We start from the raw sequence: 130,828 nt of genomic DNA, 5'->3' as shown, positions 1-130,828 counted from the left end.
TTATGATGTATATCCAAATGTATTAAGGATGTAGCTGGTGCCTATTCTTATAATGTAATATGCAATGTCAATGTGCATACTGCGCAATCGGAACTTCTGAACTATCCTGACATTTAGACATCAAAATCTGTATTTTAATCAGAGTTTAACTAGGATACGAACTTTGGAATCATGGGCTAATCGGGATTAACAGAATTCTTGAGAGATTCCCTTAAATCAGCCGGCAGTATAAATTGAGATGAGCATACTTGCTACTACATTTGTAGCCCTAATCTTTACATTTGTAATAATATTAGTATCTATTTTTTTGGTTCGCCTCTTAATCCTATACATTTCTACCAAAATAGATTTCAATCGCGTACAATCGAAGTAGAACGTTCGCCTTAGTCAGTAACCACCGACTGCAGACTTTAGTATGAACCTTAAAATAATATATACGCGTAGGTATTTCAGGTTACAAAATTGTAAAAAAAAAAAAAATCATAAGCAGATTAAGGTGAAAGAGACATTTTTATCTATAGCTAATGTAATGAATACATAAGTTCAATATCCCTGAGTAACCTACTCGTATAATACATTAAATAATTTTGTATTGAATATAAAAGCATGAATGAAAAAAATTTCTTTTGAGAATGAGGTATTAAAAAAAAAAGGTTAAGCAACATAATTCCCATATTCCTGTATCTTGTTCATATTTTCATAAATCAGGTGATAAATCTGATGTTTCTAATTACTGACTAATATAAATTATGAGCCACATTGGAAAGGCCTTTGGATCGATCTTTATACGTAGAAAACAGTGTTTGAGGATTAATGGTGTGGAATAACAATAGAATATTACTTCCATGTTTCTTCATGGGTTACTCAAGGTGGTCACTAGTCACTACTTATATTTGTTATCTATTCATAAATGGACTTTTGGAAGTTTCTAGAATTCCTTATTTTAGTTGATGATTTTCAGATTTTTCTTAAAGTGAGTTCTATTAATGATTGTCTGCATCTCCAGATATCAATTCAATATCTTTTCGGGCAAGTAAATTAGGTCTTTCTTTAAATATCTCAAAATTGCATACACTATGACAATTCGTAATCATTTAGTTAATTACCTAATTTACGTATATGCGGTTAACCTAACTTACTCTATGAATAATGAGGTGGTTTATCTAGGTTTCATTTTTCATAAAGAATATTGTGTTTCCGTTGAAACATATTAAAAATATGTCCTATTAAGAGCACTTACATTGTTGGGCTTTGTCAAACGCATTTGCATTGATTTTAAGTTATCTGCTTATATATAAACTCTCTTTTGTTCAGGTTAGTTCAAGTCTTGGAGTACAGTACAGTGGTCGTCTGGGATCCTATATGTCTATCATTAATACTGAAAAGTGTCAGTCCAAGCGTGTTCATCAGAAATTTTTCAAGTTCTGTGCTTTTATTTTGATAATTTAATGCCTACCACATGATTATTTTCCTGTTTTTCGTGTCCTCGACTTAAAATCGTTAAGTTATCTTGTGTTTTTTTTAAGATGAATGATGAATGATCCGATATGGATGCTCCAGAATTTTTAGGTAAAATAACAATTAAAAACTGCTTATAGCTTTAACATATATTGAATTGAGTTTAACTAAATTAATATTCAAAAAATTACTATCTTTTTAAGCAAAAGATAAAACTATTTAAGGGTTCTCAAAAGTATAATATTATATCACTTTAATTTAGTCCATTTAAATTGTATTTTTTCACGAATTTTAAGTGCACAAAGAACTACTTTCTTTATGTATTCGGAAGAATCGAAATTAATAGTTTACTTTTGACAAAACAAAACATTGACATATCGAGTAAGTCATTTTTAAATAAACTATTTTTCTACAGATCTAGTAAATAGTAGGGAATAGAAAATAAGAATTACAAGTCACTCTGTTTTTTAGTGGGATGTCAAGTGTACATGTCATTGAGTAGGTCACAGTAATGGATGATGTGTTAAATTTAAATTCAATGATAAATCATTATATATTTATATACGATGAAAAACGATTCCGAGCGAGAATGTCTGTCAGCCTATATTTCTTAGAACATTTCACTATATTTTATATTTTGCTATTAGTAGTTAAATTATCCTATTCGACATTAGTAACCATTGGTTTTAGAAAAACATTAAAATCATAAAATAATATCAATTGAAATACGGGGGAATTAATTAATTTTTACAAAAACAAATTGCATTTGTTAATTAGTAATTATTATCTTAATTTATAATTTCGTTTTCGTGGAACATTCTGATCAGAATTCATTCGTAATATAGTGATTGACAGAAGTGTATTTACTTGTGGGGATTATTTAGAGAATGAAGAAATAATACTTCTCTGTCCCCTGTCACTGGATTTTATATGTTTAGGCAATTTGATAATTCTCTTTCGTCAATTATGATTTTGATTTGCAAAAAATTGGCATATTTTTTGAATTGATCGAACAAAGTCGGGGGAGGGGGTAACTTCACGCACATGCATTTTTATTTATTGATTACATTTATTTACTTGAATTGGTATTAATAATTAATACGAAAAATTATATTTAAACTTTTTACTGTTTTAGGATGATTTAAAACTGCTAACGTTCATTTTTAAGGCCACGACTTAGGTGTACAAAAATGTTTTGTTATTTTTCTGATTTTTATGTTGTGTATAATTTATGGGTTTAAACCACTCTAAATCGAATAGGTTTTTATTTTTATAGACTTGGATTATGGATTATATCTCGGGATCATTATAATTTAATATTTATATCGTGGCACTATTTGTGTTCCAATAATATATCGCTTATAACATTGAATATTATTATGCCTTCAAGCGTTTTTATTTAGGTAAGTACATCAAATAAATAATGATAATAATGTTATTAATATACAATAATGTTACAAAGGACAATGAAACATAATTTATACTTTTATGTATAAAAAAAGAGTAAATTAAATATTTTAAAATGATTATTCACAATATTAAAACTTGCTATCGTCATTAGATATTCTTTAAACGAATCATTATTGTCAGTGTATATTATCGCCTGACGTCTCATTATTTTATTATTGTTAGGTTTTACTCAGGCATAAAACAACTGTTTTTTTTTTTTGGTTTACTTTCTCGTTGTTTTCATTACAGCATTTTATTCAAAAATATTGATTTTCAAAGTACTTATTAACTTTAATACTGTAAAAATGATTTTATGCAAAATAAATATAAATGTTTTCTTTTTATTTGTCAAACAAATAATATCGATGTATTCCTAATTTATAAAATTGTATGAAAATAGAAAATAATAGGAACTATATATTATTATAAATTATTATTATAATCCATAATCTGTTTAAAGTGCTGGCCATGTTCTTATGATAGTAACTGTGTTTTTACAGCTTTCGATTTCATGAATTTAATATTGATAAAACCGTGAACCCGTTACAAACAGCATACCTATTATCCAATTATTAAAGTAATAAGAACTACGACGTTTTTCTCGGCTTATAAACATTGGCCACACCTAACATAAAAAGTAACGAAATTCCCGATGAATAACAATTTAATAATACAGGCGAATTCGACCAAAATTAATTTCTTTGGTGAGTCTCACATAATATCATTGATCACTGGTCAGTGGCGGTTTGTTCAAAAACTTAGGGCATGATTATAAATTTAATTGCTGTTATAATTTATACCTAATGCATAAATTATTTTATCCGTTGTCAGATAATAAATAAGTCTATAACTATTGTTTATTGTATATACACTTAATATATATATATTATATATTTATACATTGTTTTTTTTTGTAAGAGTAATAAAGAAGAAAAAAAAACAATGGGTACATACCTAGTATGTAACATTAATATATGATTAATGATTCGTCTCAATTTTCAATAGTACCTTACTCCTAGGCCTATCTATAATCACTTATACGAAAGCGAGAATACTCATAAAACTTCAGGCAACACTCAATCGATATGAAACTAATTGTACGTACCTAGTAGAAACTAGAAGAGACATAGGTGTTACATGTGAATGTAATTTTGGTTTTTCATAAATTACAAAATAGGTAAGTAGTGTCGAGTTTGTAAAAGTTTCAGTTTTATGCTCAACATGATTTATTTTAGCTATTTTGTATTTTATTACTGTTCTAATTATAATTACACCTATCTCAATAGCTACGCTAATTCATATAAATGCAGCTAAAAATATCAAATAGATTTTCGCTTTTATGATTTTATGTTTTATTATTATCCAATATAGATTACAGACACTGGAGACTTTTTTCACTGGGTGCCGAACATTTATCAAAATGTACGTGAATTATTTTCCCTTAATTTTTACAAGGTACTAAGTATTATACTATCTTCTTCTTCTTCAGCTTATCGGCCCATTAAGTGCCATCGCTGCCATCACAAAACCTCTCCAGTATTATACTATATGTTACATATTATTATTAAGTCCGGAATCGTACATTGCAAATTGCTGCCAATTTCATAACGTTTGTACCAAAGGCCTTTGTGGTCAACTGTCATAGGTATAATTATGTATCTTAATATTATATCATTAGATCCACGCATTGTTGCTCCATCTACATAATTATTTAAAACAATACTAGTTTAATTATTAATACAATTTAAATAAACATACAAGCACGGAAAAACCAGGGGGCATATCCCCCTCTGACTAATGGACACCCATGGCTCGTAAAGTTTTGTCCATTAAAAAAAAATTACTTTATTGACCATCAACTATTGGATATCGGCTAATACCCAACTATTTTGTTAATTTCAAAAATATTAAAAAAATTAAACTATAAATATTCAAAAATATCTACAAGCAATTTAACTTTTTTTGTTTTGTTTTAAACCGATTTAGAAGTTCTGTCTTCTGTGACCGAACACACTTAATAATAAAGTGTAGTAAAAATCCAAAAACTAATTATTTTTTTCTTGTGATTTGCATACTCTACTGTTTTGGATTTTACATTGTAACGTTTTAATATATCGTTCTTAATTCTCTCCGGTTAGGTTATAATTAATTTGAACTGCGTTTCGAGACTTTTGAATAATATCGTTATTGTGTCTGGTATAATAAAATAGTTATTACAGCTTACAGTAGCGTCGTTATAAAGTTTTCATTTATTTTTATTTTTTTAAATACCCGTATAATTGGACATAAATTCTAATCTAAGGGTCTCAAAACGTATCGTGCAATTGAGGTCGTTTGTTTCACATAATATATAAGGGTGGATCTACCAAAATTGTGTTCGGGAGAATCGCATTTCAAATTTATTATTCTCAAAAATGTATCACGTTTTATATCAGAATGTACGAGTTTTTTGGTATTTTACTTTAAGTGTATATAATAAAGCAATTATTTTAATAATTGTAATTGATCATAAGACCGGTGGTCTTATGGTCAATTTGATTCTTTTTTTTTTTAAGGATAAAACATTAAAATTTAAAGATAAATTATTATATAATATTTTATTAATATGATAAAAATGTACAGTTTTTAAAAGCAAGATTTTTTATGGGATGAAATGACTTTGATACGGCTTTCCTCAAAAAAACCTTTGCGAATAAAATAAAATAATAGAAATCACGAAAATAATAAACACGTGTGTAATTTATGACTTCTACAAATTATAATAATTCAAGCCACTACCTATTTATAATTTATGGTGAAAAATATATCATTTGTAGCAGGACGTAATAATACAGACGTTATCATTTTATTTTGTATGTATATTCAGTTTATTGATATATTATGTAGCCCAATACATGTATAGGTATTATGAAGCCACGTAGGTTTGTTTGTAGGTTATATTATTCATTATAATATATTATGGAAACATGAATTTTATGTCATAATCTCAATTTTAATTTCTAAGCATCTGCGTGCATCTACTGCATGCGGTACATTTAAAACGAAACAATAGAGTACTAGTGAGTACTAGTGGTCATAATAACGAGTGCACCTAAATACACACAAACATACGCTCAGTACGGGACGCTAACAGCATTCGTGATAACAAAAAGGGTTAATATAAAATAACACTAATGATGAATAAATAATTACGATGTAAATTAATTAAATTCGGCATTGTTATTAATGTTATTTATGTTTCAATAATTGGTATACAATTAACTACCCATTCATTTTTGCTTCTCACGGAGTTGTAAGTTCGGACCATATTTTTAAAAACAAAAAATAAGGGAAGTCGCTCTGGTGTGTATAGTATAGGTTTCAAACTTTCAAGTGTACCTTGACATATTGAGAAGCCGAGAAGGTCACTGTATTGAATATGTTAAATTTGTATTCTATATTTTAATGACAAGTCATACGAAAAACGATTCAGAGCGGAGACCGACCGGCATTTATATTACAACCTATTAGCAGTTAGTTCTTCTATAAGTAGTACAATAGTCGTAAATTGAACTAACATTTTTCAAAAAATAAAGCATATACCTATCTTATATTTAATAATTGTTCATCATCATATCATTTTTATTTTATTTATTTAGTTTTATTAAAGATGATGACACTATTACGGACTATAGTACAAAAATAATAGAAAACAAAAGTATAAATACTAATAACAATGTATAAAAGTCACTTAATATTTTTGTTCCCAGACATTTGTGATTGGAGGGGGGGGGGAGCAGCCGGTATATTACATTTTTAAATATTTAATCAATTCTACCTGTTTGCAAATAGTAATTACTATAATTATTGTTTTATGGTTATTTAATTAATTGATTTTTTTAAATTTAATTTTAACTAAAGCACAAACAATTTTTACTTAAGATTTATGAAAATGTAAATAAAACAGTGTTATATTATCACACATATATAGTTATATGGTGCATAAATAGTGCACCTAGGTATAACATTATAGCGACGCGCACATAAAAGCTTAATGTACATTATTCGCAACATTAAGTTTGCATAATAAGAACATTATGATATGATATGTATAATAATGTAGGAATATTTATTCTGTGCTTTCTTAAGTATATATATATGCACAACAATAGTTTAGCTGAAATGGACTGCAATTATTTGAAACGTATGCAAAAATAATTATTTTTTAAACTTAAATAATGTTGCATAAATGCTTATTATTGTACAGGTATCATATATAATTTATACATATATAATTCAAATTATATAGTCATACATCTGTAACGTAATTCCGTGTTCCAGAGTCGATTTAAAATTTGTCAGAAGTCTAATACACCAAGCAATGTTTAAAATTTAATCAAGGTATTTAATCTATAGTTGTGGTTTAGCTAAATTAGTTAAAATTAGAATTAGGTGAAACAATTTAGTGTACCTACAGTTTTATGTTAGTGTCTGAGTTGTACTAGTTAAAGTTAAAATGTATTATATTATGTATAGGATACCTACTACTCCTATTGTTTTTTTTTTTTTTTATTAATATAAAGTTTTCCTGACAGTTTACATCATCTAACTTAGGTGTAAATAATTAATTATTTTTTAACATTTATAAATTAGATCACAATTATGGTATAAATAGTTAAAAATATGATTTAAAATAAACTGAATAGGATAAGATTGTGAAACATTAACAGATGATAAAAATAATAAAATATAAGACAATAATTACATAATACAATAGTAGATTAAAGATTTAGGATGTCGTGTGGACGGCCGCGTTGGAGTCTGCGACTGTTTGGAAGGGTGAATCGCTGAAGCCTGAAGTGCTGTGGACCACTTGCTTTAGATAATTTGTTAAAGAAGCTTACTGATAATTCTTTTATGTAGTTTTTGATAGTTGGAATTTTGAAATCTGTGTGCAGTGCGTCATTTCGGACAAACCATGGGGCATTTGAAATTACACGTAGGACTTTTGATTGTAATACTTGCATTTTGTGTATATGAGTTGTAGCACATTGACCCCAGACCGGGGCTGCATATAAAATTAAAGGGTGAATTATTTGTTTATATAATAATAGTGAGCACTTCCAGTTCAATGAAGTTTGCCGATTTATAAGTGGATATAATATTTTTAAGCGTTGGTATTCTTGCTGTAATTTCGATGATTTATGAGGATTCCAAGTGAGTTTTTTATCTAATAAAACTCCAAGATATTTAATATTGTGATACCAAGTTATGTTTTGACCGTTGAACTTTAATGTATTATAGTATATTTGGGTACTCTAAGTACTCTAGTACTTAAATATATAAATCTCAAAATCATTGTGCACAATGATTATATTTTATACGTAAGTAATAAGTATAATGTTATGCTCTCACTGGTTTGGAAAGAATAGTAAAATGTTTAGTACCTAATTATAAATTAAACATTCCATATGATGCTCCATACCCTCCGTGCAAATACAATCTGTATATTGCTGTCCATGGTAACGAAATAATCTCGTTTTAAACTAACGATTGAAAGGGTTAAATAAGTTTTCGTTTTAGAACCAATTTATCTAATTACCCACCGTTATCAGTTGCACACACATGATAGGAGGAGGGGTATAATCCCCCTATAGCTTCTTTTACTTTGTAATAGCGGAAAAATATTTATTACTTTTGGCCAAAAATAAAATAATTTTTTTTAAAAATTTGTTTAACATCATATTTTTATGTTTTATTGTCTTATTAACAATAGTTATCATTTAACAACTAGAATTAATTTACTATTTTATTATTTAATACTGTATTTACTATTTACACATTACTCTCATATTATACAGCCTGACAATAGTAACCACTTACCACTGGTAACATAACAACCAAAAGCTTTAGTATTTTATATAATTATATATTGTATAGTGTAATGCATATACTTACAAATTACTTCATATCATATTATGATGTTGAATAACGCATCTTTATATACGATCAACTTTTTTTCAGAAAAATTTTCAAAAAAAAAATTATTTATTTTACATACACTATAAAATTATAAGCTGAGAGGTAGGATTTGAGGAAATTCTGAAATAATCTTTTTAAAATACAAAATAAGGAAGTGGTGCCGTGACCTCTTATAAAACTTTAATGTCTAACTCTCTAAATAATAATAACTAAACATTTAAAAAAAAATTTTCATTAGCCAAGAACCACTAATGGGTGGTTGCTTATTCAAAACAATCATGTTCTATTACTCTTATCATATAAACTTATTGTGCTTTAAATAGTATAGATTGTTTATGCCAAATAAAAAAAAAAATAAAATAAAAAAAAAAAAATACAAAATGCAAAACGTATAGATTACAAGTAAAAACTATTGCTATAGCAACAATTACCAATTTAGGCATGGTTTTTATAATTTAAATAATTTTCAATGTGTTAATTTCAACATTTTTCTTTCGCCAATATTTAGCATTGATTTACACTACTACTTTCAGAAGGTAGGTACATTATCTCTCTGTACATGTAGGCACTTATTATTACACAATCAATAATCATTAAGACTCATATGCATTTAATGTTAAAACAGGCATTTTTATCTAATGAAAATGAGTAGCTGGTTTAGCTAACAAAATTAATTTGATTTTAGTTATAAATATACTATATTGAATATAACGATTCAAGCGGGATTTTATTATTTTAATAATATAATAATAATGTTATACAATACTAATATATTATGGTATATTATGTACATATAATGTTCAAAGTATAATATAGGTGGAATTGTTTGAAGGAGACCCATTTTGTTTTTTTGTAAAAATGTACCCAAATAATACCCATAACTTTTTTTTATACAATTTAAAAAATACCAACTAGTATGTTTATTGTTTAACCTAACTAATATGAACAATATTGAATAATTTATAACTTATAAGTTAAAACTGTGACTTGCTGTCCCCATACCTATTATTTTGCTACCTAAAAATGTCATGAATCCAAGCAGGGATCCTACTGATCCTAGTTATGCCTATATATTTCTATATCAGCAAAGTATCTATGATAAGTAGATAACTGATACTGGAGCACTTTAGTTTGATGTTTACTGATTGCATAGTAAAAAAAATACGATTAATGTAATATTATTTCATATAATTTGTTTCGTGCTTTGTATAGTATATGATTTAAAGTGTACCTATGTTTTCGAATAAATTATATAATGCCTATTATTTTTTCACTTTAAAAGTCAAAACAATTATAACATAGAATTAGAAACATTTTATAATAATTTAATAATTTAAAAATATAATAGAACATAATACTATGTTACTACGTTGTGCCTAATGATGCCTACTTATATTTTACCAACTTAAACTAGTTTTAAGAAATAAAGTAACTAACCCAGCCTTGAATATATATTATGCAAGTACATACATATATAATATACATTAATATTATTATATTTATTAACTAAATATTTCAGTAAATAGAATATTATTTATGCTATAGGATCGGAACAAATAAGTATCTATGCATGTAGGTATACGTTTAGATTTTACTTCAAACGGAAGACAATATAGTTTTGTATATTTTACAGAGAATCGGTCTCGTGTACATTGTACATACTATATTATAATATTAATATTATGCATAAAAAGCACTGTTTACTGATATAATAACCGGATATACCTCCGTAATCCTTGTTAGTTTTTTTCCCGTAAAAATTTAACAATAAAATTGCCTTCGCATTCCTATAAGCTAATATTTTTCACTTGGCTTGATTTGTAAGGAATTCGTAGTTGATTACCGTAATTTACGGGGTTTTATGGCGTGAAAAAGAGATAAGCTTTTAAAAAATACAAATAAAAAAAGGTTATATAATAGCAAATTCGACAGAGTAAAAGGAATGATGCAACCGCTATTTTATTCTTGCTTCCCTATCTAAGTTATTTAAAGGCAGAAAAACATACTATGTTACTGACGAAATAATAACTGCCATAGGTATTATATTACTGCAGGTACATAATATTATACTTATACCTATATACGTCCACTCGTCGGAATAAAAAATAAAAATAAAATATACACGTCAAAAGAATCCACTGCAGTATGTATTTCTGTATAACATAATATACTTCGTCAAATGTAAGCTATAAAATGTAGGTACCTACCTACCAACAAAAATGTATATGAAAAGACTAAAACTAGTCTAAAACCAAAAATTAGCATTTGTATAACACAATACAAAAGAGGAGTACATCATCACCGTACATAAACGTACCTACACATATTTTTTTTCAACTAAAAGAAAAGTACAGATTACATTATAAATAGATTTACAGTTATTAAAAATGTTTTGATTGAAATATCTATCTTTTTAAAGGCGTGAACCATGATTTAATAAACCTGCAGCGGTGTCATTTAATTTTTCAATTAAACGACAATTTTTATCAGGCCAATACTCATAGGTATAGGTGACCAGAACCGACAAAATTGGTTACACTGATGTATAGCAAATTTGCCTTGTACCTACGTTTATAATACGGAGACAACGAATCTAAATTACTAGGAGGTAAATAAATCTACTATATGTATAATATACATATTACTTACAGAACTTACAATAGATCAATAATATTAATTTACAATAAGAATATAATCAAATATTCTACTATAATTATTAATGTAATAATCTTTCCAACTTCCAAGTAAATATTATCTTATTGAATAGGCATATAACTGGTATAATGTATGTAATACTTGTAGACCAGCGTTTCCTAAACTTTTTTTATCCGTGGAACCCTTTTTTCTTTTCACTATTATCGTGGAAACCCCTAATTTTTTTTTAGCTTTTTAGTACCAAGCTTTCAACGATAAGTTATGCTTATGACAGATCGACAATTAGAACCACTACCTAGTTTGTTTCAATATTTTTAATGCGTTATTTTATGTGAGGATTATTTGCAATAAAAGTTATAATAATGTGTTAATATTTGAAATTTTGAAAAAAGCACTAGTATTGAGAAACCCTGAAGTGACCTCCACGGAACCCTGAATTTCCACGGAAGATAGTTTAAGAAACCCTCTTATAGACTATAGTTATAGTATATACCTAAATAATTATATTGCTACTGAATATTAAGTATCAACAAAATCTTAATAAATTAAATCTTAAAAATTATTGATACAACACTAGAGTACTTTTTGTGGATCAAGTCCCCATAGCCCCCCCCCCCCCATGACTATGGCATGAACAGTCAAATAGAAGATATAGTTTTAAAAAAAAATTAGTGCCACGAATGACCAGGACATAAAACAGCAGGGAATGAATAAGACTGCTGAAGACTGAAGTCAGCATGGCATGATGTCTGAAAATGTCAGCACGTGACAAACCTCCTTCCTCATAAGCGCTTTCATAATATTTGAAAGCTACAACTTTTTTGAGTTTCCTTTCTACACTCTAGTGTTTCGAAAAAAAAACAGAAACAACATTGTATACAAAGCGAATTATAGATATTGTTCATGGCACGTTTTACCATGAATTTTAAAAAATAAAATCATTATACGGGACATATGCCCACTCGACACATTTCATTTGTGCAGATGACGATGAAAAACCATTTCATATTATTACTGTAGAAAATAATACCATATCATATTATTATTTTATTAAATACTACGGACCCTCGACCCTTACATGATATACGCCCGCAGCTTCACTTATAATTAATGTAAGAATGCAAGTTCGAAAAGCTGAACACTCTAATGTATAGATCCATTTATCCATATATTATAGTAGGTTAGGTAGGCATACTACGTAAGAAAGTACCCATATGACCATATGTACAATTATTAAAATCGTACCTATACAACCTATAGGTAAATTTATAGGAAGTTTTTTTTCAGCGGTTATTTTCGCAACAAGGTCAATTATTATTGGCTAAAAACATTACGGAAAATCGAAAATCGAAAACCGTGTAATTAGTGTTATTTGTCTAGGTAAACCTGTAGAAAATAAATGTCCGGACATCGTCGACCCCTCCCCCCTCCGAGTACTTCCTAACCTATATTATAAATATAATATATTTATGTAAAAGAGTTTTTTCAATTTTCTAAAAAAAAAAACACATACATATTATATCACTTAAAATATACGTTTATATTATCCGTGTACAAACCAAACATGTATATTTTTTACATAAATATGTGCCCGTCCAACTAACTCCTCTTGTAATATTGATTTTCACGTACATGCGTGGCATACATGTTAATGATAGCAGTTTGTTTCCGAAAAATATTATCCAATTAGTCCGTCATATGTTCATAGCTGTTAACTTTTAAGTCGAAAAACTCGAAAACTATATTGTTTAAGAACGTCTTCTGTCGATATAATATTATAAAATATACCTATACGACTACGACTTGCGAGTAGAACGGTGGTGTATAATTAATGTACCTGTTGGTTTATAACTTATTGGTTTTTTTGTTTTGTTTTTAATAATTATAAATGAGTAATGGTCGTAATAGAATATTGATGGTAAATACTTGATTTATGTCACATCAGTGATTCATAATTTAGCATTCGTTGACGACATTCAGATTTTTTTTTTAAATTTTAGAAGCGATAAAAACATTTCTTCAGGAAAAATAGTTTAAGTGGTACAAATAGAAGAAAAAACCAATAAGTTTTGTTTAGATGGGTTCGTGGATGTTTGAATATTTTTTTCATTTTTTTGTGCGTATGATTTCATGAACAATATAGTTAACAGAAGTGATATATCGCGTTCTCTTATTAATGAAAAAACCAAATTATATTTCCTGTAAAATTCAAACATAATGAAATTATTGAGAGGTTTCTCGGTTACCCGATAGGTATCCGTAAGTACTTCATGTTCACGGGAAAAATGGCATCGGTGCAGTGCTTCTTGCTTTGTGAACTAATTAAACTGAGATTGGCAATCGATTTGATATAGCACTTAGTATATTTTCGAATGTGGTTCAAACTAATCTCTGAATTTGATATTTCTAAGAACAATAGGTATATCTGAAGCTTTCATCAAAACCGGTTGAGTATTTTTTGAGTCTATAAGCTAGAAGTATAGTGCATTGCCTTTTATTGTACATTTTAATAACAAACAATAAATTAGACATTATTTTCTTTCATTAAAAAAATCCCATAGCATCGAATGACGGGTACCTAGGCTAGTTTAAACATATTGTTTTAAATATTGTATTTCTGTAACCAATAGCAACCATACACATAAAAAAAATATTATTGAATTTTCATGAACCAAAATGAAAATCCATGTGTGGGAATCACCCTACAGCAACATATAAGGGTTAAAAAATGAAGCTTAAAACACTCTCCGAGTCTCAAGGTGTCTATATATTGATATACTTTTAATTGAAGCCTGTCCAGTGTTTTTTTTACTGAATTAAATGAGCAAAACAAACCATTTTACATTTATATACGGATACATAATAATTAATAATATTTTATATAGTAACAGCCTATGAATATATTATACAACATAAGAAAAAATTATAACTAATATATGTTTTAGTTATTTTATTAAACAAGCAGTTCACCAATTTTTTTTTAGGCTGTCCGCAAACAATATTTTTTTGTTAGTAGAATCTTTATTGTGCGTTTTTAGGTGAATCAATGTTAGTTACTACATATCATACGTCTCTTTGGGCAAATAGGTGTATAAAATTATTATATTATCGTTACCTTGGGTGGATTTCATAGTAATAGTATTTGAATATTAATTACTAATTAACATTGCGCGGCTCTCGATCACACATGAAACGATGAAAATTGTTTAAAAAGTTTGAGTGTTGGTACGTGTTACCCGCNTTCACAGGTAAGTACACATACACAGGCATACACACACACATACACACACATACAACATCGGGCCTCTGTATTAAATGTTTTTTTGGATCCAATAAAATATTATTTAATATAAAATAAGTATTACCACAAAAATTGTAAAATTTCAAAGGTTATGCTCATCTGTTCTTGAGTGGACTTCACATCTTCGTAGTAAATTTCATATATCTTTATTCAGAACCTTTAAAGATATAGATCCATTGCAATGGTGGTCAAAAGATTTTACCACGAAGGGGGGGGAGGGCATGATTTTTTAACATACACGCAATCCGATCATTAAAAATATAATTTATCGTTAATATAATACATACCTATATCCAAGTTATTATAAATATTGAAAAAAAGGTCATGGGGCGGATTTATTCCTCTTCATAACCGCCCCCCTTCTCCCCAGCGTTTGACCACCGCTCATCGATTTGCAAGTTGGAAATAAATTGTAATAACTAATAATACAAGATTGTGTGTGTGATAGACAGTAACGGAAAATCGTTGTTTGCGATCACATTATACACCGACTCTTACAATATATACTTATACGAACATATATATACTGTATATATTATTTATTATGTACTGCAATAGCCTAACATCGAGAAAATATCTATTGAATATTGTGCAATATAACAACAACCGCTCGTTATTTGTCATTATTTTTTTGTGTTTTCGCCTTTCGGATTAATATTTTTTTTTTTTAAATAAAATACCAAATGCATTAAAAACTTTGTTGTGTATCATTATTTTTACCAATTCTTCAATGGCGTGACCGCTGGCAAAACGTTATGGTCGTGCGTCCAATGTTCCGCGAGTTCCACTCGTCCACGATATTATTGTCTTCGGGTCCCGAATTTCCGTTACAATGTCATAGCATTATATCAAAATGGGCTACAAACATTTTTATGTGCTTTTACACGAACGTAATTACATTGTACGAATAGGACATTTTTGGCAATTTACAATAAGTATATAAAAATGAAATTATAGGTTTAATGCTATTATTTCGACAACGACATTGAAAAATTTATTTACATATATATATAATATAGGTACAGAAAACCATAAAGAATAATTATTAGTTTTCAATAAAATTAAATTAACGTGAGAAATGAAATACAACGACTTCAAACTATTTCATTCGAGCACTTAGGTACTTTTTACCACAAAAAGTCCTCACGGAACAAAATACTAAAAATAATAAAACATTGCTTTAATACCGTAGCTAAAATAATCTGAAGTTTGGAAGAAGTATGGCAAAACATTTATTCGTATCTTTACGATAGATAGTACATAATATGATGGCCGCGTTATTATTGTACATTTGCGCAATGATAATGCTCACATCGTCACATACAGAAAAAACATTTCAGAGTGATATTTTTTTATAACTCCTTACAGTTCTTGAAATATGCGAAGTTACAATAATATATTTATTCTTGCTTTAGCACCTGTGTCAAAAAAAGGTATATGCAATATGTGTACATCCATTTAGCCGTGTTTTCTACAAGATTTATAGATAACCTATTACTTCGACACATTTATAGTTAGTGATCACATTATGAAGACCTAACCCAGTGAATCTTTTTACCGTGGAATGCGGACGAATGTATACAAATACGCATCGTCTTAACTGACGAAAAATTAAGTAATAAATGACAATTTATCATAACAAACAACTGTGTGGTTTTCAAGACTTAAACAAACTGGAATTTGGAATTGGTGGTTATGTGAATACAATTTTTAAATAAAAACCGTAATATTCTAGAATTTACGCTTAAAAATTAAGTTTTCCTGTTCACCATGTACAAAATGTATGAAAAATTAAAATATGAATTCCTTTTCGTGTTGATGAGTAATGATGCGTTTCGACTTTTTGAATTTGTTTTTCTTATACACCAAATTGTACAACATTGGTCGAATTTTTGGGAGTATCAGTCATAGAGGAGAATTAGAAGACTTTTCTAGTACAATTTATAGACAAAGCTTATTTTTTTTAAGCAAGCAATAAACATGATATGTAAATATGTTGTATACATAGGTGACACAAAATGGATAAGTTTACAATATCAATTATTAATTAACCACACAAACTAATAACCATAGTATTTAGTGATAGGTACCGTTCTGTGTGACTGTGTGTGTAACTAATAAGAAGGCATTTTGAATTTAAATGCTATAATATACAATACATATACTGCCGTAGTCTTTAATTGCCTTCGTATTATTGCAGCATTCAGTGTTTAGCATTTTAATATTTACGTTCGAATATGACGTATTCTAAACACAATACACAAATCGTTACACTGTTTAATAATCTCAGCGCGCTAGTAATTAAATATTTGGATTTTTATATTTGTATATAAGAAGTAGATTGTAGATACCCACTGAATGTTCATTTAAAAAAAAATAAATCATTTATCCGTTTATAATTAAAATATATAATAACGATTAACGATTATAAAACGTTAAAATAAATTACAATAGGTTAGGTACCTCTACCTTTTACAATAAACAATAATTTAGATAAACGTTAAATAACCAATACTGATAATAATAATTACCTATTATAGTCTAATATAATATACTGCATTATACAGATAACGGCAGATAACGCGTGTATGGGTACCTACTATAAATTACATCAGTATACTTTTAAAAAATATTTTTTTTCTTTTCGAAATTATAGTTAAATTTAATGTACCTTATTATGTCCTTACATAATATTTGAAATACTTTTTTCGAAGAGCGTATTTTAAGTGTTTATAATAAGCCCTTTTAAAAAATTGTATTCTTCTACACAATACCGCTTGCAACATGTCTAATTAGTAATTATACTGTACAAACAAGATTAGTATAGTAATATTGACAATACGCCACCCCATATATTAATATAAATAGTCTCTTTTGTATAACTGACACTCCTCATCAACACTGCCTCGCCAGAGCATACGAATTGCCCTCTCAGATCTAGGTAGCTAAATAAAAAAGGTGACCTTTTTCACCCGAATTGTCGTCGAGCGCCGGCTTTTTTTGGAGGCAATTTAAGTAGTAAGCTTTTTGGATAATATACCAAAATTGCTTCTATTATCATTCCCTTGTTAATAAACAATAAAATAATTCATCATTTTATTCAATCGCATTACTGCAGAATTATACCTATTTTTATCAGAAAAATATTACCACTAAAAATCATCGAAGACTAGATTGGTACAGCATAATCAGCTAGAGCTGTGCACCGTTACGTTATCAACACGTAAATTCGGTGTAAAATTATAAAATTAACATTTTTAGTAAAAGAGAGAAAACATTTTAAAGACGGGCGGATTAAAGTTTGGTATCTATTAAAAAAAAAATCTATCAAATGACAAAAAGCGTTGGGCATGACGTATTTATAAATCTTGTTCAGCCTATTTGGTGATCCAGTTTTTGCCCGAGTTAAATTTTAATATTATAATTTATAACAATATATGATTTATTGGTTTCTATTCACAATAATTAGTTGAATTAAATTTAGTGTATAACTTTATCTAAAATCCCCGATACGGAATACGTCTTGTTTTATTTTCAATAACAATCAAACTATCGATGTACCTATTAAATATTATTTATCGAAGCCAATTCGAGTACTAAAAGGGTCAACTTACTGCCTAATGTAGGAGGCAATTGCTTTGAAATTATTGGAAGACTATTCTTGACATTCGTGGGTATATATTATGTGCATACCGCGTGATTTGTGATGTACATAACATATTATTATTGTATCGTCGACTATAATATATTAGGCTATATCAGAACTACAGCGTGTCAGCTTATGTTTAAAAGTAGAAACGCATCAACAGATCGACTGTATTTATTATCGGTTTCGAAAAACGCAAGACTTGCAAGGTTTGGTTAATTTGTTCTAAAATGTCCGCACAGTTACTATTTTGCAATAATATCACCATAATATTTGTGTACTGTAATTTTCAGAGTGACACTCGTTTCCCCTTCCTCATTACCATGGCTATAATTGTACCTGTGTGCAGAATACTATGTATTAAATCTGCCGATTGCTTTGCCTATTATATATTATAATACTATTATGCAATTAGAACGGAGGCAGTTCCTAGTATAATACTCGTTATTATTATTTTATACGCGGTTATACCAAACGATTAACGAACGTTCGTAGTAGGAATATAATATAATTTAATCATCAAAATCTAATAATAAGAATAATAACTGACGTAAATATTTTACGACTTTCGTAAAGACGCTGCACACTGAGCGAGTGTACACACGCACTTTTAACTATAATAAATTCGAAGGTTTACATAAAATGAAGGTAATATGTATGTAAACTAATGATAATAATATTGGTAACACGTTTGCGGGCCTTAAAATATCGACGTGCAAAACAAATAGGGATATCATATTATAAATTCCAAAGGTCAAAGCGTTATAAATAGATTTTAATATTATAATAGAAGGAATAATATGGTATGCAATATTAAACTATATTATAATATCAAATAATAATGTCCGAGTATGACCCGGACGGTAGACGGAAGACACTTTGTCACATCCGGGGAGACGAATTTATTCCATTTCGGTGCAATGGTGTACTGGTATTACAATAATAATAGACCATAATGATGTGAATAATTAATGTTATTATGACTACGAAAGCTGCGGGTAGAGAAGACGAAAGGAAAATCACAAAAGTCACAACAACCCGATGCGAATATACGAGTACGATTTGTGCGTGTGATCGACCACGTACGCGGTTCGTGTGCCAATATTGCATTACTATTATAAATAATATTTTAAGTCACGAGATGATGACGCGTGTTTTATAAGCCATAGGATTCTGCCGCCTTGGAATCCAACGAAAACGTTTCATTGACGTCCAGATAATTAAAATAAATACCTTTTCAAATGTGTTCATTTTATTGGTTTAATTGATCGCGTTTATTCCCATGATCGATCCGCTTAGAATTAAATATTAGATTTGCGTACCTACTAAACGCAGTGATGCGGCCGTCGTGTACAGGCTGAAGCCTATACAATATTTTAATACAAATTTAAATTTTTAAATCACCCCCTCTATAGATTGAGCTACTGATACGCTACCAACGTCACAGTTTTACTTTTATCCAAAATAAAATAATCTGTTTTGCGTAAACCTAAACAATTTTTTGAATATATTCAAAAACCATTCAATATGCTAAATAATAACCCACGCAATATAAACATTTTGAAATTCAAAATTAAGTTGTATGACACTCATGGTTATGGGTCACATCCTCTAAAAATTGCCATAATGTATGCAAAGCCAAATTATTCTGTTCCACAATATTAAAAAGTGTTTTTTTATCGTTTTATTGGCAGTTGTCTTGTTCAGTATTACCGTATAATATTTAAAACTTTAAAAAACATACACAAAGATTTGTGAATATGAAATCCGTCAAAATTTGTCCGCAGGCGGATTGCTCATCTGGTTCGGATTTGGCAAAAATGCAAAGTACACCTGCTAAGTGCATAAACCGAAATACATTTCTTAAATTGAAAAACAAATTCATACTATAAAAATATTTCATCGACGATGTACAAATAAAGAAAGTTGACGGCCGGTGCAGAATATACATCAATGTCCATTGCAATTTTCCGATTTTTAATGTATATGCAAATTATAGCATTGTGATACTGTTACCTACCTATTTAAAATAATATAACAAGACGTGTAATACAATATATTATACGTGACTAATCATTACCAATGAATTTATTTTTATACGGCATGTACAGAGTGATTCATACCAAGTATGCTCACCCCTTTTTTTTCAAAAGTGCAGGCTGTAATTATTTAAAATCTGATTTTTGGTATTTTTAAATATATTAAAGACCAAACTTTCCAATTCTTGAGATTATTTTGTACTACTTAAGTAGTGCCTTGAGGGGATGTAAACTTTTATTTTTGCAAATGAGATTTTCGCTGTTCAACTGTAAATTATTCAGTGGATAATTTTTCTAAAAAATTGTATGTATCACAATCAAAATTCGTACTAGTGGTTTTTGAATTATTTAACTTTGTGTTCTAAGGATAAAAGGTCTATATGGTAAAGCGTTTATAATACATGGGGGTTATTGTGACTTAACAATTTTAGTCTCTAATTATTAGGTACATCAACATTTTCAAAAAAATTATCCACTAAATAATTTACAGTAAAATAAATTCATTATTTAATGAAAGAATGGGGATGAGCATGCTTGGTGAATCACCCTGTATAATATGATATGTATAAAGGTATACGTGATTTTTGATAATGTCAATTCAATATAAATTATAGATTTATGCATATATACTAGAGGAAAAATCGTGTTCAATCGTCTTTTAGTCAAATTCGCGGTCTGCAGATAATTCTTTTGCGTATACCTACATGTATATGTATTATGTATACATATATGTGTATTTTTTTTACCACACATTTTAATAAAACAGAATAGTTTGCATAAAAGCACAGTTATGAACTTGGGTTTCATTTCGACGCGTCTAACATATTATTAGAATGACATAATATCAATAATTTTCAAATTCAGATGTTAATTTTACATGGGTAGGTACATGATGTACCTAACGTCTGCTTAGTTTTATGCAACCATCTATTATAAGCACAATATTCTACTTATGGTGCGTCTTAGCCCTTAGCGTATAATATTATGTGGCGTCATTAATATTTTTAATATGCAGTAAGTACGTTTTTAAGAAATCATTTTTTTAGGCGTGAGTTTTTTTGGCGCATCACCCCTCCCCCCTCCGTGCGTCACTCTGTCTTTTTTTTCAATAATGTCGTCTATGTTCAAGATTATAAATATAATATTAAATATATGGAATAACTTAATTAATAATAATATCGGTGTACCGCATTAGTGCAATACAGTATCCATATAATATAATATAATAATATTAATTAAAAAATTAGCCTAGCATAAAACAGGAATCAAAAGTTCACTAGTATGGATCCCGGGGCACAGCGACATAGAGGGCTATGAAAAGGCAGATCAAGAAGCTAAGAAAGCAGCAGAATACACAGATATCCCCATATTAAATATCACTTCATTCGCAGACATAAAAAACCAAATTAAAGAACTGACTAAAATCAAATGGCAAACACACTGGCTCGAACAAAACAACAAGTTGAGAAAATTAAAAACTCCATATTCAGTTGGCCCAACTTTCTCGCGAAAAGAAGAGAAAGAGTAATTATGAACAGACTTCGCATCGGGCATACTCGATTAACCCACGGTTACCTCATGTCAAAGGACGAAAAACCTATCTACACAACCAGTGGTACTGAACTAACAATCCACCATATCTTCACAGAATGTCGTCAATACACAGAGAAACTCCATCAGCTGAACATCCCAACCACCTTAGACGCAACCCTCGGACCAAATGTAGACACTACATTTCAAATCTTGACTTTTTTAAGAAAATATGAATTGTAAAATCTAATTTAAAAATACTATATTTAAGATTCAAAAAATGTGATCAATGTAACGTAGGTATATGACTAGGTAATAGCCTTTGTTGCCGATATCTTTTTTGATCAATAAAAAAAAAAAAAAATATATTAATTATTATAATATACCTATGACAATAATAGTAATAATAATAACCAGTATATAATATCATATACATTGGCAAAATTATTATTTTTGGTTCATTAGATTTGGTTCATCGAGGTAATAGTGATTGTGGATACTGGACACACATTGTCAAGATTTAAAAATAAACACCTTAAATCAGTGGTTAAATTTCAAACAAAATATCTAATGACCAATTTATTCATACTTTTTACTTGGTCACTTTTTAAAGGTGATCAAGTGAAGCATTGTCACATGAGCACTTTTCACAATTAATTTAAGTTGGTAAATTACGATTTACTAATTTAAGAAATAATTATAAAGTAAAACTTTTATTATACAATACTGGTATAAGTATATTATTCCAGTTTTATTGATATCAGGTTTGTGAATACTCGTTAAGTTCTTGAATTTTAAATCGATGTTAAACATTCAAACTAGCTTTACTCAAAACTACAAAAAAATCACCTATTCAATTTTGACATGATGGCAACGTAATTTATTATTCAAGGTACCATGGTATACCGAATGGTTATCAACAAACATCAATTACGTTATCACTTATTTATTTATAAAAATTGCAATTGTTGTTATGAGAAGTACTGAAACTGTTTTCATTGATGATAGATATTTATCAACAAACAGTTTAGATATTTCATACCAAAACCATAAGACTGAAATTTCTACATTGAAAATGGGGTAAGTATAGGTAATCTGGTAATGCCCATCAAAATTTACTGTTGTAACTTCTAATATATCAAATATAATATAACATTGGGATAGTAGGTGCCTAAGTTACAAAAAATATTTTCAAAAATGAGTTGGTAGAGTCGATATTTTACTGCAAAACTCATTCTCAAATTTGGGTGTTCACAATATTGAAAGAGCTGCAAATGTTGTCAATTTATTAAAGAATGACAACATATTAAAAAATACTTATATAATTATTTAAGAGACAGAACATTCGTATTAAAATTAAATTAAAATAGTTTGATTAATATAACTATCTGTTGATATAAGTAGATACTTATATACTATAATATTATAAATACCTATTAATATCATATTATACACTGATGTGCATGAGTTATAAAACCCAGCGTATTTTTGATAAAAATTCTTTGCAGACATTAATGTGAGTTATGCGACTAATAGAGTAATTAGTATCTATGGCCCTTTTCACAGCTGCGCGTACGTATGAGTGTTTTTTTTTATTATTTACATTGGTCTTACCGTCTGTGAGTGTGAACTAAAACAACGTAAATCGAAAAAAGGCGAGTACATTCGAGCGGCAGCGAAACTGGCCTATAATTGACCAGTGGTGACAGGAAATACCATCCCTAAACATAAGCGTAGCGTGATGAATTTATTTGGAAGGGGGGGGGAGAGCTATAGGTTAGAAATAGGGTTTGGGTATAATTGAAAAAAATACAAATTACTATATCGAATAGAGATGATTAAAATAAAAGTATTGTGCATATAAACATATTGGCCAAAATAATGAAACGAGTTAAAAATTAAAATAATATACCATACACCAGAAGTTTTTGGTAGGTACAGGTACATATTATAAGTAAGTACGTACCTATATTATTTTTTTTTTCTAGTTAATTGAATATGTTTATTTTTAATTCCAGGATACTCGAAAGTGTAACGCAATATATTTTCAAAACACGTAGGTACTTATCAAAATTAAAGTGCATTACATTTTTGATACTTGGAAAAAATTCCAACTAAATTGCTTGACGGTTGCTTTTACACACTTTTGGACAAAATGAGTCGACTTTTTGAGGGGGGGGGGGTTACTCTGTACTTGAAAGTTGGTGGCTGTTGCATTATAAACTGAACTACGATAATAACAGAACAATAAATTAACTATACGTATAATATGCAAATTAAACTGACTGTATAATGTGATACCTACGATAAAATATATGCTTAAGAAGACGCTACACCCGCATGTGTTGTCTCCGTCTTACAAGAGCGTAACATATCAAATTTTTACGTTCAGTAGATCACGTTTAGCTCAGCTAGCTTAAAAATTAGAGTGAATTGACCTCTCATTAAAACTAAAGGTAAGATCATTACGGAGGGCTTCTCATAATCTTTTTATTATATTTTAATTTTAAAGAGAGTTACGAGCATTTAAAAATTGTAAATTGTTTGTATAACTTAAAATACTCATAACTATCTTTAAAATAAAAATACAATAAAAAGCCTATGACAAGCCCTCCACAATAATCTTACCTTTAATTTTAATAAGAGGTCAATCCACTCTAATTTTTAAGCTAGCTCAGCTAAACGTGATCTGCTGAACGTAAAATTTGATGTGTTACGCTCTTGTAAGACGGAGACAACACATACGAGGTATAGCGTCCTCTTGACACAGGCCACATAGCCTCAATACTACAATATTGGCAATCTTCATATTTTTATAACTTAAAAACTGAGTCCCGTCTAAAAATCATGATTTCATAATATTGTTTTTAACGTTAAATATAAATTATTAAATAAGTTCCAAATTAATATAGGGGTCTTCATTTAAATGACAATGTTCTACACTGCTTTTAAACACACAATAAAAAACATTATTGTTATAGGTAGGTTCAATTATTATGGTTGAAATAGAATAAATAAATAGGTATTTTAAACGTAGTACCTATTCATAATGCCCGTGAAGTTCCTTTTATGTTGTCATGAACATTCATGGAAATTCCATAGAAGTTATAAAACATCCAGAAATTAAATAAATCAAATGCAAATGATTAGACTTATATTGTGCATCTGTATAATAATTAATAATATTTATATTTATTTATGTTATGTTGTCATCGTCTAACGAACGTATATACTAAAGAAGTACAAGAGAACGTTTATATTCAGCATGACTAATTTTGCAGTGTTGAGCTTTAATATTTAGGCGCAGAATGGAGTTATTATCAAATTTAAAGGAATAAAAGGCCTGTGTTAGTACGTTGATTTTATTAGTCAATTTATTTTCCATGTTTGATAATGATATGAGATTTAATCGGGTCGATGCATTCTAGGTACCTCAAACAACTTTTCCTGCGTTTCATCTTCAATTTTCAATTTCATCTCCAGCTAAAAGCATTTTAAGTTTAAAATTGTTGAATTCAGTATTTACTATTTTGACACTTTCATCATCAGAATAGAAAAGTATTGATGCGTCTTGCAATAGGTGCACGGTTTGGAATTAAGACGTCTCCTCAGCCCTGCAGATTGGCCTATAAGGCTATATACAATATACATTCATCCGTTACAAACCATAATGCACGTATCTTCAAGCTATAAATATTATTTACAGATTCAGGCTTCTTGTACAAATAAAACATAGACTATTCGCATCATCTGCATCAATGCTAAAAAATAAAGCCACCAAACCGATATTGATAATATAGTTTATTGTATAAATTAAAAAATATTTATAACTATTGGATCGTTATAAATTATGGTGTCTAGTGCCGCACAATTATACATCAAAAAATAATATTTTTGGAGCAGGAAGAGGTGGTATACAACAATATATAGACATATATTACACACAAACAATATAATATAATATCGTATATATTATATATACAATAGGTACACACATAGGTAGGTACTTCGTATAATGGCTATGCCATAAGTAAAAAAATTACAAACAAAGAAACGTACAAGTGCCTACTGCGATAGAGGTTTTCGAGCTGAAAATGAAAAAAAAATCTGTTTGCAGGGAGTGGTTCTTAACACTCTTAAGTCTCAATCCCTTAACCCACGACCCACCGTCCGCTGGTATTATGCGACGAGCCGCTGATTCCATACAAATACAAATTACAATGGCTGTTATTCACGAATCACGAATAATGCACTTAAAGATGAGCGATATATATGTATGTATGTATGTATGTATGTGGGTATGTGGGTATAAATTATATAGCTGCAGCGCCAAGGCACTCGATTTCACGCGAGTTTTTAAAATCATTCGACCTAATGATTTTCCGTAAACTTATAATTATTGCGCTTACGAGTTACTACAATACACCGCCGTTCGCCACTATGTAGCGTCTTGCTCGTTTATTATAGTAACTATAAAAAATATAAATAATAACACATATTATACGAATCGCCGTGTTACGCTGGAGCCATAATATAGTATTATCGTCGTAACAAATCTAAACAATGTGATTACAATATATAAGTATAAAGTAATAAAAGTATACTGAAGAGCTCTTTTTAGACTGTAGGTACTAGTACTCATATATGTATTTAGATAAAGTACATTTCAACACTTTTGTGCATACCTATAATATATTATTATATATATGCATATTATGCCGATCTCGACTCTCAAGGTTAGTCAAATATATTGAACGTTCGACGTTGTATATAAAGCGTTTTGATAAATGATAGTGTATAAAAAATTGCATAACAACATAAATTATACATTATTTTAATAACAAAACAACAGCTATAGTAAACAATAAAGCTAGGTATTGAAAATTATACTCTTTTAAATTACGCCTCGCCGTACACTTACTTAATAATTGTGGTGATCATATAATTTCAATACCGTAATGATAGTGGTGACAGGTGGTGCGTTTTAATTTTTAGTATAACAGTATGTCCATCGTAAGTTGCAGTACACTGTACACTGTATAATGTACGAATTATATAATTATAAAAACAACTTAAACATCGATAAAAAAAAGAAACAAAACAATTTTAGTGTAAAAATATAACACTCACAGGAAACGAATATATATAATAATTGGTTTGTTCTGGTTTTTTATCGTATGTATATAGTACTGCAGTTGATCCTTATAGTATGTACCTATATTATGTTATCGCATATAAATTATAATGCACTTTACAAGTGCTGTTTTTTACAGCATAATATGATGGGAATTTTTAAAAGTGGATTTTTGTCTTCACTCAATCAAATCGTTTTTTTTTATCATAATATAAGCCTTGAGAAAAATTATCAATAGCATAATTATCAGTACCTGCATGGATATTCCATTTATTATAAATACTATAATCATACTAAAAAAAAAATATATATATATTATAATCAATGGTGTTACACACATTTAAGACCGGTTGATATTTATATAGGTACCTACGAGGCACCCATTAATACCATCCTATACTATAAGAAGAGTTCAAATATGGGTAAGCGACAATTTTTTTTTTTGATCTGTATGCATACATTTTATAGGTGTCCTATATTGTTTCTATAACATTTTAGTATACTTACACTGATTAGACTAATCGGGTTCAGAATGTTCAGATACCTTTTGATTATATAATCGGATTTATTTACATAGGTATATGTGTGTGCAGGTGACATATATAATTTAGAAATTGATTTATTTCATTTTATTTCCTGCTTGTCTTTAATTCGATAAATTGAAAAGCATTTAAAGAACATTAAATACATGAACAAAATTTCAAAGGCACGTTATCCGTTATCATAGAAGACGACCAATCGGAATGTTTCCATCAGTTTCTCACAGAATACTATTCGTTCACTGGTCCACGTAACCGTCAACGATATCTCCAAATGAGTAATAATTTTGTAAAATCTTAGGGGCAACTAAACTAATATATATAGTTGGCTGAACATTAAGCTTTTAAAAGGCCAATACTAATGCAAGTGTTGTCTCCACTCACCGCCTTGCAAACGTAAAACCATTTAATACTACCTAAGTATTTATATTATTTTTATAATCAATGGTAAAAGATATCAAATTTGAATTCAACAAATTCAATTTTATGTTTTCGGGCTTAAATATTAGAGTAAATTGACTTATTATCAAACTTAAAGGTAAGGTGCTTATAGCTAGGCGTTAAATTTTTTTTATATTTTAATTTTTAAGCGAGATATAAGCAACGAACAACAAGCATTTCAAATGTATGGTATAAAAGAAAAATATCAGAAAAATGCACTCATAAAGTACATTAAGCACAGATTATGTTCTTATTTTTAAGTTTGATCATGAGTCAATTCAGCTATAATATAAGCTAACAACACACAATTGGTTCTGCTCAAAATTTAAAACGTTTTACGTTTGTAAAACGGAGACAATACATACATAGATAGCGTCTTCTTAAATATATCCTAGATGTAATCTATTATTATCTATAAAACTACTGTTCGCCGGATACGTGATAGGAGGTGACACGCGTAAGTCCGAACGACTATTAAATGTTCTAATAAATAATAATGTACATTGACTTTTTTTTACGCTGAATGAACGTATAGTTTTTCTAATTTTTCGTGCGACTCTTAAATTGTATTAAACCGTTTATGGATTGCAAATTATATAATTATTAATTATATATATTATATATTATAATTATTATTTTCTATATACCAAATAACTTGTCGCAACACTTCTCTCAGCCGGCTCCTCCGCCGTGGAATGCAGGCACCTCAACCTGAGTGTACGTTATGATCAAAATGATGTTATTATGAGGTATGTTAAAATTGTTTTTGTAATTCATCAATTGTCTGCAATAAATCCATACAGCCATACTGCCATACAGGTGAGTATAATATGGTATGCAGCCTCTTTGTAATACTTTAAGGTTCATCCGATTAGTTGGTGGTTACTATGGTTATAATGGTCACTGCCGATAGAACACAAATTACGTGACATTTTATGTTCATGAAATTAAGTATAGATTTAGAAACTAGCACAACCATGCTTTTTTTCCACGCAGTTCACCCTTTATAAATGCTTTACAATTACACCCTATCAGTTTTTATTATAAAATCCAAAATCCACCAGTTTTGTGAATCACAAGAAACCATAAACATTGTGAAAGCCCCGAGTACCTTCACAATTCCGGGTAACTATAAAAAGAGATAAATATCCTAAAGTCAATTACTTTAGAGAGGCCATTCATCCCAGATTTTCTGGGGTGTTAGTGGTATTACTGTTTTGACCATTAACCAAATGTCCCGGAATTTAACTTGAGTAAAATAGATTTTTATTTTTTTTTATGATACCTAAATGTTTATCGAACATTTTTTTTACAGTAAAGCACAATAATCACACATATAAACGCATATGATAAAATTATCACATAAAAAACGGTAAAATTAAGTAAAATAATTTTTAAGTCAAGTTAGATTTGTTGTCCTGAATTACATAAAACATTATAAATGGCCACCCTATATATTGTACTTATCCTCACACGATCGCAGTCATTCAGTCAGCTCATTGTGAAACCCCAAAAAATATTTGAGGGTCTCATACTTTTCTCTCTCTGCTAACTTATTTCTACTGCGCACATATTTACTTCCCCAGGCATGCCACCATGTTTTTCGTGACATTGCCATGGTTACAATCAGGTCTTAATTTACTCCTTTAAATTTTCCCTATACAAACCCATTTAAGTTTCACTTGTAAGATATTTCAATTATTTCATTGTCCTTTCTTTTCTTAAGTTGTTCAGTGTTCACTATAGGTATCGTTTTTTTTTAGTATACCTGCCTCTTCTTGCAGAGTTATACTTCTTCCTACTATTTTAATGATTTCTTTTATTAATGAATCTGAGATTATTTTTTTGTAATTTGTATGTTATTACTAATTGTACGTACATTGAATCTATTCTAAAAAAAGTAAATCGTAGAGTTAAAATAATATTTAAATTAGCAATTTTTAAAATTAAAATTAAAATTAAATACGATTGTTGTTAGTACAATTAACATTTTGTTTTATTAGTAGTTTGTACCTATTTTTATTTATAAAAGGTAAGAAAAAAAGACGATACCTATGTATAATAACGTAACAACACATTGTCAATGTTTTTGTATTAAATATCATAATATTATATTCGCCGTACAGTCTACTGTGCAATACATTCATCATTACGCCACAGATGTATTTAAAATCGAAAGAATTACCGCTGCCTCGCAAAAAAAAATAAAAAATATGGAGGTAAAAGCCATGATATTTCGAAGCGGTTTACCTACATTGCCTAACCGATGGTTTTAGCGGCGTGGCGCATTCGGCTCCTCACTCCAATTTGTCCAATCCAATCACTGCAGCAGCACAATATACAACAACGGGTATATTTGCGGGATAACGCGGATGTCAGCCGATGCGTATTACGAGGATGAAGAGGCGGCGGGCGGCGGTTGCGAATTATATTATGTAATGTAATAATATAAACTAAAACCAATTTGTGTTGTTTGGCCGAGTTGAATTCGCGCAAGCGTTGTACTCGCAGTCCGCAGGCCGCAGGGACGGCACCGGCGCAGAGGTCGCGTAATTAAGTTCAATTGACGGTCCGCGAGCGCGGGTGTATAATATTATAATAATTGACGACCGCGGACGGAAATGTCCAATAATAACAATATATACAGAAAAAAACCTAGGAATTGTAACGGACATTTTTTTTTTTTAACGGTGACCTCCTATAATTCTTCATAATAGTATGTAGTAACAAACAATAAATAACGTTATTTATAAGTATTTAATATATAATATTGATACAGATGTAAAAATTAATACAATGTTTTTTGTTATATTAAAAAACCACGCAAAACGATCACGATGTTTATGTTATAATGTATTATTATAGTGGTGTCTGATATATTAATCATATAAATTTTAGATTTTTGGTAAGATATACGTGGTCACGTGTACAAGATCATGGTAGTCGACATCGTGACAAGTACAATATACATACATGGTTTATAGGTAATACTCGTTTACGGGTGGGGAACATTCGTGTAAAGTACAGTGGCGCCCGTCGACTTTTTAGACGTTTAAATCGTTCCTAAATGACTCCTCGAGCGTCTGTTGGTGTGCCGTTGTACCTTCTTCGTACGGTAGCTGTTGTTGCAATGGCGGCAGTCCTCCCGCGATCGCCATCGAATTGACCATTGGTATTGGTTCCTGCTGCTGATTGACGGCCGGATTTTCGGTCTGCTAATGATCGTATAAACAAACAAATCAAAAATTTAGAACGTTTTGAAGTCAAGTGGGACAAAACAGTCGAAAGATAAGTCTTGTTATTATAATATTATCATTTTTATATTCCAATTGATTGATTCCAACCGGCAACGCATAGGACATCAAATATTATATTAATTCGTCCGATGTGATCGATCAATAACAGTTAGAGATTATACATAAATCTACATACGGTCATTTATAAAAGCATACAAATATATTCAAGTTTTCAACGAATTTTGATAGAACGTCTGTTATCGATTTATTTGAAAACGACAAAATTAAGCGAGTATTAAAACTGTAATTACATCATAATGTTAAGCATGGCATATTGCATATGTTGAAATGAATATAATTTAAATTGATCATTGTAATGATTTTATTTAAAACAAACATTGTCTTATCTTAAAAAAATGTGAATCTATTGGTGTGTTTATGTAATATATTTTCGTATAAAAGAAGCAAAAGTAATATGTACATATAATTATGTATAGGTACTGCGTGTGATGTACCTACATAGTCATACACTATATGATATATTATATTTCTATAATTCATAATTGGTGTAGGTACAATGTACATAAATATTATAAGTTTCTTAAGTTGATTGTTTTTCATAAATATAATATTAATTTATAAAGCAATATATCAGTGACACGGAGTATATTATTAACTGTATTTAGGTAAACAATTTAACATGCATGATACGTACGAGAGGAGTATTCTAACTTGACAATAATACTTCGTATCATAGTTTCATGAAAAGTGGGGAGAGGGACAGGAAAGGATGCGATTGGAACCTCAACCACTAATAGAAAAAACTTTAAATTTAAATAAGCTCCTATTATTCATTGAAAAACTTAGATACAAAATTCAAATTTTGACTAATAATGGGTATAGGTATATGCGATGTCACATGCGCAAGGTGATGTACTGATGTATAAGTTTACTTTTTTATCTTTGAAAAAAAAGCAATAATAAAAATAAAAACCCTACATCTGTGCTTCTGCACGTTACCCCAAAGGCGCAACTGGGCTGACATTTTAGGGAGGGGGAGCTAAATGTACCAAACACGAAATTCTGAGATTCATTATTTTTCTTTTTCATCTGGGAAGGCTATGGAAATAACATATATAATAGGTAAATATAGTTATTAATTATAGTTGATTTTATATATTGAACATGTATTATGTACACATTCCAAAGCGATACGACCTTTGTAAAAAGAGAACACAGTACGGTGATAACCACATAAAAAGTAAAAAATATAGAACGAGAATAATATTCGTCATTCGTATTTAATAACTTAGATACATAACCTATAATATTAATATGGTTGTATATACAACTAATAAATATGATGGGTATTTATTTTAAGAAAAAACTATTATAGTACTGCGACCCAGCAGGAGTTTATAAGTAAGCATCAAATCATATTATGTTTGATTCGCATAACACACGTACAATTTTCAATACTATATTATTCGTGTGGCTATATTGTTAGATATATCTATATACTATATAGAATTTAATTTGTTCGGATATGTTTGAATTTTTAGAAAAAAAAATAATTCAAGACATGAAATTATTAAAATATAAATTGTTGTTATAAATAAAACCTATCTAGTACTTTATTTTATTTTTGAAAATGTAAAGCCGGTATAAAAACAACAAAATTAAAGTTTTTAAAAACAATTTAAATAGTCCTGTCCTAAGATGGGAACGTTGAGTTTTTGTTTAATATTTTACTATGTATAGTAGGTACTAGCTGGTATAAAAAATGTATTTTAAAAGGTAGCACACCTACATTTAAAAAAACATAAAAATAGACTAAAAGTAAATGTTAAACGTTAAAAAAAATCATCCTGTATTTTGTATATTTTATGGCTCAGCTTTATAACACATGCCTGTGCATTTCAAGAGACTAATAATAATAAACGAAGTAAAATTACATTGAATCGATAAAAAACAATACCCGTGACTGACATATTAGGGTGGGACATTGGGTTATCACGTTTTTGAGTTCTTCCATAAGGTGCTAAAGGAAAACACAACCTCAAATACGCAATGTATAAGTTAAGTGTGTGTATGCGTGTGAATAAAAATAAATTATGATTGAATATCAAACAAAAAATGGTATAAACCGGATAGAAACCGATTTGGTTTTCGCCCAAATCTGATAAATATGTCTTTTACTTCATACAATACCTTCAAATAATCTGGTAATCATACGATTTGTGAGAAACATTTTTAGATTCTAGGCGGAGTCAAAAATGTATTGATTTTACAATGAAGTATAATTATTTTTTTTTATTTTTTAGAAAAGTAAATCTAGTTACTACTTATAATAACGGGGTAATTAAAAGAAAAGTCTTAATTGGAATAACGAAAAAACAACAATTTTTGACAAAATGTATTTTCTTATTTTATTGTAATTCAATCACGAATTACTAATTCTGTTGGTACCTACTTTAAATTTTTAAAAAATGCAAGCCTTCAACTACAATTCCACATTGATACTCTTTCCCAATGGTTCACTAAATGGAAAATTAAAGTCAACGAATCGAAGTCTTCCTTCGTCACATTTGCTCTCAGGCCCCATAACTGCCCTCCTATATCAATGAATAACACCATTATTCCTCACTCAAACGAAGTGAAATACCTCGGCTTAATATTCGACAGACGTCTCACATGGTCTTCTCATCTAAAAGACAAACGTAAAAAGCTAAACTCAAGACTTCATCTGCTAAGGCCACTCCTACGCTCAAATCTAGCACTACCACTTAAACTCATACTATATAAAACTCTTCTGCAACCTCTCTGGGTGTATGGGGTAGTAATCTGGGGTTCTGCTAAACAATCTAATAAGAGAACTATCCAAGCCTTCCAGAATATCTGCTGTCGTTTAATAACTGGAGCACCCTGGTATATCTCCAACAATGCAATTAACTCCGACCTAAGAATCTGCTCTGTTAACGAAACTGCTACCATATACTACAAACGCTTCCACGCAAAACTCCAATCCAACTCCAACCAGCTCATCAGAGACCTTGCTACACCAGCACTACCCGGAAATCCAACCAGACGACTCAAGCGGAACTGGTGCCGCGACTTAAAAATTTTATAAATTGTTTAAATTAAATGTTATTGTATAAATTGTAAATGTTATTGTAAAGCCACTAGGTGTCCCTAATGAGGGATTTCCTACCTTGTCATTAGTTCATAGTTTTTCTTTCACTCACCATAATTATTACTTATTGTACACCCCTGTATAGATTGTAATATTCAAAATAAAGTCATTTTTATAAAAAAAAAAAATGTTTTTATTAGCATTCTGCACGTATGGTAAAATTTTTAAAATACTTTGACTTAAGACTCTTTTTTTCTATGCAAGCAAAAAATATTCGTTCAGTTAAAAAAACTAGAAAATGTAGAACAAGATTCCTCATATAAGTTGTTATCATAGCTATTTAAAAAAGATACATGGACGCGATTTTTTATACATTATCAAAACCCCGAAAATTTGAAAATTATTTATAGTTACAAATGTATACAATTTTCAGTCTTCATAGCTAAGTGTTGAACATTTAATACACGGTTTTTCATAAGCAGTAAGTTCATACCAGTACCAAAAAATCTAAAAAAATATATATACACGATTTTTTTATGGATATTTAAAGGTTAAATTTGGATGAAATAAGGCAATTAAGCGAAGAATATGAATTTAAGATATTTTGTTGTAAATCAAAATCATTATTGTGTGGGTAGATTTAATACGTTTATCGTGTATTGTTATATTTTATATGTATAATATAGTTACATTTTCAGAAAAAAATCAAATCAACCTACTATATTTTCATTATAGTAAGATAAATTTATTTAATATTAATGTATCATAAAATATAGGTACTTAGTTATATAGGATGCAGACATACCGCCTTTGCTAATAATCATTTTTCGCAATGATTTATCATAGAATTCAGTTTTAACACATACATAATCACAATGATTTACTGGACATCTATTGTACCTACAGTAGAACAGTAACCTACTTTTCCCCTTTTTTAGTTTATATTTCAACATCAAATTTCAATGTTAATTGATGTTGATGTCAATGTGTTCTCTGATTCTGAATATAAATTATTACTAATGAGTCGTACGATGCGTACATAATTCAATTAGAAAGTTTACTAATACTGCTAAAATTATATGTAATCGAAATGGTTAGGTAGGTAAATGAAAATTTTTTTTATGTATAATTTAACCGTAATAGCAGCTCTGAAACAGATTTTATGTATACCCACCTAAAATACTTAATTTTTGTCAATCGTTATGATTAGTATGCTTTTACCGATAAATATCTCTATAACAGATGTTATGTTTTCAACAGCTAAGCCTTTGATCGTAATTGATAAGAAGTGAAACTACACACGGGTTTTTTTTTGGTGTAATTAATTTAATTTGTATATATACGCAAATTTGGATTTTTGAAAACTGAAGCGAGTGTCCTATAGATACATTTTTAAGGTACAGACTTTGAAGTCTTTATACATTATATTCGGTACAGATAATATCTTTAGCAGAAAAAAAAGTAATTTTGTTCCTAAGTATAATTACAGGGCTATACATATTACTCAACTGAAAACTACTGATGAAAACCTTTTTAAGTAAATTATAGATTATGAGAGGAATAAGGAAAATATACAAAACAAAAACAGTCATTAAATGTTTTGTTGATTATTTATTGGCCATTGCTCATTGCTATCGTAACATTAGGAACATGAACAAAATATTCATAATATGACACAAAAACCTATAGGTAGTGCCTCATTTATTTTATCTATTCGCTAGTTATCATGGATACTTATCGCGAACAGTAATACATTTTACCCTGAGTTGTCTATATTTTAAGAGTGGCTATAGTTTGGAGTTTGGACTAGGGTCTAGACTCAAGGGTTTTTAGACGTCCCAGTGTCCCGAAAATCTTTATCAGGATTTTGTTCAAGAAATATATTAAATTAATTCATTATTATATAAATTCGTAATATATAATTTGATAATTTATATTATCTTTCTGCGGTATCTCCCGTTTTTGTCATGTTTATATGTTAATATTTAACTGTAAAATATTGAGTATATAAAAAATTAAAGAAATAATAACAGGATGATTTATTTTATAAATTGTATTAAATTTAAATTGAATAGTTTCTTATAGTTTTATGAGTCTAGAACGACTGAACGAATAACTTTACTGTTTTTACTATTATGTCCTACACATGGCACACATTTTGACTCTTTTAGTGCTATTTAAATACAGTTTTACAATTTTTTTTAAATATTTTTTTCTATAAATGTCAATGTAATTTTTTTCACTGGGTCAAAAAACTTGAAAAATTTTACATAAGGCTACTCGTACGTTTTTACTATAGCTATTTAAAAATTATAAAGATAAATAGGTACAAGTTTTTATAAGTATTTCAAGTTGAAATGTTGACAACATTCGTCCAATATGCAAAAATATTAAAATCATTTTTTAGCTGTTCAACCTGTATACGTAGCTAAGAATTGAAAATTTAATACAAGGTTTTTCATAAGAGTAGTTCAGTACCTAAAAAATCTAAAAGTATATAAATAGTTTTTTTTATAGATATTTTGTTCAAATTTGGACAAATAAGATATTTAAACGAAGATAACGATTTTAGTTATATGTATCATGTATGTCGTTATAATTCAACAGTATAAGAATATTCGTGTCGAAAATATGAAAAATTTGAATCAGGTACATAGTTAGTTTATCAGTGACCGAGCACCGATCTGTTCGTGTTTCAAATGCAATACTTGTCAATTTGTCATTATTTTCAAACTTTCAAATTACAAAACATCACAACATATCTCAATATCTGAAATACCTAAGTATATACTGCGTCCCCGTGTCTGTATTTTTTTCAGATTTTTCAATGTATAAATCGTAAATCAACAGTATAAATTGTGTACCTACTATATAATATATAACCTATTTGCAACAACTGTTTATAAGGTATAGCTCCCACAAGTAGAGCTAAAGTCTTTTTGAGGGTTTTCAGCTAGATTCTCATTACTATTTAGTATTTACCATGCACACGGCATATTTAGGATGATATATTATTGATGGATAACAACATTGATTTTCGAACTTTAAGGAGTGGAGCATTTTAGGGCTCACATACTATATACCCGAAAAAATAACAATAACAACATTTCACACATAATACATAATATGGAACCTAAAGCAGCAAACACAAGAGAAGTATGTCGGCGTACCTATAGTTTACTCAGACTCAGATAATGTTCTGATTTTTCGTTTGCATATAACCTTAACAAATATATTTTACTTACACCCTTCCACACACACACACACACACACACACACACACACACACACACACACACACACACACACACACACACACACACGTTTCAGTAACACAATACCTTATATATTTGCACAACAGACTGCAGTGTTTAGCTTATTGACAAACGTCCATACATGCCGGTATAATTTACAGTCGAGCAAATAATTATAATAGGTGTACATTCAGTGTACTGCAGGGTATTGTCGTATTAAGATATTGCGAGGGTGTTTTTTTGGCAACAACTTTTTCTATACATTAAATATGTAGTAAATGTATACAACAATTGGACTGCAGTAATTTAAGTAGGTATTTAAGTTGTACACCTTAAATGGGTATAGGTTAGGAGCTCTAAATATACTACGTTTGTAAGTGACGTTATAACTTACTTACATCATATATTAGACATACATGTTTAGTATAATATATACTCGTAGATGTATAGAATATAATATTATTATAAACATTAAACACACCCATGAGAACTTATATACGGACAATGATGTGTAGTGTGGTACATTATTCCCAAGTAGGACTCCATGGTTTACTGTCGAAATTCTCCACTCGTAAAACCATTAGGTTTAATAATAATAATAATATGATAACTGATTGTTTTCGAGTATAACCTAATAACAAAAACTTTCGATAAACCTAATAAGAAAATATTGTATTCTTTCAAGTTTATAAACTATGCATGGGTATTATATATTTATTTATTTTTCACAAAAATCGTTTCTATACTTCTATAGTCTATAGACCACATTAAAAATGAATCATTATCTCAAAATAGGTAGAAGTTAGCAAAATTAGCTAATCCTAAAGTAAAAGTTTTTAGTTTTAATTAAAAATATTAAATAATTTATTGATACCTAACTATATAGTCATTTTAACTTATATCTGTATACACAATTTCAACCTTACCAAATTTTATTATAAGTACTCTAGAAAGTAGACGGAAATATGTAACAATCGTGAATAATAAATGTATGTAAGTAAATTACACAAAGTATGATAAACTCATAATACCGTACAACTCTATAGTCACCGTCGAATAAAAAATAATATTATCATCGTCGATGGCACGACGAGAGTAGATAAGTGACTTTTAACATATAATAATGATATAGGCATGTATAAGTCACATCTATAATACCATTATTGTTTCTTTCAAGAAATATAAACACGTTTTTTTCAATGCATGTAATTAAATAATCCTGATGTTTTTTAACAATGAAATTGATTCTTAAACTACACTTTGTAACATATTTGAGTTGAACTGTGTTATAAACTTTATCTATAAAGTCTTTAAACTTCATGACAACATATAGGTACAACCCAGAATCCTTTCATAAAATTTAAAACTTTTTGTCTCCCTTTTTTCAAATAGCACCCATAAGCGTTATCACCAGCCGAAGTCCAACATTCTCCCTCTGCATTCCCAAAGAATCTCCTGGAGTCATATCATAGGTTTATTTCATTGTTATAAATACAACTACTTTAAACCATAAATCATCATATGTTAATGGCCTTCTATAAAGGTACCATTATTAAACTTGTTTTATTTATCGAGAAATCAAAATCAGAATACTAAAAAATTGCTGTTTATAAAAAAAAAGGCAATTAGAATATAGATTTTAACGGTAAATATCAATCTTGTTAAAATAAATAATAATAAAGATTTTAATACATTAGTAGCGGATGTAAATTACAATATGATAATCGTATCTTAATAATAATAATTCGTTGTACATTGATTAAACAAATTCAGTATACGGACATTTTAAATAGTACGTTCAAATTCCGCAACTTGCAACTAATGTGTTGTAATGCATCAATTTTGTGAAAAAAACCATCAAGATTATTTTAAGTAATTATATTACTATTTATTGTCATTACGCGATAAAATGAAAACATTGTTTCTTTTGTGAGACAGACAGTAGTCAATACGCTATTTTTTTTTCGAGAATGGGATATATTATGTATATATTTATGAATATATTATACGCTCTAAATTAGCACACCTCTCAATCATTTTTTAATTTAGCTACCAATTTTTTTAAAAAAACAAGTGTACATTCGTATTTATTATTTCTATATACATAACTATTAATAAGGTATTACTGTGTATGTGTTTATTACCCATTACACATTGTGGACTAACAAATTTTGTTATGACTAATTTTTGCATATTCAGGATGACTGCACACGAGACGCGCGTATGACACACTCACACATATACATTACATCGATTTTAAATCGTTAAATAAATTGTATTTTGTATAATTAATATACGGTGAACATTTTAGCCTAAAAACGCATAAGTAAATTCGGTAATAAATAAGAACTACGTCGCGTAATCTTAGCAAACTAGAAGTGAAAACAAAAAGCCAGCGGAAAAGAAGTAATGGCCTTGTAAAAACTGTAACGTTGATTTCGTTTTGTGTGAGTTTATAAATATAACTAAAAAAATTTGAAACTTTAATTTTTAATTCACATATTTTGGAGTCCAATATTTGTTCGTTTTTTTTTTACTGGTTTAATTAACGTCCCGAGAGACTATATTATGATAATTATGAAATAAATTATTCGGGAATCCAAACGTCAACTACTGACTTATCTTAGTTTTTATTTTATTTATAAATCAAAAACATAATTCAATTATAGCTGCCATTAATTATATTATACATCGTTTTAATTGTCATTATTTTTTCAAAGTTTACAACATTTTTTTAACTCGTAATTAGTCACCGGCCATCATTAACAATATCGTCAACATCGATATAAATATATAAAATTAAATATGAACAAATAATTTAATAAGAAATGAATATTAAAAAGAAGTTTTATTATACGACATTTTAAATAATAATTGAATTTGTTACAAATAATTTAGTACAATATAAATTGTAAGAATTGTGAATTTAACACTGTGCTATTTATATTTTTCAGAATACATTGGAAATTGGAATATCGTTTGACTTATACAACTTTGAGTAACTTTTTGTTCTATTTAAAAACTAGTGAGTCGTAAAATCAAATATAAAACGATGCGAAAGTTTCAACATTTACCGTAGTTATAATAAAATGAAAATACCAAAATACCGAAGGAAAATAAGACAATATTTTACGTACCTACTAAAAACCGTGGATAGCCAATCGAAAAACAAGAATTGGCTTTTGTTTACAACATCATGAGTCATGACGTAAACTGTTGGGTTATAGAGAAAACGCGAATGCCGACATTTTTATATTGGAAATCAAATTTTCCAGAGGTAAAATGTAAATCTAACAATAGATATAATATTATCAAACGGTTTTTTTTCACCACCCAGTATACTTCAATAATATGTCTGCGTCAGACGTTTTTCTGCATTCATATCGCAAAATTACAAACTATTTTATAAAATGTATAAAATAATGCCAGTTTAAAACTGCAATATAAAAGTAGGTACAACTATACAAACTAATCAGTAATCGTCCCTAATGCCAAACAAGCAGACTATATAATTATACGAGTACTAGCGATATTTGTTACACGTATAATTATAGTGTAATAAGAGATCGACTAAAACAAATCGTCAAACACTATACACAGAGCTATTTTTGTTTAAACAGTGAATTGTCGTTCTTTCAAAAATATTAATTTTTCAGAATTTTAATTTTGAAAAATTTAACTTCAACATTTTATATAATTATTATTTTTCGTACTTGCAGTACCTATTAGTGAAACCAACATCAACTTAGTATTTTTAAATAGTTACCTACATGATGGCTACATTTTTAATTTCAAAATTTGAAGCATTTACTTTGCTAACTATGTTAATGTATAAGTAATAAAGCATAAAATAATAATAATATTATAATACATAAAACATAAAACATATTGAACATGAACGAATAATTTTTATTTTTATTTTTATTAACGAGTAACGACTAATAAGCTTATACGAGTCTACTATACAAATGTCACAATGCTTATCATATCGATATCACCCCCTAATTTAAAATATAAATGCTAATAAAAAAAAAAAAATTGGTACAGAATAAAAGCTAGTACCAACAACTATATCCGTGTGAACTTCGATCAAATATACAGAATTATTCGGAAAAATATAAGTCTATACCTGAAATCAGTATATATTTTTTAAATCCTACAAAAATATAGAAGTATAAATTATAATATATTATGTGTGTAGTCTGCATATTTTTTGTATAATGTCAAAATTTACGATTTATGGCCGCCATATTTGGCTATAACCACATATGTTATCGAAAGTGCAGATAAATCCGATAACCATTATACACAGTACAGCGTGATCTGGGAACGGGACTAGTTTGCAACTTTAATACTGTTATTATTTTTAATTTTATAGTAAACGTCATTGGATCATTTTGTAAGAATAAATTAAAAAAATTAACAAGTTATTATTTATATTTTATCTATTTTAATGTTTGACGAAAAATATTTATTTATTTTTTCAATTTTTCATTTAAACTTTGATTATAAAAGTGTTTAAACGTTTATGTTAAAAAATGCATTTGTGACACAAAAAACTATCAATTAATTCAAGATAATTTTATTTTGCCTTTAAAAATACCTTTAACGATAATGTTTTATAGTATATACTATACAATGATAGCATACGGGTGACGTTAGATTTCGTAGTAGAAAATACACTTTTTCAGGTTATCTTACACGTACTTATCTTAATTACACTTTTTTACTTATTATTATTTAAGAATATACAAAGATACCAATCCACAAAATAAAATAAAACAATTTAAGACCTGCAGGTAATAAGACTCTAAAGCCTCAGAAGAAGAAATTATATTTGGTGCAGCAAAAATAACAATTATTTACTTTCAACTTAAAAGAACATTGTATAATATTTTACTGTTTAAAGAAATCTACCAACAGTACTACTATATTGTGTTAACATTACTATAGACAAAATCACAACAATTGTTTGAAATCCACTTTTGTGCTTTTGAAATTCAATACTTATGTACGCGATGGCTTTAACTGCAGAGACCAAATTTTTATTCGATAAGGGGCGTTTTGTGAGTTTTTATCAAATAATAATTAATAACTTTACCAATTGAATAGAAATTCAATGGGAATACCAACAATTTTGAGTGTATAAAAAAGATTTGCACAACGTTAACATTTTTTTCTTCAAACTAAAGCGTCAACGTTACGTGATTTATAATTACATGTATTGTAACTTACCCAAATCCCGTGCATTTCTAGTAAACGTCTGTACGATTCCAGTTCATTTTCTTTCAGCTGGTAAGCTTGTATGAGCGACATGTGATTTTCCTGGAGTCTAAACAACTGAAACACACAGGCATCGATAGATTAACAACGTTATACGTTTAGAAATTAGTTCATGCCATGAAACATAATACATTATTATTTGCGGATATATAGAGTCAGGAAAATCAAAATCAATTTCAAGTCATACACACTTCGGTTTTTATACGATCCGTGTCGTCCCGGAAATCGTTAGCCAGCCTGCACAGTTCCTCGATCCGGTTGGTCTTCTCAGTCAATTCGTTTTTCAGGCCGTCCACGGTGGCGTTGAGCTCTTCGATTTGTTTTTGATTGGTCACCAATTTTTCGCTATCGTCCTGGCCGGGAAGCGTGTTCAGCGCTCTCATGATCATTCCTGCATAGGATATGGACATGATTTTGTAGAATAATATAACTCAGATTAGGCGGCCGATACACTATATTATGACATTGACACAGCCTGCACTCTCCGCGCATAAGATAGATATATCAATAGATATTCACCAAGCATACTAGGCCCCTTTTTTGAGTTTTTTCTTCAATAGTACAGTTATTCAAAATCTGATTTTAGGAATTAAACTTAAGATCATATTTTCAAATCCTCGAGATTTTTTGAACCACTTAAAGATTGTCTTGAGGAGATACAATCAACTTCTGGTTTTTCAAATGAGAACCCTCCTTCTAGACTTTCCCCTATTACAGTGGAAGACTGAAAAATAGTTTAGCTTTTAACTTTTCTGAAAATGTTGTATCTAAATCAAAATTTGAAGAAGTAGTATTGAGTTATTTAACTTTGTGTAGTATTACTACTTAGGTCCATGATAAATGATTTTGGAAGATAAGCAGGCCATAGTGATTTGAAAATTTTAGTAATTATACCATCAATATACTTTTATGTGCCTTAAGTTTATGCAGTCAATGATATGAGCGGGATAGTAATCAATGAGTAATTAAAATGTTCCGATTTAGCGCTTTGTCCCAATTGATTAGCCAATCTTTGCCCTTAGCCCTTAGCCTATTTGTTTCAAATAACCGATGTGATGTTTCAATAATCCGATTTATTTTCAATGTTCTAATATACGGCTGGTCGGTCCCGGGACATTTTGTTTCAATAACGTGATTATATCAATAATCAGTGTTCCTAATAAGCGGCCTCTACTGTTTATAATTAAAAATAAAAATTTATATATATCCAAGTAAATTATAAATTATAATATACTTCACGGTCTAGATTCAAGATCCAATATTATATCTATATTTTATATTTTTGTAAAATCATTATTGAGAACTATCCTTTGTATAAACATTATAAACTACTCATTCGAATTTTGAATAATGTAATATACATCAAAATTTCAAAAAAATTATCTACTACCTAATTCATTTACAGAAAATAGGGGTTTCTAAAAAAAAAAAAATTATCGTTATAGCACACTCCTTAAGTGGTAAAATCTCAAGAATTTGAAAATATACAAATCTTTAAGTATAGTTTTTAACAGAATTGTAATGAATTCATTACTTTAGGAAATAATAGGGGTTAGCACACTTGGTGAATTACTCTGTATATTCAAGTATTTTGAATTGATAAATTAAATGGAATATGAATTAGATGGGCTCATTACATTATTGTAACATTAATGTTATTAACATCATTCACATTTCCACAAACATCGTTTACAATTGATTTTAAGTATTAAGTCGTCACTCATATAGAACATAAAATATTGTATAGCATCGTATTATAGCCGTGTATAGGTGTGTTATTCTTACTACACTATTATAATTTATAGTACCTATATAGGTACGCACCTTCGAGCATTTTAAACAACTTGCAAAACTCGTAATCCAATAATAGAGTATTTGAGTCTTGGGCCGTCGGTTGCGGGTGTTTGCTGGCTCTGGTGTACGATTCGTTTCGAGACACATCGTTTAATTTATCCACAAACGTTTCTATGCCTATCCGTTTGGTAATCAAATGTCTTAGGCTGTCCTGAGAATTAAACAAAACATCGTAAGTCCTGAAAAATTTGAGTGTTAAAGTATACTTTAATCTTTAATTTACTTTTTTGAAATTTTCCACCGTATCAGGATTGAACGCTAAGCATATACCCATCACAAACGTGCTCAAACCGCTGACGATTTCTTCGATCTCTTCGTTCTCTAGACGATTCGTCTATACATAAGCAAGACATAGATAATGATATGCAGTGCATGAAATTAATAGAATACTACAACATATATATAATATTATGATTGACAACAAAAAAATGTGATCAAATAAAACGATATCAGGTGGAAAATAATAGGGAAAGTTCTCAGGGGAGGGGCTTAAGCTACCCAAATATATATTTCTGATGTACTTATATTGTACATACAATATACATTATAAATTATAATAGGTCCACAGATAATAATATTATACGTATACGTTTCAATGATCATTGATAATATATGTCAGGAGTAGCCAAACCGCGGCTCGTGTCTAAACATTTTTACAAGTATGATAATAGGTATTATTCCTTTTCATTATATTCTGCGGCTTATGACTCATATCGCTGGCCACCCCTGGTATATAGACCATGTCAGCCTACCCAGCAAGAAAGCAAGAGAGCAAGCCGCAGCCCGACCAAAGTCAGTATAGAGCCAACGCATTCCCAACCACAACTCTCCCGCCAGGATCAGTTGGTACCACAACGGCGGGATGCGTAAACACAACGTGCTCCCTTGCTATACAGGGTTAAAATAATTAAAAATATGTCACATGTATAAGTGTATAAAGTCTATAATATTTTGTAAAATACAATTACACCCTACAAACAATTATTAAGGTCATCTGGATTTTACTTGTAAAAATAACTGGTAATCGCATATATGTATATAAATTATAAATCAAATATTACACATAACTTTAAAATATACTCATTACCTATACACGAAAAAAAGTAAGTCAATCTTCAATATCGTTGGCAGTTTATAGTATCAAAATGGATCTAATTTTTGTATTTTTATAAAAATCTAAAATGTTCTAGTTTTTCTAGTATTTTGTTTTTTTTGAAATGTTGAAAAAAATTGTAACTTAATTTATTTTATTACTAGGTCAAAAACCTTGAAATTGTAATAATTATAAGATTTTTGACAAAAATTATCAAAATTATACACTAACAATTTTTTTATAATTGTTTCAAATTCAAATTGGAACGAAATTCGTCAAATAACGAAAAAAATTCCATATTATTTTGTAGTTAAAAATCCATACAATTTTCAAATATTTTATAGGTATTTAAATTTTAAATTTAAAAAAAAAGGTTTGAGCATTTAACAACAAAAGGTCCTCAAATGTTTTAACATAAATTTAAAAATACACATTACCTATTTACAATCCTTTAACGGACTTACCCTTACCACTTACACTTTTAGCCATTATGTGTATTATTATTTTCTATATACTCGTGGTGTAATTTTCATAAAATTTAAACTAACATAATACAAATAACTAAACTTTTAGTATAGTAAACTTGTTGTTTTTGGAAAATATAAGTTCAACCATCCGTATCACTAATAAAAAGATTAATTATATTATAGTACTTATTATAAATAAATTAAAAAATAGCTTTAGAAAAGTGGCTGCGATATACTGTCCCCACTCAGGATTTTCGTACATGCATTGATTTATCATTGAACTCAAATAAACTCATCTATTACAGTGATCTAATACAAACACGCTACACACATATTTTACATCCATGACTTTTCCGCTTAAAATTAATTAAATAAATAATTCGTTGTAGACTGTTTTCTTGAAAATATCGACGTACACAACTAAAGTTGAAGCGATCGGTTTTCATTTTTTTCATAATTTGAGATGTATATTTTAAATGTTTTAAATGTAAATTAAAGAAATGGATCAACAAGGTAATTTAAACGTATTTAATTAATGCTGATTAAAAAAAAAAAATATCCGTTTGAATTCCTTATGTATACATTTAAGTTTTTTGAAGTTAGCCTTTAGAATATAAAATAAATTATTAAGATTGTGAGGTAAGATTATAATCATTGTTTTATGAAAATATTAAGTACTTATCATTATACAATATAATTTGTTTTTTATGTAGTGTTGGAAGTATTTCGATCCATGTAAATTTATCTTTTTGGAGAACACACAAATGTAACGATATGCTGATTGTTAAAAGAATCGTTCTATATTTAACACGAACTATTTCACCTCGTACGTGTCACAATACAAGAAAAAAATTACAGTACAAGAATATGTACTGTATACTATTATATAATGCATTTATGGACCTATATAAAGTTATTTGTTGAATATTCAGTCTAGTGGTAAAAATAGAGAGATAATAGTGCTCCACACCCACAAGCATATATGTATAAATGCCGGTGTAAACTATATTATGTAATAGATGCATAAAAACCTTAAATCACCTACAAGAACGTTTCTTTATATAGTATTGAATTCGTAAAAAAAAGTCAGATATTAGATATATCTGCTTAGAAGTTTGAGTTAGACTAAATTTAATTGCTCTTCCAGTAATTTAAGGAGCGGCTTAAGGAGATGTTCAAGAGATGGCCAGATTGGCGGCATTTACTTTCTTTGTGTATACTTTGTGTATACGACAAGAAAGAATATGGTCATATGGATGTATTACAAAAATAATTGTACAAATAAAAGTAATAGGACATTCTATTATAATTGATAATATTTACGTCACGATATATTGTACACTGTTCTACTGACGAAAATTACATTCTTTTACACGACGAAAATCGAGCGTGGGTAGTGGTACTTCTAAATTAAAAACAATTCGAAGCACCCAACCGTATCGATTCTCTTGTTCATTTATTTATTTGTTTTTTGATTATGTTATTTTGTCTGAGTCCAATCAAAATTGCGTACTCGCTTATTCGCTTTATGTCATAAGAGAACGATTAGATCTGAACAAAATATGTGTTGTAGCAGTATTTTTATTTATTATAACGAAACACATGCACAAGCACAATTACGTGTTTTTTGCTTGTTTTGGTAGTTTCTTTATGCAAGTACATTAGGTAATAAGTATACCGTCCGTACACACTTAGTTAGGCCTTAGGTATTAGTTAATAACTAATTTAATCACCGTTGTTTTTTAATTTATATACTTGTACAGTTGTAGGTACATGTTGGCAGTTTAGCGAGTACTATGCAATTGAATATCAATATTCTGTTTTAATCAATAGATTATCACCACCATTTTAACTGGACTGCAGGTTAATGGAGAAAAATATACATAGGTAAATTTATATAACAATAATTTGATGAATTGTCAGTGTGGGGCGACTGATAAGGAAATTAATATTATAATGTGTCTAATCTGAACATTGTATATTTGTATAGCCCTTATGTATGAATGGTACATTTTAAATCGATACACATCCATACATACATGTCAATTTATTATAGTTAATTTTATTCAATACTGATAACTATTTAAATTTTTAAGACACTCAAACTATTTAGAGATTGTTTAAATATTAAATGTATTTTATTTTAGTAGAAATTCATAATGCATTTTTATTTTTTATCACACTCGATAATGTTATCAGTAACGGCAGTAACTATGATGAATTCATAAATAATATATATAATATTAATCATGATTATTTTTAGAATTTCTTGCAATTAAAAATACATGTTCATGACCCAATGTTTTCCAGGGGATAGAAAGATTTCAGTTCTTGGATAAATCTTGGCCAGCTTGGCGTAAAGCAAGATCCACAAGAATTGCTTTAAAAATGTGCAATGAAGAATTAAAAATAGAAAATTCGGCATAAATTCTACATCAATTTTACTGTTAGACGTTAGTAGTACAATATGGTGAACTAAATCTTGACAATAATTTTGCATATATTATATTAAATAATAATTTATATTATACTTTACCATGAATTATTATTATTATTTTATTAAAATTATAGGTAGGTTTTAAAATATTTTGAAAATGTCATTGTGTTCAGAAAATGATTACTTAAGCAATAGTAGAATGTTTAATGTTTCTATTATAATTTTTAAATTATAAAAAAATATCAAAAATTGTAAGAGAAAAATCGTTTTTCTGCATTTGAATATCAAATTTGGTCAAAATTTAAACTTAGAAAGCTCATACGAAATTGATATTGCTTAAAGCTGATTTTTTTTGTATACTCCAATAAAAAATTGCATGAGAAATCTGAAATACCATCTAGATCCAATTTTATACTACCAACTACCATTAATAGTCAATGTAGAAGATTGAAAAATTGTTACTATTCCAAAATGCTATGTGATAAAAAAAAATGAAAAAACACCATAATTATTAGAATATAAAATATAATTAAATTTTACCTATACAAGGGAGTTAAAGAAATAATATGATTGTAGCATACATAACAAATAATTATGAATGAATAGTAAATACGAACCTGAGTTATAAAGTATGGTATGCCTGAATTAATTTTCAAGAAACTTTCGACAGCCAGTGAACAATGAGCAAACCAAGTAGACAAAAACATCAAATATCCAATTTTACACTGTGCTTTATCATTCTAAAATTAAATATCAATTGAGTATTCTTTTTAATGTTGTAACTGTTACGATCCTAGAAAGTACATACTGTTTGGATGGAAATAACTATCTGTTGCAGTAATGTTGGTGGCTCATTATTATCATTGGACGACAACTTGACATTCAGCAGCTTTTCCTTACCCTCTGGATTGTCAATAAGAGCATATGAAAGTGCCACTGCTGAGAACCAGCTGTTCAAAGGTTCCTTGTTGAACAAACCTCGACAAAGAAGATGGCTGATGCAAGTTTCAGTTACTATATAATACATATACAAATAGAGAATTGAATTACTAAATAACCATAATAGTAGCAAGGCATTGTAAGTTATAACAATACCTTCTTTTTCCAATGGCAATAGTTTGTGTACAATTTTCATTTTTCCAAAATCATTTCTGTACAAGTAACACTGAAAAACGTACAACACCGCACAGCGCATATCAAATGGCTGCTTATCGCTTAACATTGTACATAACAATAATAGCAAAATATCCCTAAAAATAAATACATACTATGAAAGTAATTCTACATTCATCAGAAATATATTAATTAACACATATATATGAATATACTTTGGTGGATTTTCATTGGACTTTACTGATTCAAGAAATGATTGATTATCGTTGTGCCCACGTATAAGTTCCGCAACAGTATATATGGCTTCAGTTAATGGATTACGGGGCACACCAGTGGCAATCAACAAATCACATATTGCTTTTAGAATTCCAGATGTATACATGGCTTGTTGGCATGAAGAAGTAGCTTGAGCTGGGTTAGTTGGCGACACTAGTGTACGTATGATTTGAAGAACTGAATGCACATTGTTTATTCTCTGAACGGGCCACTCATCAATAAGAGGCAATTGTAAAAGGGGCAATATTCGTGATATAAAATTACCTAAACAAACAATTTTATTAATTACTATTATGTAGTATTTAAATTATTGTAAGTGAACAGACCTTCTTTGAAGAAATTTTGAGTCGAAATATTATTTCTTAATAAAGTCAACATTAAGTTTAGACAGTCTTGAACGACAATTCCTCCATCTGCATTACCTTCTTCTTGTATAACATCAAATAGTCTATCAAAAGCATTTTCAAAAGCTAATATCTTTTGAATATTAGCATTGCTTTTTGTCAATAGTGTTAACAAAAGAACCGACTAAAACAAATTACTTATTATTTATTACAAACATATACAAATTAATAATAAACTATTCATAAAAATCTTAGAATTCTATAAGAAGTATTTTAATATCATAAGTACTTTTTATAAACTAACAAATCATACTTTAAGAAACATTAGAATGTATAATAGGACACATAAGAACCTATGCAAGAAGTGAATCCAGAATAGCCTATTTATATAGATTTTAATAATATAATAAAGGCTACATAATACAACATCCATTATTTCAGAAGTCTATTTAAATTAGATCAAATTGATGGAGAAGATTCTTTAAAAAAAAATCTAAATAAAATGAATTAATATTTAATATTATCTAAAAAAATGCATACTTCAATATAAATGGTAAAATAAACAAACATTCAATATTAAAAAAATTAAAACAATATTGGTCAAATATATTAATACATTTATTGTTTATAATTATTGAATTCAATATTATTATTTTTGCATTTGTTATTGTAAAACTGCAGAAACTGATATAAATAAATTGATATAAAATGAATTTAGTACTTAATATTTTAGTTTAGAGGCCTCAATAAAAATGTTAACTTAAGGGGCTTGCTAACTAACTTATTAAGGGGAAATATTTAGGCATTATGCAATTTCGTTGCTGCTGCCTATCGCTTATGACATTTGTGTTACTTGCAAATGATACAGGTATGCACTAACACATGGTTATTTCCTGACTATAATATAAGTATAGTTTAATATAACACATCAAGAATGATAAAAACGAGTAAGCATAAGTAAACAGAAATTGTTATACTAGTATATTATATTGTGTACATACCAACTAAATTCAATAATTAAGTATCAATAATTTTTTTAATTTTGAATGAAAAAATTGTAATTTAATTACGGTTCATAAGTAATAAATTATTTAGAAAATAGTTTTATTAAACTTTATGCAATACTGAACATTTAATTGTATTTAATATTATCATTAAATTGTGTATTTAACCATAGTATATTTAGTACTATTATAATCACACTTATTTTGGCTGCACTCTTAATACCTATATGATATGAGTTACTAACTTTTATTTTTTAATGAACAAAAATTATTTTTTATTTATTTAATACAAATATACAGTATTATACCAGTTTTAAATAAGCTTGTCAAAAGATAATTTTGCAAAATAAAATGTGGTCATATACTTGTTTATTTATCTGTTAAAAATAAGGGGTCTGTAATGAAAAATAAATAAATAGTAGTATTAAAAAGAACTTACGTTATTTCGAATTACTTCCCGGCTGTCACTCAACATGTCAATTAGTTTGGAAACTCCCATTGGACTGACCAAAATCATTTCTTGCACGTCTTTAGCCCTATTATTATTAACAAGATTTACTTTTCAAATTTAATAGAATGACATAATGAAATAGAATAATCCAAAAACTCAAGACAGTTTTTTAAGATAAAACAGTTGCTATTAAAATGTATGTATACTAAATAAAATATCAGGATAGTACTTTTTTTAATAAAGGACACTTTTCTTTGTTTATTTTCAATGAATTTTCGTTTCTTATAACTTTTTATAAGCAGCATAAATGTTTAAAAAGTATATGTACATCAATAATTAAACCAAAGTTTATTATTTTTTTTGTATTAACAAGCATTAATAGTTTTAATTAATAGAAGCATGGATAATTCTTATAGGATAGGTATTCTTTACAATTTCACCCCATTTGTCAAGTTAGTCAATTAAACTATTGATGCTTATCACAGAAATAATTTTTTTTTTCAATATTTTGTATTTATACACTAACACTATTATAAAAAATATCCTGTTTACAATCATAAAAATCAAAAAATATGAGATGTTAAATGTTATAAAGAAAATAAAAAACAAATAAAGGATTTTTTTTATAAAAAAGTAGGTATCTAGTTATAAACTTATAAATATTGCAATCCATAAAAGAAATATGCTTTGAATCACAACAATTTTAATGGCAAATTAAATATGTATACATTAGTATATCATATAGGTCAGTGTTTCCCAACCAGTGTGCAGCGGCACATTGGTTTGCCGTGAGGCCTCTGTAGGTGTGCCCCAAAATTTTACGATTATTAACGTTAGGTTAGACGTTTACGTAAAATGATGGTAATAGGTTGAAATATTTTTAATTATAATTGTAATAAAAATTTTTTATCCTAAATAAACACACCATTTTAAATTATTTGTTATTAATATACTGATATACACCTAATGTGGTATTAATAATTAATATGATGAAAGCCTACTATAAAAAAAATATGCATACATATATTAGTCAGTGACAAGTGTGCTTCGGCTAAACATGGGATTAGTGTGCCGCGAGGGAAAAATGTTGGGAAACGCTGATATAGGTAGTTCTATAAAGTTCTTAGAATTAAAATACTATAATAATATGATTATATATTATATAGTACCTAGTCAAAATAATGTTTATTACATTTTTTTTGGACATGAATTATTTGTATTCATCTATGGAGTTTAAGTCATACAACTGTATAATTTCTATACCAAAAAATTGTATTAAAAGGACGCCACAACCGCATATGTTGTCTCCGTCTTATAAACGCGTAATATACCAAATTTACACTCAGCAGTTCACGTTGTATGTCATTAGCTTAAAAATTAGAGTGAATTGACCTAGTATGAAACTTGATGGTAAGAACTTATCTGTGTTTTGTAGGAAGTTTTTTTAATGATAGTTTAGTTTTTAAATAAGGTATAAGTGTATAATAAATGTTAATTAAAAATGCTCATAACTCACTTAAAAACTGAATTATTGTAAAAAAAACTTTCAACAAAACAAAAATTTAGTTCTTATCATCAAGTTTCAAAATAAGTCGATTCACTCTAATTTTTAAGCAAACGGCATAAAACGTGAACTGCTGGGCGTAAATTTGGTATGTTACGTGTTTGTAAGAGGGAGACAACAAATGGGAGTGTGGCGTCCTCTTAATAGTTTGCATTCATTTCCAATGTTTTTAAAATTTCAACATTAGAATATTTGTTAAATACCAACTTTCTTTTTTTTTTACAAATAAGGATTTATATTACCATAAATTTATACATATAAATTATTTTAAATATAAATTGGAGTTCACTAATATTTAATTTATTTATTCCAAATTAATAAATATTAATGGTTTCTAATTAAATCAATAATAATCAATATCTTATAGTTATTAGATTATTATAATTTATTACTATGATTAGGTTAGATGTGTCTAGAGACCGGCTAGTGTGAACAACTTACATATACAAATTAACAGAATACAATTATACTGAAACAAATAAATACCAGACACTCTTGGTTGCTGACATTTTGTCTGCTATTCAGAGGACTCAGATTGAAGAAAGATTGTAATTGGTTCCCAAGAAAACATCCATTATTGGAAGGTGTTAGGGGAGGATTCACTGTATATATTATTTTGGCATATACTATAATATAGTCTTAAATAATTTTCTACTAGTATAGTATGCTATTAAATATTTGATTTCGTAATATCAACTTGTAACTATAAAATCAAAAAAAATTTTAATTAAAATTGTGCTTATTTATCACAAATAGTCAACAAATTTTGATGTTTATTAATCAAGTACCTTTTAATATTTTTTACGATAATTTATTATGATTTATGATTTATTATAATATAGTATAATAAAGTAACATATGATAAATGGACATATAAATGTTGGTCCCAATTGTATTTATTGGCAAAAAGCTTAATAATAGAATGCAAGCACTCCCTATGCAATTTTCAAAAAAAAATTTGCATTAATAATTTTTTAGTGTTTATTAAATATATATTATAGTATATAGTATATTATATTACAACAAATTAAAGTATTTAACTAGATAGTATAATATTAATATATAATAGTATTCTGTTAATTTGTGTATGTAATACGTAAGTTGTTAACACTGGTGGAGCATACCTTATTTTACTGACCGTGGTCGGGCATCTAGATGGAATGATTATTCTATTCGACAAATTACGTATAGTAAATATTATTAAATTAATAGTTGATTATTTACTATGAAATCTAATAATTATATGAACCCCACTTATATACATCAAAGTACTATTAATAAAAGTAAGACTTAATAATGATATATTTCAAATTTTTAACTCAATAAAATACTAAAAAATTACAATACATAGATAAATAATTCACAGTATTGAATATAAAAAATTAAAAATATTATTATTAATATTTAATTATTAAATAATTTATAAATATACAATATTGTAACTTAAAACAATTAAAATGTATTTATTTAAAATTAAATGTAGTTATAGGCACTACTTTAGCCTTGTTTTTATATTAACTCACTTATTTGTTAACAATAGTAACAGTAACTGAAGAGCTGGCCACCGTACATGAAAATCAAATTCCTCTAGATAATCCAAAACCAATCCAACATTTTCTTTTTTTTTAATGAATATTTCTGTAAAACGTTCACCCAATTTATGCGAATCTTTTGCAGTTACATCAGGAATTTCTGAAAAAAAAAATTTTAATGTTTGTATTTATCATATAATAAGAAGTCGTAAAAATAGTATACTCTTAGAGTTTCACTCAACAAAATTTTAACAAGTAGGTACATATAATTTTAGTTTCTTAGTAATGAAATGATATAGTATTCAAGTATTGAGTTGTTAAGTTAATTAGTTTTATATATGTTTTTGTCTCATAGGTCATCACTTTTTTAAGCAGTAAAAATAATTCAACCTTCAACTTTGAGGATGGTTATGGTTAAGTCGTAGTAGTTAAATTTAAAAATTAAAAAGTAAACAAATTCTCAGTATTTTTGGTATTTTCAAAAAAAATTATATATCTACTCAAAATGTTTTCTAAATAATAAAATTTTCATTTTTAAACATCAATTTTGGTTTTTTTGGAGATATTTATACATTTTAAACTTTTAAATTATTTACATAGATATTTTAACATTTATTACACTATATTATATATATTATACTCTAAACACACACTATAGAATTGAGCAATACAACATAAACACATTCAACACTTTTTGACCCATCCAAATGAATACTTATTATTAAGACAATAAGATGACAATTAGTTTGACAGTAACCATCAACACAAGCGTACTCACCTATACACTTATTAACAGTCATATTCCATGACAGAAAGTACTAATAATAAATATAATATAATAATAAAACATATATGAACTAATAATAATTATAGAATTATAAACCAAACATGTCTTATTATTAATAAAAACCTTATAGGTACACAATGCTATAATCTACAGGTTACTTATCCAAAAGGAATAGAAAACCTTCTCTGGATAATTAATATCGTGATAAAGTTCTCAGGACCACGTTGCAATATGTTTTTGGGCTGGATACAGCATTTTTTTTTTACCGTAACCAATTTTTATTGCCATAGGAACACAAATCAACAACATTAATATACCTATGATTATTCAATTTTCTTGCAGAAGAAAAATATAGAGCAGCATGATATGTTTTATGTTTTATTTCAATAAATGTTAATCAGATACATTTTTTACGATTATTATAAAGTTTTTTCTCAGTAAAAAAATGTTTTAAATGTATTGCAAGGTTCCACATAAATTGATTTTGCAGGAATAAAAATTATTGAAATAAAATCACAATTATGATATCATTTGTAAGAATTTGAAGTTCAAATTTTAATGAAATATTGTACTTTGTAAGTATTTTATATGCAATAGAAAATTCAAATCAAATTCAAATTGAACACCTTCATTAGAGTGACCTACTCAATGATGAGGTACACTCAAAACCTATTTGGTATATTGTAGTGCAAGTTCACTGTTTTATATTTCATTTTTGTTTTAACACAAATAAACAACAGAAGTCATAACTTAAATTACATACCGAGAACTTGATAACAATGATTAAACTATTACCTATTGTTTTAAATTAATTAAGGTAATAATTCACAGTTAACCATGTTTGGTAACGGTTTTTAAAAAACAAACTGATTTATTTACTGTAATAGGATAACAGTTAACCCATAATTAGGAAAACTGAAAATGTTTAAAATTAGGTAAAAAATATAATCATAATGAATAAAATATCATAAAAAAAATTGAATATTATGATGTATCTAAGATACAAATTTAAAACCGGGTATAAAATATTTTTTGCAAAATGCTTAAAATATAGATAGTATATTTTGAATAATAAATCTATTAAATAGGTAACCCACCAGTAATAAACCATCCACTGGTAATTACTACTAATAAATAGATATGATCTACCTAAGTTATAAATATTTACATAGGTATTAGTAATAATTAAATATAAAATTAATATGATTTCAAACACACTTTAGAATTAAATAACTGTTCATAGATATCAAAATGTATGGTTCAAGCAAGAAAGGTACTAGCAACCAAAACCAAAACATGTAAAAAATAATCAGAATGAAGAAATAACACCTTAATGTTAAATACTTAATAGAGAAGTACCTAATTACTAAAAACCTTTTTCATAAATTGGTTGCATAAATATTACCTTCTTCTTCATAGATCTCATTATGCATAATGAGTCTTAAAGTGTCCAAAGCATAGCTAGCTATTTCAGCGTCAGCACGGTCTTGCTGTAACACTAGACACAAGGCATCCATTCCTTTTGCACCCACTTCAATGCGGTATTTTCGTGATAGTGCCCTAAGTGCCCTGCATGCATCACGTCTGTCTGCCAGCAACGTGGAATGTTGAACTCGATCCACCAAACGCTCAACCTGTGGAGAAGGTAAAATGTTGCCGGTTAAAACATTAAAGAAAAAGCTAATATTTTTTACAGATAAAAAATGTGTCTGTAAAATTACAGACACACACACAAATATTACATAAATACTAAGGAAATTCATAAAATACATAATCAAGCATGTTTTAGTCACAAAATAAAAATCTAAAAGCAACATACAATATCGGCACCGGATGGCTGGTCTTCGACGACGGGCGTACCGAGCACCGTTTTTAAGCCACTTTTAAAATATTCCATCAATATAGGCAATCTCCTACCGTTTCTTCATTAAAAAAGAAAAAAACAGAAGAAAAACATTTTTTTCAAACGATATTTATCGGACTACGGGCAGTGGTAAGTTAAAAATTTAAAACAATTAAAATATCAATAATATTTTAATAATGATAATAGTACGTAATAAATAATAATAGTTTAGTTTGTTATCATTTACACGGGTATCGACGACGGACACGACGGCGTAGATACTAGATTCTTAATTCTTATCACGGCCACGTGCTACCGTAAATATGGACTCAAATAATTGTCCAGTAAAAAGCCGCTAAAATTTAGATTGGTTGAATGTTTAATTATAATTTAATAAAATATTACTGAATTCGAAACTTCCGGGATGTAAGAATCCCAGAAATTGTTTAAATAGAAAATAAATATAGCAGGATGTAAGCTGATAAGAATGTATATCAGTAAAGATAAGATCATGGTTATCTACTAGATAACAGTTGTGTATAAGAATCGTGGTTTTTATTATTATTATTTATAAGCCTTTAGTAATGCAACTATAATTATAATAGCTCAACAATTGAATTATAACTTTAATTTTTTTAATATTTGGGCCGGCTTAGTAGTATACTAGTATATTTATTATTTATCTATGTCAACTACTTAATATAATATGTATAATTTATATTGTATGATATATGACGTTATTATTTAAAAAAAATTAAAAATGTACACAATATCCAAAATAAAACACAAAAAAATCAATACATTAGTTAAAATACTAAAACTTACTTTCCGTACAATTTTCCACAATCGTAACACATTCCAAAATAGGAAAATTTAATTTTTTTTGAAATGGTGATGATTGTACAACAGAAGTCGTAATGTCGTATTGACAAATCATTGCTGAATATTATGAAGTCGACAATATTTTTATAAATAACTATTGCTTGTGGGCTACGAGAAGACATTATTTATAAATAATAACATTAAATTACAATATTATACATCTATAATATTAACGCGAACCCTGACGTAGGGTATAATTTGTATAATATTAAACTATGAAATTATTGAAACATTTGGAAACTACAAAACGATAAATAACAATTATTAATGATATTACTGTTTAGTAGTTTACACAGATACAAAATTACGAAAACTAAAATTATATTTTTACTATAGAATTTAAACATTTAAGACAAATACCTACATAAGCCATAAGCATAATATTATTTAAGTAAACTTCCAAAAGTAAATGTCTTCACTCTTCATTATTATTATATATAATTTATATTATATATTAATATATAAATAGTCAATAGATATAGACATTAGACATAATATAGACGTATAGTATTATATTATATCATAATATTATACATATTTTTATACTCAATATTTAATTGTATGGATCGGGTAAGCAGGGCCCTCGTGTAGTCGTTCGAGCCATTGATTGTGAAGCTAGAGATAAAACCTAACTTAACCTACAGGCTACAGTAGCGCAATTATTACAAAAAACCTCCTTCTACTTGTTACAGTGTTACTATTATAATATTGTAACTTGGCACTTGCACTAGTATGCATACACTCTCACTATAGATAATAGGTAAGCATCAGATTATAGATCCAATTTATAAGACCTGGCAATTTTTCTTTACCCTGGACCCCAAAAATATGGGCTCCCCCCCCCCCAAAAAAAAAACGGAAAGACCCCGGCCGCTTTCGCAGCCTGGCGACCATGGCCAGATCGACACTTCGTATAAATTACTAGAAATAATATTTTTTTATTAAATTTGTTATTGTTGTTAAGATATCAGATAGAGATCATGGGCATCACGTCCACGCTTGAGCCTCCAGAGACTAGTTGTCAAAGTTATTGTAGTAGAAATTGAAAACAAATTAGCGTAAATACACAATAATTTTTTATGAGCGTTTGAATTTAAAATTTTGACAAAATTCGTATAAACTTGCAAATTAAATTAGAAATTCATGAAAAAATTTATTTTTATACCTTAGGTTTGAAAATTTAATACAAGATTTTCCTTAAGTTTTTCTACATTTAACAAAAAATTAAGTTTACTGGAATTACAAATTAATTTTTTACGAGCATTTGTAGTTTGACATTAGATATTCACAAGTAAACAAAAAACTTCTCATACAACAATTTTCTCATTTTGTTGTTCAAAAATAACCTTACTACAGTACTGACGTCTGACGGATAGTTAAATAAATTATCTTAATCACAATTCACAATAAAATAATAAAATATACCTACTTCGTTGTTGGTAATATTACGAGGCTATTACTTATTAGCTCGTCTAGGCTGATTGATCGTCTCAGCTCAGTATCGTTTTTTGTATACAATGATCTTATATCATTGAATTCATATTTAAAACATTCATTATACTATTATAGTGACTCTCTAGAGTAGCGGTTCCTAAACTTTTAGGACTACGGCACCCAGTTTGTGTTTCGTGGAACCCCAATAGCCCAATGTCTTAAATTCCAACCCGATTCAATTTTTTCTAGAAAATAAAAATAAAAACCAATGCTCCAAAAAATGTTTTAACGATATTATTAATGATTATTGTTATTAAAATTAGTTTAAAAAACAATAATTTAAATATATTTTGCAATACTATTCAAAATAAACAAAAAATAACTAATTTAAGAAAAATAAAAATTTACATTTCATTTTAATATTTTTATGAGAAGAATGAAACTGTTTCATTGTTTGATTTACAATAGTTTTTAAATTGGGTTTTATACCTGAAAATTAAATTCGTAGGTTTGGTGCGGCATCTTATACTCGGCATACTTTTAGTGTAAGTATAAGAGAAAAAACTTTTTAAAATAATATAAAATAATATTTTTTAATAATTTTTTTCCAAATATACAAAATAATTTCCTCAATAATCACATACATCTGCCGGTTATTCTGTGGAACTATGTAGATATCTGTTGTGCCAATAGACAATAAGCGATAATAACATTCAATTGTATTATCAACTTGAATAATGATAACGTTGTTTTGCCAAACAGAGAGACCGCAGACAGCAACAGTCGTGAGTCGTGAGTTGAGTTCTGAATTCTGATGTACTGTTGTTCTGTATATTATATTTATGCTACATAGTGCATTGCTGCACATGGACGAATGATTTGGATGACCATTGACCATATTACCACAACAATAATATTTGGATTTTCAAATTTTTAAAACGTAACCGGAATTAATAAAATATTTTATTCTGTGCCTGAGGGGTCGGAAATCTTGGACGTCCGCATCAATTGTGCCTGTCAATAATGGATAAGTCTATGGAGAGGAAGTTTTTGAAAACTACTGTTGCCGGAATATTGATGGAAACCGGGTTTCAAGCGGCAGAACCTGGCGCCTTGGAGACCCTCGTCGAAATGCTCTTTAGTGGTTAGTAAATTTTATAGCTACTGGCTATAAGCCTTAACTAATTTTACAGTTTGGCTGTTTGGGTACTGGTAAATTTATGATTGAAATGATAGGTACCTTAAACCAAGTGGGCACCAATATTAAATGTGTCTCTTCCAATACTTATCTGGAAGCAGTGACATACCCACTTTTTACTAAACCTAGGCATTCATTGTTATTTACGTGGGTCCCATAACCTATGTACTCAAAATTTGACTAAGCGACCTTTTTTTTAAATCTGCCACTGCATTTTAGATTTGGTTGAGTATTTATTTTTTTAATGGGTGGATAGGTACACAGTACTTACATAATATTATTACCTTCTGAAATTTTACTACACAAGTTATTTAATGAAATACAAACAATTTCAACTAACCTAACCTTTTTTTTATTGGTTTCAAATAAACTGCTGTTGCAATATCTACTGTTTCTGAAGATCACTTGCCAACCATGTAGGGATTAATATTCATAATTATAATCATTCACCACCTCGTATGTAAAAATACAATTTTTTCTTCTAATTTTGAGTTTATGTAGATACTATACTTAGTGAATAATTTAAGTTTCTAGTAATGTACATAAACCTATAATATAAAATAATGAACTACATAATATAATACAATAACATTATCATCTTAAAATATTATTATGTATTATTCTCTTATCCTGGTATTTAATTTATTATGTACACTCAAATCACACGCATTTCACATTTTCAACATTCCCTATGTTCCACAGCTTAGATATTATGTAGGTGGTTCACTGGGACCATAAAAATAAGGAGAAATCAACCATACATATTTAAAAACCACCAACCTGTATAAAGTAATTAAGAATTTGGAAACCAAAAAATTTGGTAAATAGAAATTATAGCTAATAAACAGTTTTTGAAGCTAAATAAAAATAAACTTAATTTTTCATCTCGATTTCCATAGTTTTAAAAATAATTATTAGACAATAATGGGTGTTTGATATAGTCATAAAGATATACTTAAGCCAATTTATTTTGTGTATTATTTTTTAGACTAATTTTCAGCTTTTTTTTTGGTCTTGAAATTTATAAATTATTTAAATTTATTTAAAGTTTATGTTATATAATGTCAAATATATTTAGTATTCTACATTTTTTTTATTGAGTTATTTTTTCACATTATATTATGGGAATCATTGAATGTCATTAAACAAAATATATCTTCCAGGGGTTAGTAAAATGTATAGTTTAAGAATTATTTGTAACATCTGAATACAATTTGTGTGAAATAAAAAAATAAAAGTTTTAGTGCTACTAATCCTAATGAAAATACTGTACATTTTCAATGGTCATATTTTATATTAAAAATTATAAACATTGAAAATGTTATTTGTAATTAATGTAATGTATTTGAATGTTTTTATTTGATTTTAGTGCTGTCCCAAATGGGAAATAGTAGTCGTCGTTATGCAGAAGTAGCTGGGCGTCTCGAGCCTCTTGGTGCTGATGTTATGATGGGTCTAATCGACATGGGTATGTTCAAAAATGCTTCCAGCCTATTAGCTTATGCCAAAAGATCAAATCGAGCTGTTCTCCCTAGCCCTGTACCATCTGTACAGCCCCGCCAAACAAGTAACCTACAAGCAGGGACTAGACTGCCACATCCATCATATATGCCAAGTTATATGCCAGCTTTTCCAGATCCACATGCATATATCAGGACCCCAGTAAGATCACTAGTTTTGTCCAATGTTCAATACACATTTTCATTTTTGCAATTCAATAATACATTATGTGTTTGCAGACACACAAACAACCAGTAACTGAATATGAAGCTATCCGAGAAAAATCTGCAATTCAAAAACACGAACTTGAAAAATCTTTAATTAAGTTTTTAATAAAAACTGGTCCTACTGAAAGTTTATTTTTGAACCAAGAAAATGATTGCTTTGCTTGTAAGTATCATATTACTTAATAACTTACATTTCCCTAATAGTATTGAGTAATGTTACATTAGAATGAGATTTTGGGAGATTAATTAGAGTTCATAAAAAAACACCATCACATATTTTTTTAGTTGAATATTTCATCATAATGAAGAAATGGTTTTTGTCAATTCCATCATGTACCTACTTTTTTAATTATTATTAAAAATGTAAAATAAAACAATATTATGTACAATTATGTGGTATAATAAGAAGTCACAATGATAAATTGTAAGAGTGTAGTATGAATTGTAGCTTGAAGTGGAAGTTACCCAACTTCTTATGTCCATAACCTATCAATTGCGTGAGTAACGTTAAAAAATTACCATTGTAGTATCAAGAATTACGAAGGGAAAGATGATTGTATCAGTGAGATAACGCACTTGTGTTTGAGTGTCTTGTACTGGGATGACAAATTCGAGAAAAAATTTAAATACTTATTGTACTTTATTTTTAATGATAAATAAGACCAATAAATAAATATATATAATTTTTTTTCATAATTTAATGGCATGCAGGGAAAATAAATCAGATAAATTTTGGTACCTGACATTAGAAAAATAAAAACGTTTATAAAATATTTAAGGTTAGTAACACGTTTAACTGGTCTTCATTATTAGTATTCCTCCACATAAATTCTGCCAAAAAGGATTTTAAATGGTGTCTTGCTGTACCTCTATGATGTTTGTTTATCCATTTCGCTGATCTCCAAAGTCTTTCTATATTTTTTTTTTTTTTTTATTGATCTTGAGCCCGGCAACTGTGGCCATTAGCTGTAGAGTAGGTATTGTAGGTTTGTGTTGTATAGGTTTGTATTGTAGGTTTTTGGGACGGTAGGGGGGAACACGTGTGTGTTTGATTTGGCAGAATTTCGAATGGGGCACCCGTAGGTTTCTGCCATGCCCCGGGGGTGGGGGATGGCAGCACTTGTTCTCCGGTCACCGCGACTTGTCCGGAGAAAAATGCCGCCCGGTGGCCGAGGATCGAACTGGAACAGACGCTTCAGACCACTCGGTCACCTCGTCCCCCTTTCTATATTTTGTGTGTGAGCATGTACTTGGATCCACAAAATGATAAGAATGATTTACTGTGTAATGCTGGTAGCCATTATCTTGCATTGCGTTTTATGCCCGCCAGCAATCAGAGTAAATTGTCGTCCCTTTCTCTATGTTTTGATGTGTTTTGGACATCAAAATAGTAGAAGACTGATCAGGGACTTCTATTAAAAATGTCTTGTTTGTTTCATGATCGTTACGACACTAGAAAAAATAAAATTAGAGTGGGACACATTGTGCGGTAGTCGCTATAATCCATATGTGGTGTATGGTAATTGCAATAACCCATAAATACCGATACTACAATAATTTGTACAATGTCTTGTTCCTACATAAATAATAGTCAAACGTACCTCTAGGTATTATAAAAACTTATAAAGGTTTTGTTGTATATTTAAGTTTTTATTTTATCTTTAATTTTTAGTCCTTTTTCACAGTTTGTTATATTTATTCTATATAAGTTTTTTATTTTATTTATTATTATTTTTTTAGTTTTAATTGCTTCAATTTTTGTAAGCTATTTATGTGTAATGATATCAAAATAATGAAACTTTCATAATGGTGTTCAATCACTAGAATTTAGTTATTTGGAGCTTTCATTAATAAATGTTTTTTGTTCTAGTGATAGCCAATAAGCCACAACAACCTGCATATATCTCAGCATTGTTACCTCAAGATCAAGTATTTGATGAGGATCCTGATGAAACTGAAATACCAGTACCTACTAAAAAAATTAAGTTCAAAAAAGATATTCAGATGAAAGAAGACTTTGATGAAAATGACGAACAAGAAAATGAAAACGAAGAAGAAGAAGATATAAATAACGGTGATGAAACTGAATCAAAACCAGATGAACCCATTGACAACCCTTTCTTGAGACCTGTAAAATATCCAGCCGCCCCTTAAAATTGTTCTATTGGTCATATAACAAATTTATAAAAAATTATTTTGATTCTAAAATTATTTTTTTTAACCAAATATGTGATCAATCCCAAACCATTGTACATACTGTTGTATATTGTTTTTTTAAGTAAAATATTTTATCTCGTGAATATAGTCAGTGTTTTGCAATTAAACTTAAACCTAATTATTTATTCTATTTCGTATTAAATGAAAAGGCTGGACAGCGAGTTAAGATTTAAAGGTAAACTACATAATGACATTCCTTCTACTTTAAAATGTAATTAACAAAGATGGCATATATATTACGATTTTCTATCCCTTTCCTATACAAGTCCTAAGCCCAAAAGTGTATCTAGGGAGGGGGAGCTTAGCCCCCCAGAATTATTGTTTATTGTGTTCAGTTAAATGTAACTGTGCTTATCTTATTACATTTGATATGATAAATGACAATATAACACCTAGGTAGTAGACAGGGCCGGCGAGAGCTTTGGTGGGCCCCAGGGCTGATTATTTCCGGGCCCCTTCACTTATATACACTTATTTTACTGAGATTTATATAGCATTTTAATACAGTAGCGATACTTAATATTTAAGTTGGATAAATTGTAAATAAAAAAAACATAATATTTGGTATATTATAAAATCTTTTATTAAAATTGAAGAAAATAATGTAAACAACTATTTAACAGTAATTAACGAATAATTAGGTTCAGTTAAGAGTGTTCCCTTTCTGGCCTTTTTCGTAGCAAAATCATCGATAACAGCATCCAAGTTCGTGTTTTTAGCCAGTTCTTTTTCCACTGCCAAGACTTTATTTCACAATAGACCGTAAAGGTAACTCAGTCGAAGCTGTAGAAGGTTTAAAATATTGCCTGAGTGATAGCTGTCCTTTTTTTGCTTCATTGTCTCTGTCATCTTTTTCTTTTTTGCGCACCAAATTTGTGTTTATAACTCATTATAATAAAATTATATTACTAGGTACTCAAATATGTACTAGCAAAACACAAAATTACACACTATTCGTATTCCGTAATATCAAAATTATAAAAGAAAGCAAAAACGATAATTTTGGAACGCGATGTATGTTATGTAAATGTAAATGCATCATTACAACTAATACGTGGAAATTCGATCGAACATACATTGTGCTTCTATTATTAAATAAGCAGTCGGTCGTCATACACAAAATAAAATTGAAAAATATAATAACGCTCTTCAGAGACGTAATTAGGAATTTACGACTATATTATATATATTAACCATATTATTAATATCGTTCTGTGTTGCGTATTGTGTACAATATAGTAGGAATATATTATAGATAGTTGTTTAATTTTGAGCAGTCGGACGATAATGGCCCGGCTCTACAGGGCATGTGCGGCTGTGCCTAAATACGCCTCTGACAACGGGCCCCCCCTGGCTCTGGCCCTTACTGCCCCACCCTCTCGCCAGCTCTGGTAGTAGATATTAATATTATAACTTTTGTACCTAATTATTTATCATAATCGTGTTTCACATCAGAACATAATAAATAATATCATTTTAGATTCTGAGCAGAGTGAGTTGGTAATTTTGAGAGCCGAGAGGTAAAAATTGAACCCTTGTGGGACTCCACTATTTATAGACAATTAAGTACTAATCACGTTACCAAGTTAACAACTTGATACCTACTAGACAAAAGAATACCAATAACTGCAATGCAACACTTCTTTTTCATCATTATCAATTTTATTTCTGAAATATGTGTCCATACTAACTAAAGCATCATTGATCAATTTACCTAGTAAAAAACCAAACTAAATTATAATTATTAAGAAAGAAAAGAATTCGGGATTTGATACATTTTTAAAAAACATTACTGATTGCAAGAGATAAAGACATAGGTCTGTAATTACTTATACATATTTTAATATCACCACTTTTAAAAATCGGGGTAGTTATTCATTTTTTGAATTAAGTTGGAATAATTCCAATTTTAAATTTTAAAATTATAATTGAAAGTAGTTCTGCAGTAGAAGCAGCAGACTTTATTTAAATGTTTCTGTTGGCATTTGTGGTTACTCAGTGAAATCTTTGACAGTGTATTTGGTTTGAGATATCGTCGATTTTTGGCGAAACTACCTATATGTTTATTTTTCCCAGGAAACGGTTATCGTCGAAACAGTACCATTGTTATATATTATTTTCATGATTTTGCTATAAGAAATATTAATGAGTTAACTCAGCCCAACGGTAGTGGCGCGAAGCTAAGTAAAAAAAATAAAAGAGGTCACGACTGTAGTACTAACACAAAAGACGAGCCAGAGTTCGCCCATTTTCTTTAGCCAGGCCTACACACTTAATGAATAGACAGATTGGTACGTTTGTGATATCAATAAATCGGGTATAATATGCAGATTATACCTTTGTCATTTTTTAAAAAAAATGGTAGATAATGCCGAATATATTAGGAAATAAATGAAATATTTTTGAGGCAAAAAGATATTGTGCTCGACCATTTTTAGTTGTAACATCGGGCATGTACCAGTTGTCCCCAAAAGTACCTTTTTTTATACCAAATCCCCCCCCAAACTACCTAGAGAAAAAAGTACCAGTTGCCCTCACATGTTAATATATACACAAATACAATATATAGCTCGTAAAATAAGGGAGGTAAATATACAAATTATAAATAAAATATAAAATTCAAAATTATAATAGTTTGTTAATATAAAATAGTACAAAATCAAAATATAATAATTTGTCAACATATAAATAGTATAAAATTCAAAAGTATTATGTTTTGTTATAATAATTACCAACCGATTTTCCAAAATCTAATCTGCTAATATTTTTGTTTTTATATTTATTTTATCGGATACAATAATTGACGGATTGAATTCAAGTTCAAAGCCAGAGCATTTTTCTTTTAACATACTAAATAATAATTCATACGTTTTCGATGATTATATCCACCCAGGCGCATCTAAAATTACATGTTATGTTGACAAATTATTATAATTTTGAATTTTATATTTTATTTATGATTTGTATATTTATTATTTTACGAGCTATATATTGTATTGTGTATATATTAACATGTGAGGGTAACTGGTACATTCAATTGGGGGCAAGTGGGCAACTGGTATATTTTTAAAATCGCGATAATAGCCTTGGGGGGCAACTGGTAAACACTAGTAACATCCGACGTTGCAGCGCCAGAGACCGTATTACACCCTGTGTCGTATACTCGTATACTGGGCAGCATTTTCCGCCGTTGCCTACGCCTTCACTTATATAAATTACTAAATACTAAAGAGCATATTTACTAAATAGTAAATACTAATATAGTGATGTCGTATTCGTTCTAGCGACATTTAGTGTTGACATGTATTTTCACCGCCACGCCATAATATACATATTATAACCACGTGTTATTTGTTGTAATTGTAACTACAAATATTAAATAGATATTTTATAATTTGTTTCCATTTTTTAAAAATAGATTCTAAAGTGTCCATCGACCATCAAAGAATGAAGTCCATAATACTTGTATAATTTTACATCAAAATAAATTACTACGATGTAATAAAACTTCAATACATTTTGAACGATGGTCTCGAGGGGCTAAAGATGTGTATATTATATTTATAACAATGCAAAAAAAATTTGAATATATTGAATGAACAGACATAATAATATAATGAATAAATAAAAACATGAAAAACTAGCAAATCGTATTACATGCCGATTGCCGGTACATACAAATGGGTATGTTACAAAAAACTACTGATATCCCAACAAAAACACTTCGTCCAACTCCGTGTAGAAATTGCTAAGTCAAAAAAAAATAGTCATTTATAAGACTTCAACATTATAAAGATATGATATCATGAATAAATGCTAAGTAAATTAAATTAAAAATACATTTATTCTATCTCAATAATTTATTTACTTTGCTAGAATGTACTTCGACGAATAAACATGTCCGTTCATAACTAATGGGATATTTAACAAATTTTCATTACAAATGTTATTAAATTTGTTTTGTAAAAAAGATCTTAATTACTAATTTATACATAAAATAAATTATCGCAAAGTAATTAAGTTATTGACTTGACAATTTTTTACACGAAGTTGGACGAAGGGTTTTTGTTGGGATACTATTTACAAATTACAACTATAATTTAAGGTTCACACAATGTAATGTCAGTTGACGTGTAAAATGTATTATTATTTATGGAAAGTTATCTTAGATATTATATAAGTGTAATAACTTTAAGAACTAGTTTATGTTTTTCAGTTGCAATTTCCAGACCATTGCAGTGATCCGATCTTTTTGAATGTTAAGATCTGGGGCTATTTTTTTTAGAAAATGATGCCAGTGTTTTTTTTGTGGCAAAGCTTTCCAATTGAGTCCAGTTTCATAACAGCTATAAACTTGTTCTCTAACGAATTTAAGATCGGATTGTATTTTCACTTTGAATTGTTCCTTGAATTCAGCAATGTCTGACGCTATTCCCACTAAGTTTATTTCCAATAATGTCGAGTCGTCGAATGCTGTGACGAAATTTAAACTTATCAAGCCATCCAAGGCTTGCTTTTAACTTTGGATTACCGTCTAATTTTTTATTCATTTCACTTGCCTCGGTAATTATAATAGGACCTGAAAGTATAATTCCATGATTTCGAGCTTGAATAAACCACTGATACATAACGTTGTCAAGTTGCTCATATTTTGCAGGTTTCATGGTTTTACGACTTCTCACATCTCCATCGTTGCTTTGCATTTACGACACATGCTGCTCAATTTTTTCAGCATCACGTTTTATGTCATTCACTGCTATTCTCCCAAATCCCAACACAATGAATCTGAGCACTTTTGGTAGCAGTTTCACCTTTTTTCAAACGTTTGATAATTTCTAGTTTTCGATTTAATCCTAAAACAACACGTTTCCGCTTTTTTACCATCTTTGAAACACGACACAACATCGACAATTCAAAAACACTTATCTGCATACACAGGCTACTTGTTGAATTAAATTTAAAACCATTCAATGTGTTCGTTCACGTCACGTTTGTTGTATATTTGGGATATTTCAAACTATTTGTATACTTCTAATAATCGCCGTATTAAGCACTTCGATAGCCGATAAGTATATCGCGATCGCATCATTAACTATTGTTTTTTTCGACGGTGACCGAAGACGAATTACAGAGAGTGGCGGTAAATCGAGTGACAACCATCGGTCATTTGTGCAGCGATAACAAATTTTCTTGATACGTCTTGATACCGCTGTAAGGTTACCAAGTCAACTGCAATCTCCTTGGCCCCGGCCTGTAAAGACCATTGAAAACGTGAACGTTCCGAGATAATAGAAGACACGAGATCTGAGATTCTGAGATAGTGTGTGCAATGTTTTGTTTACATGGACGGCTGTAGTTGTAGTTGTATCTGATGTAGTTTTGGTGAAATAACAAATAACAATAATATTATTATCGTGTATGTGGGTGGCGTAGGTATATTCAATAATATTATTCGCGTCGTTTGTTTGAGTTTAGAATCATATAGTTCTATTAATACTTGTGGTGATATTATGATAAGACCATTTGTTTTGGCTTCAACAAGTTTGTTGTATAGACCGTTTTGCGCTTGTTTCGTTTTCGAAGTATCGTGTAACGTTTTACCGGAATACGTAAGTAGGACATCATTGGTCATGGATTGTCATTGTTGTATAGACGATTGAGTGGGCTCTTTGGACTACATATCAATATCATTTACATGTACGGATATCGGTCAACATTCAAATATAAGTAGTAATTATGGTTAAAAACGAAGAAATGCATTACATCGATTCGGACGACCAGGAAGAAAATGTAGGTGGAAAAAAGATCACAGACAACAAGTGAGTCATATTCTTCAAATATAATATTATTTCGTATTTGCACGTAGTGTATAGTAAATACATGAAATATAGTGTTGGAGTAAAAAAAAATGGGTAAAATAGTTTTTTTCTAGGTTTTTTTTTGTTTTTCATGTTTATTCAATAACTTGTCTTTTGTTGTTTAATGATAGTATTTTTTTAAGAATGATATCGGTATTGTATTTAAAATGTTTTCCTTTCATTCAATTAGCTATTTTGAAATACCTAATGACACAACGCCTATTCCTTCAGCTGCACCATTTATATATAAATTCTGATTAAAGTATTAAATTCATGTTATAATAACGACGGTAAAATCAAAAAATCTTATATCAATAAAAACAAATATATAAATTTGTATACGGTATACTATGAGATCACTAAGAATAATATCGACATCTAACATAGTAAATATCACTTGTCAGTAGTTTTAAGTGACGTGAAGGCCTCTAATTTATGTTGGCATCAACTGACCTAAATGGGCAAAGAATAATATAAATATGAATGATACATAGTAATAATATATTGTTTTTATTGTTCTCTTGTTGATAACAATTATTTGTATATTACTATTCACAATATAGGTATGTCAATAACAAGGTTTTTATCTTATAGATTTTAATTATAATTGTAGAAATGAATATAATAATAATAGATACATAATAAATTACATCAATTATACATAAATGGGCATTTATGATTATAATTTATAAGTACCTATTTTCTTCTACATATATTGATTTGATTATAACCTTGTACAATTTATTTATTTAATATATCATTGAAATTATAACTATTTAATTATCTAGGTATTTGAGAAAGTTTTTGGAACATTAAAAAATCAATTAGTTAAAATATTTATTCTTATTTACATTCATTAGTTCTAACCAGGGCTTGAAAGTTCAAGCATTTGCATGTTTTTCTTGTAGCACAGGAAAACATGCTAACTGGGGTATAAATCTGTTTCATAACAATAATAATAAATTTATAAAGTTTAAAAGTTTTATAGGTATTTGACATATAGTAGATTTTTTAGTATTTAGTGCATATTTGTTCATAAAAAAATATATACTGGAATTTTATTTTGTTTCTTATTTACTTTCCGATTTACAAAATTGTAGTAGGTATTTGTTTTGATTTTTTATATTCTTGTACGACCACAGGTTATATAATATACCGCAGATTCAATAATAATAATAACGTAATAATGACAACAAAGTGTTAATTTGTAAAGTTAGGTTTTTGAGTGTTATAAAATATATAAAAATTAAAAGAAATTCAATTCGGATAAAAACTGGACATATTTTATTATTTCAAAATTTGCCTATGATTTTTGTATATTATGCATATTTTTCCAATGTTTAGTGCATGAATGCATGCTTATTTATTTATGCATTTTGTAATGCATGAACTTACGAGCCCTGGTCATAACTCTTAAGTTTAAAATATAACAAAGTCAACATTGACAAGATTTCAAATGATGTTTTTATCTACACTATACTATATTTAGCATACAAAGACACCTGGTAGTCCAAATTGTACGTAGAAGCGTGGTTTCATTATACATTGGGCATACAGATAGTAGAATTTATAGGGGACGGACAAGCATTGTCTGACCGCCCCAAATATATGCTGATTTCTGAAAAAGTGCATTATAATTTATAGTTGTAGTTTCACTATAGATTTTAGGTTATTTCACCAATTAAATAAACCCATTATATTTTTATGATAAAATTTAGTTCTATATACTTTAAAATTAAAATACTATTTTTTTTTTTGTTATGTTTATTATATAGGTACTAATAATTTACTTGTAATTTACTAAATTTTAAACTTATATAATTTGAGTCTTACACTCTATATTTTTTTTTCATTGTGATATTAGCTGTAGGTTAAGGATATTAGGTACCAGATACCTACTGATATTTAACTAAGTCTTGAACCATGTTGATGTAGGATGTAAATTGTACACTGTACATAGTTACGTAATACTTATGTGTTATGTAATTAATAAAGTGAAGTGTTGAAGTCAGGATTATTTATAAATTGTTACTATACTTATATTTAAGTCTCTAGGCCAGTGATTTCCAAACTTTTTTACTACATCACATTTGGTCCTTTTATAGATATTCACGGCACACTCATAGAAATAAATAAACCTAGGTACCTACCCATTATAATTTGTGTTTCTATAAGAGATAACCATAAATCAATACCTAAAAACCTTAAAAATTAAAATTATATTATGAAATATATTTAACACACATAAAAAGACAACAAGTACAAAGCACATCAGAACAATTTCACAGCGGTTAAGAATGTTTGCTCTCAGTAGTGGTGTACAAACATAAAGGGGGGGGGGGGAGCATGTTCACTTTATTAAAAATGAAAAAAATCATTGTTTAAAATGGTTTATAATTTGTGTTTAGCTATTGTATTAGTGCTGGGACTTGTGTTAAATGGAATCAAAGACCAAAAAACATCTATATATTTACACACACTATTGTCACAGTTGTTTAATAATAGTATGTACCGTTACTACCATCTTAATTTAATTAAAGGTGGTTTTAATGGTTGAGATTTTTAGTTTCTTAGGTTGTAAATACCATATTTCAATTATAATATTAGTAGTAACTAATAATAATGTTTATGTAGGTACCTATATTTTTAATTTTAATTCGCAGTTTAAATTTTTAATAAATTCAATAAAAAAAATACTATAGTCATAAAAACAAGTGATCTTTAATTCACATACCTAGTTTAGTGTCTTGCCTTTCAAATATTTGTAGCCAAATAAAAACTCTCAGTACTCAGAGGAGGGGTATCACACTGTTTATACTTCATTACAATTTATCTAAGTCAGCTCAAACAAAAATATAAGCTATAAGAAAAAATAACAATGAAGAAAAGAAATCTTTTTACTATAGACTTCATTTTTTTCAATTATTTATAAATATAAAATTAGTAGTGTTGTGTTATGATTTATTATTTTCCATAATGACAAAATATTAAAAGGATGTCAGCAGAAAATTTGTTGTCTCTATCTATTCTACGCATTGACGCAAAAATTATTTACTGATACAATTTTGTAACCAAATTAATAAGTTAAGTACATTTTACCAATTAAAAAATTTAGTAAGGAAGGCATAATTTTTGTATAAATTATACATATCAATCATAAAGTTATGATTTTGGTAAACCATTTAAAGCAAAAACATTATTATCATACATTTTTATCTTTACAAGTTTGTGAGAGTAATGTAAAAATCAACTTATATATAAATTATATTAAGTACAATAGCAATGTGTATAATAATGCGTTATTCATTTATCTAACATTTATTAATATTTATTTTCTAATCCTTTGCTAACATCCATGATTTCTATATTATAATATTTGTATGCCAATTAATCAAAGTGACATTTCAATTTTTTCATATATTTTTCAATGTATGTATCATTTGTCATTACTTAGGTATTCAAAATTTAGAGTATATTATGAAAACTAATCTAAGTAACAATTTAAACATTTATGATTTTGTCCTTCAATGGATGGCCACTTCGCACAAGTTCCCTGTCCGCAATATTAAACATTTTTTTTATATTTAATTAGTTAAATTTTTTTTTCTTATATTCCTATAAATCTTAATGACACATCACTTGTGCTTATTGTAAAAAATAACTTTACAGATCGTACAAATACTACCTATACTAAAAAAAAAAATGAATAATTTTGTTGCATGATAGATTCTGTAGCTTATTATGTTGACAGTCAAGAATAATTACGTTTTTGTTTTGTTCGTATCTGAATGTGATTTAGTAGTAATCTACATTCCTACATAGACTACATTCCAAACGGTTCAGAATGTTATTTGATATTCGATGTCGGTCAAGGGTCGAAGTCAAACAGATTCGTCTTCATCTCCTCGTACACTGTACACATTAAGTAAACATATAAACTACACATCTACTACACTTTGATCGTGTGTCAATGTGTGTTTTTTTACGTCCACAAAAGATCCATTGTTCTTTTCTTTTGGTCTGTTCGTGTCCGTTTGGCAACCCAGCCAAAATCCTGGAGACGCTCTCGCTGGAACGACTATTAATAAACGCTATATACTTGACAGTCGTGCGTCTCCGTCCATTCGGTTTACACGCAAAACTACGCGTCGCAGTGTCGCGTAGTCGAGTGGTATATGCCTAGAGACTATGTTATTATAGCATATCGTTATTGTACGCAATATACATCGTTTATACTAATTTAATTTTTATTGTTATATTATTATTTAACCGTTTCAAATCTTTATTTAAAAATTATTATTCAGTTTGCTCGTAGCAGATAACACTGTTAACTAAAAAAATCCACTCCAACGGTGTAAATATTTACTCAGCAGTGTCGCGTCTTATTAATAATTATAAATGACGTATAAAATTTAGTCGAACGCATGCACTACTAGAATTATTATATCTCTATAGTAATATTACTACTGCCTACGTTGGCTTACATTCGCCATAATCACAACGAATAAAAACTCGACTCGTGCAACAACACTCACGGTCCCAAAACCGCGCGTGATCTATAAATATTAAATTGTGCGCCCCCCGATTGCGTAATATTATTATTGTTTCTCAATTGTCGTCGTCGTCGTTTCCGCTCGCGTATACTCTATACTAATAGAATATTATAAGTCATAACGATCGAATTTGTTCACATGCGTGGTGCGTCCGGCCCAGACGGTTGGTCAATCAATTAAAGCTCGTTGAACGGGAAAAACTTATCTAAAATTCGCGATGAATTACGCCGAATATTAAACATGCAATCGAATAACGGTCATAATTTTAATAATTTATTATTGTAACGATCGTGCATCGTTATACGCGACATGTCGTTCGCACACAATCGCGACAAGAGGCGATCCGTGTCGCCGTCGTTCTCGTGGCAATATAGTACGACCGACTGCCGTCATGGATCTGTCCAGTCCCGCAGCAGGACGAGGAGACCACAACGGTGTTCCAGCGTCGTGGCGACGACAGCTTCGGTCGTTCCTGGGCAGTTGTTGGCGGCCCCAGACTGCGGAACGGCATTGTTGATCTATCGGAAAATGTGTGCTTGTCACTTGCCTGAATGCCCGAAGTAAGAGTATAAAAAGAACGACCACACCTGACCCACCTGCAGTAGTATTGTGCACTATGCTAATATATTATATATTAAGTGCAGTGCAAAGTCCAATGCAATATAGGGCTTGTCTACGGTGCCGTTTATTTTACACTCTAAAAAAAAAATTCTGCCATTGCAGGTGGGGGCATACTGTTTGTCTGTCGGTCGCGTATAATAATCGTAAACACCAAAGCTCGGGTACGGCCAACATCGTCTTGAATAATATGCGTGCCTACTGCCTACATATACGTGTGACGAACAGTCCTAATGGCCGTGATCATTTATCGTTTGTTTCTTCTTTTTAATGGATAACCTACCTTATTTATGTTTTATTGCTTTTTATTTCCATTTCTGTTTTATTCCTGAATATTCTGTATTCAATTCGTTAGAGTTTATTTTATAGTCATTTTTTCCTATACACAAATACCCAGTTATCAGACGATCTACAGTTTACGAACCTATTCGAAAATACATTTAAATCCGGAAAGATGTAGAAGTTTTGTCAATTTCATATGTGGTTTATACATAATGAAGTATACCTAATGATATAATATATTATACTATATACCCTATTATTATGCATATTTGAGAAGCCTTAAGTATAAACTCGGTATTCTGTTTAATTATTTCGTTAGATTTGTTCTAAGACTTAAACGTAAGTGTCTGTGTTTTCATTGGGAATCTTCGTTTTTCCTTGTCTTGAAAAATAAAACAAATTGCATTACTTTGATGGTTAAAGAAATGTGTATAATAGAATTATCTGTAGTATTATTTCAATAGAAAAAATGTAAAAACTAAAGACATTTTAACTACAGTTAATATCACTTGTTTGTAGTTGTGTACTCAATGCTCATTACATATTTATTTAGCAAACATTAATCAGCTTTGTTTAGCCAATAAGGTAATCTATATCTGCCATGTTTATTTGATGATACAATTTTTAGCGATAATGGATTAACGCTATAGGTAAAACTTAAAATTAATTAAGGTACAAAATACTAAAATAATGTTAAAGCCGTCTTAATATGGTTCAGAAATCAAACACATAATATTGGATTTAAGAATAAGATATTTTACTATGGTTGTGTCTTGTGTATAGTACCAGTTTTCTAATTTATTATACATACTTAAATGGCTAAGATCAATTTCTTTAAATTTTGTTGTTATTAAAATAATCAAAATACTATAAAATCACATTCATATAGCCTTGTACAATTGTACATATACGTACGTCTTTTTTTACATTTTCCAGTAGACATTATTTCTTCCTAATATTCAATATTATATACTATCACACATAATTATCAGAGGACCACCTGTTATTACGTATACGACTTACAAGTATAATGTATATATAATACATAATTTTTAAGCTGACTAAATATATAACGGTTTTTACCGACATAATATTACATAATATATTAATATGCATCATGTTGTTTTAGACTAAAGTTACATTTTATAAGCAATCATTAAACTTATTCTTTTGTTTTGTCACGTTTACATTATCATATTCAGTATATAAGTACAGCTTTTGTAAATTAGCAAAACTTTTTTCTCGGTATTAACTGAATGTACTTCAAATTTCAATACGTTTTATTTTTTAACAAGAAAAAAAGTTACTATTACCAATATAATAACGATGTCTTAAAAGTTATGTCTCTGTATACTTATTTATTCAAATTATATAATATATTACTGGTATATAGTGTAAAAATGTCTAATTTAAAAAAAATTCTTTATTAAAATTAATTACTCAACATTTTCCCACATTATATGTCAGCAGAGTATTCAAATAAAAAAAATGTCGCAACAAGTGTTTGTCAGTGAGTCACTGAACACTTGTCGTTCCTGTGATTAGACTGACTAGACTAATAAATTGTATATATTTTGTAATTCGTAGCAGATGCGCATTTATTTTACATGAAGCTAATAAATTCTATTATTTTTAATCATTGTTAATAATATTCTGTTATATTTAATATTATTTTTTGCCATTCATAAGAAAATGTCTGTTATGTTCAAATATAACAATATTTAGAATTTTTAAATAAATTAACTATTCGGATACTTTTATAATTTAATTACCTATAAATAAAAAATAAACACAGTGAAACAAATAAAGGTATTAGAATATTAATAAGGGGTCATGAGTATGATGTGATATTGTTTTATTAATTTCTATGTTTTAAATGTAATTTAATTTTAAACAGAGATTTAAACCTTAAATCATTTAACACATACAAATAAAGATCAGAAAAACATTTCTCGAATTTAATTTAAATCTTATAATAATTGATCTTATTATTATTTAATCTTTCTACATGTCCAGTCCTATAACAATATAAAACTCATTAATATATTTTAAAACGGATGGAAAGCTGGGACATGGAATAAAAAATCTTGGGAAACAATTGTTGGATAATATATATTAATATTGAATTAACAGTAGGTATGTAGTCTTATTATTATGATAGGTTTATTATAAAAAACTAATTTTTTCATAACCATGTTAGTTTGTGTTATTATTTCTTGATAATGACTAATGAGTTTACGAACTCCAGTATTATTTATGGAACAAAGCAAATTATTTTGTCTTAGATTATGGTATAATTTTTAATACTTTTGTATTATTTCTAACAGAAGTAAAAGTTCTAGCCGGTCGTCAACGCCGCCTCCTTCGTTCACGGAATGTCAGCAACGGGCCGACGGAGAACACGAAGAAGGGTCAGAAATGTTCGAAGAGCCTGTAGAAGAAATAGTAAGTACCCTGCCACATACCCCTCATGTAATATGCAAATGACGTTATCGCATGGCTGTTTTGACATTTTGCGTGTATAATGTAACATTAACCTAATTGGATTGCTGGCTGTCTGTTATATAGCGAATACGCCTCTCAGTTATGTCATTGTACCCAGGGGAATAAAGTGACATATTATTAGCTAGCGCATATCATTTACATAAGGGGCTTCGTATATTTAGTCTGACCAGACTAGTCCTGCAATTCGCACAAAGTTCTCTATACGTATGGGGCGTTGTTCAGTATTCCTCGAGTCTTAGAAGAATAATTGTCAATATGGTTGTTTTCTGTGAATGTAACTAAATAAAAATTCGCAATGGGGTTGTTTAAAAAACTCATGTGGCCAAGCTCAAGTCAAAATTTAAATTCTGTCCCACCCCCATCTGTGTGTTCGTCTAGTCGAAAACGAAGTAGAAGGGATTCTGTGTCAACGTCTAGTAGAAGACATAGGCGCAAAAAGGTCAGTTTTGTTTTATTTGATAGAAATTGCTGATGTGCGTAGTACCAAACACCTAAAACGTTTCTTCTTATACGATTTTTACAAAATGTGTTTTGTAAAATTGATATTTCCTATATTTGTAATCATCATCTATCACTAACTTTTTAAAAAAGATTTAATATTTTCGGTTATGAATCAAATTTTAAAATATTTTGAAAATCCCAGCATGAAATTCTCTTGCAACAACTTGTTTTAGACTTTCATAAATGATTAGTTTTAAATGCGAAAGTGTGTGTGTTGACATATCTTTACTTATAAAGTAAATGTTCAAATCTGTTCACATACTAAATATAAAATTTAATAAAAAAAAAATTAGCGATAGATGCTGCATTAAAAATTATATCGTCTATTAGTAAAACCATTGATTCGGTTTCAAAATATTAAAAATATAATTATTATATCGTATATAACCGATGAGCAAGGATAGTTTCAACTTAAAGAGAACGTCGTGTACATTTTTAAAGTAAATAATTGATTTGTTTAAGCGTTATTTAATATTACTTTCACGAGAAATTCGCGTACATGGTTACGTCACGATAAATAATGATTACAAGTTACTAATTTCGTAAGTTTAGGTTAGGTTATCTCATGGAACTGATAGTGTGGGCGCTTGAGGAGGTTATCCTTTGAATCTTAACAAGTTATTTTTGACAATATTCATGGGGTCAGCTGTATACGTGCACTTAGCTTCTTAATACTCATCAGGTTATACCATACTTCAAAAAAAGGAAAACTGAGGGCCCTGAGAATTTGGCTTATTTGTGCACCTGGTCCTATGCTCAAATTGATAACGGATAAACTTATTTTACAACTGATTTTATTCAGTGATTCAGACAATCTAAATAAAGATCATGTCTGGATATTCATTAGGATTTAGATTTTAGGATGCATTTTGTGTATCTACATAAATTGTTTTATGTGTGAGACGATGACCACTACAATATTTTATATAAAGCGCTATGTAAATAATACAATGTATATACGAGATGAACTCTCGTGTTTGAATTACAATTATGCGTAATTCATTGGTTCGAAAATATCGACTTCACAAAAAATATAAATTAAACTTATTATTTGTTGAACTATTAGATCTGAATTTATCACTAACAGTGAATCTTCTATTTCTAGTGTTAAAGCCTAAGACTTAAGCAGTAATAGGTATTAAGGTCAAAATATTATATAGAATATTTTTTTAAAACTTACTTTTTTATTCTATTGTGCTTTTTATAATACATCAATAAAACCACCAACGCCCTATTGATTTTTGTTTATAGAATACTATATACATCAATGCAGTGTATATTGCATGTTTCCAGGCGTTTATTCTAGTTGTATAGAAATGGTTTATGTCGATTACATATTATTTGTTTACAACGTAAAATAGAAAAAATGTATAATCAAGAGCAGTATAATATTATAATAACAATATACATAATTAGGATCGACTAGGGGTGGATCTATACCAAAAATATGTTATAAAATATGGTTATATTCAAATATTCAACCTCCCCCCTCCTCTCACATACACTTGACGTTCGTGCCAGAACTGAAAATTTGCAGTAATTGATATTATTTATTATGGTTTTATTTGATATTTGATCGTTTTCAGGTTATTTTGTTATAACTAGGTATAGAACTCTGTGCTCCTCCACAAGCTTGCTTTTTGGAGACGTCGTTATTACTTCAGATCATATCGATATATTTAATAATTTATGTATGTAAAGTGAAAAATAAATAATTAATATTATAAGTCCGTTAAAATTTAATACACGAAATTTGATATCTAACATCTAAATATGATTATTCGTTGTCAAGAAGGTATATATTTCATAAAAAATTTAACTATTTTTCTGTATCCAAAATTCCAAAATTGTTTGCATATCCAATTTATGCAAAATATGTAAACTTAAATGTTAATAATTTTGGAATAATTATAGTGCATTGACTTTCTGTGTGTGACGTAAGCGCGGGTTAATGATTATAGATTTAAAGTATTTGAAATGAAATGATCAACCATCAAAGAATACTAAAAAATAAACTCGGTTGTTATTGATTTGTCTCATGCAATTCGTTAAAACAATATAATAATATGCTCTGTTGTCACTTGTCAATCATAGGTTTTTAATACGTCGTTTAAATTAATTTCTTGGTAGCCGTTAAAAATTTAAATATATAAAACCGTCAGACCAACAGTTTTAACGTTTAAGTTGTTATATGCTTGGTATATGTAAAAAACGTGGAGAGTAACCGGTTTATATATACTGCTATAAAAGCGGTTTAAAAATGTATAATCCATTGCCAATGCTGCCAGCGCTCACTTGCAATGTTTTCGTTGGTATTAAAATAGAATTTACGTAATTTTAAATTTTTTTCTTAAAAATAAATAAATTATCGTGCATAATAATGAACATTTATATTTCAGATAATAAATAATTCTTGAGTACTTTATGTTTAAGACTTTTATATTTTAATTTAACTTATAGGTATAATAATATTATAATTCAACTAATACATGATAACTGTGACGACTGGTACGTGAAACGAGTAGGGAAAAAATTGCATATCTTAAATTCTTCTGTATAAACACGTATATAATAGTACCCTGATATGGGAGTATGAACTACAAAATAATATAACGCTTTTACTGTCTTTTTTCATTAAAAATGTTTACGAACCCTGGTGGACACCAACACAGTCACTCCGATTTCTCGTAACGACATCATATAATATGATGCAGACTGCAGAGTATACGTTTCTTTTATCCAACACCCGTAAATAATGGCATAATCAAGTTGATTTTTCCAGTCGAAAAACGACGTGTATATAACGGGTGAAATCAATACTCGTATAGTCGTATCATGCAATATGTATTACAAAAAAAAATTATAATGTTACATCGAAAAACGTTGGCATTTCGATATATATATAATATTATTTGTTGTTTTATATGAGCCCGAGGGTGGTAATTTGTTTATCGGTTTTTTTAAGTAGTACCTATACCGGTAGTATGTACCCGTAAACAACCTACATTCATGAATTTCGTATTACGCGATTACTCGCACTTACAGTAGCCGAGTTAGGTTTGTCAAACCACTTCAGAGTGGACGTCATAGGCCATAGTCCGTGATGAAACATTTAGTTGAATTTGACGCTGGATACAATTTACAATCGCAATCCTTCGGGGCCCCAGTGGCGTGTCCAGCGCAAAATAATTGGGTAGGCCCATTTAGTTGTTTAGTTTGTTTACTCTACACCGAAAAGATTTTGCCTATAAAAAAATAGCATTATGGGTAGTACATTTTTAGGTGTTCAATTTTGACCATTATACTAGCTGTATTTAGGTTTATTTTTTTATTTAATAATAGGCACTTAAAAAGTAAATCATTTTTAACAATATTGATTAAATATGTACTAGGTAAATGGTACCTAGGTATAACATAATAGGAAATTTAACAGTCTTTATTCTTTATAGACATTTTAGAGAAAAACAAATTATTATTAATTTACAGAGTAGAGCAAATTATTTTCAACAATATTAACTAAATATTATGTACTGATGTGGAACTGGTGTGCTTGTGAAATTGTATTCTAGAAATGTTTTTGAAGGAGGTTCATTAGGTTGCTTGGATATTAAAAACCGTTTCATGTTCACTGTAAACTGTTTTCTTAAAAACTAGAAATAAAATTGTAAAACTTAACCACGATTTTTCATAAAATCTATCTAAAACTGTGATGCTATAAACAACTATTATTAGTTATTCACTTCTACACGCCGCGCCAAATCCGATATAGTAACAATGTATAGTGATAACAAAATATGTGATAATAATTTTGATATGATTGACCAATGGCAATATTATCTATAAACTATGTATATATATTTTAAGCCTTGAGTTGTGATAAAAAAAAAAGTAGTCAAATTAAATTGGGCAGGCCCGGGCCTAGTCGGCCTACCCTGTAAACACGCCACTGCGGGGCCCTCGTGTAGTCATTACCTATAAAATGATTTATTTACATTCTTCACCTTAACTACTTGTGGGGGAAGGGGATATATCACCTTTCGAGTGATTCGTTATATCTTGATTATAATATAATATTCTAATCGGTTTGAACTCAAAAATCGTCTGTACTCGTCGGTGAGTATGTGTTATGTTTATAACATGTCATATTCAGAATCGGACTATAATATAGGTCTTTTACGTCCCGTTGCTGGATATTGTGGCGAGATATGTATGTAGTTTCCTTTGTATAAATCGTTTGCGAATACGCGTTCAAAGAGTAGGAACATATATATTATCATGCTCGTTCCACCACGACCCTGTGGTCAGTTACATAATAATTACGGGTTCTAATCAAAACTCACCAACACTCTCGTGTTTGTCGTTTAGTCGTTACTATTGTGCGTCCCACCATACTTTGCTCTTGAATAGATAAAACTAATTTGTTTAGTACATTTGTATTTAGATAGATTTATTTTAATATAAAATAAAAAAATAAATCGTAGTCCTGCATGTACACAATTTTACTTATTTATCGTTATCACTTATCATTATCGCGTGTCCGTAAAGTTAACTACCATAGTCCGTGGAATATATGACATATATACATTGTATACCTTCTATATTATAGTTTATAATACTCTTCAAGGAATTCACGACGAGTTCGTTGTTGTTTTGTATGGGGCATCTTCGTTTTTTTTTTATCTCTAGAGTCTACGGTTTTCCGAAAGTTTTTTGTGGTGGCTATGGGATGGAGGGGACGAACGGCGATATTACGGGTATACTACCGCTGCAAGAAAGAACAATTATCGTCCAAGGAGAAGAAGAAGAACAACGATAGCAAGAGGACCCGAGACTGTGTAATAACAACATAGAAAACTGACGTAATACCCCCGTCGGTGGGTCGTGGCCGGCGGGTGCTCACATTATTATTGTTATTATTTCGTGATCGTCGTTAATGTCTGTTCGGGCGGAGCACGTAATGGACCATCGTCGCGTTGCCTCCGATGATGTCGTCGTCATTCGTCGTAGTAGCAGGCTGGCCAGCGCAGAGCGCAGGTATCTATAATATAATATCGTCGCCGTGCACGCGTCGTCGCGGCCGGGAAGTGGTGCCGCGGCACCGCATTCCTCGCTCCCGGGTCGGTCGCGGTGTAGGGCGGAGCGAGGTATAGCGAAAGACCTTGAATGCTCACGCAGACAACCTTCACGGCAGAACCGGACCCTGTGGTACGCGCGTTGTCCGGCGAGAGCGCGCGCGCAACCGCTCGAGCCCGGTGGTGGGGGATAACGGCAGCGCGCAGTCACTGACTCCAGCCGAATCCCCGCCCGGCGGTCGCTGCACATCTCCCCCGACGCGCCGCAGTCTTCCTTCCCCGGAGGAAATCTGGCGACACGCACTTACCTGCCTCTTATTTTTTACTTTTTCGTCACTATACCGTGTTATATATCCATTATCCATCACAACATTATATATAAATGTATGTTTTTCTTTCCTAGAATAATCCGTCAACATTCTCAAATTCATAACCTTTTGGCCGGCGGAGGAATCGGTGCCTCTCTCACAACCGTTAGAAAAATAAAAATCGAATTCGCACGATGTCGGCGATAACCGCAAAGGTTTGCGGCGTTTTCCCTAAAACTTGAAACACCATTACGCTCGATCTTCCGTTGTAGTGACTAGTGTGGGTCTGTAGTCTGTGTGTGCGTATTTTGTTTCTTACGTGTATACTGAAATATTTCGTACATAATAATAATATGATAGCCGAAAGCGGATTTTGTACAATACGTTAATACATTATTATAATTTATAATATCATTATTCAATATTGTGTGGTACGCGTTTACGAATGCGCGTGATACCGTCACACGCACGCGCAGTACTCCTTGTTCTTAAACGCAGTCACCGCCACCGTAGCCTCCTCGTAAGTCGTAACCACCGTCGTGTGTGTGAGCGCGCTCCCGCCGTGAACGTGTGCGTGTGTACGCGTACCTGTTGCTGTGCGCGCCGCATTCCGTAACCGCTCAGCCATCGGATCGGACGTCGGCTGTCGCCGTCACCACCATCGTGCGTTTAGGAAATTCAAAAAAAAACCGACGATTACGCCTCCGCCGTGTTTTTGAGTTTACATTTCGTTTTTATCGTTTGATTTTTTTTCCTGATCATATCTGCTCCGTCTCCTTCGGCGTATACACCTATTGGTACAACGAGTGCGTCCGTTTCCGTCGTTTGATCGTGCGCGACCGTAACCGTCGTTTTCGTGCTTATATTATATTTTTTATACATAAAAACCGTTTTCATCTTTGTATCCAAAATTGAGCGTTTGTGCGCGTCCGGTGTGTTTCTCGACCCCCGAGGATGCTATAACGGGTCGGAAACGTCTTGTAGCGTGGACATGGATCACAGGGAATACGGGGAACGCGTGTCGCCGCCGCTGCCTCAACAGCAGCAGCAGCAGCAGCAGCAACAACAACAACATCAACAACAGCACCAGCAGCATCAGCAGCAACATCAACAACAGCAACAACAACACCTGCAGCAGCAGCAACAACAACAACCGCTTCCGCCCCCCGCCAACCACACCGACCAGGTATATAACTTGCTCGACGTTTCCTCCACAGTCTCCATGAACGTCTCCCTTACGTGTATTTCTTGGTGTGTATACTGTGTTAAGGCGTATATATATATTATGAAAGCGTGGGGATGCTGTTATCCCGAGGACCGTGTTTGGGTCTCTGGATGGGTGTCTGCTGCTCGAGTCCAATTCGTCTCTTGTCTTAAGTTTTTTGTTACTGTCTATTATATTCATGTATACAAATTGTTGTTTGACGTTGTATTCTGACTGTATAGTAGGTACTATAATGTACTATAATTGTATCGATTTTCATTAATTGTGAATTCAGCTTAACGTGGCAGTTTTATTATAAAGTGGTTTCTAAAGTATAGATTTACAAAATTGATTGTAGCTCAGAATTTCTGTAGGTCATAAAAGTTAACTAAAATATATTACCATAATCTAACTTATTAAATGTTCTCGTTGGCCGTAAAATAATAATGACGAATATTTACTTGTTTATGTTTTACTTTTAACGACAAAATAATGATTGCATCATATCATAATATAACTGTAGACTGCAGTATTATTATTACTACGTGCCATATTTTATTGGATATAATTGAGCCTAGGAGAACGGGATGACGTACACAACTGTGATTTACGTTCCTTCTGTATAGAACCCGAACGTCAAGTGAAGTAATGTTGGCGATAATATACTACTTATGTGTAGTATAATATTATGCGTACAGGTGCTTTTGAATGTTATATACGATTGTACGACCTAATCGTTGAGGTGATATCTTAAATTCGACCGAATCCTAGTAACGCCCCGTCCGAACACGTTATAATAATATACCTATACGTGTGGATAACACGTATATTATACACCTGTTGTCGGCCGTCGATAGGCCCGAGGGTAGTAAATTAATTACACCCCGTCGAAAAAGTATATACGAACAGGTTTATACTGTACATAAAGAAGACTTTATCGTATATCATTGTGTTGGTATTTCTATATTATTATTCGTTCACTGGCCACTGCAGAGCACTCGAATCTGTGCGGCTCTCGGGAGAATTATACCTTTGTGTGTATGTATCTATCCTGTCGATTGGGGTCGCGTTATAACTTATAATACATGTTGCAGGGGTGAGCTCGTACGCGCGTGATTTATATAATCGATCGTTTTCGTGGATAATATACGCGATATTTCACGCGTGGTAAGGACAAATTTCTTGGAATCTGTCCTAATCGTATGCGTAATGCACTCAGTATGTTCGCGCTGATCGACGTACACACGATAGCCGATAGGTACACGATTTCTTTGGCACCAAGTCAACGTCGCCGTCGTGTACATTGTATATAATATTATATAATGACGTGTATCCACAATATACTTAAAACCACATAGATAAATATACTTACATCGCAAAATTGAAATGGACGATATCGCCTCTTTCAATGTACATATTTTTATACTCATAGCGGCATGCTGTTAAAAATCTTCGACGTATAAATATTATACAATTTTGTCGTATATAAGTACATTGAATATGCGTTCCGAGTTTTGACACATAATGGCCTTCTATAGTGTTCCCCCCACCCCCACCCCGAAACTACTCAGAACATTATACTTGTACTAGCAAACAATCTGTGTATTTCCCGAGCCGAAATTAATTTACGCCTGCGGTGATGGACGTCTTTGTTTCAACAATAGTATAATTTATATTATATGAAATTATTGTGTAGTTTCTAGAACTCCGAACACGGATAATTATTATTTACCTATTTAAGCTGCTATATTAGACTGTTGGTGCATCGTTATTGTTGATTAAAATAAAATAATGGACAGTGATAAATGATACTATGAAATTATTGTTAAATAGATAGTTTGATGACAATTTATTTCTACGGTTTACTAAATAAAATCGTACGAATTCACCACGTGTTTTCCAAATCACACGTATACTTGGTATTCAGTACAATTTTTACGTTGGTATTGATAACGTTGTCATTAGGAGAATACGTTTTCATTGCACCTGAATATGCTTAAAATGTAGAATTCTTTATCGTAGATGGAGATGTATAGATAGCCAGATAGGCAGTTTGGTCGGTATTGTTGAGATTGTTGTTCCCTGACGAAAAAAAGATTAGGCGTCCGTATTTTTTTTCTTGATTTTACCTGCGCCCAAGACCGCCTCGCCTTTTTGTCGCGTCGCTATAGTCAATATTATATTGTAATAATAATATGCCTGCCTTCGCCGTTATCGTGATCAGTGGTCCGAATAACAATATGGCACCGTCGTCAGTTCTGTATATGTATCGGACCTCACGGTTTTTCGGTATATCGATAATGGGTGATATATATATATATATATATATTAAATATTTGCTATTCGCAATAGAAATACATAGGATATACTATTAAATATATATATGTAATCTTCTAGGCGGCAATATAAATAAAAATATCAAACCACTGACGATAGCTTTTATGTATATAGTATCTATTATTATATCAACAATTTCACGTCGTGGAAACGCACACAAAATATGTCGCCTTGTACATAATGATGTATATAAATATTCAATATATATATATATATTATGTTTGAAATTGTGGTCGTCCGGCGTTCAGTGAAAGAAGCGACTAGTCGACGGGGGATAATAGACCAGTTTTATATTTACGTGCTTACAACCTGTTGCGGGGCATGCGAACTATCCAATTCCCCGCAGCATTGGTCGACGAATCTGGTTGGTACTGCTATTTTATAACCGATTTTTCAAACAATGTTAATACTCTATAATACCTGCTACGTTTCTCGCAAACGTTCGTTCTTCTTCAGATTCACAGTTTATTTTGTTTGGGAGGAGTGAAAATTTGGAATGGCTGTGCAGTTTTATACTCTGAGGTAGTGATTCATTATTTTTGATCGTTTAGTCATACTCTGATAGGTTACGGTCATAGTGTGGTCTGGCTGTTTGATTATATAATATTTGCATTTCCATTGCATACAAAAAAGATCCCACGCACGAAGAACTTTTTTTCCAATCATATTCTAAGATGCCATTCATCAGTTAAGTATCCTTATACTCATACTAATAATATATTATTAGTTATAATTTAACTCTGTCGTAAACTGGAAATCGATGTTTGGTCGGAATAAATGTGGAAATGCTTACATAGTCGCGTGTGATCAAAATTCATGATCTGCGTCTCGTGTATCACAGATTTCTATGTAGTACTAGATAGCGAACTCCTATAATCAGTTGAATGCTGGTTGTCAGTTGGTATTATATGGTATTTTATGTTTTAATTATGGTGCCTTGTATTTTATTATTTCTAAACTTCTTGTTTGAAAATAAAAAAAAACATTTTACATAAATCATCTTTATCATTTTATTTAACCATTAAAAATGATGTTATTCCTATTACAATTTGTAAAATGAATGAAATGTTTTGCCAACCAACAAAATGGCAGCCAACTGCTACGCAAGCTTCACTGATAACAATTTAAATAATTTAGAAGTTCCTCATCTAGTGTAGTATTATAAGTCAGTGGCTAGTTTAATTCAAATACCTACTTTAAATAAAAATCATGTAGGTATACAATTTTAAAACAAACCATCGATGTTTCTAGCTGTTGCTTTTATACTATAAGCCAACGAAACTATTGGTTTTATTATGCAGTAAATTAACTTAAAAAGTTTCTCTCCGCAATTTTGTGTACATAAGAATTTGAACTTAACTAGAACGTATTAGCTTAATTTTCAATTTCTCAATTTTTGAAAATCAGAAAAAGCTTCAAGTCTATTATTTAAATGGATTCAAGTGGCTAACTAATTTTTTATTCAACCAAACGCCGTTACTCAAACCCGTTTTTTCGAATGCAATGATTTATAACTCATTTGATAAATGTAAGGTATACCTAAAACTATTGTTTTAATTCAATTGTAGTAATATTAAAACCATTGTAACCGTTAAACCGACCCTTAGTCATGTTTTTAGATAACGACGTACAAGTTTTGTCTTTTAGAGAGTGCTGCAGTAGTAAATACTATCTATAATACGATATTTGTTAATTTTCCAAGAGTGCTAACTTACATACGATATTATTGCTTTAATTGTTTACGTCCCATTTTACATATTTTATATTGTATATTAACATATGACGCAATATCCAGTGGCGTATTTATCGGCATAAAAAGTGTATAAAAAAAACTAATAAAAAACGTGTCTTTGCTGATCTTAACTCGTCTATCTATTTTTTCATTGCCGAAGTAATTTATGAAATAAATGGTCCAATTTGTTTTTGTGTTGCACTTATCTGAAACACGTATGGTGATTTTTTTTCGAAGATTGTGAGTGCGCGCCGTGACAAGTATCGTGTACCGTCATATGATCACGATTATATCTTCCGCTTTTCTAAGTAGGTTATACGTTATTGCAGACATGATGGTATATTAATATGTATACCATCCATACCGTAATGGGACGACAAAATGTTTATTTTTTCTATGATATTTACTAGTCTTATTTGGTTACTAGGTCGAACGGAAGGAGAATGTACTATAATAATAGTCATTAGTTGTTTTGTATTTTTTGGTACGTTCTTCTAATAATCACGAATGACTTAAGCAAAAAGTAGACTCGGTTAGTTGTCACAGGCCTAACTGTAGTTTTTTCATAAATTTATTGAGACGCATAGTTAGTATTATGTGTATAAATTGTAAACTCACAATACCTATATGAAAATGTAGATACACACAAATTAATATGATATTTTTTAGAATAATTTCCTGTTATCTATGATGGCTGCTCTGAAATTGTGACTTTTAATTACTGAATTACATTTCTTATTATGTGTGTTGATTAAATATTGTTAAATGTTAAAAGCAGTCCTAATTGTAGTAATAAATTGTTATTCTATAATATATGTATATATTTATATAATATGTTATCGCATATTTTTTTTTAAATTGTTCTATATTTGTATATTGGTAATTTGTTAAGTGTAGCAGTATGTACTGAGGAAATTAGTCCACACTAATATTGTACTTATACACATCGATTAGTTACATTGGATACACGAAACTTTATAAAATATAATATATTTTGCAATTTCTTCTATATTAACGTTCATCAATCCATCTGCAAAGATAGGCAAATATAATAAATAAGTGTTCAACAGCTTATATTATCGTTTGAAGTTCTACCGAAACAAAAAATTATTATTCAAAATTCAAATATAGAGATGCCTGTAATTAATAAGTAAATATGGTGAATATACCAAGCGCCAAATGTTGTTTTGCTAGTATTTAATTAATGCATTTTTATTGGCAAAAAAACCACGCCTGTATTTCTGTTATTCAATAAAAAATACCTGCCAGATGTGAGATTTTCATAATTTAAATTTTAAATCAATCTGATACGGAGATGCCATAATTGATTTTTCCGGAGCGTGTTCCTTACCCATAATACGTTCTAATCTCCGAGTATTCATTGTTAAACTTAATTAATATCTACCTAAATAAATCGGTTCCAATACAAAGTGTTGGTAAATTATATTACATATGATGTAGGTAGTAACCTATATAGAATATAAATACATAAATGAATTTTTGTGTCTTTACTATGTACATATGTTTAGCGACTTGCACAACTTACAAGGTGATTCACCGAGCCTGCTCATCCCCATTTTTTCTCTAATGAATTTATTGAAATTCTGATTTTTGTTGTATATCTATATGACTATATATATATATACTCAAGGATCGAATTTAAGTACACATAAACACTTCAAAACTCAGAATTTGAATAAATACATCATTAAAAGAAAATTTGACGGCGAGCATAAATATGATGTCATACTTATAGTTAGATTGGATTAAGTTACTCGTATCTATAATATGATGCTTAGTGAATCATCCTGTTCCTGTATCCTAACCATACGTGCGCGTAGTAACCAATTCATTATTTATGTTAAATATCTTATTACTATATTATGTAAATCACCTGACCGCTGCAGCATTTTTGACTTGTAATTTCTTTGTATTTTATGATTGTTTTTATCTAAAAAAATATTTTTATTGTTAAAACACTTATTTGATGAACTTTACTTTTGAAGTCTTAATATATAGAATGTTTAGGTTCGCAACTCTGCGAATGATTTGCCCTCAACCTCGTAGTCTTTCGTCAAAGAACATCGTTATGCACTTGTAATCGCCTCTTGTGTAAATGCACCAAGGTGCCTATATAACACGCTTCACCAATATTATTGTGTATCGTATGTATAATAATATTATTATATATGCACACGTGCAATAAAAATTGCCACCAGCCAATATCGCTTTCATTTTGTCCCCGGGGCGGCTCGGTGACCCTGTTTTTCGTATTATAATATTATGTTGACTACACCCTATTACAAATATTGTAGTGCATTTAATATTTATATATGTACCTACATACACGCCGTGCAGCGTTAATCGATGTAATATTATTTTATTGTGACTTTCACGTAACCGATTGGAATTTTTACTTGTACGCATGTATATCTTATATACCGTTGGCGTTTAAAAAATATTACGTTTTCAATTCTGAATTTCTGATTACGTTGACAATAAGTGCCTTCCCCACAAATCGATCAATTTTCACAGATATCGCGCATTGTAGTCTAAATTAAACTTATTTTAAATTTGACGGGAATTGTATACACTCAACTCTCAATGTAATCCCTCCCGATTTTGTAAATGCTAAGGCGTAAACGACTGCTGACCCCTGCAGTTGTATATACCTACAATGTATACATAATATATTTACTTACATACATTATTATATATGCACGTATTGTTATTACGTAATAAAATTTTTAAGAATGCGTTCGCCGAAAAATGGCCAGTGTTATAGGGGGGAGAGGAGGAGGTATTTTGCATCAGATCTATCATTTTTACGATTAGGCAGGAAAATAAATTGTTGTGTATGTGTGCACAAAAAAAACCACATTCCTTGTGGTTATCTCATCTCGAGTGCGCGCGCGAGCTCCGCGGTATGTGTATTATACTATACTATATAATAGAATATATTCTATATAGGTATATGAATACAGTAGGACTCCCTGTTTTGCTGGTCGGAAAACCAGTTCCCAAGGACGCGCACGCTTACTACTTTCATTTAATTATTAAAAACGTACATATCACACACACACACATACTTCACATACACACAGTATATATATACATATATATATATGTATGAATTATACAGAGTTGTGTACAATATACGCATGCATGTGTAGAAAGGCACTGGCTGCAGTAGTATGCACTTAAATATAGGTGTTGGTCAGTTTGTCACAGACTTGCCGCTTGCGCAGCCACTGAAGATGTATAATATGATATATATATAATTTCTTCCGATGTAACACAACGCTCCTCAGATGTAGGTGATGACGATGATGATTACTATGAACTCGATGAAGCATTGAAACCTGACAGCTAAAATCGAAACACACGTGTGTACATTATAATTTAAATGACTGATTAGTATATTATATATATATACATATATAAACTCTCTCTCCGGCTTTCTCTTGAAATCTAAGCCGATGGTCTATGCAATATAATATACTATTCACGGCTATTGGATTCATCAGTTTTTATAAAAAAAATAGCCCTTCGATCTTATACAAATTTATTATTGTTATTTTTAAGGACTGCGGCTATACTATGACTTATACTATGATACTATTATTATTTTTATTTTAATATTATAATGTTGTGTATATTGTATTTTGTACGCTGTTTCGACAACAATTTCTCACAATACGGTTATTGTTTTCGCCTCGTCAACAATAAACGCTTTAAATCATAATCTTATTATTTACTTTAATAATAATACACACACAACACACGCACGGTAGTATAAAATATTATGCTTAAACAAAATCATTTCAAGACCGCTCCTATATCATTATATTATTATTATATTTTATAATTATATCGAGTACATTATTAGAACGTTCTTTAAGTGAAACGACAATAACCAGTCATGTACTCATGTGTATTATACGCTTAAAAACAAAAACCTCATGTACGTATAAATACACAATGCTTACAAAGAACAACGATCAAATTCATATTCTCATTCATAATATAATATATACATTATACATACACATAAAAGTTCAAAGTTGAATTGTTTTTTGGGTGGATTATATTTTTCCCTCGAAAATAATTGTCAAATTTGTTGTAACAATATATGTTTATTACAATTGAATTAAAAAAATATTAACTGTTTTACTGCAGTTTCGTATTAATAAATAATAATAGTATATACTACACTGCTTAATTATTGTACCATTATAATTCAATAATTTCGTAGGCAGGTATAGATTGACTATACTTCTCATAAAGTACATAACGGGGGTAAACCGGATCACCACAACATTATGAGCACCAAGTCTCAACAAGTACTGAAGTACAACTCTCATAAATCATAATACTATAATAATTATCCCTAGACGAAAGAATTTCTCTTTTGTCGTTACTTAATATTTCTTCGCGGGGGGAAATAAATAGTTTGTAAAGTAGTGACGGCGATTTGTGTCACGACTCCGATGTATCGAGCGCTATACCTATTTAGTGTATAACATAATATCATAATATTTATATTACTATTTATACTCCTGTAACCCGTAAATCACAGTTATTTGTTTTAAACACGTATTCTGTGTTACAGAATAATAATAAACCTCCTCACGACAAAAAGATATAGGTAGTCAAACAATGGGCCTGGATGACGCTGGTCCATCACCTACAGTCGAGGATTCGATTCTCCCCTCCGTTCACTCCCACTAGCCCCCGGACATAACAATATCCGTCGAAATGTTAACTAAGTGGTGTATTATAATGATATTAACGTGACGTATATGGTATATAAGAATATATTGTAGTAATAATAACATTATGCAGTACTGATTATAAAGCAGTATATTATAGTACCTATATACACGCGCAAGGTGTACTTACAGGATTTTATGTGTTTTTGTTTTTTTCGTCTTCGTTATCGTTTAAATAATAATAAATTATAATTCTATTCGTGTTTGACGAAAAATATACAAACCTCAGCCGTCTTCCTTCTCTATGAGAAGGAATTATGCTAATGACCACGAGAATATCGTAATCTGTCTATATATTATGTATCGTAGAGTATTTATATATATTTATATGTGTATCATATAGGTGCTGTCGTCTGCACGAAACGGTCGTTTACTATATTTTTTCATTACAGTATGTATATTTCATCATTATTTATGCTCAATGTTTAACAGTGTATAACCTACCTTAGCGAACACTACAAGTCGCAAGATGACGACAGAAGCAATGGCGGTCGGAACGGTTTAAAGATTCAGGAAATTTATTTTTTATCTTTCAAATACCGTTCGTCGTCTCACGTTTTTGTTCAGACTCGTTCAACTCAATATTATAATAATATGTATAATGGGGGCTTTCATTAGATTCGCTCCTACGCGTAATTTACAATATAACATAATAATATAATATACTCAACTACTTAACTACACAATACAGTAATACAATACTATACAATACTTCATAAATTATTTTTATAAGACCATAAAAGTTGTGTATTTACGAATATTTCCCGAAAACCACCGATTTTGTTACAAATTTGTTTTTTCATTATCTACTTACACCACGAAAGTACCGCACTGTGGGGTGTAGGATAAATTATAATATAATATTATTGTTATTATACAATGTTGTAGTATGCACTCGATTATAATATCCCATTGCTGTAGTCACGGTCAGCCGTGGTAACGCGTGTCGTGTCGTATATAAGAATATAAAACGTATATAGTGTATATTCCCCTACCCTTCGTGGGAATGATCAAAATCCAGTCGTCCTATAGATTTATGCTTACAAATAGATTTCATTGTGAATATACGTGTGCGTGTTTAATACTGTTTATATTATTATAGTGCCATATATCTCAGTGGCCGTGAAATAACTCAAAATAATAGTCATCTGTATAATATATATATAATATAACTTATTTATTAACTCCTAAGTCTGGAGTTCGTAGATATGTAAGACTAGTAGACTACTGTATAAAGTGACGATATTATATTATTTTGTATTGTTGAAAAGTAGGTGAGGTGGGGTGAGAAGATTACGATAGCAGAGTACACAGTTCTGATGTTAAGTAAAATATAATTAGGTACATATACAAGTTCTTATATGTCCGATTAACCCACCGTTTATTTTCAATAAGACAAATTTGAAATAAAAACATTTTTTAATACGATAATATTATGTTTATGGAGAACAGTTGGCTGCAGCATAACATATAAACCAATGGTACTTATTATAAATCTCAAAATCGTTCGTACAGCCTAATTTATGTTGTTGCGCCGTTTTTTTACTTTTTAGTAGGTATTATCGTAACTCATGATTAATAGTAATTATAATTTGCCTTATCGTTATTCTGTATGACAGCTAAGTATTTAGATTTTTATGGTTTCATCCATAGCTTTTTTGAGTATTCCTTATTTTGCTCCCCCATCACGTCTTGGAAAATAGTGTTCCTGCGCAACTTAAGCTATATAACATTATAAGTATGCAACATTATAGACCAATGCTAGTATCAAAATAATATTTATATCAGTATATAACATATAGTCATGTAATAATCGATCTATGTACCTATTTATACATAAATCTTCATGGCTCTCAGGCTCGTTTCTGTACAGATTTTTTTGATTTGGCTCTACGATGGTTTCTCTAAAAAAAATTCAACCAGACTGGTCGTGCCTACAATATCCTATACAAAACTACTTATTTTATATAGGTATATTTAAATAAGTATTATGTATGGGTTTTTATATCCCGCGAATTTTAATTTACCGCACGTTATACATACCTTAGTAAAACCACGGATATTTGAGCATACTTGTCGTTGCAGACAAAAGTCGTGTGCAAATACTTTATTACATATAGTCTTTTTACGTTGTATTTGTGAGTATGTCATTGTATGTGATGATGATATTGTGATATTATATATCTACTGTATAATTTTTTCGAAAACCTTAACTGGATTAAGTGTTTAATAAAATAAGAAAACTGAACGGGGAAGAATTCAGTATAATATTATAACTTATAATACTATAATAATAATATTATTATTATTATTATCAAGACCGGATTCTGGACTTTTGCCCCAGACGAAATTATTGCTGATATGTAAAAATATTATGTACAACCAGTTTTCAGCATCCGCAGGTCGCTTAGAAAGTAAAGACGTTTGAAGTTATACTTAATTAATTTGCTTATCGCGTAATAATTTAAATCTTCTTTACGCACGTGTTGTTGTTTATATCATAATTTTTCTCTCATTCGCCGAAGTGCTTTTTGTCATTATTTGACCTCAAAACTTGCCACCACACACATAAAATTAAAACAAGCCACAAACGTGTTTTCAATTTGTATTATTATTATTATTATTATTATTGTCTACCCTGCGCGACTTGTTTACGTATGTCGTTGCTGCAGTACACAATAGTCACAAACATTTCAAAACCTTTAAAAAAATGTTGTCCGTCGTCCTCCCTCTTTGTAATTAATAATTATAAATTTAATAGTTTCCACCATTTTAACGTGTTTTTCGTCGAGACTCATTAGACATAGCAACGTGTTATTTTAATTAATAAATGAATTCACAACAGTGTCATGTCGATTATTATGTCTAAAAACGCTGCGATGAATTTCGTTTTCGTTTATCTTGACCGAGCCAAAGGTCAAAACCCCGTGTCTGATATAACATAATTGTATATTTTACATGGGCCAATACTATTCTCGAGTTCTCTTTAATTCTGTCTCGTGGAGCCGGTCGATAAATTTTATAGTTTATACCGAAGACTATAATATAATATGTGTTTTAGTGTCTATAGTCTATACACTCATTAAGAACGATTCGAATTCGTTTAAACTTTAAAAAGAATTTTTTACGAATTAATTTCTGTTAGCCGAGCTTTTAATACTATTAAACATTGGTTCATCGACCTATTCGAATATGCGTCGTCTTCATCCGACTAAGTATTATAATATTAAGTGATAACGATTGATTATTTTTTATATCATCATTAATTGCATTTTTTGATTAAATATTTAAATATGAAAACACAAAACCTTGTTTGTATAAAATAAACACACCTCCGTGATCATCGATGTTGTAGAAATGAAAATCGAGACATACGCAGTGCGCATATTTTATTAAAATATTATAATATGTCATATAAAATGTATTACATTTTATACGCATACATGGAGATATTATTATGATAATAGTATAATATGTGTGAGCGGTGGAAGTATAAATCATTACCTTATTAATTAAACCGTCGTTTTGCGTATGAGATCATCGACTAGATCGAGGTGTGTTATTTGCGGTAATATGTATTTAGAAATAATAATATTAACAAAACCAGATCATCGCATGTTCCGGTTATTAAAAGACCGGCGCAACCAATTTTTCATTACACTATATAATAATCCAATCATTATAATATTTTGACTTTTTAAACAGTTCGGTGCATGCCATTCGTACTCAACTATTACATTCAATGATTAATCGTCATGGACGAACTAACTAATAACAATAATAATAATTATTACACACACACATGTCCACGAACGGCAAAAAACTGTGTTTTTATTCTTACCCAACCACTTCTGTGCTCAAGTCATACACGCACACTCGATATCATTTTATACATTTTATATATGTGCCAGAAGTTCAGAACGGTTTATAAATCATCATCATTCTCATATTATGTACATTTAATTATTACCATTGCGAGTTTATAACTACTCGTTTTTTTAACGTGGTCGGTTGCCATCTATACTTAATTTTTCCCATTCTCGATCCGTATATGTTAATATATTAACCTACACCATATTAAATATATATATATATGTTAATATGATATAGTGACTGCCGCCCTTGTTACAGGCGATATCCACTCGAGACATGTATAAATGTAAGTGAGACTGTAGTGTGTGAAAACACTCGTGTCCGGTTATTTATTTTTTAAATTTCATTTTATTTACAATCCTTCTGCATCGGGTCTTCTTGACTGGGAGGCAACACTGCAGCTGAAAAGGCCCAGTCGCCTGGACTCCAATCCTCCCATGGTTGTATTGTTGTTCTATTAAACCATAGTGGTTATATTGATTTATACGGACTATATGGTTAGTCTTAACTCTAAACATACAAATACCACAACAGTTTTCAATAGTACCTATTTTTAATAATAATTATTACGTATAATTTAATGTCTTCTAATTTAAATATCTAACTTTTAAAATAATATATTTCACTAAAGTTCCACGCGTCGTTTGACGATAGGGTTTAATATTTCAAAAAATTCTAAGACTTCTCCATAGTAAACACTTAATGTTTGACCCTGTTCAATAAATATATTTAAGAGTCCATCTAATCTTTCTTGACCCCTAGTACTTCACAACTTTGTTTTAACAATATTATTAGTTATCAGAAGGATATTTCACAGGTACTTGTTACTGGCATACTGACAAATAACTTTAAAGCTATGAAGACACTAGGAAAAATATTCTCTCCATCACAACAAGAGAAATATTCGTTCTTCACATTTGAAGGATTTTAGGACTAATTTGCGGTTAGCTACCGTATGAGAAGAAGATATTGTCACAGAACAAACCTGTAACTACAGTTGAAGCTGTCTTAATAGTTATCATTAAAAATATATACATTATAATATTATATGATAACTAATTAATACGATATAATTGTAGTTTTTGCTATCTTGAGACTGCTACTGAAAATATTTTCAAAAAACAGTATATTATAAGTACTTTAACGGAAAATCTCATGGGAGCGGAAACTCTTGCGAGGGAGGCAGCTCTCGACTACCCCTTCTTGTAAGTTGACTGCTTTGATAGTGATTAACTTATGATATAGGTACCTAACTACCTATATATTTTTTAATTTAAATTTAAACGATTTATCACACCACCGTGTATTGTAGACAATCCACAGGGTTATTAAAATAATACAATTCTCATTAATCTTCGGAAAATTCGTGATTGCGTGGATTCGGCCATCGGATTACTTGTGTACAAAGCCGACAATGGTTAAGACGATGCTTATACTCTGTATTACTTATTTATTTCATGTGTTGTACGTGTTTAATTTTTGTGGTTTTGGTCTTGCGAACAATCTACAAAAGTAATTTGTATTATTATGAACTGCAATATCTTTAAAATTGTGTGTAACAAAATTGGTTAAAATCACATATCAAGAACTTATCATATAATGGCCACTCATTTTGTCACAAGAAAATTTAATGGCCTTGTATGCGTAAACATATATTCAGTGGAAAAGTCAAGTATATTATTAAATTGATTTAACCATATTTGTTCTCGTTCAAACGTTCGTTGATTGATTATGGTATTATTAAGTATTTTTGTTGTATTTATTTAACTTTTGTAATGTAACATCGCGAACGGGTCGTTTTACGAGTTTATGTTCACCGGAATACGTTTTTTTTTATTTGAAAAGGAAAAATAAGATTTTATATTCTTTCTGATAATAATTATATGTGTACCTACCTAATAATATGTATAATATTATATTTAAATATACGGTAGAAATGTAGGTTATTATGTTATTAGTTTATTACTGTAGGTAATATCCAGGTACTTATTGCAGGTAGACGATTGACATTTTTGAATTATAATATTTTTTTTGTTTGAATGATTTGGCATTATTGTATAAGTACATATATATATATATTATATATACCTGTTGGATTTTTTTTTACTCGGGTAAAAACGCTTCGCATAAACTAGATTATTGCTATTATAGGTATACGATTTTCTATAAGTAGGTATAGGAGGTAGATATCTATATCACAACGATTGAAAGTTTTGAGCTAAATATCTTTTTTTAAATAGGTCACGTCATAATATATATTGTATATCAATAAATTGAGAATGCGTCCGTATTGGATGTTCAGTCAAACGAGAATGTTTTGGTAGAGCAACCTACTTATATTACAAATTTTCATATGAACTGTTACAGTTAAAAGGATATCATTTTAAATTGAATATTGTTAGGTTTTTATTATTATTATTTTAGTTGAACATAATTGTTAATTAATTATCGGACAGTTTACTATGTTTGCTTCTGAAGCTTAATGTATGTTTAATGTGTATATGTACTCTTGTACAAATCATATTATGTATTATATATAATATGAATTATTAACACTGAGGTCTTATTAATATAGCCATGCTATGCAGGAGTATAAGTTTAAACTTATGACGTGCTCTTTTCGTATCTATTTCACGCTTGACAAAATTAATAATCGTTATTATAATATATTATATATTTTTAGAATATTGGGACGACCAAATATTTCCGTACAATTCAAAAACAATAGATATTTAGAGCGCATTAGCAGCAAATTCCCTCTTCTCGTACACCACAATCCATCCCCTAGAACACCACATACATTATTACATTATTATTGCGATTCTTATGTACTAATTGTTGTTATTTGTTATTTATTTATATTTTTTACTGCGTAGGTATCATAAACCAAGGACATAGGTGAAAATACAATAAGCTAAGCTCCCCCCCCCCCAAATCTCAATCACTCTTTGCCCCTGCGCAACGGATATATATTGTGATGCAAAATGGTGTTAAAAAGTTTTTTTTTTTTTGCTGCAGAATGGAGATCGCATCGTTTGGGAATTCCACCAAGTCACTCTGAACCGTGTGCCCGGTTACGGGTTCGGAATCGCGGTCAGCGGTGGCCGAGACAATCCTCATTTCGCCAACGGTGACCCGTCAATAGCCGTGTCGGATGTATTGAAGTCCGGTCCTGCAGAAGGAAAGCTCATGTGAGGGCTTTTTACATTATTACCGAAAATAGTCTTATAATGTAGACCCACCCCTTCCACGATATAATATTGAGACGTCCATGCATCTGACGGAAATTGATTTTTCTTTTACTCTCGCAGGGTTAACGACAGAATAATGACCGCCAACGGCGTGTCACTAGACAACGTCGAATACGGTACGGCAGTTGCCGTGCTGAGGGAATGTGGCGAAAACGTGACATTGTCGCTGAGACGTCGTCTGGTGTTGCCTTCAAACACGCCACACACGCTGCGTATTCATCTGAATAAGACCAGGAAAAAAGACGGTAATTATTCGGATTACTAGACGTATACAATATACATACTAGGCTGGATAACTTAAACAGTACCGTCAATTTATAAGTCGAATATATTGTAAGTCAAAGCGATGAGTTTCTAATTTAATTATACAAGGAAACGCCGTACATTTTAAAATATTGTCAAATCAGAATGTTTAATAGGTACCTATCATAATTTTTCGAGTTAAATTGTGTATGGAAAATTCAAATTTCAAACCAATAAAATCTTGTAAAATATAACATAATATGAATCAACGTTTTATAATATTTTTTAGAAGTACTATAGCCATAGCCTATATTCTATAACTATATTTACTACGAGGGATGTAAGTTATTCCGAATTCATGCTGTGAACACGTATATATTGAGGGCGAATATAAGCGATTTATTTGATCGATACATAAAATATGCAATATATACTCGTAATATTAAATATATTTTTACATTTCTGTATATTTTATCGCTTTTAGATTTTGGAATCGTTTTGGGAAGCAGGATTTTCATCAAAGAAGGAACAAAGGGGGGCGACAACAGTGTACAGGAAGGCGACGTGCTGTTGAAGATCAACAATCATTCGGTGGTGGATGGCATGACGCTTAAAGAAGCCAGGCGACTGATAGAATCGGCCAAAGACAAACTGAGTTTGACCGTGCGCCGTGAAGGCAATGCCAACGGACACGTTTTACAATATTCCGGTTCGTCCGAACCGACGTCTCTGCACACGAAAGGTATGAGACGAAACGTTTGGTTGTGCCGTTTAAAAGTGAGGTCTCTCTCACTACAATTTTTGCTCTATTTGAGAAAAAAATCAAAACTGCTCTTTATTAACACCGTTGTCGTTTTGTTTGTATATTATATAGAAAATAACAACTATATGGACGGTATCAACGGTTCGGCGTATCCATCGCAAAACTTGTACGTACAGCCACCCAGCAGGAGCATGCTAGAAGAAGCCAAAAGCAATTTGGCGCCGCGTGGACGGTCCCGTAACCCGCTGTTGGATTCCGTTTCCCTGAGCCAGTTGGACAGGCCCACATCTGCCATGGACAACAACACGTCTGGTATAAAAAGTAATCCATATGCTACGTTTGCTGTGTTCCTTAGCGTAAATTGGCTTTAATTTTTCTTCACAGAACACAATATATTTGACAGATCCCCTTTCCCTCAACCACTTTTAACGAGAAAATCTAAATTCATAAACTGTGTATTTAGTTTAATTGACTATTACTAGTTAATAGTTTATACTATACACATATTTAAGATTCCAAAAACTTTTGAGTGCGTATACTTTAACGAAGTTTTAGACTTTCAAGTTTACTATTTTGGCAAATAAATTTAAGTTATAAGTAGTTAGAACATTTTAATACGTTCACATTTAATTCTACATTTGTAGAGGTAAATTTACGCTACAATAGCTGCCTTTTAAAATTGTAATTCATAAGGCTCTGTGTTGTATTTTTATAATGTTATATATAATATAAAAATGCGGTGTTTTCTTTTATAGCCAACAATTTGCATAACGGTGATCTGGGACCTACGTACAACCATGGTCGTAGTAGAAGTGGCGCTGAAGACCATTCGGAACCTCCTCGTCCGCCACCACCAAGACCCGAAGGTACAAATAATACGATAATACATTTTAAGAGCGAAGAGCATGTTATCCCGTGTTATCTCTTTCTTAAGCTGGCTTGTGTTCTTTCGTCGTGTTTTTACAATATTTTAATTTCTTATCGAGTTTTGAGTGGTTTTTAGTTCGAAAACATTACATACTCATCAGTCATAACACAATTATAAAAAAAAAAACCGCAAAAAATAAAGTGAGATTACAAATAAATAAATAATGTTCATGATTAAGTTTAAGATTGACAATAGGTGACTAAATAGTATATTTAGACTTAAAAAATGTTCTTATTTTATTATAATTCAAAAACAAATACCTAACTATAGATATTTGACATTTTCACCAAATGTCAATATCATTATTTTTTAAATATCTTCTCTTTTTTGAGCTAGTTATAGACATTTGACATTTTCGATTTTTTTTAAAAAAATGTGTCTTTAAGTATAAAACAATTATATGCTTACTTAACATATTTTAATATCACAACCAGCATATATATGCAATAAGCAAATGTTTAGTATCATACACCACCAAAGCATTGGAATATGATGTGTGTAGTCACTTGAATGCTTGAAATTAATAAAATTAGTCTTCAAAAATTGAAAACTGTGTGAAGGGGGAGGAAGCACTGGGACACTGAATTCTCGAATATGTTTTTGATTACAAATTAAAAAATTATTTCTTAAAATTTTTTTTCATAATTATTTTATAGACTATTACAGTACAACTAGACAGTTTTATGAAGATACTCTACCTCAAAAATCAAAACATTTAAAGTAAGTTGTTAAACATAGAATCAATAGTTAATACATAACAGTGATGACTGATGAGCAATTAAATTAATTTCAAATTTTATCAACAGACCTGATCCTCGGTTTATTACATTCCAAAAAGAAGGGTCCGTTGGTATTCGATTGACGGGTGGCAATGAAGTTGGCATATTTGTCACTGCTGTGCAGCCAGGAAGTCCCGCATTCACCCAAGGTTTGCAACCAGGTGACAAGATATTAAAAGTGAATGATATGGATATGAAAGGAGTAACTCGCGAAGAAGCTGTGCTATTCTTGTTGAGCCTTCAAGATCAAATACATCTAATCGTTCAACACAGACGTGATCAATATGAACAAATTATGAACAATCAACGGGGCGATTCGTTCCACATTAAGTAATTAATAACGTTAAAATTAAAGATTTAACAGTGTTTTTAATATCCATATGTGCACACTGTAGGACTCATTTTGACTATGAACAACCCAACAAAGGTGAAATGAGCTTCTGCAAAGGTGACGTGTTCCATGTAATGGACACATTGCACAATGGTGTAGTTGGTTCCTGGCAAGTATTCCGTATTGGGAGAAACAATCAAGAAGTCCAAAAAGGTATAATACCGAATAAGGCTAGAGCTGAAGAACTAGCTACAGCTCAGTTTAATGCTACTAAGAAAGAGATGAATGCTTCAGAAAGTAAAGGTGGTTTCTTTAGACGCCGAAAACACAATCACCGCAGATCAAAATCATTGAGCAAGGTAACAAAATCATTAACAATATTTTTTGAGAGAAATGTGAAATATTTATTGACTTTATCATAGGAAAATTGGGATGATGTGGTGTTTGGGGATAGTATAAGCAAGTTCCCAGCTTACGAAAAAGTGGTGTTGAGTCACACAGGGTTCGTGCGACCAGTCGTTTTGTTTGGACCGATATCAGATATTGCCCGAGAAAAACTTACCAAAGACTTCCCTGACAAATTTTTATCTCCTCGTAAGTATTACCTGTTTATTATGCTTGCATGTTGACATTATTTTTAATAATAGTATATTGATTTCGTTTCATAGAACTCGAAAACAACACTACTGACGGAAGCAAGAAAATCAGTGGTATAATACGGTTAAGTGCTATTCGTGATATCATGGACCGAGGGAAACACGCTTTGTTAGATGTTACTCCAAATGCTGTTGACCGTTTAAACTATGCTCAATTTTATCCTATAGTCATCATGTTGCGTGCCGATAACAAACAAGTGATCAAAGAGCTACGTGCTGGGTTACCAAAGTAATGAGTATTAAATCATTATGTGTATATTAGTACTATTTACCATTGATATTTTATAGAACTGCACACAAGAGCAGTAAAAAGCTATTGGAACAATGTCAAAAATTAGAAAAAGTGTGGTCTCATGTATTTACTTCATCGCTTACACTAAATGGAGGAGACGCTTGGTATCGCAAACTTCGAGAACTAATCGATAAACACCAGAGTTCTCCAACTTGGGTCAGCGAGACCAAGGTATTGTTATTACCATACATATGATACAAACATTTAAAAAACAGTATTCTAAAACCATAAACATATTATTATTTATAGACTATAGACTTCCTATCGGATCTTTATTTACTTCCTATGTCATATCCATTTTGTGACCCTTATGTTATTTCTAGTGATACTGATTATGATAGAAAACCAAATGATTTTTTTGGTTACATATGAAGTTCCTATTAACTACTTGTATGTACTTTTGCTGTTTATAAAATAATATTATATTGCATGATTAACGGTTTATTTTTAATTTTATTTTCCTTTCATCCTAAACTACAAAAATAATTTTCTAATTGACATTATCATACTAGGTATTATTTACTAACTTTTATTTTATAATGTATTGTTTACTTCAGATATCGTTTATGTTTGATTTGATAATAAGTAATAAATAATACAAAAATATTTCTATTCCTATTTTCTGTTTAATTCATATTCACTTATAGATAATTGATAATATAATTATATATATAATATAGTGTTCTTTATTAACGTGTATTTAATTTGTGTTTGTAAATTAACTGATTTATGTATTGTGAGTTACTAACATGTTGTTCTGTGTTTGTGGCATGCATTATGTGTTCAGCCTGAAGAAAACTTGTCTGATGATTTGTTATTCCCGATGACTTCCTTACGTTTGTCATATGCATCATCTCCCGAAAGTGATATGGAGACTAGTAACACAACATTAGCATCCCCAACTTCTACTGCAGCGGCCAGTCCTTCTGCAATTGGTTCAAGACTGGTAAAAAGTTCAAGTGATCCAAGTATTACAACTCAGGATGACTCTGCCATTCCTAATTATAATCCACCTCCGCCATATTCACCTTCAGTGTTTAAACAGGTATGAATTAGTTATTAATTTACAATAAAGAAACGTATAAAATAAAAAACTCATATAAAATACATTTTTATTTGAAGAAGACTATTGTTTATCTCCACATTTAGTTTAAAAAAGTTAATTGATTTATTGTGTTTACCTAATTCTAATACAAATTAATTAACTATAATAGGCGAGTTATGAGCCTCCTCAAACATTACGCATGGCTGGTCCTCCTACTCACACAACATTAATGGTAAATGGTAATGGACCACCCGATCTACCGCCCCGCGTTGATAGAAACACAAAACCATTGCATGGAAATCGCGCTAATGGTCAAAGATCAGCCACAGATAGATTATTCAGTCCAAACGGTATGGAAGATATACCTAATTACATAAATGCAACTCCCCATCATCAGAGGACCCATACCAGCACTAGTAAACAAGTATGTTACAAAAAAATTCTTGATAATGGTTTAATATAAAATAAATCCGTATTTATCTTTCAGTTGTATGATATGCACAATAGCTATGACAGTGTATCATCATATGATAGTTATGGCGTACGCATGAATGGAGGCTGCAACGGTAGTGCAAACCTTACAACAACTTTGTGTTCAAACTCACAGGATGATCTTAAATCTGGCAGCAATAACACTCTAGGTAGACATCATGATCCTTATAGATTTACTAGGTCAACTCAACAACCAGTTGACACTAAAATATCAGACTATCCAAAATACAGGTCAGTAAATTCAATTTTTTTTTAACTTTTTTAAAAAATGTCTTCAATTTATATTTCTGATTTTATAGGAATATTTCAAAATTAAAAACGCTACAGTTTTATAGAAGCTTGAATATTATTGATCCAATAAATGATATAGCTTATTCTTGTAAAAGATATATTGTGTAGCTTTGATATAAATACATATTTTCTAGCATTTTATTGTAGTTTTCTGTAGTTTATTTATTTTTGTTGTGTTTATCACGTGTAGTGTTGTATACTTACATAGTACCTTGTTTGTTTGTAGACCTCCAGGTGGTACTTCTGGAGGTATGATTGAGTATGCCACTAGTAAACCCCTTCCATTGCCAAAATCACCTCCACAGCAACAATCTTATAAACCTGTACCACCTCCAAAACCTAAAAACTACCGACCACCAGTACAGCAGCAACAGCAACAACAACAGCAGTATTATCAACCCTCTCCAGCTGGTTTCCAGCACTCAAAATCATTCAGCATGGCAGATAGCACATATTCATCACATATGTCTAATGGGGTGAGTAATTTTAATGATGGTTGTCTTCAATAAATCATTTATTGTCGAACATTTTTAAGATTTCAATTTTGAACTTATATATAATATTTAGATGCCATCATCACCTAGCAAGTATTCATCAGAATCAACAGATGTGAATACTGCTGATTCGGGTCATGGCAGTAGCTTAGATAGGGGTTATGATCGACGAGGTGGTAATGGACAACAGCCTTCTCAACAAATGGATCGTAACCATATATACTACAAACACCATAGAGATCCAAATGCACTGGACTTAACACAACATCGTGACCAAAGAGGTAGCGCATTTGAATTGTACAAGAAGCCATCAGTGGCCGGTGATCATAGAATGTCGAATGGAGGGGACCACAGAATGACAAATGGCGGTGATCACAGAATGTCTAATGGCGGAGATCACAGGTTGTCAAATGGTAGTGGGCACTACAATGTGGATGCGCTTCGGTGACAACGACAGTATCCGGTCAGATTTTAAAGGTGATTTGACCGGGTTCAAATGAGCATAAACGCTTACCTAAAATTTTATCTCATCGAAAATTATATATTATAATATACATATTTATAAGATGTTCATAAATTTGTTTTTTCAATTGATGGACTGATTGACAGTAATTTATTTTTTTTTTTTTTGTTAAGTCTTATGTATATTTTTTTTATTTATTCATATTTTACCGATAAGTAAACTCAGTTGTTTGTTATTATTATTATTTAAATTATTATACTATTTAAATCACAATTTGTATAGTCCATCAAAATTAATTAAATGAACAAAAGTTAAGATAATTTGGATATTTTACGTACAAAATGTGAATTTAACAAGCAACAAAAGTCTGAAAAATTGAGCATGCACTGAATGTACAAACAGTGCCATTCGGTTGAACAAATTAAAAATTGTCGGCTAATTCATGTGGCCAAATTAATAGTACTTGACTATAAGATCAAATTTTTAAATTATATTTCTATAAAATTATTATAATATGTTAAAAGTTATTAAAATGTTCAAATGTTTGTGCCTTATTTGTGTTTCTTGCCTTTCTAATGTATAAAAAAGCTAATTACACAAAATACTTAAAAACTATTTTACTTCCCAAAATAATGGGAGGTAAAAAATATATACTAATATTTTTGTGATTTTGTACCGTTATGGTTTTATCTTATTTTTATTCTCTTAAGTTTTACATTACCAAGTACGTTTTAAACAATGTTATTACAATATTATTATTATTTGATGTATGAATACTTTTAATAGTTTCTATTTAATCTAAGTTTTTATCTGTATAAGAATTTTTTTATTATTAGTTTGTTAAAATATGCTTCAACTATCCATAAATATAGATAATTATGTTATTAGAGTAATTATATTTTTTTTCTGATTGAAGCTGTTTTAGTAATTCTGATTGGGATTCAAAAAAACATTGAGTATAATAAAAACAAATTGATAAATGTTTTACTTTTACGTTTTTATCATTATGTTTGTGAAAAAATAAATTCTCAATGATTTTATAAAAATAATTGCAGTTATCATAATGTATGTATCTTTTCCTTAGTAAAGTATACTACTTATTTTTACGTAAATGTTAAATTTAATATCAAGGACAAGCTGACTTTATGGGTACTTGACCGTACATACTTTTTTTCAACTAATGCATACACCTAATTCTGACTTCATTATAATTTTCAGTATACCTAATTACATGAGTTAAAACAAAATATGTTGTTAAAGAATGGGTGTTTGGTAGAGTAACAATATATCAAAGGTATAGTTATAGGTATTAGGTATCCTTATAAAGGAACTTTCCTCCCAACACTGGATTCGTATCAAACAAATGAAATATATCCAACTCCTGAGATTTATTTGTATGTGTAATGTAGTAATGTACAGACTACTAATGTTCCTATTATAATATTTATTTTTAAACGTAATCTCTGTTATCTATTTTGCACATTTCTGCACAACCACAAACAATGAAACAAATCACATTACCTATACAAATTTTAATAAATTGTAATCTGTATCTTCACATGAACAGCTCCACCATGTTTTTCTAACCATCATATCTCTCTGCTTCCTCTTTGATGGACATGAAAACCTAGGCTTATGTAGCTTTGACTTTGTAAAATATTGAGCCCTTAATATTAGATAGACCTTTGCAACAGGGGAGAACTTCAAAGTGTGAAATTTTGTTACTGACTGAATATCCCAAAAAAAAGTTTTCTTATCAAAGTGCTAATAGTAAATAGTAATATCTACATTGTGGCCTAGTCTGCTCTTTTATTTGTCAATAACTTTAATAGTTAATACACAACAAGTTGCATGTGCTACAAAACTCTTTTAATTGTATTGTTCCAGTTTCAAAGAAAAATAATCAGAGTGGTTGAAATTTATTTCAGTTGTTGACCATGCCATAAAGACAAAATCAGAAACTGATTGTCAAGTGATGACATAAGCAATAAAATTAAAAGACATTTGTTACACATAAATGTATTTGTGTATATTCAAGTTATTAACTAAAGAAAGAGCCGACTTAGGTAACTACAATGTTGATATGTACTTTGATAAGCAGACTTTTTGTCTGGATGTTGGCCTTTTTTTCACGGTTTGGTTTTTTTTGTCTTTATAATTACCCACCTCTTAATATATTTTTTACCTTAATTAAATGTATGGTTATTATATGTAACTGTAAATTAAACAATCTAAAATTCTGAGGAGGGAGATTGTAAAAATAGTTTTCAAATTATCCCTTGAGGTACCATAAAATGTACATGACCATCTAACTATTCAAACAAATAAATTTAAATTTAATAAAATAATAAGCTTTCTGTTGTAGGTAAAATAAAAAATAAAATTATTATTATTATATTTTTATTTTACAAGGTTAAGACTTAAGATAAAATATTAGAAAATTGGTAGTAGACATTTATAGCATTATACAATAATAACAATATATAATATATAGTTAATTGCACTTAAAAACATATTTGTTCAGTTAAAGTCTTATTCTGTTATCTACATATAATAAAATATACCTATAATATGATAATTTATAAATTATAATATTACATAATATAATATATACAACAGCTTTCAAATCTTCTGCGGCAAAAATGTTAAGGATTACATTGAGTTATTTCGTAATAATCAACAATTTTTTCACACACTCACACCAAATATGAAATACTGTATACTATAATATTATGGTATAGTAACTTATGCTCCATACACCGACATAGTGTGATTGAAATATGATCAAATTCTATCATTATAAAATAATAATAATTTATTTGTCATTTGAATCAGATAATATATAATTATATAATATTAATATTATACGAGCGTGGTTTATAGAGGTAGAGTAGGTATATAGACTCTCTGACTCTATTAGACCATAGACTAATAAATTATAGTAGGTATATAAAATTATACATACAGACAAGCAGCACTTTAGTGTAGTATCCGATTAAAATGTAAACAACTTGTTCGTTTACTTTTTAAAAACAGATTAGCAAGAGATCAAACATTATAAAATGTTATAATAATAGTAATTGTAGTTACTATTGTATGGGGGGTGGGAGGAGAGACAATTGTTATTATTTATATTATTCATTAAACTATTATTTCAACTTAAGTATAGGTACTATACGTACACGTTGTACCAAAATGAATATTGAACAAGTCGGCTATTATTGGCTATTTAAAGAATTCGGAACTTTCGAATAAAGTGCCATCTTCATAATATTTTCCACATATTTTTACTAGCTACCGACATCAGTACATCACTGGCAGCATAGGCTTACAATATAAAGTGAATACAATTTAATATTTATCTCTACATTATAATGTAGTGTGGCTTTAATCATAACATTTTTGTTCTAATTATTATGACTAGACGTGGACTGTAAACTAACTGCAATTTACATTTCGTTACAGTATAAAATGTTGAGATTTTTCAGTCAAGGATTAATAAAGTTTACAGTTAAATAAACGACTAACTAGTAACGATTAATTGCTTACACTTAAACAGGTACCCATATTATTATATACCTAACCTAATGGTTGATAATTACTAATATTACTATTTTATCTTTATAGAAAATAATTAATTCAACTACTGTACTAAGTAGAAATAGGAAAGTATAATATGAAAATTAAAATAAAACCTAATATAATCCCTACTTAAATTTTTTAATGCAGTCAATTTTTTTCAAATTCGAAGTTGAAATATACTGTACTTAGAGGTAATACATTTTATCCTGTTGATTAAAATATTTAAAAATTCAAACAAATGATTATACTTGGTGTGGGTACCTATTATAATTTATAATATTAAGATAGAAACTCTGTTCTGTCCAGCGAGACACACCAAAATATCGGGGTTTCTGCAATTTTGCACATCTCCAGCCGATTCCCTGCCATAGTGAAATTGGCCTCTATGGCACTGATGGCGGTGTCGCGTGAGAATGAACAGAATCGGTGTTTTCTCTCGCTGGACAATATTATAATATAACATATTTTTTTTGTCACTCCTGCACCGAAAGTTTAGTTTTAGACGACGGTTGAATCGTTGGAAAGCGACCTTTTTTCCGTCCAGCGGGTACTAAACTGGAAATCCCCAAAAGTGCTGGACGTATCTCAGACATTCAAATCTATACCATGTCGGCCCTTGCAAGACATAAACTTTTGGTTACATCTTTTGATCATATTATAACCCCTTTGCGTGACGCGGGAAAATTTTTTTCCGTGAAATTGATTTCATGGAATAGTCTGGTTGTTGCATAGATCCTTACATTACCTTTGCCGAGATCGATGAACGCAGAGAAGTGACAAAAATAGGAGGCACGTGTAATTTGTGCGGGAATGAAATTTCAGTCTTGGGCAAACGTCGCACACGACTGAAATTGCTCATTTCCCGCCATTTCCACACAGTATACTGTTTTGAGAAGCGTTTTTTTTATTAATACATATAGTTTAACTAGGTACGAAAAGTCGAGAAAACAGGGATTCAGAAAATATGACACCTTGAATGATCGGGGTTTCCGCATAACTCTCATTTTTACTAAGGAATTCAAAAACGTTATCACATTGTTATGAACTTATCACTTAGTAATGTTTCGTGATATGGACATTTTTTATTTTATTTTTTGAAATTAATTTTTAAAGTGTGAAACATGATGGTGGCCCCAGGACCGTGCAATCACCTGCGTCCAAAATCCGGACTTTTACCCCAAAAAGGTTCTAAATAAACTCGTTGTTATATCCGCATTCCCCATATTACATAATTTGGTCGATTTTAGATTACTTATTTACTTACAACATTAAACGATTGAAGAACTCACTCGAAATAAGTCGTCATGAGACATCGGAGGTACGATCTAACAATAATAAAACAGTTAATGTACATGGTTTATATCTACTTAACTCATAAATTTTAATATTATGTAGGTATTATCGGACGAAGACTCCAGCGGACCAGTAACCTGCTCCATCACCGGTAGTGGTGGTGGTGGCTGTGTCGACTACCAACGCCGGATGATTATGTTGGTGATGGCGATGATCGACTGTCATTTCTTCTCCGTGACGTTGATGTTGCTGTTGCAATTGTTGTTGTTGTTGTTGTTGTTGCTGCTGCTGCTGTTGCTGTTGCTGCTGTTGCTGTTGCTGCTGCAGCTGGTGGAGTTGGTTGTGGTGGTGTTGATGGTGTTGGAGATGGTGTTGGTGTTGGTGACGGTCGACCGCCATTTCTGGCCTTTGGAGTTGGTGATGGTGATGGCGTCTGCCAGCAGCCACCACCGTCGACTTACAGTCTCTGGCGGCTTCGGACTTGACGCCGCCGCCGTCGGCCATCGACGACGTGGACGACGAGGACGATGAAGACGAAGTGGACGACGACAATGAAGGCGAAGATGTGGGGGGAGTGGTTGTCGCGTTCGTGGACGCTGAAGTCGTGGCGGTAACAATCGTGACGGACTTACCGCCCCCGTCGCCGCCACCGCCGTAAGTGCAAGCGTAAGAGCCGCCACCGTTGACGTCAGATCCCACGGTGGGCGGCGGACCACCGTAGCCCGTCGGAGCTGCACCGTCTGCAGTGTGCATGTTGGCCGCGGCGGTGGCAGCGGCCGCAGCAGCAGCAGCGGCTGCGGCAGCGGCGGCGGCGTACCTGGTGGCCAGCTGCTGGTGATGATGGTGGTGATGGTGGTGGTGCAGATGATGGTGATGTCCCGCGGTCGAGTTCGTGACGCCAACGTGCCCACCGGACGTATCGGATACTGCAGCGTAATCGTACGTGGCCGCCATGTTGAAGAGCGCCTCGGGGTCGCAAACAAATTTGTAAACGTACCGTTCGCCTGGCAAACAATTAAAGAGAGGCAACCGTCACTACACAAGCAAACACAAACACCGTGAGCGCGGGTGTGTGCACAAACGCTGGAGAGTATACATAATATAATGCGTGCGCGCTGCCTTTTTGCCGCCTCTCTCTGCTGCGTGTGTATACATATATATATATATATATATATTACGTTAAACGTACTCTCCCCTCGCCCCCCGCCCCCCTATGCGAAACATAATATAGGTAATATAATATTATATATATATATAATTATTATTATGTTATATTATTGTGTTTGTCCAAACGAACAGACGAACAGTATACACACACGCCGCGGGCGACTGACGTTGGCGCGCGCACATATATTGTATAGAAATATTATTTTTATTATTGTTATTATTATTATTATGATCGAGTACGTGTGTACGGTGTACCTACATCACTCCGTTGTATTTATTGGAAAACGGTTTATTTTCTATACCGAAAACGAAACGATGAGATTGTATAATGATGTATAGGTAAAACACTGACGTCCCACATAATATTATTATGCTAAGAATGAATGCCGAGGTATAAATAAAAATATGTTTGCTTACATACCTGCTATTTCCATCGAGTTATATATTTATGGAACATATTATACTCAACGATATTAGTTATTACCTACCTATCTGCCCTGATTGAAATGATATTCTAAAAAAAAAAACATTCTCAACAGAAATTACATTTCTATAACGATTTAGTTTTGACGTTTTACAATCAAGATATTTTGCTCATTATTCATTAACAAAAAAAAAAAAAAAACAAACTGATTAATAGAGGTGTTTTTTTTTTTTAAATTGAAACTTACCTGTCCCGTATAAGCGTGGTACGTGCTTCATGTATTTTAAAACAAGAACCACTGGACAATTGGAAAAGTTCCAACCAACAATTACCATCCCCAACTTCATAAGTTTGTATCACTGAGATCGTGTATAAAAATACTCGGTTTGGTAGTAGTTATTATATAATACATTTCTTTTGCATGTACTTAATCTAAATAAAATGAAATAAAAACGTCCCAGACGCCTTGGTTTCATCAGGATTCCGTAAAATACAATTATTTTTAGTAAATTGATTTGTTGTTTTAATTTCCGACAGTGATTTCTTTCCAAAAGCAAATTCCTCGGGTAAAAACCATAAATATAAAAATATATGTAGATGCTATGTATTGTATTTGTCGCTAAATAAATGTCCATAGATAATATTATACCTATATCGCCGACCGTCTGGTGATTGAGGAAGTCTGAAGATGGCGGTTATATAATGAACTATATTATTGATGATGTAAATTGTAAGTTCCCCGAGTTCACAGTACAGAAATCACCATCGACGATGTCAGACTACGCATGAGGAAATTAAAGAAATTTTAAAGTGACAAATTAGTATATAAAATATATATACATCATGCCCATGTATTTTAAGATGAGGTTGGCTATATCTATTATACACAATATACACGCATATAATAAACAAGCAGTAAGCACGATATTTTTTTAAGCTATAATATTCTAACTTTTATTAGGTGGGGGCGGAGAGCTTAATTCTACGCTATTTTTCAGATTTTCTCCGATTTTCATCGAATTCTAAATAGACTAGCCGTTTTTATTGGCTCTATTGTACGCTTTATTATATCTATACAGAACATAAGTGTATATATGATATATATGATATATATTATATATACTTGTGATTTGTCCGAGTCTCTAGCAGATTTATTTTCTGCAGCAAACGCTCTCCATCACAGACTTCATATTGTTATTGTAGTTTGATTACCTACCGAAGTTGTGTATTATTTTCGCTGTTCCTCTCAATCTCGATTTTGAGTGATACGGATCTCCAGAAAAGCTCCCAGTGGCTTGAATATATGTATTTTGAAAACAATAAATTATATGTATAATATATATTGTAGTGCCTCGTTAATCCGTCAGAACTGAATTTGACACCACGGGTGCAACAGTAGTCAAGGGGTCAAAAATAGCTTCTGGATACGCGGATATGCGTACAGCTACGTAGGCGTGTAGTTAGACAATTATTCTTTGGGGAGGTGGTTATTGTCTGTATAAACATTTTTGTGACTCGGGTAATTTGGTATTTTTTTGAGGGGCTGATCCCCGCTTATCTAAAATTCGCGAGTCTTATCTTCATATTATTCTAGTTATGAAGTAATAGTTGCTAGTTTTCTAGTAGGTATATTGGTTAATTTTACGGCAAGTACGACATTACTCATTTTAGCATAATAAATAAATATATAATAATATTTGCAACTTTAACTGCGGATACTGCAGTATAGGTAGGTACTGAATTTTTAGTCGTATATATGATAATATATTATATAACTATTATTATATGTGTATTGTGTTATAGTCTATAGACATAAAGGTATTTATAGATAACTTAGTAGGTGGCTAACCTGAACAAAAGTAACAGACCGATGGTTTATGGTTTATGTTTTGGAAATTTCGAAGTGTCAAAAATCATATCAATGGAGAATATAGAGTTATATGATAGTTGTTATAAAGTGCATTCGCAATAACTTCATTACCTTGATAAATTATAGTAATTCAATTACGGGTTACCACTATCCCATATCGCTAATATTCATCACCTATATATTAATAAGTAATAAGCTAAAATTGGAAATAGATAAATAATAAATAAATACAATTTTGCACAACTCAATAACATAATTTATTTGCAATAATACCAATAATACACTTATACACCCATATGAATATTAATTTTTTAAATTTTTTCACATTTCCCTCGATAAATTGGCGGTTCAATATAAATTTCTCAGGTATTCTTTCAAAATGCCAGTTAATGTAGAAAATGTTTAAATAATTATTCATAGTGCTTAAATCGAGCAGTATATAGAATACCTACCCGAAATCTCAAAATTCCCCATAACAGCTATAATGATATATTGTTTAAACAATATTATCAAGGAAACTGTATGCACAATCATTATCTCTCCGTAAGTATAATGTATACTATGTTTATACAATCTCATCGTTTTATTTTCTAAATTTGAGAAAAATCACTTCAACGTGTTAATTTTTATATTTACTCACCAGCCACTTTTTGCATGATCCCTTTTTCGTAATAATACCTGAGCGACCTGCTCAATTTGTCGTAATTCATTGCCGGTCTGTTTTTCTGTAATCCCCATCGTCTAGCCACCTGCGATTGTACATAAATCGATAAATTGTGCAAACAAATGGTATGAATAAAACGAATGAATAATATATTTTTAAATTGCAGTATGCATTAATTAAAAACGTGATCTTCAAGACGTCCAGTTTTTATAAAATTACTATTTGGTCAGATTTAAACACTATTGACGTGTAAATCATATAGTAATGTGCATTTTAATAAAATGCCACTGTCATTTATACGTAATATTATTTTATAGTACTTACCTCTTCTGGTTCGACCAGTTTAAACTCCATGCCCCTTCCGGTCCATACGATACACGAAGCGTTATTCGGGTCGTCCAGCAACGTGACCAGAAACTGCCACAGCTGCAAGGCGCCTCTGCGTTGGGGTTGCGGCGGCACGGAGACTCCAGTGTACCCTACCCCACTACCATCGTGGCCTAAAGATGCGGCTGTCTTTAATTCTGTGACATCTCCTGTAAGCAAAATTAATAATAATATTAATTTATGACTATTCAACTATGCCGCCTTAATGTATTGTGTATATTGTGCATGTACATATATTATATGTATAGATCACCGCGAATTCTACAGGAAAATGTGTGGTCAATAAATGAATAATTTTAAAACTTATTTTTTGATTAAAATGCTAAAATGTAGTTTGTATTAAAAAACTGTTACGAAAAATATTTTAGAATTTTCAGTATTATAAAATTATTTATACATTCGCATTCAATACTCTATTAAATAATAAATTATTTTACTACTGACCAACTTATTTTGCTACTAATTTACATGGGGTCGATATCAATGAAGTATAATATTTTTACATAATATATTCTACAAGGTCATTTATTTAGCTACTTAAGTGAAACAAAATATTGATGAAACTTTAATAAGAACTTGATGTAAACCCTATCAATTTCATCTCTCAAGATATTTTGAAATAACATGTAGATATTATGTTAGGCAGGTTAGGCTACATAATTACACATTTATACATCTATACTATATCTACATTTTGATATAGGTACATTTTAAACTGTACAATATATTATTTTAAATGTTAAATCCTCAAACACTTATATGTGATCTCCATTCTATAATGAGCGATGAAACTTGATTCACGTTTGCTTCAGTTTACAATTCCTACGTGGCTAAATTATGATATATTATACAGTTAGTACTATTATAGTAGTTAATAATCATAAATCAAATCATAATATTATATATTATACTTATACTAAATATTTTTATATTATATACAACAGAGCTCTCAAGTAATTAAAATTGTTTTATTCAACAATCGTCAGAAACGATTTGTTCAATTGATCAGAATCGTAACAGTCGTAATTTAGGAGACTATTGGGTAATGAATAATTTATATATTGGTATTATATCAAGTGTGTATTATATGTATTAAATTATGTATTATATGCAGCGGCGTGTATTAGTTTTTATCCAATACAATATGACTTGATAAAAGAACATTGTTAGTTCTTACCATCCTGATGATCCTTGCTAATGGTAACCGTCGGTGCCAGTGGTGGAGGTGGCGGTGAGTGCGGGGGTGGATGAGGAGGTGGTTGTATGTGCATGTGCGTCGAGTGATGGTAGTTGAACACGTCAGACGTGCTCAAAAATAGCGGCGAACCACCTGCTGATCATCAGACGGTTGAGATTATTATCGATTTCGTGACATCATCATCATTATTCATGTAGGTATGCAAATAAATATTATAACACTAAAGTATAATAATTAGTGTGGCAGTGTGGGGTATATTATAGTGCACGTGTTTATTTTATTATTATTTTTCCGTATCATCGGATTTTCGTCGATTAATTAATATTAACGAGCTCGACGATTGTTGTTTTTCGTTTAATTATATTTACTAAAACACAATTAATCTTAATGTTTCGCGAGTTTGCTATGCACACGCATATCTATACATAGTTATATTCATTTACCAGCAGGCAGCAGCAGATCACGATATGGCAAAGATTTACCATTTTTATGAGCATAATTCGTAAAAAAAAACTTTTAATATTAAGTAATTCATAAAACATCTCATTTATTATTTATTATACTAACGATGATGCACCGTAGTACATACCTATAGATATATATTATGTTAAATTTAATATATTGTGGCGGTAAAAGTACGAAGGTAAAGGTTATCAGCCGTGAGCTGGTTTTTTAAATCAGTCATATTCGAAGTTACAGTGTGCAGAAAAACTATAATATTTTCTAGCAGCATTGGAATGGATATAATTGGGAATAAATGACTTGATTTCAATAACCACACCTAGTCCGTAGCCAAAGCTAGAATTTCGGATTTAAATTACTAATTAGATTACAAGCGAATAGAGCTCTTACAAATAATAATCTAACTGTAGTTGAATATTATATAGCTCTATATATAGATGTATTTATGGATTGATATTCGTAGTTTAAAACTACGCTACCGGAATAAAAGCTATAGTAGATAACTGTAGCTATAATTTTAAATTGGTTATAGTTATAACATAAGAAAAGAACATATAGCTTAACAAGTTATACCTTTAAACCAACTGGAAACTAGAAAACTATAAGATCATGAAATTTGAAAAATAGTGAAAATTAAATCACTGAAAAATTGTTATATTTAATACATAAGGTTAGGTGCTTGCAAATTAGTAGTTGTAAGATATTTACTCAATATACCTAAGAAATATATTTAATTAGGTACTACCTACACGGCTACATCAACATCAAACATTAATACAACATTTTTTTCAACGTTTATATAAATTAGCTGTACATTTTAAGCTACAAAGTTAATTTCCTGATGATTTTATAACAATAGATAATTATATTAAATATGGCATAACAGATATTGTATCATCCCTTTTTAAATAATATATTATAGTTTTATGTATTACGGGTATTAAAGGTTAAATATAGACAATAAAGACAATTAGACATATCACAAAATTTTATTAAATTACGAACCAACGAATGTGGTAGGTACTAATTAGTAATACTAAACCATCCTGAAAGCTCTTAAATTTCACCTGCAGCCATGGTAAACATGAGTCGTGCCATTATAACATAATATTATGTTATTTTGTCACTGATTATAATATTTTATAATATAAACGTTTAACCGTTTTTATTTAGGAAGCGACAGGTTAAAAAAAACCCAAATTGGTAAGCACGAAAAAAAATATATCCTCTAAATATTTTACGTGGTGCACATATTTAAATATAATAAATTATAAACGCATCCATTTATTTTAATTATTCAATGAATATTAAATTTAAACTTTCATTAATCTCATTTTTGTGTAGGAGCACATATACCGTCTTTTATATTGTTCTTCCATTAATTAAAAATGTATTGTTTTACATGGACGGTAATATAAGATTTAAAATTGTATTTGTTTCTCGTATTTGTTGTACTCGTTCATATATATTATTGTTTCGAAAGACCTTAAAAGATCTTAAATAGTTTTTAATTCCCCTGAGTTATTCTCGTCTTAATTTAGAGTTTAGCAGTATAATATTTGAGTAGACTATGTAGGGTATGTATTGTATCTATATATATTATTTATAGTTTTTACCCATAATATATAAAATGTTTATGATATCTTCAGTCATTATACTTACGATTTACACGATGTAGTAGCAAATATTAATTTATACTAAAACATAACTTTTTTGCTTTAATTAGTATGATTGCATGAAATAACCTTCATAAATTATGAGTTATTTAGTTCTTAATTCAGTTTAAAAATATTACTGACTTGTGTACTTGACGAGCTTTGGATCATATAACCATATGGGCTCATATTATAATTTATAGCTAGGGATATTTAAATTTTAAAATTTGAGTTATATTGTAATTACTAATTTGTAATTCATATAAAGCATATTATAATTTAAAACAATTTTATATTTTATAGCAATAATGTTTTTTTACTATACTAATTGTTAAGCCCACGAATGGATTTATTAAAAAAAATGTATTGGATTTAGTTTACAAAATTTGTTATATTTTTAAATATTTTTCGGAATTAAATCGTTTTAAATATTATAAAATTCTTGAGATTTTTTTGTACCACTTAAGGAGTGTGGTCTGAGTTGTGCTTGTGGATAAACAATTTCTGTTTTTCAAATGATAACACCTCTTTTTCTGAAAATGTCAGCGTATCAGAATTTAATATTAATAGTTTTTGTGTTGTAAGGATACTTAATATTATTGGATATATTTAGGTCTTCAGGGGATAGTAACTTTTAAGGATATATCAATAAGATAAATAAGGTTATATGTACATCGTGATTATTTTAACAATAATTACACCCAAAGATAATACTTTTCCAGAATGTCTCTTTTGAAAAAATTTAAAACCCATGCAATTTTATCCTTTTATTTTAGTACGATTTTTTCGCCTATATAATATTATATATGTTTATTTGTGATTTCCATCATCAACTTTTGATTTTTTAGTATCAAACTGCATTTTTTATTTACAATCCGCTACAGTTTGCAGAACATATTTTTTTCAAGAATAGTTAAATTATTTATTAATAATTAATATTCAAAAAGTTCCGATAAAAGGAGTACCTATGTGGAGATGCCACATGTGGCAAAAATAGATAGTTAATATAGTTATAATACTTAGTATTATACTACTATAGTAGTTAGTCCCATGCAAAGTATGTGATGTTGCACCTGTGCTCTTACGCTCGTGTATAGGTAAGTTATAGATGCTTATTATTATTATTAAAAATATATTGTTTAATATTTAAAATTATTAGTATCATTATTAGATACATTCGCCTAAATATATAATGTATAACAATATAATTAAATCTATTATAATATTGCTGTATGTTGCGGATCTCAACATTTTCCACCTAAAACACTGTTCGCATTAATGAGTGAAGTTTGCTGTTAAAAGAATCGCCATGTATAACATATAGTATACACAGTCTCTTCGCGGAGACGGGACATTATAATGCAATATGTATACATATACTTATATATATATATGTGTGTGTGTGTGTGTGTGTGTGTGTGTGTGTGTGTGTGTGTGTGTGTGTGTGTGTGTACTGCATCTAAGCACCGCGATGGCTAAACGCGGATTTTGTTTGCCAGCTATTAGCAACAATACGAGTAACAATGGGATTTGTAATATTTTTTACAACTCCCGACGGGCATCGTCACTGGCTTTTTTTCTCCCTCCGTCCGCCGTCGGTGTATTCAAAAGGCGCACGCTCCGCGGCGGTCCGCTAAAAGGTTGCCGTTACATTATTTAAAACCCTAACGTTAATCCCGAATGGGAGTGAGTGCGTACGTTACACATACGCACATTACATACCTATATCAATAGATGTATAATAATACCTGCCAATTTCGTAGGTTTGAAAAGTAGAACGACGGAAGATGAAAAGAAAAATCTAGATTGCGATAACTTAGCGTCCATCTTCGTGTACATGCACGTGTCGTCGAACGAAAGGGCTGTATCTAATATATGATTATATTACGAAGATCGGAGGATATTATACATAGTTTACCGTATGTTGTATTGTATAATAGTTGTACCTAAGCATAAGACGTATAATAATAATTTACATTATACCAACAGCATTTTCATTAAAAACTCTCTAATTCTCCTCACCACACTCGACCGCAATGATAGATTAAAAATATACTTGACACGCGTGTCTATCAAAATTAAATATACATTTTTACTTTAACCAAAAATTCTCTAAAAAAAAAAGGTTAGGTTAGGTTATTTTGTTTTCGGATATTTTGTAGGTATATCTTTTATTAATTCATTTTATAATATAGGTGTATCTATATATAATCATCTAATAATAATATATCATAAGACAATTCCATTATATTACAATTTATAGGCAGCCCCCCCCCCCATACAATTCTGGGCCCCTGTACTTAATGTTTGTCCGGGCCCTTTGTACAACTTAAAAATATACAATTTAACAACTATATATACAACAATTTTTGGAGTAATATTTTTTTTAAATTATACGTCGGGTCTGCTAGAAAATTATAAAAAATCAAGATTTATAAGCATTTCAGCATTTATAATGTCTATTTTATTTAAAAAAAAAAATTTTTTTAAATAAAAGGTAAGTATAATAATTTAATCTGGCTTACGAGTGATAAGGAAAATACAAACTGTGACTACGATAATTCCTAGGTAACCAATGGTTAACCCGCATTTTGAAGTATCAAAATGACTAAATATGTATATATATATATTTCATAAAATGTTATTTTATAATATTATTTAATATAAAATAAGTATTTCTACCAAAATTTCAAAAATTACAGATAAATTTCAACGAGCCCTCGGGCCCTTGAAATAGCCGGGCCTCTGTACTCAAGGTCCATCACCCCCCTTGTGGGGGCCCTGCATATACCTAGGTACCTATAATATGGCTATATCCGCTATATACTATATAATGTATTATTATGATTTAAATGTATGTATTATGGTATTATCTCGACACGACGAAAATACGCATTATTAAGCTGTAAATAATACATAATATAATAATAACCGAGGGGTCGTGGTGGCTGTGGTACGCGATGGCAGAGCCGGCGATTAGTCGAGAATGAAAATGCTTGGACGTTTTGTATCTGCTCTAGTCCGTATAATTTACATATTATTATTATTTATTATGTATAAAGGGGCGCGTTCACATGTAGGGGGGTATTCAATCATCCTGTAGGCTTTTTATTCAATATAGTATAGAAACGCGAAAATGTTTTTATATAGGTACCTACCTATGTATGGGCCTATATGGCTGTATAATGCTATGTATTGTATATATTTTAACATAAGCTCACTCCTATTGGACATTTCTGTGTACCCTACAGGATTTATAAAATATTTGTACTATGTACACTGTTTAGTGAAATATTAAATACTAAATATAGTCACTTTTTCTATATTTTAAGAAGAAGCAAAATCACCACTTCATCATGTACTATTTAGTTATAGAAATCGCTCCGTTTCAGAGATGATAATATATTTAGGACAATATGCTCGAACTGAATGAGAGGGAAACTAAGAATTGTTTTAATGACTTTTGCTTGTAAGTAATTAGTTACTCCAGGAACGAAAAAGGGTGACCTTTCTTCGCTAAAACCATGTGTCTGTCAATTCTCTCAATACTCTTCACCAAACGAGATGACAACCGATTTCCCTATAGCAGTCTATAAACTATAATATCATGTTTAATTAAGGTTTGAATGAACCGTCAACTTTAAAAAAAATAGTAATACATATATTATGTTATTTTATAATATAAATACATTTGTTAGAAACACCTAGTTATTATAAAAAACAACTTTTTGTTAAAAATTAAAATTACGTAATTTGCATTCGTATTACTTGAGATTCTAGGAGTGTTCATTATTGTTTCATTTTTCAACCCCTACAGGTAGTTGTAAGATAGCTCATAAAATCAAACATTACTTTGATTATAGGTATAGGAGGTTGCCATTTTGTTGCAGAAATAAATTTGGTATAGACTAACCGACCCCCAAATACGTTATTATCGGATTGTTTTTAAATAAAATGAAATAATATTCAATTTATTGTTATCATTCAAATGTACATCATAAGGCAACCTCTTTATGTTGTAGCTGATAAAGGTTCTACATACTCAACCGATGTTGATGGAAATTTCAGCGGTTGTTCTCAGGGGTATAAAGAAAGTATAAAGAAACTTCAGTGTTCTGCAGTGTGTAGTTTGAATCACTTTCAAAAATGTACCAAATAGAAAATACAAATACTAATGCTATATGGGTGCACTCCAGCACGGCAGGTGGATTGCCCATTTCGGTTGAATTAGTTCACAGACCGAGGAACAGTTAATAATACATCGATGCCGTTTTGTCCTTGAACTAGGGTACACAGCTAAAAACTGCATATATAACGCCGTATTTTATATGACGTGTTCATTTCTTCGCAAGCTGGTTGTATACAAATAATAAATTAAAAAGTAGTTTTTAAAAATTTTGTTTTGCGTGTTTAAAATTTTTATATTTTTTGTATCTATGTGTATTTAATCGATTTTAACTTGTACAAATTTTGAGCCCTATAATAGTAATAACTGATTTGTTTATACATAATATCAGTAAATGATTTTTTTTACAACTAGACTAAAAACGGACGGTTCAGGTTAGCTTGAATCAGTTGATAGAAAAAAGCCATGGGTGGTACCCTGCAGCGGTAACACGTTTTTTGCGTGATATTTACCTAATATTATATATTATATTAACCCTAACATTCTAATGATGCTCTTAACGTAGTATTCCACATAACACACACACACACACACACACATGTATATGTATACATATACTCGTATTAATGCGAAATAAATAATAATACATGCTATTGTGCTATTATGTACACTGTACACACGGTCCGTGACTGGAGAGTCGAGATGTCCTGCACTCAGCAGTATATATTATGTATGTATACACGTGTACTCGACCATTGAGAGTTTTGTACACGCCAAAAACGATTAGACGCGCTGCCGCCGCCGCTGTAGTATTGTATATATGATGTGATAAACGTGTATATATATATGTACGATAATATATAGTCATTAGACGCGCGTCCGACTACCTCCTCCCCCCCCCCCCAAAGCCCCCAAAACGCATCCCACAAACATAAATCACATCGATGTGCACTTGTCTCGACGGGGTCGGTTATTAACGCCTCCACCACCGCCGTTTATTTATCGTTATATTATTATCATGCGATTGACCGCGCTTTGCTTATCACGGATCGTGTGTGATTGTGTATGGTTTGAGTCGAATTGGATTTTCCGCGTTTGGCGAAAAATCCCCTCTTATAGATTATAGTCATATATTGCATACAAATATAAGATAATAAAATGCATAACGTTCATGGTTAAATTATATACCTATATTATATCGCGGGGAAAGAAGGCGTGACATCAAAATCTGGCATCATACGTATAATATAATATTAAAAGATAAGTCATTTTTTCTCGAATTCATTAATACGAGAATATAAAAACTAAATATTATTGTCTCATATTAAATATTTAAATTATGTTTCACTTCGGCTTTTTTGTTTTTAACTTTTGTTCGAATTTATGTTTCTGAAATACGAATCCTGACATTTTAAGTGTGGATATGTGCATGTGTGCATTTAAAAACCACAACTTAGAAATAGTGTAATTTTTTTTTTTTAAAAGCTTCCAGCGTGCTGCGAATTATACAATATCACATAATATTATACATATTATTTGCCGTTTATAATAACTGTACAAAATGTAATTGTTTTTAGTGGTTGTACGGTATAATGGCAAAAGTTTTGACTGCGCGATTATTGATTAAGCACGTAGATACAAAAATATAACAATAATATTACGCGCAATTTATTCTTTTTTTTATATAACATATATTCTATAGGCATATAACGCACGGCGTGTGAAATGTCTATAGCATTGAGTAAAGATTAAAGAGTAAAGTTAGTGAGTACACCAATTGAACATTATATAATATGCATATGCTGTATACTATGTACGTCTTAATATTAAGCTATAATAAGTTATAACGTTCCAAAAGTTATTATGAAATCGGAGATTATGAAAATAATAAAGTCACGTTTTTATACTTATAGTTATAAAATCGAATACGAACGATTATCATTATTACGCTAAAATCGTAATCCCGACTATAGAACAACGAGCTTATATATATAAATATCTAATAAGTATAATAGTATGTACCCAAATGAGTAAATAATCTCATATTATGTGTTAACGGGTAACCTGTGTAAGATTATCACAACTCATAAAGTACATATAGGGCACCTTCCATAAAATACGTTTCGATAAAATATTATGCCATTGACATTTTGTCCACTGTTGGTGGGCATATATTAAGAGAATTTTTCATATAGAATTAAAGAAAAACTGTGAATTTGTTTTGGCTGGCAATAGCGAGTTGCAAAAAGCTTATTTTTAAAAGAGTGCATATTGTTATAATATGACTAAATTGACTTACTTCTATAGTCATTATAATTTAATTTTAGTACCTATAAAGTTTATAAATGTAAAAGGTTCAGACCGGCGGCCTTAGATAGCACGCGGTCCAGTAGGACTATACCCACTCAGTGGTACATATTTCAAACCCTAAGCAAAGGATTTAGACAATGATCCACCCACTGCATAATATATAATTTAATTTGTATCATATTTAAAATTTTTGTTGTAGGACGTCATCAATAATTTAGAATAAAAAAATACTAAATAATTAATTATACTAATTATACATTCATCCACACAAATTTTAATTTAAAGAAATTCTAAGACTAAGCAATTGCATTAGGTAAACGTTGTTTATCGCACCTCTTTTCCCACTGTACCTCCTGGCCAAACCACCCTTGCAAGTGATGGGCATAAAGACAAAACATATTTTACTCACAATTAGTCCTTTCTCTTTTTAGTCAATACTTACTATATAATATTATACAATACACTCGAATGCATATAATATAATATATAAATTATTTAGGTACCAAATACTCACTATATGACATATTTGCCTGAGCACTCCTATGATAATTTAACTATTAACTATAACTTTCCATACAATGTACATATTACATTTATATATCTACCCATTTAAATATAGTTATATCGTTTTGTTTGTTTTCGATTTCGCTGAACACATCACAACTATAAATATTGTAATTAATCTCGAGGATAATGTACATTGGCAGTAGGTTTAGTAATCATTTTATAGTACATACAGATGCCTATTATAATTTATAGTTGTCGTTGTATTATAGTGTCGGCGGCCTATATCGTTACCTTGTTATAAAAGTCAAAAATAAAAATTGTAAATAATAGCCTACTATCGGCTAGGAATGTCGTACAAAATAAAAATTACAAAAAAAAAAAGTGTCTGCGGCCTAGTGTCATAATCCGCTCGTCGATCAATATCTATATATACAGTTCATACCTAGAGCTTAAACATTTTCTGACGGAGATGCAATATTTTTTTTAATTTAATTTTGTTTTTTTCTCGGAGAGCCGCGAAAGAGAAGAAAAAAAATCATTTTAGGTGAAAATTGAAATGCTTGTTTTCGTTGAATATCGGTGGCAAGTCTGCAGAGCATATAATAATATATGTATAATGTATATATTATATAGTGGCGTACCAGCGTATACGTGTCCGGAATGTTTTTTTTCCCCTGGATTTACATCTGATGACACGACCACCGATGCCACCTCCCATGTATCGTGTTCTAACCCACAGTACGTCAGCACCCACCCTCGGGTGTCTTATTTATATTCAATTAGTTTTTAGATTTTCGTCATTGTTATAATAAAGCGCATATCGATGTGACAATCCGTGACGAGCATTTTTATTAGCCTTTTTTGAGGTTCTAATATATTAACTATGCAGGAGCATATAATACTATATATATATATTTTATAAATATAGGTTATTGTATAATATTATTATCACGGTTAATAAAAATGTAAAATCAAATCGAATCTCGGAAACGGAACGCATTGTCTTTTCAGATATTTTTAATCGAAAACTACACTATAACTTGGTATGATCTCATAATTATTATAACTGATGACAATAATTTTTAATTGCTTATAAATAACATGTTTTATTGTTTAATATTGTCAGGCATGCTTTGTTCCGCGTGGTAAAACAAGTAAATAGTAGGTACCTAATTACTAATCAGTAATCATATAAGAATCCCTCTACTCCTGGCCGCTGGGAGGCCTCTTCACTCTGTTATTTTCTTTTTTGTATTATAAAATTACATTTAATATTAAGTTTTGCTTATAGTTCTCGTCGAGCAGATTACATAACAATACATAGAAATTTCAACAATTATTCGAATGTGATATATATATATATTATTTATAGGCATAGCTCTATTGGTTATATACTTATATCCATAGACGTATAAGTAATATCTAAAAGGGTTATAAATAAATTGAGTTATTTTAACTATTTGTTACTTTGAATTAATGTATTTGCATTTTGACGAACGTCTTTGGATCTACGTATAGGTACGTACTTTCGTAGTTATTTGAACATTTTTTATCCTTACTCTACTGTACATAATAATATGTTAACCAATCAGCAACCTAACCTATATAATACATATTGTCTACATTTGTACATGTCTTTTTAACTATTATAAATGTTCACATAAACATTCACAGTGTACCGCTGTACCTATAATGTTCAATATTGGTCTTAGGAAATAAAAATTTACTTGCCTTGTGTCGAGTATCTTGTGGCGTTGTCGTTGGCGTCCTGTCCGTAATAGGACTTGGCGTCTGGGTCTTTCTTGTGCGCCACCATTGCAGGTGGATCGTAATAATCGTAGTAAAGGTTTCTAGTGGCCAGGCTTCTAGAAAACGTCCAAATATAACTTTATAATATATATTGTATATTGTATTTATTACTCATTATCATTTCGTAAATTAATCACTTTTTCGGAATTGTTCCTCTTGGGAAATTTAAGAAACATTCATGCAATTCTAACATTTTTACTATATTCTTATTTTGTCTAACACTAAATGTTTTGGTAAAACAACTACATACCTATATTTAATTTTTAAACATCAATCTGCAGTATATTTTGTTTTATAACCTGTTGTAAAATATTTCTTATGAAATATTGATATGGGTAAATAAAATAAAAATATCAAGTATTAAACCAATAGTCTGTTATTTTGATTAATGAACTTATAAAGTTATGTTAATATAGGAGTTAAGTGGTACCTAATGTGAAACTTGTGGT

The 130,828-nt window shown here is 30.1% G+C and overlaps 4 protein-coding genes across 9 annotated transcripts in view; 2 read left to right on the top strand and 2 right to left on the bottom strand.

The window, feature by feature from the left end:
* Nucleotides 1-31,032: 31,032 nt before the first annotated feature.
* LOC111037442 (general vesicular transport factor p115) lies at nucleotides 31,033-58,047 on the bottom strand. Of its 2 annotated transcripts, none has more exons than XM_022320019.1 (14): nucleotides 57,801-58,047; nucleotides 57,387-57,615; nucleotides 55,186-55,354; nucleotides 52,087-52,183; nucleotides 50,626-50,827; nucleotides 50,239-50,563; nucleotides 50,006-50,160; nucleotides 49,719-49,924; nucleotides 49,528-49,650; nucleotides 45,137-45,247; nucleotides 44,884-45,064; nucleotides 43,251-43,450; nucleotides 43,012-43,116; nucleotides 31,033-31,365 (listed from the first exon to the last, which is right to left on the bottom strand). In XM_022320019.1, exons 1-14 carry the CDS (start codon nucleotides 57,876-57,878, stop codon nucleotides 31,198-31,200), a joined length of 2,349 nt encoding a protein of 782 aa, XP_022175711.1. In that variant the 5' UTR covers nucleotides 57,879-58,047; the 3' UTR covers nucleotides 31,033-31,197. The 2 variants fall into 2 exon arrangements, with proteins under 2 accessions (XP_022175711.1, XP_022175710.1); XM_022320018.1 differs by having other exon boundaries at nucleotides 31,033-31,368; nucleotides 57,801-58,046.
* Nucleotides 58,048-60,873: 2,826 nt separating this feature from the next.
* On the top strand, nucleotides 60,874-65,389 carry LOC111037457 (transcription initiation factor TFIID subunit 8-like). The gene is made up of 4 exons (XM_022320042.1): nucleotides 60,874-61,284; nucleotides 62,708-63,000; nucleotides 63,078-63,228; nucleotides 64,936-65,389. The coding sequence occupies exons 1-4, from the start codon at nucleotides 61,164-61,166 to the stop codon at nucleotides 65,217-65,219; spliced, it is 849 nt and encodes a 282-aa protein (XP_022175734.1). The 5' UTR covers nucleotides 60,874-61,163; the 3' UTR covers nucleotides 65,220-65,389.
* A 5,231-nt stretch (nucleotides 65,390-70,620) lies between these two features.
* On the top strand, nucleotides 70,621-109,093 carry LOC111037463 (tight junction protein ZO-2-like). Of its 5 annotated transcripts, none has more exons than XM_022320049.1 (18): nucleotides 70,621-71,101; nucleotides 78,921-79,038; nucleotides 101,916-102,088; nucleotides 102,209-102,393; nucleotides 102,876-103,133; nucleotides 103,266-103,475; nucleotides 103,910-104,020; nucleotides 104,739-104,802; nucleotides 104,889-105,191; nucleotides 105,257-105,551; nucleotides 105,615-105,786; nucleotides 105,861-106,077; nucleotides 106,137-106,311; nucleotides 106,928-107,185; nucleotides 107,355-107,609; nucleotides 107,673-107,908; nucleotides 108,195-108,444; nucleotides 108,536-109,093. In XM_022320049.1, the coding sequence occupies exons 1-18, from the start codon at nucleotides 71,019-71,021 to the stop codon at nucleotides 108,908-108,910; spliced, it is 3,738 nt and encodes a 1,245-aa protein (XP_022175741.1). In that variant the 5' UTR covers nucleotides 70,621-71,018; the 3' UTR covers nucleotides 108,911-109,093. The 5 variants fall into 5 exon arrangements, with proteins under 5 accessions (XP_022175741.1, XP_022175740.1, XP_022175739.1 ...); XM_022320048.1 differs by lacking the exon at nucleotides 70,621-71,101 and adding an exon at nucleotides 75,582-76,253 and having other exon boundaries at nucleotides 103,266-103,466; XM_022320047.1 differs by lacking the exon at nucleotides 70,621-71,101 and adding an exon at nucleotides 75,582-76,253.
* A 2,290-nt stretch (nucleotides 109,094-111,383) lies between these two features.
* LOC111037462 overlaps nucleotides 111,384-130,828 on the bottom strand; it is a 31,154-nt gene continuing 11,709 nt past the window's right edge. Inside the window, exons 5-9 of the mRNA XM_022320046.1 lie at nucleotides 130,302-130,435; nucleotides 119,490-119,642; nucleotides 118,250-118,461; nucleotides 117,902-118,010; nucleotides 111,384-114,804 (exon numbers count right to left, since the gene is read on the bottom strand). Coding sequence (XP_022175738.1) covers nucleotides 113,906-114,804; nucleotides 117,902-118,010; nucleotides 118,250-118,461; nucleotides 119,490-119,642; nucleotides 130,302-130,435 — 1,507 coding nt within the window. The 3' untranslated portion in view covers nucleotides 111,384-113,905. The remainder of the gene's footprint in view (nucleotides 114,805-117,901; nucleotides 118,011-118,249; nucleotides 118,462-119,489; nucleotides 119,643-130,301; nucleotides 130,436-130,828) is intronic.

Source organism: Myzus persicae, unplaced genomic scaffold (genome assembly GCF_001856785.1).
Source record: "Myzus persicae strain clone G006 unplaced genomic scaffold, MPER_G0061.0, whole genome shotgun sequence".
NCBI classification, from domain to species: domain Eukaryota; kingdom Metazoa; phylum Arthropoda; class Insecta; order Hemiptera; family Aphididae; genus Myzus; species Myzus persicae.
Note: the sequence above shows the minus strand (reverse complement) of the source record. Positions and strands in the feature narration are given on the sequence as shown.

Excerpts from the sequence above, each read along its gene's own strand:
- LOC111037442 (XM_022320018.1), bottom strand. The coding sequence starts at position 57,878 with ATGGAATATTTTAAAAGTGGCTTAAAAACGGTGCTCGGTACGCCCGTC. Across the intron at positions 49,651-49,718 it reads TAGTTATTTCCATCCAAACA|AATGATAAAGCACAGTGTAA; the intron begins GTATGTACTTTC and ends ATTTAATTTTAG. Across the intron at positions 45,248-49,527 it reads TACCATACTTTATAACTCAG|ACGAATCGTCTAGAGAACGA; the intron begins GTTCGTATTTAC and ends GCTTATGTATAG.
- LOC111037463 (XM_022320047.1), top strand. The coding sequence starts at position 76,003 with ATGTCGTTCGCACACAATCGCGACAAGAGGCGATCCGTGTCGCCGTCG. Across the intron at positions 102,089-102,208 it reads CCTGCAGAAGGAAAGCTCAT|GGTTAACGACAGAATAATGA; the intron begins GTGAGGGCTTTT and ends TTACTCTCGCAG. Across the intron at positions 105,552-105,614 it reads GATCAAAATCATTGAGCAAG|GAAAATTGGGATGATGTGGT; the intron begins GTAACAAAATCA and ends ACTTTATCATAG.
- LOC111037457 (XM_022320042.1), top strand. The coding sequence starts at position 61,164 with ATGGATAAGTCTATGGAGAGGAAGTTTTTGAAAACTACTGTTGCCGGA. Across the intron at positions 61,285-62,707 it reads CGTCGAAATGCTCTTTAGTG|TGCTGTCCCAAATGGGAAAT; the intron begins GTTAGTAAATTT and ends ATTTGATTTTAG. Across the intron at positions 63,229-64,935 it reads AGAAAATGATTGCTTTGCTT|TGATAGCCAATAAGCCACAA; the intron begins GTAAGTATCATA and ends TTTTTGTTCTAG.